The 139,944-nt window shown below is 52.3% G+C and overlaps 2 protein-coding genes across 19 annotated transcripts; both read left to right on the plus strand.

Annotated features, from left to right (window-relative positions):
- The first annotated feature begins 1,812 nt into the window (after positions 1–1,812).
- NFASC (neurofascin) lies at positions 1,813–92,836 on the plus strand. Of its 18 annotated transcripts, none has more exons than XM_075442699.1 (32): positions 1,813–1,888; positions 38,927–39,102; positions 42,093–42,110; positions 43,012–43,117; positions 43,305–43,501; positions 43,848–43,970; positions 44,217–44,387; positions 47,272–47,322; positions 52,288–52,399; positions 53,063–53,247; positions 53,657–53,788; positions 54,089–54,232; positions 54,648–54,759; positions 54,858–55,024; positions 55,607–55,754; positions 56,368–56,492; positions 57,417–57,452; positions 58,250–58,351; positions 58,465–58,662; positions 59,641–59,711; positions 60,343–60,565; positions 62,595–62,710; positions 63,921–64,125; positions 66,020–66,142; positions 66,721–66,894; positions 68,881–68,895; positions 76,043–76,279; positions 78,553–78,669; positions 80,602–80,757; positions 85,579–85,710; positions 86,291–86,360; positions 92,138–92,836. In XM_075442699.1, the coding sequence occupies exons 2-32, from the start codon at positions 39,009–39,011 to the stop codon at positions 92,367–92,369; spliced, it is 4,092 nt and encodes a 1,363-aa protein (XP_075298814.1). In that variant the 5' UTR covers positions 1,813–1,888; positions 38,927–39,008; the 3' UTR covers positions 92,370–92,836. The 18 variants fall into 18 exon arrangements, with proteins under 18 accessions (XP_075298814.1, XP_075298817.1, XP_075298818.1 ...); XM_075442700.1 differs by lacking the exon at positions 1,813–1,888 and adding an exon at positions 2,223–2,470; XM_075442702.1 differs by lacking the exon at positions 57,417–57,452.
- An 8,612-nt stretch (positions 92,837–101,448) lies between these two features.
- On the plus strand, positions 101,449–129,935 carry CNTN2 (contactin 2). Its single transcript, XM_075443049.1, has 23 exons — positions 101,449–101,649; positions 113,791–113,902; positions 118,275–118,419; positions 118,758–118,933; positions 119,254–119,349; positions 119,675–119,884; positions 120,489–120,588; positions 120,846–121,021; positions 121,721–121,857; positions 122,396–122,525; positions 123,395–123,545; positions 123,824–123,951; positions 124,324–124,499; positions 124,629–124,749; positions 125,031–125,189; positions 125,332–125,481; positions 126,461–126,531; positions 126,724–126,958; positions 127,402–127,517; positions 127,876–128,062; positions 128,349–128,461; positions 128,550–128,718; positions 129,437–129,935. Exons 2-23 carry the CDS (start codon positions 113,848–113,850, stop codon positions 129,544–129,546), a joined length of 3,111 nt encoding a protein of 1,036 aa, XP_075299164.1. The 5' UTR covers positions 101,449–101,649; positions 113,791–113,847; the 3' UTR covers positions 129,547–129,935.
- The last annotated feature ends 10,009 nt before the right edge of the window (positions 129,936–139,944 follow it).

Consider the following 139,944-nt stretch of genomic DNA (forward strand, 5'->3'; position numbering starts at 1 on the left):
CCCACATGCACACATGCTTGAACAGTCTCCAAGCACCAGAGCTCCGCTCACCATTTCTTCCAGCACATCTTGCAGAGATACCTACAAAGAAGAGTAAGCAAGTTTTTGTTCATAGGATGAACAGATCAACACTGTATGTTGAAAATCAGTATTTGTGTGATGCAGGTGGGCAGTGTTCTCCTCCACATGGGATTCTGAGCAAAGAGACTTCCAAAAGCATGAAGGGATTTGTTGGGTTTGCAACCAGCACCACTAACAGGCCAGGAGGGATAGACACTGCGGGACAGGGAGGAGAAGTACGTTTTGCAAGACAGTGAGCAGCTCTTACGAAGTACAGCGTGCCCTCGGATCCCTCTGGAGTTAAGGGTAATCAGCATCTTGGAGGAGCACTCCACGCTGCTTAAGAGGGAGCTCTTGAAGAGTGACTTTACATACTCCTGCCCTAAATATAGCTGTACAACGGGATCCCTGCAGCAATGGCAAAGCCTGATGAGGTCTCACATTTCCCAGGGTGCTGAGGCACTCCAGGGTAAGGGAGGCAAGCCTCTGCCTCCGTGACATTAATAGTAAAAGGTCCCCAGCTTTAGACGCCTGGTTTCCTTGTATTTTGCTACTGATCCCTCTTTGCTCCTGTCTGTGGTTTGGCTTTTGCCTCTGTTTTCAGCAGCACCCTGGCAGTTGGGGATGGGTGGCTGGAGCTCTGCTCAGCACTGGGTTCTGCACTGTCTCAGCTATTCCTAATTGATTTATCTTCCTTTATTTATAGCAGCTGGGTTATTGCTCTCCTGCAGCACCTGCTCCCTGAATCTGGTTTTGTGCTACTGCATCTACCACTCAGTAGTAAAATTGCAGTCTACACCTTCTTTTCCAAAACCCCCAAGGAAGGTTCTTTTCTCTGGTGGTCCAGGAGACCCTGCAGGACACACATTTAACTTCCAACACATTAAATCTTTGCTGACTTTCATGGGATGGTGACACACATAAATGCATATGTATCTTTTGGGCTAAGCCAGGGACCTTGGCGCTTTTTGTGATAAATCCCTAAAGGGCTTGAAGATACAATGTGCATCGGCATGTTCGATATATGTTGTCTAGAAGATCTGCTAAATCGATGAGGATCAGTGTGTTGCTTCTGCAGAGCTTATATTAGTTTAAGTTTCACAACCTCAGCAGAATATTTGTAACGTAATAAAATGCATGGCGAGGGAAGTGGTAAATCTCACTGCGAGTGTTTCCTAGATGGGGGAGACTTTAATTAAACTGCCATTTCTGATAACCGAGTCACTGAGGAGATGCCTGGGCTGCGATGTTAGCAGAAGCCTCTGCTGGGTCGCTCGGTGGGGGGAGAGTGCCCGACTGCAGAGAGCCACCGGCTGCTGCCTTACCCAGAGCCAAGCTCTGGCTGCTTCTGCTCCCCTCCAGCAGCACCCTGCGTGGTGAAGACCCCCCAGGGGCGAGCCCGCTGCTGGGGGGGGGGGGGGGGGGAAGTGTGCTGCAAGCGGGGCTCCTCCGCAGCTCTTCATGGAGGTGACCCTCTCTGCTCAGAAAAGGCTTGTCCTTTCCTGCCCGAAAACTCTCGAGATGAGTTTGAGAGCCCGGGACCCCCGGGTCAGTGATTTTGGTGCCTCGGGGAGTTTTGGGGGTGGCGGAGCCGGCGCCGGCCCGCCCTGCGCTAAGGGGCTGCAGCTGCTAATTAACGGCGCCGCTAATGAATCCCTCCCTCCCCCGGCCTCATACGCCCTCCCCGCCAGCCCCTGCCTTCCTCCCTGCCTCCTCCCGGGGCGCGCCCGCCCGCCCGGGAGCGCGCAGTGCGGCGTGGCCGCGCCCGGGAGCGCGCAGTGCGGCGCGGCGAGCCCGGCTGCGGAGAGCCCCGGCGCTCCCGGAGCAGGTAACGGGGGGGGGGGACCGGGGGATGCTCGGGTCGGTCCGGCCGCGGCAGCACCGGGGCACGCGGGGGCTGGGCCGGGGGGCTCAGCCCCGCACCCTTATCGCGGGTTTGGGACCCCTCTGCCTGCGGGGATGTCCCTTCCCCCCCCCCCCCTAATTTTTGCCCTCCCCGGGCCGGAGCTGCGTGCTGGGGGAGCCGGGTACCGGGTTCGGGCATGTGATGGGATTTTTTGCTTTTACGTCATGACATCATGTCTGTACGCGTGATAAAATCCTGATGTGTCAGTCCCGGGGGGACGGGGTGCAGAGAGGGGAGCGCGGCGCGGGTGGAGATCTTTGTGTGACGGGGCACGTCTCGGTCCCCGAAAGCTCCCGGGGAGGAAGGCTTGCTCTGCGGGGGGGGACGCACCCCGCTCCTTCCCTCTCATGTTGGGGGGTGGACGCGTGATCTCCCTATGAGACATCCTGGGCTGGCAAAATACATCCACCGGCCTCGTCGGTGAGGCCTCTGTGGAGACCCTTGGGTTGCGACGCTGCGTGCGATGCTGCGTGCGACGGAGCTGGGCCTCGCCGGAGAGCAGCGGTGAGTGACTGCCGCGTTTTTAATCTGCATGCTCTGGCTGCGCCCGCGGAGCAGCTCGCTGCTATCGATCAACCTTCTGGAGGTGGGGAAAGTGCTGAATCATTTCTGCTCCCGGCTGTACGGCAGGTTCAGCTGCTCCCCATCTCCGGGAAATGCTCGGGAATGGGCTGCAGAGGGTGAAGGAAACTCTGCTCCGTGCGCGTGGCCGTGTCTGAGGTGGGAGTCCTGTGGGCCTGGAAGAGGTAGTGTTTGGCTTGAGCGCAGCGTAGCGTCTTCTTCCATGGCCTTAGTTGCTCCTGGGAGGACTGGGCGCAGGGAAGATGCACACTTGCATCTTGGTGAGGCCTCTGGGCACGGTACTGTGGGGATGGGGGGGTTACGGGGGGGGATGGAGGGAGGTTTTCTCTAGAAAATCCCATCCCTTCTAAAACTGGGAAAGGCACGAAGGGCTTGCTGCTTGGGTAGGTTTTTTCTTTTCCTTTTGAACAATGTCTTTCAAATTCTTTTTCAAGGTCAGGTCCTTGGAATAGCATGTGGGTTACGGAGTACTTCTAAAAGTCAAACAGGGATGTTTCTGTCTGCTTTTAGAGAGAGAGGCAGTGTAAAGGGGTGGGGGGATGTGTATGTTGCAGAAAAAACAGAATACTGAAACACCGACCAGATGCCTGGCTGCTTTAAGATGGATACTGTGGCGCTGGCAGTGTTTCCGGGGTGCTCCTGTCAGACACTGAGGACAAAAGCAAGAATCCAGTGACTTTTACTGAGATGCTGACTCCTTTCTTGTTGACTGTGTTTCTGTAAGATGTCTAACCTTTGTCAGACAGCTAAATTGATGATCAGCATGACTGCTTTGTTTCTAGAAAACTTCTTTGCATGCCCTACCTTGAAAGATAACTGCTCAAATTCAGCATCACATTCTTTTTATTTAATGGCTTCAGGCTGGGCCCTTGCTGACTTTCCTTTTTTGTGTAGCTGTAACGCGAGTAGAACATAAATAATGCATGGAGGTCTCCTCAGCTGACGGAGGACGGGCTCAAGTTGTTAAATTTGAAAATGGACTTTGTTTACAGGGCTTGAGACCTGGGGACTGGCTTTGTCTCGCTTGGGCTGAAGCTGTCTGATAGTGCTGGCTACGGTGATAACAAAGCTCCAGCATCATCTTCAGCGTCTCGCTGGGAGTTACTGCAGGCTGCAGTGTTTCCCGACTTGTGTTGCCTCGGCTGTGGCTAGGGATCTGATTTAAACCAAGTCAGTCAATCCAATCATCTTTTCTCCCAGCTAATGATTAAATGGAAAATATCCCAAGCTCTCAAATGGTATTAATTCATAATGAAATATTTGCCTAGCTGTGATCTAATTGTCTTCATGTTCATGGGTCTCGTGTATAAAATCGATGCTTCTGCTGGCAAAGTGCCACCGGAAAGGCTTTCTGCAGTGCACAAGCATCAAAGATGGTCAAATATCTTTAATAATAACAGCAAGGAGGTCTTGTTCTTCATCTGTATGTTCCTGCTAGCTGCCTGAGACTCTGTGAGGAGGCCACTCGCATGAGACCCTCATGTGTAGGTCTTGGCGTGGTTGTATCCCTCCCGTGAAGGAGAGCCCCGAGAGTCTCATGGGCGAGAAGCCAGGTGCAGCCCATGCATGGTGAGTGGGGAAGGTGTGGAGAGCAGGTGTGAAGGGCAACACGTCAATGTTGTGTGTCAGGCAGTGGGTGGGAACAGAAATGAAAAGCTGTAAATGGGGACCTGGGCAGCTGGTGGTGTTGCCTGTGATTATGAGGAAAGGAAGAATGGATATGGACAGGAGGCAAAGGGATGTTTTTGTTGGTGCTCAGTTCAGGCTGATGTGGAACAGTAAATGGATGGCTTTTAAAGTAGTTTAACTTTTTGCTGAAATTGTTTTTACTTCTGATGTGCGGTTTCAGGCCTGGTCAGGTGACCTGGTGTCCTTGGGAAGAGGCTCGCTGGGTCGGTTATTCATAGGTACCGAGTACGTAGCCAAACCCCCATCCTCTATCCATTCCTGTCATCTATTTAACCCTACTCGGCAGAAACGTGGTAGTTATGGGGTGTCTCTAACAAAATACAGTCTGGATAAACATCAGTGCTTCTGGAAACGGAGCCTACCTGGGCAGAGTGAAGGCTCCATCTTGTTCTTGGTGTGTTCTGGTAAGGAGGAGCCCACAAGTAAAAGGTTTGCACTTGAGATTTTTTTTTTTAAGAAACCTGGGGAAATAACAGCCCGATTCCCAGGACACCTCTGTGGTATTGATGTTATCTGTGAGCCTTTGGCAGGAGTTGCTGAATGTCTTCCTTTTCTACACAGATGTAATGTGTGTGTGTTGACTTTTATGGTGTTTTAATTTAGTTGTCTGTGCAGCATCAGGGTCTCAAATCTCATCAGCACTTAATCTTGTATGTAGATAAACCTGAACAGCAAGGTAGAGCTTCTTCAGTCGTATTCTTATAGGACTTGTGGGGGATGCAAAATCTCCTGGTTTCTGCACAGTTGTGAAGCCCTACTTGTTTAGGGGAAATAAGAATTCAGCTAAATTGTGAGGATTTAAATCCACTACAGCTGTTTACATTGAATGTCTCTGAGTCATACATAGAAAATCTGTTTTTGCTTGAGTTTGAAGAAAAGCAAAGCCTGGGAGGACACTTTTTCAAAATCCAAGAAAGAAACCTAAACTCTGGTGCTTGCCCTTTAAATCTTTATTGTTCCTTGGGTTTAGTTTGTCCTTATCAAAATATTCCCATGGTTCTTAAAGCCGAGCAGGCAGCTCAAACCAAGGATTGTATTCAGTTACAGTTTTTGAAAGGCTCTGGCAAATCTTGTCAGAGAGGTCTAGCTTGTCTCCTTGCCCTGTGGGCAACTCCTTTCCAAAATAATGTTCTGTATTTTAAAGGTTGTTGGATGATTTCTGCTCTGTCTCCCCCCACTCCCAGCAGGTCATATCTTCATTCTTTTACCTTTGCTGTCCAGGAAAATTGTTGCATGATTTTAGAGATCCAGCTCAGAATGGACTTGCTTGAAGTTGTTGTTATGCTAAATAATCCCCCCTCCCTTTTTTTTTTTTTAAATCCAGATCTGAAAGAAACCATGCTGTGTTATTATGGATTAAAATACAGGAGGATTTAGACCTCAGCCCTGCTTATAGGGATCACCATTCCTAGTTAATGAGATAGGAGGAGAAGATTTAACAAGAACTAAACAAATAAGGACGGTTTTGCATGGCTAAACCAGCTAGAAGTTCCCAAGGATGCTGTGGAGGGACAAGGCTTTGCCTTGCCTGTTTAGCTCTCCTCAGTTCCAAGTCCTTTGGATCTCATCCTATCCTCTTGCTGCTGGTGACAACCAGGACCTGTTACGCTCGCTGTAGGAATGCAGCTGAGAGAGAGCAGCCTAAGGCCACAGGACAGCAAAGCATTGGGGCCTGGCTGCAGGCAGAGCGGGACAAAAGATGGGGTACAGGTGTTGGGAACAGGGAATGGAGGCTTTATTTCAAAAAGCAACGTCTGGAAATCCTTTGCTAGCATCAGTCTGCCTCTGCTACTCAGTTAAGCCTGAACTGAGGGCTGCTGGCTTCTGAGGCTGCCAGAGAAGCTTTAGCACAGGAAAAAGAGTGCTTTGTACAGTTAATGTTCAGTCTAGTGTGGTACTGAGCACCTTCCAGTCCCAGTAACTCCAGTGCAACCTGAGAGGGTTTGACAACTTTGTACATGAAGGCCTGTGCGGCCCAGGGTGGGCCCAATGGGCACTGCTGTTCCTCATAACAGGCAGCAAATAATCTCATGTTCATAGGATGACAGAGGTATAGCTGATAAACACCTAGCACGGGCTGTCCTAGATGCTGCTTTCCCACCTTTGGAAGCAAACGTTCATCCTTACAGATGGCTAGTTACAGAGAGCATGACCCAGGGGCATGGTGCAAGGTGAGCCTGGAGGTTTATTTGAATTCCTGTCAGGTTTTCTACTGCTTTCTGCCTCCTTGACAGTACATTTTGCTGTCTTCCAGCATGGGGAGTGATGGGTTCCTACAGATCTTCTAAGTCACAGCAAGCGTGATACTGTCTCACTGTCAGCCTGCAGACTGTATTCCTTCTGAAATGCCCTGGCACAGATGGGCAGGCCTGGCAATTGCAGCGTGAGCTGTGAGGTGGATAGGACTCTCTTTGAATCTGCAGAAAATGTAGTGAAATCCACTTTCTGCTATGAGACATTTACCTTTCCTAGTTATCCCGTTTACCTCAAGAAGCTCCAAATTAAAAGAAAATGCAGTGCCTCTAAAACTGAGGAGACCACCTAAGGCACCAGTGTGTTGCTCATGGTTTTTATTTATATTAAGTAGTTGCTCCTTGAGGAGGAAAAGTGGTTTCTGTGTTCTAGGGATTACTCAGAGACCTGTGCTCTTGAACAAGCATTCAGGCTCTCCGTTTAATTTGCTTGGTGTCCTGCATATGTTGGGCACAAAAGTAGGATGTACTCTCCCTGCTTTTTCAAGATTTTTCATTCCATGTAAGACCCAGGTACATGGTTTACTGGTGGACATGGCCGTGTTAGGTTTACGGTTGGACTTGATGACCTTCAAGGTCTTTTCCAACCTAAATGATTCTATGACTCTGTGTGTGTTTACACTGAAGATGCAAACAAAACCATAGATGATGGTGTGCGTGTGAGAGTATCCCATCCCCAGATTTTAGCAAGAAAAGATGCTTGAAGGAGGGGAATTAGCAAGGAAGAATGAAACTCACGGCGGAGGAGGGAGCAGCGAGGCAGTGGGTGTCGGTGGGTGGGAGCCGGGCCCGACCCGTGCCTCCCCCGGCGCTCTCCAGGGTGCTGAACCCCCGGCGGCGGAGGAGGCTCCCCGGGCCCTCCGCCTTGGTCCCTGCCTTGTGATGTCCCCCCTTGCTCCTTCTGTCCTTGGTAAGGAGGAGGGATAACAGGCATAGGTTGAAGCAAGAGGATGCAAGGGGCAGTGGAAGCTCCGCCCCCCTCTCCAGCATGGCTGTCAAGCCACTAGCAGAGGTTACCCAGAGAGGCTGGGTGGTCTCCATCCTTGTTGGGTGGGTGTTTTAAAGACCCGTCTGGATAAAGCCCTGAACAACCTGGTCTGACCTTATAGCTGATCCTGCTTTCAGCTGACGGCTGGACTAGCTGACCTGCTGTCGTCCCATCCAAACAGAATTGTTCTGTGATCCTGTTACCTTAAGGGTTTTCACCAGCAGGAAACAAAACAGTCTACTCCCTCCCTGCATCACTTTGAGAACCTTTCCTCACGTACAAAGATTGCCCGCCCATCCTCATATCACTGTGAAGCAGCTTTTATTGGATGTTCACAGCAGGTTTTATTGGATATTCAATAGCCTGGGGGCTAGGAGGGAGGGAAGGAAATTACAGGGCTCCCTTCTTGCCCAACAAAGTGAGAAGGTGAAGACCAGCCCTGACTCTTGACTTGCTGCTGGAAGGTTTACACATAGTCTGCTCAGCTAATGAGGAGCTGCCTGTGCTCTGGTGTGTGAGTGGTGGTAAATGTCACTCTTCCTCAAGCATTTCAGATGATCAGTACTTGGAGCCAGCCTGCATCTTGTTCCACGGGCTCTTAACAGTTCCACAGTAGGGTATGGTACCACCAGCCGCCTTGTGTTTAATTACACAGCCCTGTTTGTGATAGCTGGGAGAGTTACTAATATGCCTAACAGCACAGCATGGCTCTGCAGTTGATAAAGACACATCTGTATGCTGAGCTGTACCCTTATTGAGTTAAGGGCACAGAAAAAGCTCTCTTTCTTGCTGTCACTTAAATGGTGTCAGGATTCGTGAAATCTTGCTTTCAGATTCCTACCAGACCTAGCAACAAAGACTGCTTGTTTGCAAGCTCATTGGTTTCTGTTCGAATCCCTGTGACGAGTTCACAGATGTGTGCAGGCAAGTGGGAGGGAGGGGGGAAGGAGAGAACTGAGGCTTTGTAGCCATGCACGTGTGGCAGCATGCATGGGACCCCTGAAGCTCCTATCGGGCCAGCCCTCCTTTCATGATACATCTGGCATGCCCCAGACCATGTTTTGGCAGTGGCATTCTGAGCAGTCTGTCTGTAGTTGAATTGCAAGTCTTACGGCATGTCTGGGGACTTAAATCTTGGCATATTTTTACTTCTCCCATTGCAAATTCAAAAGAGCGTAGCTAGGTAGGATTTGACGCCCTCTTTTTTGAAGCTATGTGTATGAGCGTGCACTGGGAACAACCTCTTGAAAACCATATCAAATCAACTTATTTAATACATTGATAATCCTATTTCTTTCTACTATATCTAGTAAATTTGGATTCTAATATAAAATGTCTTAACACTGAACTTTCTGTCAAAACTAAGTGCTCCTTCCCTTGTGCCCAGCAAAGCTGAAGTTAGGGTTAATTCATACATGTGTCAGTTTATACAAAATACGTGGGCTGCCCTTATTAGAAGACAAATATGTGTACAATAGAAGTGTCCTTCAAAAATATTATGTTGCGCATCACAGCCTGACATCTCTTATTGACAGCTCTGCTATCCAGATGCCAAGGCCCAAAGGGTTTTATTTTCCAGCGATATCAGCAGCTGGGTCCCCGGCTATGTGTTTTTGGTTGACCTCGTCTGAATTCTCCTGGCCATGGTGACAGCTGTGAGGCTAATCTGGCTTGAGCCCAGTACAGCAGGCTTTGCTGTAATGGTGTATTTCATGGACTCCGGTTTCCTTGTCTGCCTTGCTGCTCTAACCTTCCTCTCCAAACAGACCAGCCTTTCTAGAGAGCCTTGGTTTTGGAATGGAGTTGGGACTGGTTCTGGTGAGTGCCAGGAGATGAGCTGGGGAGCCTGTGTTTTCTAAATGTTCCTGGCAGGCTTTTTACCCAGGAGATCACTGTATTTGCTCAGCTGTAGTGCTTCTTCCTTCCCCCTAACTTGCCTTGCAAGACAAACAAATGTGGGTTATGTTTATGTCCATAAAATGGCACTGGTCTGTGATGCATGCTAATGTGTTTAAAAGACAAGTTTATCACAATTAGTAGAGGACTTAGGGACATGTATAAGAACAAATACATCTTTGATTGCAGAGCTTGGATACAGGTTAGTTAAAATCAGTGGGGTGTCTGGGATTGTCACTTCAGGGGAGGGCTGGCGCTTTCCTGGAACTGCATAAGTGGGAAATTACTGCAGTGAGTCTCACATCTCTCATTGGCACCCCAGCACCTCTTGGGAGCTCACTTTATGCTCTAGATGTTTCCCCAAGAGCCAGTTTATAATGGTAGTTATATAATACAAAACAGCACGGTCCTTTTGTGGAAATCAAACTCACCATAACCCTGGGAGGTAAGGTTGGGTGGGGGAGAAGGACAGGAGCTCTTGATCGAAGGGACGAGTCAAAGCAGGAGAGTCTGAGAGAGAATTTTAAATAAGTGTATTGCCTCCTAGACTGAGCAAACATATAATTAACAATAAGATAACAGGGTGGCTCTACAAGGCAGCTAATTGTATTTTCAAATGTCAGCTTGTCAGCTCTTATTTAGTCTTCATTCAATCTGGGCTTTGCCAGAACAGTCCCTGGTGTTAAATGACATTTCCCTCTCTTGGCACTGTGGAAGGATCTTCTCCTTCCTTGTCCTCAGAACTCTCTGCTAGCCCAGCTCCTGATTTGCTTCGCCTTAGATATGCTCTCACTTGCTAGAACGTGATATTAGTTCACTGGGTTACATAAAAAAAATAAAAAAACTCTTTGCAGGGGGTAGGAAAAATAGCATCACAAACAACAGGAGACCGTCCTGCAGGTTGCAAGGGCTTGCAGTGCATCAGCTGTCTGAGAAAGTCTTCCCAACACTTTCCTTTTGCTGCAAATAAGATGATATCCTGACACAACATGTCTGTGCAGCTGTCCTGGTCTCCACATCCTAGTTGGCCAGTTGGATCTGGGTGCGATCAATGGAGATGGCTCCACAGGGACTGCTGTTGCGCTTGCTTTATGGTGTAGGCTTCCATTTGCTGATGTCAAGCTGGGAGCTGGCAACGTGTGGACAACTGGAGATTGCTTGGATGGGAGGAAAATCGTGTCACACTTGCAACTTGCTGATACATGGCTGAAAAGTTCTGTGCTCTGCTGTTAGCCTTCTGAGTAACCACACGTGCTTTTAAAACTACATTAATGTAAATGGCGATGAAGTATTTTGAGCTGCGCTGTTGGAGCATTGATGTGTACCAGGATTGAACCAGCCAGACAGGGACCCTCTGGAGAAAGCCTTATCCAGCAGAATGGGTGGGTAAGAGGGAAAGGAGAAGCTCTGAAGTTCCCCGCAAGTTTTTGGTCTGTAGGTGCAGGTTATCACTCCAGATGTGAGGGTATGTTGGCAGGCAAAACTCTGCCTCTGTGGAGAAGGCTGATGTGTGACCACAGGCAGGCACTGGGAAAGGAGCACGGGGACATCCCAGCTCCACGATCCCTCCAGGGAGGAAGAGGAGCCAGCTCCCCGGCCCCTCGACAGCCTCCCCATGCCAGTGAGCTAGCTTCACTCTGCTTCTGGCTTCGCTGTCGGAAGCCGTGCAGCAGGTTGCTGTCGTGGGAGGGTGTTTAACCTGCAGTGACCAGCGCGGCCGTATCGCGGGCAGAGATCAGCATCGCCCTCCTGTGCGAAGCAGACAGCGCGTACACGGTGTCAGCTCCAGCCACGCGTCGTAGCAGCATGCAGTGAACAGCAGCGTGTCGCTTCCACTCAGTGCAGCCGGGGACGGTGGCCTCGCAGCTGACCAGTGAGCAATGCCAGCACCAGCCCGCTGTAGTCTGTGATAAGCAGGGAAATGGCACTAATGAACTTCTCGGCGTCTAATCCCCGACATGCTTAGGCAGGGGTGGTATGGCTTGACTTCAGGATGGCTTTGGACCGCCTGCGGTGGCAGAGAGCGTCCATGGAGCTAATGCTACCTACTTAGGGCTTGGAGGCTGAAAAGTGCTTTGCACTTACGTGTGTAGTCATGCCGGGGGTGGTTTGTCGGGGATGAGCGCTGCCCTCCCGGCCCCACAGCTGGCTGTAGGTGTACGAGGACCTGGCTCCAGACGCAGCCCAGACGAGGGACAAGGTGGATCAACACACAGGAGAGCAGTGAAACCTTCAGTTCCTCTTAATCCCTCACAATCCACCCTCCCCTGTGTGCTGCTCCCCAGTTTATTGCAGTGACAAACTCTGGGCACAGCCTCGGAGCAGCTCGACACGGGAGGGAAGGGGGTTGGTTGTGAAGTCCCAGCTCCATGCTCAGATGTCCAGGAGATGCTCGAGCTGGCCTCTGGTGCTCTGGAAACCCTCGGAGCTGCTGGCTCTGATCACAGAGGACAGGGTCACTGGGTATCTGTGCCCCTTCCCAACCTCCTAGCCCCCCCGGCAGTGATGCCCCGTGAGACCCCTCATCTCCGGCTCGGTGTAGGGAAGGGTTTTGCCTCATGACTCCTGTTGATGGAGCAGCCCTGTGCAGAGTCATGGGGCTGCAGGGTGAGAGTGCTGAGCCAACTGCAGGCACCTGGTTTAACCTTCACTTGGTCACAGCCTTGAAGACAGAACAACTGAAAACAGGATTTTTCAGAGTTTTCACTTTGCTTTCTCCACATTTCAAGGCCCAGTTCCATCCTCTGTCATTGCAGGATTGTTCCCTAAAACACAGCTAAAAGTTATTGAAAATATTCTATAGGACAAACCCAGCAGTCTAATTCCAGCTAAAATTATTGTAATTCCAGCTCTGCTACCAGGACCCTGAACCAGTCGTTTAGATACCCTCCCTCAGTTTCCCCGTAGGTAGACAAGGAGGACTGTCCATGTTGCAGAGACTGGGATGTGTGTTCTCCTAATGCAAAGAAATCTTGAGGCCCTGGGTGAGCACCAAATATTTATTCATGGGCTGTTGAACGCATTAAATCACTGTCTTTGCCTGGTTCGAGTCAACATATGTCCATCAATTTGCAATAAATCCTGGTGCTCAATCAGAAGGAGCTCTCACAAAATAAAATAGTGCAGACAAACAACAGGGACGCAGTGCGTGCACAGCCATGGAAGTTACATGCCAGAAAGGAAAAAAAAATTGCTGCTCTACAAAGGCAATGCAGTTTCTGCCTGATGCTGCCTATTGCCCGGTAAAAAGGGGTTTGTGGCGCTGTGCTGGCGACGGTCCTGCTATTGATTCTGAACAGATGCTGAGATGTGGGCAGGCAGATGGAGCCCCGCAGCACGATTACCGCCGGCGATGGGGTGGGCAGCGTCGGGCAGATGCTGTGGGGGGTTGATGCGAGGGTTTGGGTTCAGCCGGGGCTGCGGCGAGGCCTTTCCCTGCGAGCCTGCAGTGGGAGAGGCTGCGGAGGGGGACGTGCCTTGGCGATAACACAGACCTGGTCTCGGGCAAGCGAATCTGACACCTGACTAAAATCCTAATTGCCTGGTGCCAAGGGACCCCACGCTGCTCGGAGCGATGTGTGCCATCGGCTTGCTATTTCTGAATTGCAATCTGTGACAAATCCATCGTTGTCTTCAGCATTGGGCTCTAGAGGGCAAAAAAAAGGCTTTTGGAGTTGGGTTGCCATCAGCATGTGCTTATGGCTAATTATAGCCCCGTGCCGGCTGCTGTGACTTCCGTGGAGGGAGGGAGGGAGCAGCGGGGACCACTGCTGCCAGATGGAGTGGCATGGACCTGAGCCCTCCCAGTACGACAGCGTGGGCTTCATCCTGCTGCTCTGACCACATCCTTGGCACCTCTGTGCGCATCTAGGCTGTGGCCAGTGGTGAAGCCCCATTCTCAGGTACCTTTTGGGTGCAAAGGACCCAGAGGGTCCTGCCCTGCAGCTGAGCATCTGGATGGGAGTATGTGGGATGTGGTCAGAAGTTTTGGTGTGATGAGTTTCTAAGCTAGAAAAGATCATCGAGATGTGAATACAGCTAGAAAATATTCTCATTTCAATGATCTTTTCTAGCTGTATTCGCATTTCAGTGATCTAGTTATAGCTGGGGTCCTGGTAGCAGAGTAGCAATGTTTCAAGAGCAAGTTAAAGATGAACTAAACTGTTAATTGGGACTTCTGGAGAGTTTTTAGAATGCAGCCTCAAGTGTTAATCAGGCAGATAAAAAGCATCTTCCTCCTGGAGAGGAGCTGAGGCAGGAGAGGAGGTGACTTGCCTTTCAACATGAGTGAGATGGGAATTCTGGGATTTCACACTATATTCCTACCCCGTCCTCGTACTTCCTTCTCGCTCCGAGTTATGGCAGCCTGGAAGTGTGCAAGAGGAAGAGCAGCGATCCTGCGTGACAGCAACACGTCCTGCTGTCTGCATGGGCAACAGCCGCTTTGAATTCCTGCCTCCCCCCGTAACAAGCAGCAGCAAACGGGACAGCAGTACTCCGAAACTGCAGTTTCCTTCAGGACAAAGGCAGAAGAGAAATACGGTCAGTTTATTCTGGCCAGAAACTTTGCAGGATTGTCAAACTCATTCTGTGAGACTGTGCAGGAGGTTTGCAGGGCTAATTAAGCAGAAGCCAGTGCTATGTTTGCTCTTGCATGCTGCCATTCCAAGGAAAAGAACTGCATCTTCTTTAATAATCAGCTTTATGCTAAGTTAGAGGTGTTTCCTGCCTGCTGCCCTGGGCGTGCCCTGGTAAAGCACCAAGCCGGAGCTGCAGAAGGAGTTCAGGATTTTTCCTTCCATCACTGCTGGCTCGTGGGCCTCCACCCTGTGAAAAAACTCATCCCCTCCCCAGCAGCTAATTATCCCTGAAGCATGGCCAGTTCTAAAAGCTTCTTCGGGCTTCTCTGGGGGGAAAGAAGAACCAGCTCCTGTGGACTCTTCTTGTTTAGTGTAAGCCTGTAAGCAATCAGTGGGGTTTCAGGGGTCCTGAAAGGGAACATGGCTCATCTTCCCCAGGGAGCCTTTATTCAGACTCGTTATTCCCTATCTCCCAGGCCCGCAGCTTGTGCTGTCCCCAGCTTAAAGCAATAGAGATATTGAACTGAGTTAATCCCCGGTGACTTCATTCATCCTCAAGCAGGGATGAATTTTTGCTGGCAACCAGCCCTGCTTCTGACCACCTGCCACGGCTTTCCATGGCATGACTGAGGCCGTCACCTCCTGCCAGGCTTCGCAGCTCTTCCCCTGCACCTCTGTAACGTGCTGTCTGGGCTGTCCATCACTTGACAGCATCCACTATGATGGGAAATTTTTCAGACTGCAACGCTGGCAGTGCCCTGCTGCTGTCTGGAGTCGTGCGGAGAGCAGATCTCTCGGGCTGCTTTTGTGCGGTGAGGATGATGGTGCTAATGTGCGCTATGCACAGCGTCTCCTGGGAGTACTGTACAGGTCAGGATCGAGGATTATCAGCAAAGGTTTGGTGGCTCGAGGATTATCAGCAAAGGTTTGGTGGCTCACTCACTGGGGTCAGGGAAATGTCCTGGGGCCATCACAAGGAGATGCCACACAGACACTGCAGCCTCCAGCAGTCGCAGCCCCACAGGGAGGTGCAGACAGAGCCAAACCCACTCTGCTCCTGCGTGGGGAAATGAAGATGCTGTGGCGTCCCCAGGCTGGGCACAATGGCATGACCAGACCTATCAACTCAGGGCTAGTGGCAAGGTTCCGTGGCTCTGGGCGCTGTTAAGTCTGGCATCCTTGCAGGAGGACGGGTTCTGCAATGGTACGCCCTCAAGGCAGTGTGAAATGCGGAGGGTCTGAGGTGAGCGGCATGGCCGGCAATGAGAACGTGATGTTGTAACCAGCCTTGTGCAGCAGCTGCTGTTGCCTCTTCTCCAGATGTGGCTGATTGGGCCCCATTCTCTACCTCTGTGGTGGTTTCCACAGCTGTCTGCTCTGGTCGCCATTTCTCAAGTGTAGCCCTGCATCGTGTTTAGTCTCTTTATTATCATGATGGTTCAGCTGAGGATCTGCATTAGGCAGTCTTTGCAGATTCAAAGTAATTCAGCTTTTTAACTCAGATCTTACTTATCTCTTTAATGTTTACTCTTCAAGAGGCAGGATCACGTTTTAATTTCAGCGGAGAGCAGGAAGGCATTGCCTGAATTGAGGGGAAAAGAGAGAGCAGTAACTAATCAGTTGGAAAGAATGTGGCTTATGGTTTCAAATCCCGAGGCTTGGTCCTGCTCTCATTGTCCCATTGCATTGGACCCCTTAGCCTTCTCCCTTCCAGCCCCACTCTAATTTTCTAGTGGTTTGAAATCTGTTTGGGCTTGCTGGCTTGCCCATTGGGCATTGCCCAATCTCAATAATCCGGATCAGCAAGGCTGACTCTGTAATTATCTTGGCAGCTACCCCAGGTTAATGAGAAATAGAGACAGCAGAGTAGCACTGAAATCAGTTTGTGGTGGTGATGATGCCCTTTTGTGGGGGCAAAAGGATTTGGGGGGTTTGTAGAGACTGAGGTGCATTGTGCTTGTGATGAAATTAGCTGTCACAAATAACCTTCTGATCAGTTGTTTGAGGATTAAAGTTGTTAGAACGGTAATTGCTACTAAAGAGTAAGTTTTGCAGCACTGTAGGGGGGAATTGTGTGCTTTTGTTGTTGGAGATAAGAACATAGCCCTTGGCATACAACATCCAGTGAGCATTAATACCAAAAGCTGGGGAGACAAGAGCCGGAAAACAAGGGAGATGTTGCTGTGTTTGCTCCGAAATATCAGGTTCTGGGTAAATCTGAGCTGGGAGGAAGGTGCGTCCTTGGAGGGCACCTTGGGAAGCAAGAGAATTGAAGTGCTTGCTCAAAAAGGTGTCACCTGAACTGTCCCCAGGGCTTAGACCTCTGGGCACCAAAGCACCTCATCCTCAGAGGACAGCCAAGACCACAGAGATTTCTCTACTCACATCCGTTTAATCACGAAAATGGAAATAGCATTTTAATAAGATGATAATGAAGTTGTGGATCAGATTGGTTGATTCCTCATTTGAAGCTACAAAGGGGAGCTTTTGTTTTTGCCTTGGGTTTATCACTTCTGTTCTTGCCTGATTAGTCATAATCTTCTGCTGTCCTTCACTGGGAAACTCCCTCCTTTATTCTCTGCGAAGTCTATCCTTAAGTTTGTGTATGATACTCCAGGGAAATCAGGCTACCTATATTTCATTTAGGGACTTCAAACAATTAACCTAACAAAGCTTCCTCTCTCTCTCTCCCCTCCTCCCCCCATCTGTTTCCTAATTACCAGTGGAACTGGGATACATATGCAGACTGTGCCCATTTTTTCATTAAATCAGCTCTCGTCAATGTTTTGGGGTTGGCTTTTTAAAAGCTGTGTCTCGCTGCTGGGAAAAATAGTAAAACACAGGATGTACCGTGAGGGTGAGCGAGCCTGAACAGGGTCCGAGATTCAGATTTTGGGGATTTTTTCACATCGGAGCTGGAATGCAGATCACTTCAGTCCTCCTCGTGGATCAGAAAGTGTGGAGTCATCTGGAGGGGAAGGCCGAGTGACCCGGGACCCCGGAGGAGGTCTCACCCCGCCGCTCAGCCCACAGCAGCTCTGGCATAAGCTGTCTTTGGACCAGGGAAGCATTTCTGGGAGGAGAGCAATCTCCTGTTTCTCTGTTCAAGAAGGAAAAATCCCTGTGTCCCTCTGTCCTTGTACAGGCTGTCCTGCCTGCCCCATCCCACTGCCTTCGGAGAGCTCTGGGGTGCCGCGGCCGGTGCCGTGCCAGCGAGCTCTCCCTTCCTGCCAGCAGAGTGCTATTAAAGGCCCTGTGTGATGGTGCATCCATACTGGTGTTACTGGGAGGAGGAGAAGTGCCCTGCAATGGGGACTTGGGATCTGTGTGGGAACTCATGCCCACCTGGTGCAGGGTTTGCTGCAGCCTTTGCCTCTTGCTGCAGAGCTGCAAATGACCTCTCCAGCTCCAGTATCCTGCTGGCATCTTCACTGCCTTCTCCCCCCACTCTCTGCCCACCTCCTGCCCACCCTCTGCCCTCCTCCTCACCCTCTATTTCACTCTGCCTTGCCCTCCCCTGTGCTCCGAGTCACCTTGCCTGCACCGTGGGGGACACGATGAGGAAAGCCTGCTCGTGTCTGACTGCTCAGCCCACGCCGCCGACGCGTGGGAACGAGCTGAGACGCGTCTGCCTCTCCGCCGTGCCGGGAGCCATCCCGCTGCTCAGCCGTGCCTGGGTTCCCCTGCGCCCCAGCAGCCACCCTCATGGGGAGAACGCTGCTTTCCCCAGCTGGCTGGCAGAAAAGCATTTAACCGTTAGAGATGCTGTTAATTATATGCAGAGCAGGACAGTTCAGGCTCTGCTGAAACCTGCTGGGAGGGTTAATTATCCTCTCCCGGGCTCCGAATGCCTTCGGTGCGCAGCGATGCTCCAGGAGTTCAACCCGCAGCTGGTGCTGCTGGGCGCTGCGTCTCGGGCGTGAGCGTCCCAAGGCTCGGCGAAGGTCCCACCGGCCACGCCGGCGACGCAGTGAGTGATTCAGCAGAACGGCTGGGGCGAAGCGGGCTTAGGAGGAGGCAGCTGCTTTGCTCTCTTTGCTCGTGCTTTGCCGCGTTCAAGCCCTGCTCGTGTGTTGTTCCACCGGTGCGGTGGTAGAGGACGGACGCGTCGCAGCCCGGTGGGTGTTTGGGAGGTGGGGGGAGGCCACACGCTGCCGGCGTGCGGCAGCTCCAGGCAGGACACCTTGCACTGGGCAGAGTCTCAAGGGCAGTTCGTGGTCGGGAGCAGGCAGGGTTTGAGAGACTCTTGGAGCTCGGTTCTGTGTGCTTACTGTGTTGCCAGACCAGGATTCGGGAGCTCAAAGGGAATTTTCTTTTTTTTTTTTTTCCACCCCAGCCGGTAGAAGGGCGGGGAAGCCCGTGCTGTCCAAAGCGTGGCCCCCCAAGAGCGGGCCAGCCTCCTCGTCGGCTTCTCTTGCTTAAACTGGAGGGGTTTGCACATCTCGGGCTTCATCTTGCACCTTGTAGTAAATAACATTCTCAGCAGAGTCTGTGAAGTCTGTGTTTGGGGCATATCAGGACTGTGGCTACAGGGCAAAGGGGGGGCTGTGCTTTAAACAATTCACTCCTGCACTGCAGTTTGGTACCAGCAGCTCTGGTACCCGAGCAATGTGAGAGTCGCTCAAAGGAGTCTGGTAGAAGATGAAGCTCCCTGCAACTCCTCACCTTTATTGCCTCAGTTTCCATAGCTGTAAAATGGAGATGCTGCTGTAGGAGAGGGGAGAAATTGTGCTGAAATATTGGTGAAATACTTGGAAATCCCTGGCTTAGAAGTCTCCATCCACAGGCTGGCTCCAGATCTCTGCTCTGCCTCCTCGGCAGCTTTGCTGCGCGGTGTGCGGGTCTGTCTCAATGCTGCTGCCAGCGGGGCTGGAACAAAAGGAAGCTGCATCTGGGAACAAAACCCAGTACTGGCGGTGCTGGCACCCAGGACACGGGGACAGGCCCTGGCTGACACTTGAGGCCGGCAGGGCACAGAGTGGGTAGTGTCCTGCAGCACAGCTCCTGCATTATTCATGGAGGAAGATCCAGCAAGAGCAGGGAGGGGAAGGGAGAAGAAGGTCGGAGTTATTAATAAAGGCTATTGTGCCCTCTCCCCTTCACCGGCTCGTGGGGTGGGTGGGCTGGAGATAACGCAGCCCTGCGTCAGGGGGAGGACAGGGGAAGGGTCTTGGGCAACAGCCCAGCGACTCCTGGGCTCAGGGCTGGGGGATGCTGGTGGAGCCACGGGCTCGCAGCTCTGCGAGGGGCTCAGTGCATCCTCCCCGGCACAGGGAGACACTTTGTGTTTGGGATAGAGGAGATGGAGAACCTTAACCTGAGTTCTCGAGGGGAAAAAATCATGTCTTAAATGGGAGAGGCAAAGGCAAGTGGCTCTTTGCCTTTGGAGTGACCTGCAAGGAGGTGGAGCTGCAGGTGATGTGCTGCGAAAGCCCTGGATTTTGGGACATTTGCAGGAGGGTGGGCAGGAAACTCTGTTACTGTGTCTGGCTTCAGGGCTGACTGGCGTGTCCTGAGGGCCTCCCAAGGGCACGGCGTGAGTCACCTTGGGGCTGTGACCTGCCGGTGGCTCCGTCCGTGTGTGTCTGTCCTGCTGCCACTGAGAACGGCTGCCTGCGCCCGGACCCCCCTTTGCTCTTTGATTGTCCCATTTCGCCATTGCTGGATGCTGCCCGGGGCAAGTTAGTTGGGTTTTTGTCTCTGTTATCGCAGTGTGTCTTTTGGCTTGCTTCCTTTGCTCTCTCTTCCAAGCCAGGCAGGGATGACGTTGCATCTAACCCCTGAATTCCTGCTCTCGGGGCTGCTTGTCACCGAGACGGAGCTGAATAATGCTGCCGCTGTGCCTGGATGGCGACAGCCCGTTCCTCAGCGGGAGGGGGGTGGTGGTGTAAATACCAGCCTTCATCAGAAACGTATTTAATTAGGATGCTTCTCTTTTAATCCGGACAGCTTTAGGCCAAGATGTAAAAGTGCCATCCTGACTTCTTGCGTTACTAATAAGCTTTTTCTTGCAAAAGGACTCGGTGGCTTTGCAGTAATCTGGGTGTAAGACGACTGCAGCCTCCCACCCCCTCGCACTGCGGGTTTGCTTGGATCCGAGCTGGTGTGGGAGGGAGGTCATTGCAGAGCACCTACAGGTGCCCTCCCCGGGCGCAGACACCGAGCAGTGGGAGCAGGGCACGTACCACGGCCGGGTCTGCCTGCGCACCCCTGCGCTGCGGGCAGCCCCAAGGCGGTGGCAGGAGGCATCGGAGCACCTTGCAGCCTCTGGGCACGAGGAGATGGAGATGATGGAGGTGAACTCCTTGGGGAGGTAATTAGTGTCATCTTTCTCCCACAAACTGTGCTGGGCTTTTTCATTACTAATTAATGGCAGGCTTTCTGTTCTGCTTTGCCCAAACTCTCCTTGCGCCGAGATGCTTTGGCTCCTGAGGCCCTAGAAAGCTCCGTGCATGGAGGAGAGTGCAGCCCGCTGGGCTGGCTTCGTGCTTTGGAGGAACGCAAAAGGCACGTACGAGCTGGTGACCTGGAAATCTGCCTCCCTCCTCTCCTCCATCTGTCCAGGTGGACTTGTAAGCTGTGTGGAGCAAGGAGAATGCTGCATCTTTGTTGCTCCCAGCAATGGCCAGCCCTTCCTTGCACACAAATCAAGCCTTTCCCTGCAGCCCTGCCCATGCTGCAGGGAGGAAAGCCGCTCTCGGAGCCGCTCCAGGTTTCGACAAGGGCCGCATGGTCAGATGGTTTGGGTGTAATCGCAGCCGCATTGCTCTGGAGATGCTGCGTCGAGTTATACACGTCAGTCGTACCTGTCTGTTGCTGTAATTTGATCTGGTTAAAATGAAAACCTCTCAAAACATGGACTGGGAAACCTCTCCCAAAAGCCCCAACAGCAACAACTGCGTTTCAGCGTTGCTGGTTTGTTTCCAGAATATGCTCTGTCAGACGTCTGTTGGGGGGGACTCTCTTTCGGGAACCCTGAATTGCCTGCAGGTCAGTCTCCCTTCCACGTAACTCCAGTCTCAGCCTCTCTCCTGCCCGTGAAGCACCTGAACTGGGGAAAGTGGAAACCAAAGTCTCTGGATAAGCTCCATTTCTCTGCCTTTTGTGTTCCTTCTCCCGTCGCCCTGACATCTTTCCTTCCACACCCATAATTGTGCGGTGCAGTCCCGGCGTTGAAAGGCAGGTCGTGATTATACCCCCCGGGCTCCAAGCTGCGCTGTGGTGGTGGAGACGCAGCAAGAACCATTAGTCACCATGTGACATCCAGCAGCCAGTTTGCTGGGAACTGGTGAAAGGGGCATAATGTGTGGCAAGCTCACCTACGTCCCAGCAAGGGCCCAGCAGGGTGGTACTGGGAGCCCCAAATGGAGCGGGACCAGACGCTGCTGGCATCTGGAGTATGGCAAATACATTTCCATGCATCTCCCTCCGTCAGAAGAATTTGCATAAAACTGTACAGAAAATAATTAGCATAAAATGGCTGAAATGAGGCTGCTGGATGGGTAATGGACTCCCAGGGTGCAGCAGGGACCCTGGGCAGTGCTGGCCCCTCTGCCCACACCTTCCTCCTGCCACAGCTCCAGCAAACCCTCTGCCCGCTCCGGAGGGAAGGCGAGAAGCGGTCCCTGAGCCGCAGTGGTGACCGGCTGCGATTCCCCGTGGGAATGCTTGTTGAGCTCTGCTGGGGGGGGAATGGTAAGGTTTCTGTTTGCTGAACCGTCGTGTAATTGGGGCAGAACATGGTCCTTTAAATGAGTCAAATTCTTCTCTATCCTGACTGGGTATTTTCTTGTCCATGTCAGTTACTGCAGTAAGTAACGGGATTTCTCTGCTCCTTGCTGGCTAGACTCGGGTGCAGGAAATGGCTAAGATGAAAATAAGCAAGCAAAGGGCTGTGGGTGCCCCGGGGGCAGGGGGATGGGGAAAAGGGTGGCTCAGGGCTGCCCCTCTCCCCATAGCATTGCTGCATCCCTGCAGGTCTCTCTCCGCAGCCTGGAGTTACCTTTTGGTGAAAGATCAGGTTTGGCATTTCGAGGCGGGGGGAAATACATCCAAATGGGGTCAGAAATCTGGTGTGAGCAACTCATGCTGGGTTAGGCTGCAGTGGGAACTGAACGAGAGGAGTAGGAGAGGGGGTCTGAGAGCAGCGATGGGGTGACCTGGCTCTCTGCCAGCTGCTCAGAGACTCCCTTCAAGAAGGTTTATCTTCTAATTAAGAACACCACCAACAAAAAAAGGCACTCAAACTGGTGCTTCAGAACTGCCTTCGCAAGAAAGGGCTCTTTTCCTTTTTTTAATATTAAATTAACAGCCTTTTGCCAAGGGGAACAGAGAGGAAGGTCCTCCGCCTGCCTGCTCCCAGGCAGGGCTGGGTGGGAGCATGCTTCAGAAGGCTCGTTGTAGCTCTCACTAATTTCTCATGAATAATTTTTGAGCTGGGGAGAGAATTCCCCACCTCTTTGCCCAGGCAGGCATTGCTGCGCATGAACGCAGGTTGCTATGGCCACGCTCAAGTGCTGCTCTCCCGAGGGATGCGAGCGAGCGGCTGGGGAGAGCACCGGGGCTCATGACCCCCAAAAAGGGCTCTGAGGTCCTGCAAGGGTGTCTGCTGCTCCAAACCCCCCTCCTCTGGTCTCGGTGTGTGATTCCCGAGCCTAACCCAGCATGAGTTGCTCACACCAGATTTCTGACCCCATTTGGATGTATTTCCCCACCCCGAAGCCTCAACAGCTTTCATGCCCGCCCGCGTGCTCTCGGGCAGGCTTCGCTCCCGCAGGCTTCACTCATGGAAATCCTTGTTATTTCCAAAACTCAAAGCTCACCTCTTCGGCATTCCTCAAGATTTTGATGGTGGAAACTTATTAGTTGGGGTGGATGAGGGGCTGAATTTGATTTAAAGCTACTGTCATTTAATCCTCTTCTCACAGCTGCGGGCAGGGGAGGCGAGAGCCCCGATCCCTGCCTCTGCCGCCCCTTCCTGTGGGGTTCGCTCGTGTTTCCCGAAACTCTGCAGCTTTCTCAAACGATGCAAGGCATGCAAAGGGTTACAGATGCCTGCAGGGCTTGACCAGCTTTCTGAGCTCTGAGCAAGGCTGGGAGGCAGATATTATGGGAATTGTATGCATGCCTGAGCGGGAGGGAGGGAGGCTCGGCTGCTTGGCATCCGCTTGTCACATGCTGCCTGTTTGGATGCCAGAGGAAGGATCCTGAGGTTGCCACCCAGAATAGATGCTTGTTCTTAAGCTAATTGCACCCTTTCAGCCATTCTCAAATAATAGAGTGCCAAACTTTCTCTGCTCCGAAAATTCCTGGAAAATGCCTGACACTTTTCATTCTGCATTGGAAAGAACGCTTTAAAAGAGCTAACTAGCAAAATAAACAGCTGTTTGTAATTGTAAGATCATAAAAAGGAGTGTTTTATGAGCAGTGAAAATAATTTCTAGCTGTATCGAGCTGCTTCAATGGGCTTGGTTCCGACAGGCTTGTGATTTCCCGAGTTACTCTGGGAAGCGCTTGCCAAGCAGGAGCAGGCTGAGGTCCTCGGGAAGAGGGTTTGGGCATTTTCCCATGTCTGAAGCGGTACAGACCCGATTCCTCTCTCCACATTTGTAAAAGCAATGTTTCAATCCAGTTTTTACAAGTGCACTTCCTTCTCGGATGGTGGTAAAGACTCCGGAGCTGCCAGCCCAGCCCTGCCTGCTGGCCGGGTAGCAGTTGCCTTTGCAGCCACCCACCTCCTCCTGCAGCAACGCTCTTCCACTGGCAAGAGCACCTGGAAGATGCTGTCACTGCCTTTATGTATATTCAAACAAGAAAAAACAAGTGGTCCAGCTTGGGACCAAGCCAAAGCTCATTAACAGAAGCCCCTTGGTACCCTCTGATGGGGGATGGTGTTGCTTTACTGTTTTGTAGTACTGAGCATGGGCTTGTCTGCAAATGACCATGAAAATCCCATCCCAAATTAGAGCGTGAGCCAGGAGCCTGGGTGAATGGGGTGTAAAGATGCAGCTGGGGGTATACAGGATCAGCCCAGAAGTGATCAGACTTGTGGCTAGCTCTCCCTTTGTTCACGCTGGTTTTGAAATAAAGCTACTGGTGTGATAAGTGCCTTGCCTTGAAGTGCAGCTTGTTAGGAGTGAAACTCGCAGCAAGGCTGGAAGGCAAAACTGAACTCTCCCATCGCTTGTTACAGCTTAAAAACAATTGAAGCTGGATTTTCCCCTCTGTTCTTTGAGGGGGTTTAATAAATGAGCTGTGAAAATCTCTCTGGGGAGAGATGATTTTTTAATGTAGCTATCTTTTAAGCATATGCTTTCCTTATCAACATTTCTAACAAAGTCTTCAAGTGGAGAAATGTCTAAATCAGTCAGGCTCTGCAGTGCCGTTAGCTCTCAATGGGATCTGAGTGTGTAACTGTGTAGTAGCATGGGAGAAACCAGGCTTAACCTTCAAGGCCGGCAGCCACAAGTGCTGGTACTGATGTGTACGTTCTGGTACTGGCTCTTGTTGGGAAGCAAGAACGGCAGGCTGGGGAGCTTGCAGGCAGCACTACACTGAATATTGGAAAATTGTGATTAGGTGTATTGATTTTTTTTTTTTTTTCTTTTTACAGTGATCCAGCTCCACATGGTTCTTTGTGTGTGTTTTGGTTAAGAAACTCAAATTTACTCTATTTTTTAAATCAAAGTTAGTGTGTAGTTTTCCCTTGCATTCTGTTCCACTCTTCAAGCTACTACACAAAACCCCAGCTTGCATAGTTCCTTCAGCGCAAGAATAACATAGCTTGGAAAATGTCAGCAGTTTGTGCTGAAAAAAAAGGCAAAGAAACTCTTTCAAAAACCACGTGAAAAACATTTACTATTTTCCATATTGCTTTAGCCAATGTGGAACATGCTCTGCATTTCTACATTGCCCTCTGTCCTGGAGGAAGTCAAGGGAAGGAGCTTGGGAACAGGTTTTTCTTGTAAAGCCCTGGGACTAGTTGTACCCTGCACCCAGTTCCCAGCGCAGGCAGCTTGCCCAGCTGGGAGATGCCCAGGGTGCCGGGGCCGGGAAGCGTTGGGATGCTTTGTCTGAGCAATGCTGAGCACCAGCCCAGACGCTCGCTCTGCTCCCTCCGCGGCCCCTGCCAGAGGTGATCTCGGCTGCTGCTCTGTGATCGTTTCTCCTCTCCTCGAGCACTGTCAGGGGCAAAAGCATTTAAGTACTTGACTAGAAAACCAAAGCCAGATTTCAGCTCAAGCTCTGGCGTACAGAACTCTAGAAAATTGCTGATTCAGCCCTCAGTTCCCCATCCCTTCTCATTACCCCTTGTTTCTGTCAGCTGTTGTGTTTGAATAGCTTTGTCGAAGATATTTCGCATTTAACATTTGCAGCCGTTCACCACCGTGACGCAGAGCTCGGCTGGGTGCATTGGAGATGAGGCGGGAGACAGGGAGTAGTTCAGCATTGAAGTTTCCCTTTCCTTTGTTTTCTGCTTGTCTTTAAACTCCATTATTTACCGAGTGAAGTTTTCCCCTGCTTCCAGTTCTTGCCAGTGAGAGGAGCTTTGTATTTGCAAGGGTTTGCAGGGCGCAGGCTTCACATCTTCCAGCCCGTGGGATGCTGGAAATGTTCTGCAGCCCAGCGAAGGCAGATATGAAGGTCCTTAGCTTGTCTCTCCCCAGGCTCAAACCGGCCTCCCAGGTAAATGCCACTTGTAGTCTCCGGACTGATCCTGCGCAGCTGGAGATGGCAAAGCGATGGTTCGTCCCGCAGCTGGCTGGTTTCTCCTCCTGTTACTTTATTTATCATTTATCACCGATACCTACGCTGTTCTTGTGCCCATCTGCACCTGCTCAGGGCATGAACTGGTTGCTTTTGCCTTCCCATTCCCCCAGCTCGTGCCAGGAAGGCTCCCGGCTCGGCGCGGGCGTTGTGCCTGGCACCAGTGGCAGCAGATTCGCATGGAGCAGCTCCTGTCCAGCCGAGCTCGTGGGAGGATGCTGTGCCCAGCATTGCTGCCTTCGCCTGCAGTTGGACTCTTTTAAAAGAAATACTAAGCACCAGCCTGGCCTTTTCAGTGTGCATACACATCCCTTGTATTTTTTTTAAAGGCAGTAAACAAGTAATCCCTATCCTGCCTCCTGCACTCAGTCCTGAAGGTTAAAACCTTGTTTTGTGCCAGCTTCACTATTTAGAAGCCAAATGCTTCGACCAGTTAACTTATTACTGCTTGGAGGGGGCTCAAAAGGCAGATGGAGTGACTGTGCAGGCAATATTAATGACTCTGTTGCAAAGGGTGAGAATTTTATGCAGAGTAATGTGAAAACTTGTGAAGGCATTGCTGAGAAATACGGGAGAATGGTGTTTCCCTTCTAGTTCTGAGCTCAGGGTAATAAATAACGTGTGATTTTACAGCATCTCTGCTGTACCAGGCTAAAAGGCACTGTCTGTCGTTCAAGGCTGTCAATGTTTCACGTCTGAGGACAGGCAGCGAGAACGGGGTCACCAAAACGTTGCAGGTGGGTGCTGGGAGACCCATAGACCAGTGACTTTGGGTCGCCAGCTGCCTCTGGTGGGAAATAAACTACTTTAAGATGTTGGTGGTGGGCTCTGAGGGAGGAAGGGGGAGTGAAGGCGCCCAGCCCACCCAGGTCAGGGTGGGGGTACAGGGGGATGCAGCCAGAGCTGTGGGGCTTGGCTTGATTTTAACTGCATAACTAATAAAGTCTGTGCATCAAAGTCTCCCAGGGGAATGTCTGTCTCGTAAGATGCGAGCTCCCTGACAAGCCACTCTCGTGATACTTGCAGGGATGGAATGCCTGTAGCGGAGGCAGAGAGGTTCCCAGCTGGATTTGAAATGAGCCAAGAGGTTGAGGAGTTATTGGCAGTGCCCAGCTGAAAGCCAGGCAGGACGGGGAGGGCTTTTCCTTTGGAAAACTGGCTGAAAATGTGGATTTGTAATACTTGGTTTGCCCTTTTTGGAAAATCATTGCAAGACACGCTTTATGCCTGTAGAATAATCCAATAAAAGATATTTTTTTGTGAAGATTCATGAAGCTATGGCAGGTGGGCAGTCATCAGAAATGAGATTGCCCAGACATGAGCTCAATTAGGCTGTAGTAATGCGACTTGTTAAGGGAGCATAGAGCAGAGGTAATGATCTCCTTCCTGTGATTCCCCACGTGTAATTAGGATCTAAGTGTGCACAGGGCAAGGAAAACCCCTTACACAGCATTTTGGCAAAAGCAAATCCGGTGCTACTGAGAGGGGCAGACTTCCAGACAGCCTTGTTGTTTGCATTTCTGTATAAGGTTTTGAAGAATTGCCCCATCTTTCTTGGTCCCCTCCCATTTCTCCAAACTGTTCTGTGCTGGGGTCTCGTCTGAAGGTTGTACGTCAGATGGCTCAGGGATGAAATGTCAGATTTGCTGCTGCTTTTCTCTGGCACCACTGTCGAAGTGCCCGGGGTTTGAAATTAAATGTCAAAGGCGTTTTGCGGAACATGGGAACCAGATGTGCTCCAAGACTGTGTTTGGGAAGACTAGAGCAGCTTAATTACCTACATTGACTCTTCCTGGGAGATGCATCTCTGGATTTGGGCTGATACCCAGCGTGAGGATGTGGTCCTGGAGCAGAGCCTGCCTGGTCTAAGGGTGGTGGATGAAGGACCTGGTGTCTGGTAGCTCCCTGCACACCACAACCAGCTGTAAGGTGATACAACAGCTTGAGGGCCCTCGGCCAGGCTCTGGGGAAGAGCCGGTGTCTGTAAATACAGCTCACTTATGGGATTAATCATCAGCAGGCATGTTCCTGCCTTGTTGGTGACACCGGTGACTTTGATCCGGTTACAGACCGGGGAGGTGGTGTCTGGGGACCCACCCTGGAGGTGGGAGTGGCTGGGGGTAGATGGGGTTGAGTCGGGAGTGTTACCAAAAGCAGCCAAAAGGATGGGAGAGACTGGGAAGGAGGAGCAGAACCTGCGTACCCGGGGAAGCACCAGTGAGGCTGCAGTTGGTGGGTCCCCATGGACCTCAGCTTCTCTGCTGGGCACGGCCAGCCTGTGCCCTGTTGTGTGCCCGCGTGGCGTTCCTCCTGGGAACGTGGCATTTCCAGCTTCTTGGAAATGCATTTCTGTGCGAGTGGGTGGCTGCAAAATCCTGCTTTGTTCCCTGAGCCCTCTGAGGAGGCGCAGAAGGAGTTGCCCTGTGATGGTGCCTGTCAGCTCCTTGGAGCTGGTCGCAGCCCTTGGTGCCGTTTCTGCCTCCTGTTCTCAGGCACAAAACTCTCCTTGCTCTGCCTGGTAGCTCTTGTCCCAGCTCTTCTGGACTTGCACCACCCCATGAAAATTAAAGCTTTTGTGCTCAAGTCCTTCATCACCTTTGAATGCTATAATTTCTAGTGGGGAATGTTCAGCACTTGAATAATTGCACCCATTCAGCGCGCCCTGAACAGCACCCATGACAGTGCGCAGGTCTGAAGGAGCCCAGCTCCGGTCCCAGCCTGGCCTCGCTGCCTGCACAGCTTCAGCACAGCTGCCCTGGAGCGGGTACCGCTACTGCTCAACCCTCAACCCAAGCATTCGCCTTCCTTCTGGTTGTGCTACTGAAATCACTGCCTTTCCCTGATGGAGGGAGTGTTCGGCTTCATAAAATCAAGGGTGGTCTGTCCTAATGCAATTATTTTCTTGTTCATCTGCTAAATAAAAAACCGTGGTGAAATATTTTGAAAGGAAAACCCATGGAATAAAGGGTCTCTGCTTGCAGAGGTGCAGGCAGGACGAGGGCTCTCCTGGGTCCCTCTGCCACCGCGTTTGCCTGCAGATGCTCCCATGCTGCTCCCCCGGCTCGCCCCTGTCCCCGGATTCACTCGTGGCAGCGCTGGCCCTGGGGACGTTGGCTCTGGGCAGGTGCACAGCAGCTCTCGTGGATGCTGGGGTCCACTCTGGGCTGTGGTGTGGACCCCGCTGAGGCTGAAAGGAAGCTTTCCCGCCAGTCAAAGGACTCCTCAGGGAACTGGGGGTCCCTGCGAGGGAGTTAGGGGGTAATGGCAGGGTTCACGGCTTTTTCCCAGGCTCTTTAGTGATCGTAAGTGACCAGGACCTCAGTAATGTGAGACAGAAACACAAATACTCCAATTCACTGAGTTACCAAAGTGGCTTCCTGGCTTAAGAGCAGCCAAGGGCTTTTTAACTCCTGGGCACCCGCGTGCTGCAGATCGGGCCCTTTTTCTTCATCAGGGTTTTCCCTCTGTGCCAAGGGGAAACCCTTCCTGCGGTGTCAGGGCGTGCGCGTCTGTGACAGCGAGCGTCACGTCCCCGGACGCAGCTGACCAGGGCGGCTTGCCCTGCCTGGCACCGCGTGCGGGAGGACGTAGGCAGCTCGCACGGCACGTACCAGAGAGGGGCTTTGGTGGCACAGTTGAAGTCACCATTAATTATGACTTGAGGGTGCGAGAGATGCTCTGGGCAAGCCCTTGGCATGGGAAGGGGAGAGGCTGGGCAGGGGCAGGGCAGCTCTCCGAGCTCGTGGGACCCTGTGGGACCCTTTTCCTCCTGGGACGTCCGTGTGACCAAATGCAGACTCAACGTCTTGCTGACTTTTTGAGCTTTTCAACTGAATGAAAGCACAGAGGGAGGGGACTGTGTCCCCTGCCACGTTTTGCGGTCTCCTCCGGCCACGAGGACTGACTGCGGCCAGCAGCGTGCGCCTGGGAGGCTCGGCCAGTTCATGGCTATTGAACCCTGGCTGCGGTCTCCTCGGGAGCGCTGCCGAGACGCAGCTTCTGCCTGGGTCACCGTTATTTGCTGTCATGAACGAGAAGCAGCCGGAGGAGGAGATTGCTGCTGGGATAAGTCACGCCTGACGCTCCGTGAGAGCTGCAGGCTGCCTTGCAGAGCCGGCCCAGGGCATGGGGCTCGGCTTCGGCTTGCTCCCGTGTCTGACAGCTCCTTGGGTAGTGGGAGGTCAGCACTGGGGTGCTCTGCCCGAAGCACCTCTGCCCATTGCCACAACCACCCCCCTGAGCATCTCGAGGCACAGCATCGCGGTGGACGAGGTGCAGGTTATGCCAGTGCACAAGCATTGAAGCAAGGGTTGGTGCTGAGCACGAATTCAAGCCAGCCCATCTCCTGGCCCCGTGCAATTAGGGAAGTACACATTCCTGCCTCTCTCTGGGCGTTGCATCCATCGTCTTCATTAGAGAGGCTCAGCCTGCTGCAAAGCCCTAGGTCTGCGTGCTCCTCCTTGGGGTCATGCCCTGCAGAGGGGAACGGAGGAGGAGACTCGTGTGGGAGCCAGAAGGGGAAAGGCAGCTTTTCCAGAGCGATTGCTGCATGAACCGTCCTGCAGTTGCTGTTTATAGCTATTGCTCTGCGTGATTAGCAGTTGGCTAATCACCAGGGGCCAGATGCTGCCAGCCCTGGGAGGGGTGGCCGACGGACACAGCGGGGCAGACATTAACTGCTCGCAGGCTGGGTGTCCTCTCCTGCTGTTAGCTCAGTTGCACTTGCCCCGAGCAGCGTGGGAAGGGGCTTTGCTGTGAGGGCAGGGGGCTGGGACCCTGTGGATACCCTGTGGTCTCCTGAGAATGCCAGGCAGTTTGGCAACGCTGCCATTGGTGTTGGGTTTGAGCGTGGGTGCTGCTCCATCAGGAACGGGACAACACGTCCAGAGCGTTCCTCGCAGACACCACATGACAGCCATGTTGGGGTTTGGCTGTTGGGACTCCTGCTTTGGTGTAAAGTGGTGATTGAGAAGCTCCTGGACCAGCCCCAGCATCACCTGCTGCTGGGTGAAGTGCTCCCAGGCAGGGTCCCATGCAGCCCTAAAATGGGCTGCCAACACGGGTGCCATCAGTGCATCCTGCACCCTAAAACTGCCGCTCAAATCTTCTCATTGAGAAACTTTCCCACTTGTATTTTTTCCTTTTTAATCCATGTTTTTCACACCAGTTCCCTTCCTTGTCCCTCTTAAATGAAGCAACATCATAATTAAGTAAATGACTCTGTATTTTTCCCAATAGGTTGCAATATAAGGAGAGTTGTTAAATATTTCCCCCCCAAAACAACAAGTAAAAACGATTCCTTTTTCATCTTAGCTGTCACCAACCCTGTGTTCCTTAAATGTCATGTCATGCTCAAGATGCCGCCCATGCAGAAACGATGCTCAGGAGCCCCTTTCTTTTCTACCAAGAATAACTTGAATTGGGGTTTTTTTTCTTACTTGCTGCTTACTCTTGCTGATGAAAGGAAAAGATGCGGAAACAAGCGGCTCAGCGGGAGGCTGGGAAGCCGATTAGCGGGGCCGGTGTGACCCGGTGCCCCGCGGGTCCCCGGAGCGGCCCCAGCAGCCTGCGGATCAGCTGTCACGGGGCCAATTCCCAGCTGCCGTGGGGGCACGGCGCGGGCTCACGGGTGATGTGCCGGCTGGCGAAGGCCACGTCGTTGTCTTCCATGGAAAGTTTCACCCTTTTCTGGTTGTGGTTTTTTTTTTTCCCCTGACTGTGACCGGTTTGTAAAGGTTAAATGGTATTTTCTGATTAAACCGAGTACTCTGGTGATCTCAGCTCATTTCCCACTCCTGCCATATCTTTTGCCTGACCTTGGGGTAACACTTAACCTCTCCGGACTAGAATCTATCTGTGTAATAGAATGACAGTATTTCCTTACATTACCAGAAGGACAGGATGATAAATTAATTCACATTTATGTAGTGTCGAGATATGACCGTGATAGATTAAGAGTCTGTCCCTGGAGTTATCCGTGCTCTCAGTAGCGATACGCAGCTCTGCAAGGGAATGAATTACCTCCTGAGAGTGCAACCACTCTCTGCACTGCTGCGGCCACAGCTCTGAACAGCAGGAAGTGCAATTATCCCCTTCCTCCTACATTTTCAAAATATTTCTGGAACTGGAGCCTGAGTGCAGCTGGTCCCGACTCGAGAGTGCTGCAGGAGGAATGTCGGGTGATCTCTTGGCTGGCTGATAGCTACTGAGACAAGCTAAAGTATAAATCTCCTTACTGCCGGCATCAGCTCCAAAGTTCAGGGGATTGACGGGTTCATTCCCACTTCCCACGTGTTGCCCTGCGCGGAGTCGGAGGGAAGCTGCCGCGGCTCTTCCTGGCATGTGCTGGTGGGTGACTTTCGGAAGCCATCCATGTTCCTGGCGATGTCACGGCGTTTTCACTCAATGCTTGCTTGTTTGCTCGGTTCTTTTAAAATGCAGACAGCCTGCAGGGCTTGGGATTGAAAACTCACCCACGTGCGAGGCAGGAGGGTTCCAGGGAGTGAAAGGAAAATGCAGCATATGGCAAAAATCCCGTGGAGGAGTGAGACAAGAAACCAGGGGCTGTGAGAAATGGCCTGTGAATGTGTTCCTTAAAGATGTGTTTCTTAAAGATGTGCTGAAAACCTAACGGGAGAAGTATACGGGCAGCTGTCCTGAACAAATCGGTCTGCCTGGGGTTTTCATGGAGGGTTGGTAGTGGCGGTGTCGGCAGTGCCTGTCTCTGCAAACCTCTGCGGCTGCAGGTCTTGTTCTGAGAAACGTCCTTTTGTTCAGAGGACAGGAGCAAAGAGGTGTTTGGGGACTCTTGGGGTTACAGTGGGTATGGAAAATAATAGTTGATAGACTCTGGGCCATCAAGAACCTCAGCCTGTGACCCATTTCCCACGACACGCCTGACTTTCCTTCTTGCCTGTGATTAGAGGGTACGTAGGTCTGAAGCATTAGTCGCTAAAAGGATGGGTATGGTTATTTTTTAAGGGGGAGAAGGCAAGATGCAAATGGAGTTGCTGGTGTTTGCTCTGACAGTTGTTTGGCAGAACAGTTGTGAAAGCCATACCCAACCTCAGGAACAGACACAGAGCACTTCTCTCTGCTCCAGATGATCATGTCTTGCCTTGGCGATCATTGCTTTGCTTCTTCTTGATCACTTCATGATCATGGTCGGCTGGCGCCCGTGTGGTGGCTTTTACCAGGTGTGACCAAAGGTGCCGGCACTGCCGAACAAAGGCGGTGTAGATCTATGGCCCTGGAAGTCAGCAACCCAGCAATGCATCTGCTGTGTTACGTACAACCAGCGGGGAGGCCATGGAGAACCTGAACAGAGCAGGAGCAAAATGAAGCTTTTAGTCACTGTTAGGGAGTCACATACATATATTTTCTCTAAATCAATGTTTTTCATTATCTGAAACCAAAAGGGTTTTCTCTTTGTGGAAATGTTGCTCTGTGCTACTTAATCAGTATTAATTAAGCGGCTGAAATGCATTAAATGGTGCTGTAGGAATCTTCTTGGGAACACTAGCTGCTCAAGCTTTACTGTTCCTCTTACAACCATAAATAAGGATAAATGCCTAATTGCTACTGAAAGCATCCTGCTGGACCTAATGAGCTGATTAAAACCAATCCTTCATTGTGGAATGATTTAATTTTACTTAGCTTCAACCAGAGATTCCCCTTGCTTACGATTTCTGTGTCTGCTCTACAGCCCCCCTGTCTGCCTCGGAGAGTTCAGGCCTGCAGTTGTTTCTGGGAGTGGGGTTACAGGGAAGCGATTTGTTTCCATCGTTTTTCCAGAAGGTCTCATTTCATTAAGCTGTTGAGAAGGAAATAAATTTCAGCCCTTTCCCGATGTTATTTGTGCAGCCGGGGGAAGTCCTCGGGCTCTGGTCAGTGTGTGCAGCTTCCCCGGGGCAGGACATCCCGCATGTTGTGGTTTGCAGGGATGTGGTTTGGGAATGATGACAAAGAGCCAAGTTTTGGCCAAATCGGCCTGGGGAGGATGGGGGTGCCGGTTTTTGCTGCCTTGACCCAAAGCAGGTTCTCGCTGATGGCTGCATCTCTGCAGCAAGAGGAGATATTTTCCCACACCGTTCGCCCTCCAGCACTGCGAAGCCGTGGAGCTCTGAAGGAGGAGCCCGGAGCCCGGCTGGAGCAGCAGCGAGCGGATTAGGTGGCATGGGGTTCGTGTTCTGCTAATGAGCCGAGCATGTCGGCAGGCTCATCCGGCAGCGTTCTGCTGGTGGAGGGAGCCTGTGACAGGCAAACTCCCCCCTCCCACCTCTCCTGGCCATGGCAATCAAAGCCAGTGGGAAACTTGTTGGTGCCGAGCAGATGGGAGCTTTGGCTCGCCAGCGCGGGGGGAAGCAGGGATGCTCCGGGACTGGGATGCGAGGATTCACTAGCACAGCTCTCTGCCATCTGTGGAGAGGAGAGATTTCCCCCATCTCAAGGCAAGGAGGGAGCAATGTACTGTTAAACCAACATGTGCGTGGAGAAATAGCAAATCGAAGTTTCTCCTGTGTGGCTGTGAAGGTTTGCAGCTCTGCCAGGCTGGGACACAGCCCGCTGTGCTGGCTTGGCGTCCCCGAGGAGCTGTGAAGCGAGGAGCCAACGCCTGCAGAGAAACCCTGCTCTGGTGGTACCATCCACAGCGCTCCTGATGCTGGAGCAGGGCTCTCCAGAGACGGAGGGGGACCTATAAGAATTTTAAAAGCTGTATTTTTTCCCTTTCACTGCAGATTTTCAGACAAAGCGCCTGGATGTGTTTTCTGGTTTAATTATTGGTATGCGAGTGTTGTCTTTACATAAGGAGAAACCTGAGAGTGTGAAACTTGCAGCAGAGCAGGGCAACGAGCTGTAACAGCATGTGGGCCAGGTATCGTCTCAGTGGCATCCTGTTCACCACGTGGCTGTTCAGATAATCAAGGCACACTCGCCTGCTGGGTGCCGTGACCGTCAGCACCTCTTGAGAGAGGGTGTTGGGGGGCTTGTCCCTGCTGGCAGGGGCACTTGGGGCTCCCCGGGGCCAGGCTGGGCTCTGCCAGGCCACAGGAGCATCCGGTACCCCTCGACTCTGCACACCTCCTCTTGACTCCACCGACCCTTGGGGCTGTGGCTTACCTGCTGCGCTATCGTTTGAAAATCCAGATTTGGTTGGAAAGCATTTGAGAATGCAGCCAAATCCCCCTCTGCCTTTAAATGGAACAGAAATCCCACGATACCAGGATACGGTCCTCTGCCTGAGTGTTTTGTAATGCAGGGTGGCCTAGGTACAGCAAGGCGTTTCCTTCTGGAAGCTTCTTTTTCTTTCAAGCTCATTTGTCCTGACTGCTGCACAAGAATAAAAACTGTGGCTAATTTTTCTATGGAAAGTACAAATCCTCTCCAAACCCTCCAGCTCCCATCCTGGTTGCCCAGCCATCAGCTGGGGCAGGCACTACTGCCATTGAGTCCCAGCATCTGTATTTTCAGCCCCATCATGGGTCTCTGTGTCATCCCCAGGTGTCCATCCTCTTTTTGTCTTTCTTGCATTTAATTTTTTCCCTCCGATGCCTATTCAGAGAGAGGAGGGAGTCTCCGAACGGAGCAGAGTTAAGGTCACGCCTTAATCCACCTTTTGATTTCATATGAGCCCCATGTTGTGTGGATATTTGGTTGGATTTTGCAAAGAGTCTCTAGTTTTAAACGTCCTGGGGTTACTCATGCGTTTGTCCAGAGAAAAATGTATTTACAAAAGTATCTGAGGCATCTGGAGAGAGGTCTGGGCCAAGGTCTGGGATGTATTTCTCAACCCAGACTAACAGCTTGTGAGAACTGATGTTGCAGTAGGTCATGGGGGAAATGGAAAGCACCAACAAGTCTGAAAAACACTTCTGAACTCTGGGCAAGTAGTTGGGGGAAAAGGCATCCGAGTCTCTCGCTGCTGTGTCTCGCCTGTAGCTGGAGGAAAGCAGAGCAGGGACGTGGCTTTTGTCGGTGCCTGGATGCAGGCTTAAAGCTGGATGGGAAATGCATTCAAGCAGTTAAATTCCTATTTGATGGCATCACAGTTTTGTCACTATTTGTGTGAGATTTTGGCCCAGTTTGTGTTTTTACAGAACCTTAAAGGCCCAGATTTTAGATCAGTTTCGGGTCCAGCCAGCTCAGAGGCTTCCTGAGCATCCCCAGACTCAACCCTGCCATCTCCACGGCTCTGGCTCTCCCATGAGGCAGCTGCAGAGATGAGGCTGAAGGGCTCATTCTGCTCTTTGGGCGGGAGTCAAAACTTTGCTGTGTTGCACAACGGGGCCAGGAGCAGCGATTAAGAAATGCTAAGTCTGGGAAGAAGAGGTCTCATCTGCCCCTTTCCGTGGGCTGTTTCGGGTTGAGTCAGTCTCAGAAGCAGATGATGAAGACATCAGACAGCTTCACGACTCAGCATCCCCAGATAAGCCTGTTCGTGGCCCTACCGCAGCTCCAGCCCTCTGTGCTGGGGAGACGTCCCTGTCCCCGGGGAAGGCGCAGCCCTGACAATGTGGGCTGTGTTCTGTGCGGCCGGGGGCTCGTGGCACTGCCTGTCCCCAGGACCCACCTACACGCGCAAGCACGGCGGCAGCTTGTTCCTGATGTCCCCAGTCGCACCCACATCTGCCCGAGACAAAGGGGCCCTGCAGCAGCCCCGGCGTTCGCTGTTCAAAAGGCGGGCGTGCATTTTGTCTGTGCCCTGTCATGGGTTTTATGGTTTGCTCTCAGTCGGTGCCGCTGCGCGTGGACGTGCGGTCATACGGACCGACCTCCCTGGCCGGTCCGCCGGCACTGGACACGTCTGGGCCATTCCCACGTAGCTCTGCCCCGTGGCCCTGCTGCTCCCTTTTGTAGCTCAGAAGTTGTCTGCAGATTTCTCGCTTCCTGATATGCACAGCCATTACTTTTCTAGTCCCCGTGCATGCGTTGATACTCCTTTGCCTCAGCTGGATGCACAGATGCCTCCCGTGTATGCTGTATGTATCAATATTCGGTCTCAGTCCTTTCTGTATTCCCATTTAATGCAAAATCACCCACATACGCGTGTACGTACGAGTATCTCCCAAGCGTCTGTGCCAGAAACCTTAGTGTCACAGCCATTTCTTTCACACTAGCTAGTACCCAGCCTAAAGAAAACAACATATCTGTCACTTTTCAGGCTCAAGGCAGCATGCAGAGATGTGCGCTGTTTAAATGCCTGCTGTCTTGCACCTTCCCCCCCCATACTACATCTGTGAATGAAGAGGGGCTTAGAGCGTTTTCTGGTAGTGATGTGAAGCATCAGTAGGTGAGCATGGTAAGGACGCTGGAAATCTTAGCCTTGCTAAATCTCCGGTCGCAGTATTGGCTGATTCGGTCCCAAAGTCAGACTTGTGCTTAGTAACAGCAAGGCACAGAACCAGCTGATCCATTACTCATTTTAAGCTGTCACTGGAGAAATGAACCGCTTGAAAAAATGAAGGCTACAGATCAAAATATCTTCCTTCAGACAGAAAGCTAAAGAAGTAATTTGAAAGGCTTTGTTCAGCATGACCTGATCACAGGACTGTGCAAGTCCTGGACATGACTTTAATTACTGGCCCAGTCCTATAATTATTTTGTCCTTCAACTATTTTTAATGCAACAGCTGGATTGGAAAATCCTTAGAACGAGCGAAAAAGATCAAAGCAACACTCCCCTCCAAACCCCTTCACAACCTACAATCTGTCATCTGGTGTAACTGGGACACGCTGGGACGGCGAGTTCCTTTGGGCTTCAGCCCAAGAGCGGAGACACGGAGCCCCGATCACACTCGAGGAGGGCTGGATGGAGAAACCGTTTAGCACATCTTGTTTCCCACAAGGGTGACGGAGAAAAGTGTCCTTAAAAGTTGTCTTGCGCTGGGTTTGAGCCTGTCTGGGGGTCAGGAGAGCTTCCCGGGCCGTGTTAGGGCTGTTTATTTTCCGTGACATCTGCTCCTTGCTGGCTCCCAGCAGCATTCCCTGCGGTACCCAGAGCCCCCCAGCATCCCCGCGCTCTCCGGGTTTTGTCTGTTGTGCTGGGTCCCCCCTCCCTCTCACTTTTGCTTCGTCCTGGGCTCGGGAACAGCTGAAGGGGTAGCAGCATCCAGAGCTGCAGCCGGTTATTTATATTTCATGCAGACGGGCTCTCCTTGCTTGCCAAATGGCCTCTCTGCGCTGCTCCCCTGCCTGCCGACATCGCGCCTCGGCAAAAGCCTGCGCGAGGGCCGGGGAGGAGCGGTGTGGAGCGAGGCTGGGGATTTTCCACTCTTTGCTGCCCTGGTATCGTTATTTTTGTTCTGAGCCGAGAGAGCTGTCTGCGCGGCTGATGGCCTTTCTCTGACTATTGCAGCGTTGTAACTCAGCCCTGATGCAGCCTCTGTGCCACAGCAGGCTTTCTCAGGGGGCTTTTATTGTACAGATGGGGTAATTTATCCTCCTTTTTGCTCTTTTTTAACCTGCGTTTAGTCTACGGGTTTATTAACAGCCAAATAAAAGGTATGTGTATGGAAATGGCAAATGATGCCCTGGCAGTCCCCAGGAGGTTTGGCTGGGCGCCTTTGGGAGCCCAGCAGTGTGCTCTGCATCTGGCACCGGGGACCATCTGGGGAGGAGAGCAGCTGGAGCCCAACTGGAAATGCTTAGAGACTGGTCGGGAAAGGTCTCGATGTGCCCCAGCTCCTGCTGGAGCTGTGCCAGGTGGGTGACAGGCGCTGTGGTACATGAGGGGGTTCTCCAGAGCCGGTTTGCTGCCATTGCCGGGCTGCCTGTGGAGGCAGAGCTCATCCCGGTGCCCCGCTGGAGGGAGCGGATGTTTGCTAGGTATTTCTTCAGCATAAAATACATTTATTAGTTTTTTTTGTAAACAGCAAACCATCCTTTTTATTTTTTCCTGTGGGGACTGTTCACTGCTCTTGTATTCACTTGTTCTGAGCAATTTTCCAGCAGTCCCAGGGGAGAGCATGGTCCTTCTCCTTCCATCCAGGAGGTCTCTCCAGGGTTTGAGAGGTTGGGAGGGCGGTGACCATGGGCTTGTACCTGGGTCACCAGTGCCTGCAAACTATTTCTAGCACTATGCACACTCCTGTCCTTCTGCACAAGTATTTTTGGCTTGGAAACACTCTCTCTCCATAGTTGCCGAAAGGGAGATGACAAACGGAGCTGTAAACATCTCAGTGACCACTGGGTTTGGGTTTGTTTTGCAGCTGAGGATCCATCCGCGTGCGCCGCTGATCTGCTCTCCTCGAGGGACACAACTGAGGTCCTAACGCTGCCCAGGCGTCCAAAATGGTCATGCAAAGACACCACCTCACCTGCGCAGGGATAGCGTTCGCTCTCTACCTTCATCACCTCGTCAGCACCATCGAAGTCCCTCTGGATTGTAAGTTATGGTTTACCCCTTGAAAAACTGCTGCTGAAATGGTTGAGGAGGTAGAGTGAAGACGTGCACAGCCCAGGCAGCTTTGCTGGTCCAGCCAAAGGTTTCTTTACTGTTGTTTATTTGGGGATATTTTTCTTTTTAAACCACGTGCCCTCCAGAAAGTCACCTAAGTGACTCTCTGATGTAGCCAATCTGCCTCAAAAGCTGAGCAGAGGACTTGAAACCACTTATCAAAATGGAAGAGTGCATCTCAGCCAAGGCAGCAAGTCTTCAGGCTGTTGATTTAAGTGGAGCATCCCAAGATGTCTAGTGTTCCTGCAGAGCAGGGACAGGCTTTGGGATGCTCTTCTGCAGAGGATGGGAGCTCGTTGCTAGTCTTATCTGGCAGATGCTGCCAGGAGCTGACACCAAGGTCCTTGATGGCAGTGAGGACCCGGGCAGGTCCTGCAGAGCAGTGTGATTTTTCTTTCTCTCTGTCTGGACTTTTTGGTTAATTATGAGATGGGAGCTATGTTTTATTCAGAAGGACAGAAGCTGGGGGATACGGAGCGAGGAGAAAGGGGGACATGGGTTGATGTTTCTGCTGAATGGGCATCTTCAGGCGAGCACGTGGGAAACACATGACTTGCTTGAATGTACTTGAGACAGGGGTTCGTACTGAGAGCTGCTCAGCCACTGTTCTGGAAACCAGTTTCATAATTTCTTTGTGTCCCAGCTTCCTCCTGTAGCGGCTGTTAATAATAATCAGCCTGTCGCTGCAGGGAAGCTCTTCCGACAGTGCAATGCACTGAAACCCTCCAGTGAGCAGTATGTCAGTAGAAAAAGCATCGCTTTTTGCTGGAGTCTAAATTCAGGCTGAAGTGCCAGGGTTGCTCTTGATAGGAGAAATTTCTGCCCTGTGGGTTGTTGCTCTGTGGAGTCCCGGGTGTGCTGGCCGTAGCCGTGGTACCTCCGCTGATCCCTGGCTCTGGGCTGCAAAAGAAGAAAGAAAAATTTGAGGCCAGTGGCTTTTGGCTGAAATTTGGAAATTACTGAAGAGAAAGGGTGGGAAAGCTCTGGTTTGTGGAGGGGAATAAATACTTGTGTTCCTTGAAAGCATAGGGAGGGGGTCCCAGACTCGAGTCCCTGCTCTGCTCCATTCCAGGTGATTGTAGATGAAAATATCTGTTCCCCTGGAGCCAGTGCTGTAACACGCACAGGGCACTTTTTTTCCCAGCAATGGGAATTTTATTTGATACACCCAGCTCAGAGGTTCCTTCAGACCTGGCTTTGTTAAGGTCTGTAACATTCCAGAAATGCAGGCAGCTGGCATGGAAGCAGGGGCCGGTGCAGCCTGGGAAAACTGAATGGGTCTGCAAGCAGCCGCCTTCTGCTGCTTCTAGTGCTTTGCGTCAGGAAAGGAGTAATTTTGCTACTTAAATGTAATGTGACCTTAGAAAAGTAAGAGAAATGCTGACAGCTGGTGGAGAAATGCTCAAGGCAGCCTGCAGCAGCTCAGCATTTCTCAGCAGCTCGCTGTTTCTCTAGCCTCCTCCTCCTCCCTGCTGCCCAGCACCAAGCCGCAGGAGAGCATCATCCCCTCCAGCACTGGGGGGAAACTGGGATCAGAACTAAGAGCTTCCTTTTGTCATCCTTACCTGAAAGGGTTCCTTGCACAACAGATATTTGTAAATAATGTGTGCAGAAGAAGTTGTGTGTAGCAGTGCCAAGAGGAGGTGGGTGAGGAGCATCCCCCAGCCCTGGGTGAGGATTTGGGATCCTGCTGACGCCTGTCCCAGCCAGCTGACCCTTCCCAGGCTTCCTGAGCTCCCTTGGAGACATGGAGCGTTGGCTTCTTTTTACTCCCACCCCATCCTTCAGAGCCGTCAGGGGTTTGTTTTCAGGTCCTGTTGAAGCCACCTGGTGATCAGGGCTCCCTTACCCCCTGCTCAGCTGCAAGACCGAGCTAACGCAACCATTGCCCGCACTCGAACGGCTGCAGGTTTGACCAGCTGGTGCGTAAAGAGCTCCAGCTTCGTGCCACGGCTGATAAACGTGCAAATCGCAGGCTCTGTGTGTGCACGAGCCCGATCCCCCACGTACCACCAGCTGCGAAAGCTCTTCCTGCTTCATGGAGACCAGCTCCGGGATGTGGGCTCTGCAGGAGGGGGCTGGGGAACCCCCACCAGCCCCGGGGGGTTGAGGTGCTGGTGGGCACCCAGCTGCCCTTGCTGATGCCCCTCAGGAGCGGGAGATCTCCCCAGGGAGGCATTTTTATCCCCAGAACTTATGTTTTAAGGGCAGAAGCAGCTGAAGTGAAGGCAGATGTGTGGGCAAAGCCTCAGGGTCCCCTGGCAGCAGAGGGAACAGCCCTCGGTTGCCCAGTGTCAGGGAGAGCTGCACTGTTTGCTCTTTCTTTTCAGCCTACCTGTGTGGTTATTGCCTTCAGCCCTAAGAATTTTTCTTCTTCGAATAAAATCCTGCCTGCCCCTGTCCTGGGGACAGGATATATATATGTATCTCCCTATATTACAGACACCTTCTCTGAGTTTGAGCATCACCTAAAGCCAGCTACGGGTTTACCAGGCACATATTAGCCTGTAATAAGGGGGGTGATACTGTGGGGGGCTCAGGGTAAGCCTGGCCATGGGGAAGGAGGGGAACATTGCTAACTCCTGCGGGCGAGCCGCTGGACCGTGGGGGCATGGATGCCCACAGGGAAGTGGTGTGAGCACGTCGGAGCCCGTCCAGGCACCCCGTGCTCTCTTTTGGCCTAAAACCCCCTGCTGCAGAGGCATTGGCGGGTAACAGGACCGCTCAGCAGCAGCTTCTCCCACAGTAAGCGGGTAGATTAGAACATGCTTGACTTGTAAAATGATTAGTGCGTAGCATTTGCAAGCCTTACTACTAACTATAGGTGTTTATGTTTGTGTACGTGACGTATATAGGTTTGTTCTTCAATTAACCTGTTTTCCTTTTTTTTCATTATGCTTGCACTTTGGGAATAACAGCAAATATTCAGAGTGAATGTAAGTGTTCCCCTCGCCCTCTGCGTGTCCGTGTCCGTCTCCTCTGCATGGCCGAAGCAGGGCACGAGGGGTCCGTACGGAGCGGGGGGCCGGTGCTGGCTGGTGCTTGGTGCCCGGTGTGCGTGGGGGCATGGCCCGCTGCTGCGGCAGGGCTGGCCAGAGCCAGGATGAGCCACTTCTGCACGGCTGGGAGAGGCACGGGAGGTGCTGGAGCCACTTGGGGGGAGTGCTTAGGCTCTGCTGCTTTCCCTGGAGCGGGTCCAGCAACCAGACAGCGTCTTGGCATGAGCAAATACTGTTCCTGCAGAGGTTTATTATTGCTAATGCCACATCTTGGAGGGGAGCAGGCTCCTCTGCCTTGCACGAGTGCGTGTGCCAGGCTCAGCGCCGCGTGCTGACACATTTGCAGCATCGCTAGCTCTGCCCTTCCGAACACTGGTGCTGTGCTCCTCTGGGGTAAACCTGGGAGGTTTTGTGGCTCTTTCTTGCACAGGGAGTACCTGTAAACCTCTTGCCATGGCTCTCTGGCTCCCTGTCCCAGGTGCAGCCCCTGGCTTTGAGGTGCACAGCCAGGATGCTTTCAGTCCTATTCAAACAACCTGCAGTAGCAGGAAGAGGTAACTGTGAAATTTTTTAACGAGACCAAGGTACCAAGCGAGAAACAAGGGCTTCCTGGTACCGAAAGAGTCTGAACAGTGCTGGTGGTCTGAGAGGTGATGAGCAGCACACCCCCACAAAAGCTTATGGTAATCTCCTCAGGTGTTGAAGGGCTTTAAACCATGAATTGCACACCCACTCTGGGGAAGAAGCTGAAATCCCATCAGGATCTGATGCAGGATGGCAGAGAGAGGATTCACCCTCTTCTCACTGACCTCCTCACTGCTTTTCGTTTGCTTTGCAGTGCCTCAGCCCCCCACAATCACCAAGCAGTCCGTGAAGGACTACATCGTCGACCCAAGGGATAACATCTTCATTGAATGTGAAGCCAAAGGGAACCCCGTTCCCATGTAAGTGCATCTACAGCCCTTGTTATGCTGAAGCTCTGCCGTTCATCAGAGCTGGCTCCTCTCCCGTCGAGCTGTGCCATTTACACCACCAGCTAGTCCAGCTGCTGGCTCGCGCAGCACAGGTAAGGATCTCACTGGGTAAATATGGTCCATGGTTACAAAACCAACCTCTCCCTGGCATTTGCAGCTTTTCCTGGACACGGAACGGGAAGTTCTTCAACGTGGCGAAGGACCCCAAGGTGTCCATGCGGCGGCGGTCGGGGACGCTGGTCATCGACTTCCATGGCGGGGGACGGCCGGAGGACTACGAGGGCGAGTACCAGTGCTTCGCCCGGAATGACTATGGCACTGCTCTCTCCAGCAAAATCCACCTCCAGGTTTCTAGTGAGTAAGAGCCATGGCGCAGAGCAAGCAGCCGGCCACCTCAAGGGGAACAGGGGGGAGATTTTGTAGAAGAGGCATGGAGAACATGCAGTGCTCAGACACCTCAGCCTGCTTCATCCGTTACCTGTGTCAGGACGCATCCGGTCACAGGACTCGGATGAAGGCATGGGGGTTACGGCTGCAGCTAACAGGGAAATACTCGGTACAGATTTAAGGGAATTCTGCACACGTAGAAATGAAGTTTGCATTGAGGCCGCTCCATTGAAACCAGGCCAGGTCCAGTGGGAAGAGATCTGCAAAGTTACTGCCCTGCCTTCCTCACCAGTGTCTTTACTTGTTACGGCAGAGTCTCCCCTGTGGCCCAAGGAGAAGGTGGATGTGATAGAGGTGGATGAAGGTGCTCCACTCAGCCTCCAGTGCAACCCCCCGCCCGGCCTGCCTTCTCCCGTCATCTTCTGGATGAGCAGCTGTGAGTCGGGGGAAGCCCCTTCCCACCTCCAACCCTGCAGGCAGCCTTTCTGCAATGTTTATTTAAAATAACTACATTTAGGGTCGTTGCTGCTAGTTCAGAGCTTGGAGGCACCTACGTTTAGGGTCGTTGCTACTAGTTCAGAGCTTGGAGGCACCCATACGTGGCTTGGGTCCGGGGTCCCTCCTTTGCGCAGCTGCCCGCGGGAGGATCTGACTCGCTCTGAATGCCTGTTCTCGCCTGCAGCCATGGAGCCCATCCACCAGGACAAGCGCGTCTCCCAGGGCCAGAATGGTGACCTGTACTTCTCCAACGTCATGCTGCAGGATGCCCAGACTGACTACAGCTGCAATGCCCGCTTCCATTTCACCCACACCATTCAGCAGAAAAACCCCTACACCCTCAAGGTGAAAACCAGTAAGTGTCATGGTGGTCGCTCAGGATGGGTCTTCCCTGACCTCTCTTGGGCAGGGTTTTCCTTCCAGACATCTGGTTTCTGTTCTTGACAGCACTGAGACCTACCAGGGAGAAGAGGGGCTTCCTTCATTTTGCTTAAGATATTACAGGAACCAGTTTGGATGAGGAATGACGGTCCTCAGACGGCTAACCTGGCAGGGAGGGGTGGCTGGTTTCCCTCCAGCATCTCGGAGCTTTGCAGCTCCATGGGCTGAGGGCTGCAGAGGTAGTGTGGTGCAGGTATCGCTAAGTCCGTGTGTCTGGGATAAACTGGAAAGTGTTTCAACACAGATGGGGCATTCGCCATCTTTAGGGAAATGTATAATATCAAGAGATCTTTCCCTAGTTTGAAAAGCTGGAAATAGCCTTGCTTTGCTCCAGGCTTGGTTTACGTGCTGGTGCTGCATGGAGGCACGGAGTGTGTGTCAGCCTTGCACAGCTCAGGATTTACCTACCGAGCAGGAGCTGCTGTTTAGCTCCTTTGCTCTGGGACGTGCTGGCAGGAGGGCTTGAGCCTCTGGGCTTGGAGCATGTACACGCGGGACATGCTCAGGATGGCCAGCGAGCTCCGTGTCACCCTGGTGAAGAGCATCATTTCGGGGGACGGGAGGAACGCATGTATGGCTCCCTCCAGGCATGAGAAGAGCCCTTCCACGGGCGGCAGGTCCATCCACCAGCAGTCTCTTCTCCAGAAATGGACTGCTTGGAGGAAGGTGAGTTCCTGATGCCAAGGCATTTCATGCCAGCTGACTGGTGGGGACGCTGGCAGAGGGGACGAGCTGAGCGCTGCAGGACATGCAGCTCTGGAGCTGATGCAGATCCTGCAAAGCACAGGCTCTCTTTTGCGGGGTGCGTGCAGAGCACCCGTACGATCAGCAGCCGACACAGAACTGGCATCTACAAGCCCCAGTCCTCACCCAGTCTCCCGTTCCCAGTAAGGTCCGACTGGGAGGAAGGGGCAGTGTGTGCTGGCAGACGCAAGGCTGTGTTTGGGGGAGCAGGCTCTGGTGCGAAGCAGAACGAGGTGCTCCTGAATCCCAGCGTTAGGTGCTTCGTCTGATCTCACAGCAGCTTAAATCAAAAGTAACGCCATTAAAGCGACCTGAAAGTGATGTGAGAAGCAGATGGGGCCTGGAGCGTTTTGCACTTTTATTGTAACAGCTTCTCCTCTGTGCAAAGCAAGAGTGTGGAATCAGCAATATAAATACTCTAAACAGGCTCTTTGCTAATGGTGAGGAATGTGTGTAGGTGATTCATTCTGAATGTTATTTGTCTGCTTAGAGAACTGGCCAAACAATGCCAACTTTTACCTGTTAGGGAAAGACGGAGTCCTAAATCAGTGTGAGCTGGAGAAATTCTGGCAAACAAAGATCTGTGGTCATCTGAGCCTCCAAAGGCTCCAGCTTGACATCTTTGTCAAGCTCTAGCAAAAATGTGGAAGAAATCCTGGAAGAGTTCTGTGCAGGCAGAAACGAGCTCCCCCTCCCGCTGTACTCGGATGCCACCACAGCATTTTGGTTCCGGGCTACGCAGAATTGGCTTCCAGCTATACTGGACCCTCTCTTTAAGTTTCCCTTTGGAAACATCTGCTGTATTACCAGATACAAATGCCATCCCATGAGCCCCTCAGAGGCCCTTGTAATTTAAAGAACTGAGGCTCTAATTGCTCTACTTTCTAATCTGGTACAAAAAATTCTTTATATGTACAGTGTTCAAAGGAGACGAGCTTGTATTTGTCTCAAGCTGTTCAATCTTCTCAGCCTTAAGCTGTGAGCAATGGCTGTCTTGAAAAAAAAAAAGTTCACCAGCTGCTGAAAAATCATTGCGTGGGATTGCCACGACCTTGGGCGCAAGAAGAGGAAAATGCACAGGTTTGGGGGAGTGATGCACCCGTGCCTTTCCCTGCAGAGAGTTTCCCTGGGGTACCCCGGCTCAGGCAGCTCTCGGGCATCTTCTGGGCTCTCGTAACCCCCCGGCCCAGAGACCCGGTGCGTGGCTGGTGAATGCAGGCTCAGGGCAACGGCTGCACGGCAGCCAGCGCGGCCTCTCGCCTCTCCCGTCGGGCAGATGGCACGGTACCACGGCTGGGCCGCGTCCCGGCGGGAACCGGGGCGTTCTCAGACACCAAACCAGTGCTTCGGGGGACGGTGTGAGCTGAGGAGGGCTGGGACGGAGCATCCCCCCCTCCTCGCACAGCGCGGGGGGCAATTAGCGTTCTTCATCACAGGTGGTGGCTGGTGGTGGTGGTCAATAAATGAGAGCAGCGGGTTATTGAAGAGCTGGTATTTTGCATGTAGCACAATCTACTTTAATTACCTTGTAATTAAGAGGGATTTTACAGTAGATTATGCTTTTAGAGCCTAATTATTATTATTATTTTTATTTGTTGATCTTTACCATGCCTTTCTGCATCATTATGCTGCTGCCTAGATGTGTCCAACCTCTGCTTTCTGCTGGGAAAGGAGTAGTAGGAACATGTTTCCTGCATAGTTCAGAAACTGAGAGAAAAAACATTTTCTTCTCCAAACTGAACTAATTTTTTTTTTTTTTTTCAAAGATACAAATGTCTTTACACCGAAAAGAAAAACACTTCAAGAAAATGTTTATGACACAATTTTCATGCATTTGTTTGTCTTCCCATCTCGTAGGAGGAAAACAGCCCTCTCTTCCTCCCCGGTATTGCTGTGTTGTGTTGTGTCCTGGCAGGCAGCCGTGCTCACAGTGCTTTCGTGTCCCCGCTGTTGCCTGTCCGCATTGCTCTTGTCTTTCGGGAAGTTGTTTTGTTTTCCGTCCCCCTGCCCGCTTTGTGGCACTCGATCTGCTCACGGTCTTTTGTTTATTGCAGAGAAACCCCATAACGAAACGTCTTTACGAAATCACACTGACATGTACAGTGGTGAGTCAACGCTGGCTTCTGGAGACCTTCACGGTTTAACCCCCTTCTGCCTAACCCGACTGATCCCCCGCGCTAACCGGGCAGCGAGCGGCCGCGTTCGCAGCGTCGCCTGCCCTTCGTCTGTGCCCACGCACCCCTGTGTGTGCCCGTGTCCCCGTGACCAAAGAGCCAAACAGCGACAAAGCCCCCTCAAATTTTCACAATTTCAGATTTTTGAGTTTTAAGTTAGTTCCCTGGATACGCGGAGCTCAGCTGGAGAGGCGTTGGGGTGGATGGGATCCGGCCCACGTGAGAAAGTCTGCATGGCTGAGCGAGCCCAGCTTGCTGCCTCGCCAGAAGGGTGGCTTGTCCTCGGCAAAGGCTCAGGATTTAAAGATGGGACCCACCATCCCTCTTCTCTCTGTCTTCAGAAAGAGCATCTATCGTATTTGCGGCTAAACGCAGGGAGTGACTGGGAGAAAAAAAAAAAAAAGAAGAAGAAAAAAAAGGGGTGTTTAGGTTTCTCAAAAGCTGGGTGCTTTGTTTCTTTGTGGTGAGGTTGTACATGTGATGGATGTTTTCATGAGGTCCTTGCCCTTTGTCTGGGCAGGGAGATTACCTCCACAGCCTGCGTTTGCTGGGAGAAGTCTATCCCAAACTCATAAATTATGCCTCAGACACAAAACCTCACGGCTCCCCAGGGCACGATTGCTGCCCCGGGGATGGATTGGAAGTGTCACGGACGGGATGGGACAATGTGGACAAGAGCTGGCCAGCAGCAGGGCTTTGAGCGGGAGCGGGGAGATGGGGCTGTTTGCGGGCGATGCTGCGAGCGCAGCCCCTACCAGGGATGCGAACGCCTCGCCACAGACCACCACAGAGTCCAACGGCCCCGAGGCCAGGCGCTGTCGGGGGCAGGATTTGCTTTCCACCCCTCTTGCTGCTTAGAGGATGGGGGTTGCATGGCAGCGGGACGGGGACAACCCCAGCCGTGCCCTGTGCTGGTCCCCAGCCATGACCCACAACCAAATACTGCTTGGCCGTTGCCTCACCCTCTTCCACCCAGAGCTGGAGGTTGGTTTGTGCCCCGTATGATCCAGGGCACATTTTCTTCTTCCTTCTTCCACAGGGAGTTCTGGGGACAAGGAGTGCTTTTGGCAGCTAAGAGCAGAGAATGTTGGAGCATGAGGAGGATGTGCGAGGCAAGGACACTGGGTTCGGTGTCCCCGGTGAGAGCCCTCCCCAGCCCGGGCATCCCTTCCCCGCTGAGGGATCCAGGGTGCTGGCATCTCACTGGCACCCAAGAGTGGGAGGTTTCTGAGCATGCTGGAGAGCTGGGGAAGACTCAGCAGAGCAACCAGCCTCGGAGAAAGTGCTGATGGCAGCAAGTCCTTTGGGACGTGGTTTAGCAGGCATGGCGGTGTTGGGTTGACGGTTGGACTTGATGATCTTAGAGGTCTTTTCCAACCTTAATGATTCTATGCCATTCTGTGCCATTCTGTGTCAAATAGGCTGGGCATAGTCTGAAAATATTTGTAGGAATGGCTGTGAAAGTGGGTTGTCAGCAAAATTAGCTCCAACGGGAACGGCATAAACTGCATCCTGCCTCAAGGGGAGTGTGAGGAGATGCCTCCCTCGCAGGGACCAAAGAGAAATCCAGTGGCTAGCTCTACTGTCAATATATCTTGCACCTCAGAAGTGTAAAACGATGTTTGCATTGCAAAGAGAATGGCTCCGTGCTGGCTGGGCACCACTGCTGTGTTCGCAGCCCTCGCCGGCTCAGGAGGGAAAGTCGCCGTGGTGGTCGCGGGCTTCTTGATCTCTCCCTGCACGTCTTTGTTCAGGGAAAAGGGATGCTGAATAGTCACTCGGTTAGGGAAATGAGATCTTCTCTGCACAGTCTGACAGATTTCTGTTCATAGGTGTGCAGGATAAACTGCCTGCTATTTGCATTATACGGGCTATTTGCACCGAACATCCCCCAGAACGCCTTACGGATCCAGTGGATTCAAATCACCCGCTCACGCTCCTGTGCAAATCTGAGCTCCAACTCAGCAATCTCTTCATAGTTAACAAACTGCTGAAAAAATTGTTACCATCAGCGGTTTTTCTTTTTGCTAACCCGTCCATTTCTCCCTGGAATGACCTGTCTGGCCGTACGTGGCACTGGAACCAGCTGCAGCAGCGCAAGGAGTCTCGGGGGTGGGGAGCGGGGAAGAGGGACATCAGTCTCCCAGGTATTTTAGGTGTTTGGGAGACTTGGGGCTCTCGGACTCTGTACCTTAGGGTGCTGGTCCCTGCAGTACGGGCTCAGCTCCAGAGCCAGCTGGCAAAGGGCTCTGCAGAGCTCGCGGGTCAGCTTGATGGGACGGGCTGGTGGTGCACAGCCAAGCTCAGGGACGTGGGACCTGCTGGCGTGGACGTGGGACACGGGTGGTTTGTGGGACACTTGTCTCAAACTGTGCTCAAGGGCCAGGCTAATCAAGGGAGATGTGGCCAAGCCCTCCTCCCCACAGCTTGTAGCGGGTGCAATGATTTCCTTGCTGCAAAGCTTAATTGCCCAGGCACGCTCTCTGCAATTATGAAGGAAAAATGATCTAAAAGAATTAATTGAATACTTTATCAGCAGAAGTTTCTCACCTTTTTTTAAAATGGAAATGCAAGTCTGTTTTGTTCTTTTTTTCGTTTCTTTTTTTTTTCATTTTGGCAAACCTGCCGGATGTTTTAAAGCTGGCTAACGGTGCAGGAGGCGAACAGATGGGATGTGTCTGGATGTGCATATTCCGATTATCGCCTTCCGGCAGAAATGCGAGTTGATGTACAATTTTTAAATGCCGTCAGGTCAGGACTGTGGGGAGGGGGCACTTGGCTGCTCTGGGTGAGAAGCGGCCGTTTCTTGGATACCCTGTTCACAGAGGCAGGGATAACAGCAGCAGTACATTGGAAGCAGAGTCTATTTTTGAGCAGAAATACATAGCCACAGGATTTATTTTTCCAGTTCTGTTCCATCCAAACAGATGAGTGAAACATTGCTATTTGCCTGACAGCTTCCAGCTGCAGCTGCAGCAAGTTCAGAGCTGGAATGGTACCTCTGCCTGAGAGTATTTCTGGCTGCTCCCTAGTATAAATAGCAAAATATTTATTATTAGTGCTGTACTAAGGCAAAAAGCTTATCAGCTATGCAATGTGGTTGTTAGGTTTATTAAACAAGTGGATAGGATACTAATTTATCTCCCTTATTTTTAATTTTCATCATTAATATATGGCTCGTAAAATTTGGCTTGCACCGCTGCTTATCTCTTCTAGTTATGCCCTGAGCAAGTGGGTTCGCTGTGGGAGCGAAGGGTGCAGCCTGTTCAACCAGGCTGCAGATTGATGGCTAATAAAAGCCAATATTGGCTTCTGAAAGAACATCCCTCTCTGCTAATCACATGAGAGGAGAGAAGTTCACGAGTCTGGTGGAGGTATGGGAGATGCTGATAAATGCAGACGTGAAATCCAGCCGCGTGTCACCCCCCCGCAGAGCCCCACCATGGGCTGGTTGTTTTAACCAAGAAAAAGATCTTCTCCAGCAGCAGGCAGCCTACCAGCCGCGTGTGCCTGCCCAGAGGAACGGCCCTTCAGGATAAGGTCAAGGTTTGCCTGCCCTGGTAATCCATTAATCAAATAATTGACTAACCCGCTGCCGAGCACGGGCAGACCGGTAACCTGTGGGTGCGCGGGAGCGGTGGGATGTGTGCGTGTGGCCGCACTCCGGCAGACGTGGAGCCATTTCCAAGGCACGGTGTAACTCCCGAGGTTGGGTTTTTTTCCCTTTTGAGCCTGGTTCCCTAAGAGAGGCTGACGGGAGCTCTGAGAACAGCCCCTGCCCTCTCTCCCCTCCTCCTTCCCAGCCCTGTTCCCCTACCAGAGCTCAGTTGGGGGCTTCCTAAAGACGGGAGCGTCCCCAAAAGCCCCACAACGATGGGCACGCCTGGCTGCCTCCTGCTCGCTGAGCGAACGAAGCTTTCAGGGCAGCAGAAGAGGGCTTGGTCTGCACCCCAAGACCCTGCTCCTCCATGGGGTGGGCTCTCCCCACGGATCACTTCGGTGTCTGTAGTGACCCTGTGCCAACCCTGGCCATTCTGTCCCCTTTCCTAATCTCATAACCTCCCTCTCTGCTGCTGCTGCTTTCAAGCCCATCTCATCCTGTTTTGTCCTCACTGATCTAGATCTAGTTTAATAACTCCACTTATTAATGGAATTTATTCCATTAATAATTTTTTTCCCCTACAAAGAGACCTTTGTCATCTGTAGAGAGTTGTCTTGTGTCTTCCCCTGGTTTTCTCCTGTTAAACTTTCCTGTCCAGTCCTGAACATCGTCAGTTTGGTCGCTAAGTTGCTCCTTTCCAAAGGGCACTGTCCTTCCAGCAGCTCCCAGTAAGGGTGGGAAACCTTGGTGCTGCTAGAGCGCCAGACAGCACCGGGAATCTCCATATTCGGAGATCTCTGTGGCAAAGCAGCTCCAAAGAAACCCTTCCTGTGCCCATTTGTTCCTTTTGTCCTTCATCACACGTTCTGTCCATCAGTATCTCCAAGTCTCATCTGATTTCAGCCCATTTCTTTGTGCTAGAGGCAGGGGTGGGCACGAAAGGTGCTGTCCCGGTGGGAGCTGATGGTGCAGGGACTTTCCTGATGCACCATCCCCGCGGCTCAGCTCCCTCTGCCCATCCTCTGCTGCTTCTTTACCTCCCTGCCTGCTAAGCATCCTCTCTCTACCGGTTTTTTTTGTGGTTTTTTTTTTTTTTACTTCAAAAATTACCTTAAGCCCTTCTCTACTTTCCAGGTACATTGCTGGGTGAGTTCAGTATGCCAGGCTTGGCTGGGAACTTCATAGCTACCCCCCAAAACCACCGTGTATTTCTGGCCCTGTACGTGCCCTCCCCATCGGAGAGTTTAAAAGCACTTTGTTTTGTTTGTTTGTTTGTTTTCTCCTGCTGATTTCAGCCCGAGGGATTACAGAAACAACTCCCAGCTTCATGTTTCCCTATGGGACCTCAAGCAGTCAGATGGTGCTCAGAGGGGTGGACCTCTTGCTGGAGTGCATCGCTTCGGGAGTGTACGTACCGCTGGCGGAGGTGGGGAGAGGTCCCCAGCCGGCCCTGGTGGGACGGCCTGGGACCAAGCTGCCGAGTCACCAGTGGAAATACCTCTGGCTAGGAAAAGGGATCTTCCCCTTCCTTTTAACTGCTGTTAACAATACTCTCATGACCTACCTGAAGCAAAAGAGCGCGGAGCAAACAGGAGAGCCGAGTGTTGCAGCGCTGATCAGACAAGCAGGTGTCTTTGGGTATTTGCTGTCCAAGGGTAATTCCCCACCGGTTTATCCTTTTACCCACTTGGAAAATCTCCTGGGTGTTCCTTACCACACTGTATAAACTACAAATGGGGACAGTGGTGGTCCACATGCCTGCAGAAGCGTCCTGGGCTTGGGGTCAGGCTCTGGCAGCACTCCCGGGGTGTGCTGCCTGCTGCTGCCTGCACATGCTGCCAGACCGCTGCTCTGCATCCCCAAGTACGAGGCGAGATGGACCCTGCTCCTGATCAGCTGGTGATGCTCGGGGTCCTGGTTTAGGGGCTGTGGTAGGAAGGAGGGTGGCCCAGCAGCTGGATCAGTCCTTCTCCCTGGGTGTGAGGGGTTCCGAGTGCAGGGTTATCACCTGTTTTCTTAGGAGTAATTTTCTTGTCTTGCAAAAGCATTTACCTCCTCCCCTCTCCTTAGACCAGCACCAGACATCATGTGGTACAAGAAAGGAGGAGAGCTCCCAGCAGGCAAAACCAAGCTGGAAAACTTTAACAAGGCCCTTCGTATCTCCAACGTGTCCGAGGAAGACTCTGGGGAGTATTTCTGCTTGGCATCGAACAAGATGGGCAGCATCCGCCACACGATCTCGGTGAGAGTGAAGGGTACGTCACCTTTACCTTGCCATCTTTTTTACCTTCACAACCAGAAGCTGCAGGGATGTGCACAGGAGGGGATGCTCTGATTTGTTTCAGTGTCTGGAAGGGGGAGCGGGGGCTTTCTGCGGGGGCTGTCTCTGTGTTCTATCCAGCCACGCTTGCTTCTTGTCCAAACCTAAAAGCAGTGCAAGCTGTGATCTCAGCTGATGTAACTCAGCAGAGCTTCACTGATATAAATGGTTGCATTTTTGCACAAAACAAGAGGGGGGGGGGATAAGAGGACCAAGCACCCAAGCAAGCCCACTCGAGAGGTCGGTGTTTTCGTGGTCTTAGTTCATCAGGGAGCAGGGGAGAGGGGATTTTGGATGAGGTAGCGCTGCTGCGTTTGTAACTGGTGCGTTGGTGTATTTTAAAGCTGCTCCATACTGGTTGGACGAACCCCAAAACCTCATTCTGGCCCCTGGGGAGGACGGCAGGCTGGTGTGTCGAGCCAACGGGAACCCCAAGCCTGCCATACAGTGGCTGGTGAACGGCGAGCCCATAGAAGGTGAGCAAGGTCCTTTACAAAAAACCTAGCCAAGAATCGCGCGGCTGACTAGGAGATCCGGAGCTGCTGTCGGGGTGCCAGGCATCCCACTGAGCAGTGTGCGTGGGCTCTGGCATCGCAGCTCATAAACCACCTGCTTGTCTGACACGAGGCCAGCTGAACCGTGTCTTTGTAGGCTGGGGTGGTCACGTACCATCGTCTGGTTTTATCTGGGCTGAGACAGAAAGATGTATAATGATATTGAGAGGCTTGTGAATTTTAATTTAAAATTTAATTTAGAGCATGCTCTCTGTTTCGAAGCTTCTGCCCCCAACCCGAGCCGAGAGGTGGCTGGAGACACCATTGTATTTCGAGATACCCAGATCGGCAGCAGTGCCGTGTACCAATGCAACGCATCCAACGAGCACGGCTACCTTCTCGCCAATGCCTTTGTCAGCGTCCTGGGCAAGTACTTATGGAAGATGAACACCCTATAGAACACCCTATACTCAAGTTTTCCCTGCAGAAGTTCTCTATTTGCTTTCCTCTTTGTTGTTAGCTACTCTGAAGCTAAAGCACAGAGGTACATGACCTCTGCAACTGGGCTTTGGAATAGAAGTCCTTTGCCATGGACCTGCAAAGCCAGGCAAGGGTGAGCAAGTCCTGTTGGCACTGAGATGTAAGCTGATTCATGCAGCGGGGCTAGAAGGGGAAGGAGAGATGAGAGGGAATGGAGAAGCTCTACTGAGTCTTCAAAGTGCCAACATGGAACAGTGAACAAAAGAGAAGGGAGGCTGGATGAAAAGGCTGGGAAGGGAGCAGCGGCCTGGAAACTGGTTTCTTTTTCTTTCTCACTGGCTGGGATTTTTGCTGTTTGCAGATGTGCCTCCACGGTTACTGGCCCCTCGCAATCAGCTCATCAGGGTGATTCAAAACAACAGGACCCGACTCGACTGCCCCTTCTTTGGCTCACCCATCCCCACCCTGAGATGGTAAGAGCTGCAGCACGTCCCCTGCCAGTCCGGAGGGGTGGGAAGGGGAGGTTTCCTGCTCTTTCTTCCCTTACGATAGCACTTTGTGGTGTTGTGAGGTTTAAGAACGGCCAGGGAAACACTCTGGATGGAGGAAACTACAAGGCACACGAGAATGGGAGCTTGGAGATGAACATGGCTCGGAAGGAGGACCAGGGCATCTACACTTGTGTCGCTACCAACATCCTGGGCAAAGCGGAGGCCCAGGTTCGCCTGGAGGTCAAAGGTAGGGCCACAAAGGGCTCTAGGTCTAAACAGTCTCCTGGATCTTTTGAAACTTGCAGCAGAAATAATAATTGATGTTAAGGGAGGGTCGGTTGTGCGCTCCAGCGGTCTGTCAGCAGGACAGGCACTAAGTAACTTGGAGCTGGAATACAGAAAAGGGTAGAGAATCCCTTTTAACGTCAGAAAAAAACAAGGCTGTGGATATACTGAGGCTGTAGAAGGGCTCGGTGTGGATACTGAGCTGTGAGATGCCATAAGCATTGCAAAAAGAAATACAGAGTGTATATCAGGGTTAACTGATGGCAATAAAACATTTTCTGAATCAAGATTCCACTGGGCTTTCCCTGTTCAGCAAAACTGATTGCCGACTCAGAAAACTGGGTATTTTTTACAGGGTCAGCATGAATTATTGGCTTGTTTAATTTCTTTGCAAGCATTTGTACCAGAGACGATTCACTATAGCAAGCTGGACCAACACTTCACGTGCATGCTTGTCCTTCCCAAGTAACACCGCTCTTCGTTGAGTTCCTGAGCCCAGACCGGGCAGTTTGGTGCCCAACACTTTCTTTCTGACTTTGTGCAGACCCAACCAGGATTGTGAGAGGCCCAGAAGACCAGGTGGTGAAGAGGGGCTCCATGCCTCGCCTCCACTGCCGTATAAAGCACGACCCTACGCTGAAACTCACAGTCACCTGGCTGAAAGATGACGCTCCCCTGTACATGGGAAACAGGTCTGTCTCTAACAGTTCCATGGGTCTTCTCGCCCAGGATTGTCAGACTTTTTACAGAACATTTCAGGAGTCATCAGGGATAATATGGACAAACATCAAGTTCCCATCTAGGCAACGTTTGCTGTTTTGATACTTCCAATGTTATTAGCTCCTTCCAATTAAAATTGACTCATCAGTCACTCAAGACTTTGACTACAGGTTTTATTTACAGATATTTCAAGACATCTTGACAAAACGGGTGGGTTAATAACAAGCTACTTCAAAATTAATGTTTGTCTGCTGTGAGGGGTGGAGTTGTAATTTCCTCTCCATAGCCTGGCTCCCTTCTGGTGAAGTGAGATCTGATCGTGGGACACAAGCTAGTCAGAGGTCAGGCTGTTTTCCCAACAGTGTGATTGTTCCAGACAGATACCAGAGCACACTTTCTGATTCTATAGGAAATGAGGCTTCCAAGAATAACTCAACACATCCTTAGCTGATAAAATCTTCAGACCAGAGACATGCTCCTGTTCTATTTGGGTTTTTAAGTATTTTATCAGAACAGTGAGACTTCAGTCCTGCTGCCTGACGTGCTTAGGCACAGTTGTGTGATTATCATTTTCATCCCTTTAAGGATGAAGAAAGAAGATGATGGTCTGACAATATATGGCGTGTCTGAGAAGGACCAAGGCGATTACACCTGCGTAGCTAGCACGGAGCTGGACAAGGACTCGGCTAAAGCGTACCTCACCGTACTAGGTAAAGCTGTCCTCCCCACATACTGCCACAGAGCTGAGTGCTTTATTTTTAATACAACAGACTGGCTTCAAGGTCAGACTGAAAGGGTGATCTGTGATCACAGAATTGTCCTCTGAAGCAGAGATGCTCAGGGAGATGCTGGCAGAGCAATTGTTCCGTTGCTGCAGGACTCGGCAAGGACGTGCTGCCTCATCTCAGACCCAGACAGTGGCATTGAAGAAAACTTGTGTTTGAGACAAAAAAAAAAAAAAAAAAAAGAGTAGTTATTACATACAGCTAAAAATATCCAAATGTGGACGTTGAAGCTCTGTGAGAACAGTCCTAAATTTGCAAGTGAATTTAACTGAATGTCAAGGTGCTGAGCAACACTGGAATCCCGGGGGTGAGGCAGCCACTCCTGGCCTGGCAGGTCCCCTTTTCAATATCGGGAGGGACAAACCTCAGCCCGTTCCCCATAGCCATTTATGTACATTGTGAGCTCTATTGCAAAACAGCGACTTACCAACCCCTGCTCTTGGCCACCTCACATCTTGCTGCGTTCACAATTCACAAGTGCCCCAACCGGCCAGTGCCGCTGGCATAGACCTGCAGTGCCCTACGAAAGCGGGAGTGCAGGATGAGTTCCGTATCTCTAATAATTTGACTGAGCTTGATTTATTTCCCTTCCTTTTCCCCTAATAGTGAATTAACTCTTCAGCAGGCTGATGTTTCCCCTTTGCTGTTTAATAGAAGTATGAATAAAGGTGTGCAGAGCATGCCTGGAGGTCTCTGGGGGAAGGACGTACCTACTCTGGTCCCCAGGCAGGATCAGATCCTTCTGAAATCCGTAACTGTGTGTAACTTTATATTTGCCAGGTGCTCCTTTGGCCACCCAAGCTTAATGACTAAACTAACAACATTAACAACCAATGTCTTACCTTGCAGCCACCCCTGCTAACCGTTTGAGAGACTTACCGAAAGGTAATCATCACTAATTCTTTGAGTTTATCTTATTTTATAAATTGATTTTGTTTTGCCTTGCCAATAATGCCAACAGAAAATCTAGGTGTAGAGGCTGAAAAAGCTGGGAGCTGATGCTTCCAAGTCCTGTCCAAGTTGTCCTTGAAAACCCATCCAGATGGCCACGGGTAGAAAGGTCCTGTGCCACATCATTTCGTGTCCCACAGTGCCAATTCCTGAGCGCAAGAATCACTTTACCCGTACCTGGAAATGGTGAGCCCTGATGGGAGAAAGAAATCACACTGAATCCCTTGACCTTCACCTGGAAAGAAGTCATTACAGTTTTTGTTATTGCTTGAGCTGGTTCTGTGTGACCATGTGCGTTGGGATAAGGTAAAGAAACCAGACTTGTGCCCAGAGCATTTCTAACCAGCAGATATTTTCATGGAGGCTTTGTGTCCTTTCTGCTCTATTTGTTTGCACTTATTTTTTGGATGGCTGTGTGTAGTTTCTTGCAAGATCATCTATCCCCCTGCTAAGCTGCCATACTGTGGTTCCACCACCAGATAACATCAGTTGTACAGGGAGCGGGTAGGGTTTCAAGGCAGGACACAATTAGCACCTGGGCAGATTTGTGTTTAAAAAATTGCACTGGTCCACCAAGAGCTGCAGGATGCGAATCTGCCACAGAGCACATGTCCTCCCACGGTCTGGGCTAAGACGGCCAGGGCTTCCCCTCCCGGGAGGAGCGATGGGAACTGGGACTCCCAGCTCCTGGGACAATCCCAGCCTAATTTGTCTCATTACTCGGCCAACAGAACGACCCGACCGGCCTCGTGATTTGGAGCTGTCAGACCTGGCCGAGAGGAGCGTGCGGCTGACGTGGATTCCTGGGGATGACAATAACAGCCCCATCACAGGTCAGCAGCTGGACCCTCTGCCCCATATCCCTCCCGCTTTCTCCTGCACGGTGGAGGGAAAACTTTCCTTGTGAGCTGAGCCCTTAACCCCACCTCTCCCCCCTCTCCCCCAGACTACATCGTTCAGTTTGAGGAGGACCGGTTCCAACCTGGCATGTGGCATAACCACTCCAGATACCCTGGGAGTGTCAACTCGGCTGTCCTGAGCCTCTCTCCTTACGTCAACTACCAGTTTCGGGTGATTGCGGTGAACGACGTGGGCAGCAGCCTGCCCAGTATGCCCTCGGAACGATACCAGACCAATGGGGCACGTGAGTACCGTCTGGCCGGTCCCTCTTGCCGCAGTGCTTGATGTTGTTCTTAGCCTTTGGCCACCACTCTCCATGTAGACTCTTCCCTCATGGTGCGTGATGACTGCTCCTAAACAGAAACAGATTGACACAGGTGAGGGAATGAGCTGGTCCATGCATGTGCTGGGGTGTGACTTTATATATCCCACCTCAAGCCTATAACTGATATTCTGCAGAGCAGCAAAACTCAAATGGAAAGATTTATACAAAGGTCATTCCAGCAGAATCTGTTGAAGGAAAGCCCGCATTCACCTTACAGAGAAGCTTTCTAAAGAAAGCCTTTCATCCTTTCTGACCACAGGAAGCTCAGAAGTCTTTTAGAAAATTAGACTCAAGTGTGAACTGGCCACCAGCAAAAGGCGTTTGTTCCAAAACTGCTAATTCATTGTTGGCTGCTAGAGCTGTCCAGGAGCCCAGATGGATGCAGGAGTGAAGTGTGCTCCGGTCCACAACCAAGGCTCGGGTCTTCAGTTTGTTTGCCTGGTGCTTTGTACATTGTAGAATATTTGGGAAAATTCATATGAGGAATTCATAAGAAGCTGAGTAGTTTTCCTGCATTTCTGAATTTAACCCTTGCAGAGATACTTCTGCAGTATCTACTGGCATCTAGTGTTGGCTTTCGACATTACTCTTCTTGTTTCAGATTTCAAAAGTGTCAGACTCGGCTCCTGGGGTTGCTTCACAATGGCTGTCTTTCAAAGATTTAGGACATTTTGGGAAAAAAAAAAAAAAAAAGAGGCTCCTAAATAAATGGCCTGGTTTTCAAGAGTGCTGAGAGTCTCGTGTTCCATTAACCTGAATGGGAACTTCTGGAAAAATCAGGCCATTGATTGAGTACTTGGAAGTACTTTTGGCTTACACAGTAAAGGGTTTTTAACCACTCAGAGGGTCATTTTTCAACTTTATACACCACATTCTTTTTTTCAATGTGAATTTCAGGTCCTGAAATTAACCCAACAGGAGTTCAAGGCGCAGGGACCCAAAAAAACAACATGGAGATAACCTGGACGGTGAGTTCCTCTTTGATGCTTGCGACAGCCACCCAGCATCCTACCATTACAGTCACAGATGCTAAGCTACAGAGAACTCAGCATCTCTAGCAATGTGTGATGTACCACACAGGGTACTAGAACCCTGATGATCACAAAGGAAATAAAAAGCAGAAGATGCATCTACAAGAGAAGCCCTTGTTAGTGCTTAGAAGAAGGTTTGTAATAACAACAATAATTTGCAACAATGTAAGCCAAAGAAAAGATGCTGGATCGCAGATACAGGTTAGGGAGGATGCTCAGAGTGTCCGATTCCTTCAGCAGGATATAGGGCTTGCAGACCAGCTCTTGCTTTTCTTCATGGACCAGCAGGTGTCATCCACAAGCAAGCCAGCATCTGTAAGGAGGGTAGAAATTGCAGTGGGAGTGTGGACTGGAATATAGGGATATGGTTCTTGGTCCTGCCTTGGGTCTAGAGGGCAAGGACCAGGTGTGTCTCTCTGGGGACAAAGCTATTGACTACCTCTGAGATTCGCTGATGGAGCATGAAATAAGAACCAGCTGCTCAGCAGAACGTTTTGGTGCTCCATGGCAGAGAAATACAGTTGCTCTTTCTCCTTCTCACTTTCTTTTTTTGTTTTGGTCCATTAAGCCTCTGAATGCAACTCAAGCTTATGGGCCCAACCTCAGGTACATCGTGAGATGGAGGCGAAGGGACCCCCGAGGGAGCTGGTACAATGAGACAGTGAAGACCCCGAGGCATGTTGTCTGGAACACGCCCATCTACGTACCCTACGAGATCAAAGTGCAGGCAGAGAATGACTTTGGTAGAGCACCGGAGCCGGACACCTTCATCGGCTATTCAGGGGAAGATTGTGAGTATTTTCTCAGCCAGAGATCGTAAGTGTTTCAGGGCAGGGTCCCACCCAAGGTCAGTGGGTTGGCACCTGCACCCAGGACATGTTCATAGCACTGCTTGATTTGGCACAAAAATCCAGTTCCAGGCATTGGAAGAGGCTTGGCCATTAGATTCTGCTCCGGGCTCTGCCTGCAGCTGCCTGCGTGACCCAAGCCACCACGCCTCTCCCTTGCTCTCTGTGAGACCCAGATAACACTTTGAGTGTGGAAGGCAGTAAGATTTCATTTAATCTGGCTGCATTCCAATAAACCACATTAAATTTTTTTGCCCCTGACATCTGTGTGGCACCAAGTTCATCTCAGATGAGGGGTGCTACGAGTAGCCAAAAGGGCCTTGGTTCATCCTGGACTGGATTCTTGTGCCTGATAAGGTCCCACCTAAGCCCCAGCTTGGGCTCCTGTTTGCAACACACCATCGGCTACGCTTATGTTTCTTTAAAGCTGTCCACCTGGTCACGCAGAACTTGTTTAACTCTCTTTTCGCCTTCTTTCTGGGCTACTGGTATCGCTTTCTGTGCTTGTAGCATCAAAACTCTGAACTACAATTATCCTTCTCCTGTCAGGATAACGTGGTTTGCTGCCAACAGCTTTATTTTTAAAGAAATATATATTAGCACCTCACATTGCAGCTTCAGTGGGGGTCCCTGGCCGCGTGACTTTGGGATTACCGAGAAGTGAGGTAGCTAAGCCAGCTACCCACCCGTGACTCCAGGCTTGAAGTCAAGGGCACGCAAACAGGGCACAGCAGTTTCAAGAAAATCTGCAGTCTTGGTGCTGAGCAGGACGTGTCGTGGGTGGTTTCTTCTCCCAGAGGAGACAGGGCAGTGGGAAGCAGAATGGGCAGAAACGCTGGGAGTCAGGGTCAGAGCCGAGCACTGGAAGCAAAGCCAGACTGGGCTGAGAGGCAGTTACTGGAAAAGCCCCACAAGCACCTGACCGCACCGTCACCTCTGCATTACCTGCCTGTGCACTACCAGGGTCTTTTTTTCTAGTTTCAGCTGAAAACTTGTGCAATAATTCTGAGTTTTGGGAGGACCTGGATAAGCCTGCACACGTGTGCTTTATAGGGAGGTAAACCAGGGAGGCCAAAGCTGCCCCAGACACAAAGGTGTTCCTGCCTGCATCCCGAGGGGTGGGACAAGATAAAAACCAACCAAAAACCAAACAAAAAACCTAGTCCCTGCCCTGTCATGTCTGAATTGCTTCACAAATACCTGCAGAGTTCTACATGCAAGCAGGTGGTCTGCAACGAGGAGGTCAAAACCCCAACTGGATCAGCAGCAGGTTCTGGCCAAATTCAGAAGAACAGATGTGGAAATGCCAGGCAGTTCTGTAACTCCTGGGGCTACGCGTGCCCAGCCAGCTGCAGCGGAGGGGGCTGGGGTCGCCGGTACCCTTCCCTCGGTGAGGGGGTGAGCCAGACCCCGTCCCTGCTAACGTGATCTCCTGCAGCAGCGCGTAGGAAGCTCTGCTATTAACTGGATCGTGAATATTCTTCTGAAGGCTGGCTGCGTGAAACACAGGGGGGAGGTTTTCCTTTCTTCCTGTGGAAGCACTGCTAAAAAAACAATAGTCAGCTTTTACAGCACGCAGACATCAGGGAGAAAGCGAGGGGGATGGAGGTAAGTGATGCTGTTCTGTGTGTTCGGACGGTTGCGGGGTCTGCTCGCCCCAAACGGGGGCAGCTGGGAAGCTGAGAATTGGCCTGTCGCTGCTGTTTTATGTTATCAAGTTTGTAAATCCTCAGAAATGGAATGTAAAGAGGGAGAAAAGGAGATATTATCCCTATGAAGGCGCTGCCAGCAGATGGGGCTGGCTGGGGTGCTGGCAGAGCCGGCGCAGGGGGCTGCTGCTCCCCCGGTTTGCAGCAGCCCAGCAACACTGCAATGGGAAAGCCATGGCGAGGGGGGCGTCTGTCTGTCTGTCCAACCTCCAGGGTACTGCTGGGTGCCTAACGTACACTCTGCTTTATCCCTGAACTCTCAGATCCCAAGGCTGCGCCTACGGATGTTAGGATCAGAGTTTTAAACAGCACTGCCGTTGCTCTGACCTGGACCCGAGTGCACCTGGACACCATCCAGGGACAGCTCAAGGAGTACAGAGTGAGCACACCCACATCTCTTCGGCACTGACTATTAACACAGCTAACCTTCTCACAAGCCGAGGCGGCTCCGGTGATGGAGCTGCCCATGATGGGGATGACAGAAAACTCTCCTCCGGCTGTCAGGACCCTTTTGCCATGGCTGGGTGCAGACCACAGGGGCTGAGCTCTGCTCCGGAGCAGCACCAGAAAGGAAGGGCCTTGGTTTGCTCGCTGTGGTGCCTGGACGGGGCTGGGGACATCTCCCGTTGCTCCCCCGGGGCTCCAGTGCCGGGCTGGCCCATCCCAGCGCCTGGCTGCAGGATCTGGGGTGCTCACACAAAGCAGGGGGGGCTGCCCCTGTGCACCCAGCGAGGGACTCGGGGTGGTCCTGCCCATGCAGCAAGTTGTCTCCTGGCTCTAGAGCTGCCCAGAGCCACGGGCTGGCTGGCTCTGGGGGAATGACCTCAGATAGGTACAAACAGGCTGGTTTTTGTGTCATCCCCAAAGTACCTACATCGTCTTTTAACGAACACCGACCCCTGCAAAGCCTAAACCCAGCGGTTCATACTAACTGTCAACTAAAGGCAGCATGGATCCTGTTTGTTTGTTTTCTGCTAAGGTAAAATACCAGTGTTTGACAGACCCTGTTCAGAATAAGCGAAAGTCTGGAAAAGCTCCTTCTATCAGAGTTTAAGACATTGTTAAAGCGCGTGTCCTGCAAACAGTTACAGCATTTCAAATCCAATAATCCGCTGGGCGTAAAGCAAGCTCCCCGGGTACTGCTTTCTGGTTTTCCTGCCTCTTCTCCATCATTCTGGTCTATTTTCTGAATGAATCTGATTTCTGCATGAAATGAGATTTACAGCTGGGGCTTCGAATGGGAGACTTTCCTTTGTGCCTGGACGCATCCTACCTTTCCCTGCTACGGTACTAATGTGGGTGGAAAGGGAGAGTCACTTGATGCCTGGGAACCACTAAACAGCTCTTTGTAGTCTGAGCTTCGCTGGTTTTGCTCTGTGAGTTTTGGTAAGCACTTACCACCCTCCTCCTCGGGTAACGCCACTGACCTGCCTTGCTGGGGAGACGTGGGGCTTCATTAATGGCTCTAAAAGGCTTCTGCAGCTGCGAGCTGCTCTTCGGAAAGGCAAAGTCTTGCTCTGCTTTGTTAATGAAAGAAACAATTGCACTTAAATGGGAAAAGCTTCACTTGCCATGCATGTTTCTTGAAGGCCTATTTCTGGAGAGACAGTAGTTTGCTGAAGAACCTGTGGGTCTCCAAAAAACGGCAGTATGTGAGTTTTCCTGGAGACCGAAACCGGGGCATAGTGTCCCGGCTGTTTCCTTACAGCAACTACAAGCTTGAGATGGTTGTAACCAACGGGCGAGGAGATGGGCCGCGCAGTGAAGTTAAGGAGTTCCCCACCCCAGAAGGAGGTATGTGCTGGGGGGGCTGCGCAGGCACCCGTCCCTCGGGTGCGTGCTGGGAGAGGTCTGGGTGGCCCAGCTCTGCAGAGCGGACCCGGAGCCGCACCGCTCTGCGGCAGAGCCGCGATGCTGCCGGCGAGGTGCACTCGGGACAATGTTTAGCTGAGCCTGGGCAGCATCTTCTGGGCAGCGTCACTGTCACACGGCACTGCTGTATGCCTTCGTCACCACGGGGCAGGTGACATCTCTGCAGCTACACCTACAGCGAATTACTGGCACTGTCTCATCGAGCTACAAATCCCCTTCAGGTACTCTGAACACGTCAGCAAGTAGCTCTTAGGCTGAGCAAGTTCGCGAAGCCTCTTCAGAGGCACAGCACCGTGCCCTTGATTTGCTGCCTGACCTGCAAACGTGACCGCACCTCCCGGGCTGCGGGTCGGCGAAACGGGAGTGGATGCGTTCATCTTGCTCAGGAAAAGGCAGCACAACCCTTGTGCGACCGGAGCACTTCTGTGCTGCAAGGAAGTCACTTTAAGGCAGGAGCCTTCTGTTTAAAGAGCTTGTGTCAAGGATGAATTTGAGATTTTCATTTTCTTGCTGTCACAGGAGCTATTTATAGGCACACCAGTAACTTTTTCTTGGAGCTGCCCTTTCCGTGGCTGGCAATGAATCTCCGTGTAGAACAGATGTTTTTGGCACAGTATGTTACAAAAACGCAAGAGGAGAAAACAGTGGAGGCTGGAAGCAAATCCTGTCTCAACTAGCACAAAATGCTATGGAGTCTTCCTCTTCATCCTCTTCCTGCTGTACAAGAACAGCACCTCTCAGTCCAGTCGCTTTCTTCCTTAGCGTTTCTTGGATGCTGCTACCATTTTCGAAGGATTTTCAATTAACCAGCCATAATTAAGCTTGTTTAAAAAGAAAGGACGCGGAGTAGGGCGGTTTTGCTGTCGGCTGCATTCTGACTGAGCTGCTTGCCTGTGTGCTGGAGGCACGGAGCAGTCGGGGTAGCTACAGGCATATGTGGGTGGCATTGATTGAAACAATTATAGCAGATTATAGTCTTTTCATAAGTAAACTGCTGATTTGTTTTTTTTCTACATCACTAAGCAATTTTCTTGACTATATAGATGTTTAGGAGATTGATATTCTGCAAAACTTCTATTTAAAAAAAAAAAATTGCTAATCTCTCAGATCAGAGAGGCCAAGTTCTTTCCCCAGTCAAGAGACCGCAATTATGAGTAAACCAGGAGAATAACTGAATTCAAGAATGTGTAATGCTTTCCTTCCTTTACTAGCTTTGAATAAGCAGTCATAAAGGCAGCCGTTCCTCGCGGTAAGGACCACTGTATAGGTGCACCAGCTCCCCGTCACAGATCTCTAGACCTTAATAACACAAAGATGCTTTGCCATAAGAGAAGCTGCTATACCATTTTTCACTGTTCTGACAGACACATAGATGAGATGTAAACGTTGGGCTGGGCAGGGGCTGTAAACAAGACCTGCAAAGTATGTGCACAACACACAGAAGTGGGACTGGAAGGGTGTCGCAGCTCCGCTTCACGGCTGTAGCCCCTTTTGCGGGTGCCTCGGTGAGCTGCGGCACCCAGCGAGCGCAGCACGGGCACGGTGCCGCCGGGGCTGGGGTTGCATGCGGAGCTGCGCTGGGTCCCGCTCCCCGCACACGCTGCCGACAACCCTGGGCTGGTGCATGGTTTCTGGCACAGATTCTTGCTCAGTCGGGTTCTGAGCTTTAGCGTGTGTGTGTAACCTGCGTGTCTGCGTATTTATGAGTGTCTTGAGTGTATCAGTCAGCCTGCGATGTATACAGTGTTGTAAGGTATGTTACCTTGTATGCTTTTTCTCCTTTCCCTCTCCTTCCTGGTCCCATCCTCCTCCCAAGTGCCCAGCTCCCCCAGGTATTTAAGAATTCGACAGCCAAATCTGGAAAGCATCAATGTGGAGTGGGATCACCCAGAGCATCCCAACGGAGTCCTCACAGGATACAGCCTTAGATACCAAGCCTGTACGTTCCACAATTTTATCTTCTTAGTGATAATAATTAAGTCATTAAATATTTTCCTTGTTGCTAATTACCTCCTCACCTAGCACAGAAAGCCCCCTGTAAGGAACTGGAGGCTTTCATCACAAGCCGAGCCGGTCTGGTGCTGGAGAGGGGTCCTGGGGCAGCGCTGGGCTGCTGCAGTTAATGAGGGAGGGTGGTGGGTGCTCAGCTGTTCTCCAGGCTCGACCACTGAAAGGAAAGAAGTTTGACCTCTGATTTAGACAGACCTTTAAGTGCAGTCTGAGCAGTTTATATGTTCAGACACAATCTCCTGGCTATATACGAAACGCAGCCCGCTCTGCAGAGCCTAGCACAATGCCTGGGGCAGTACCTTCTCTGCTTGAGACCTTGGCAGTTGGGCCATGCTCTTTCTTGACCACCTGTACAGGTCCCCCAGCCAGTAAGGCACTGAGGAAGTGTATTTAGCAGCAGCTATAGCTGCGAGCACACGTGGCCCCGCACTGAGGACAGGTGACGAGATAGCACAGCATATTTCTGAAACAAGGCTGAAGCCACCACGACCTGCCTTTCCTCCCCAGTTAACGGATCCAAAACGGGCCGAACCCTGGTAGAGAACTTCTCTCCCAATCAGACAAGGTTCACCCTGCAGAGGACAGACCCCATCTCGCGCTATCGCTTCTTCCTGCGCGCACGGACCCAGGTGGGAGAAGGAGAAACCATAGTGGAGGAGTCACCAGCCTTGTTGAACGAAGGTATGTGCAGCAGCAACAGCTTCTGGCTTTGCTGAGGGGTAAGGGGGGTGATGATACATGCTTCAGCCCTGTCAGAGAATCAGGTGGTCCACAGAGCAACCAGTATAAGATAGTAACTGGTGCATAGGTACTTTCTACTGCAGAGACAGACAGATGACTGGCCAGGACCGAATATTGCAGCAGAAATGCCGCAGAGGTGACTGGGGTGCCCATCCTGGGCTCTTGGGAACCACCTTGCTGACCCCCCAAGCAGTTAGCATTCCTCATGTGTCCCTGGAGCAGTAGAGCTTCTTGCTCTTCTCTTGCAAAAGGTGAAGCTCTAATCTGCCCTTCTGCAGGCTCTGTACGAGCTAAACGAGGTGCAGATGTGGGTGGTTTTTACGTGCCTCGAAGAGGGTGCAGCAGCTGCATCCTCCGAGCAGGGGCTGTGGTGCCACATCGCTGTCACCCCATAACCAGCAGCTGACCTGACCCTCCAAAGTGAAGCCCCAACGCCCAGATTCATAAGATAAAATGTCCATTGTGGGACATTCATCAGACTAAGTGAAAGTTCAGGAGCCCTGAGGGAACTCAGGGGAGACAAAAGCTGGCTCTTTCCTTTCTTTAGCATTTGCTAAAAGACCTGTGATTTGGTTAGTGCTCTGATTTAATGGGGGTTTTGTCTCCTTTCCTCCATCTCCCCCTCCCCAACTAATGGCTTTGAGTAGGGAACGTAATTCCTACTGATGACCCAGTAGGGAAAGTAATTCCTACTGATGACCCAGTGGAAATGAAATGCTTCCTGACACCTCTTAGGTGGGCTCCAGCATCGCTAATTGAAGTGACAGGAGGGGAGAGGGAGCTGCATATGCTATGGGGAAAAAAATCAGCTAAGTTACACCCTGGCAAACAAGAGAGGGGGGATATCATTGCTTTGAAAAGGAGCTTTGCTGAACAAACTGCTAGAGCACAGGGATCAGACTGAAGCTGTCGGTGCTGATAGTCAACCGTTCTAGTTGTTTCATATACATTTGCTTTACTGGGTTTGTTTCTACCTGCTGATAGCAGCAACTGTTAGGAGAGCACAGCTAAATAACAGCCATAATCAACCACTGTCATGTATTGCTTAATGATTTGTATCAGAAAATAGCAGGTACAGCGTGCACCAGCGTGACAAGGTAAGGCTCCCCCGTTCGCCGGGTTGGGGACACAGATGGGCGGTGGCACCCAGTGCTCCCTGGCTGCCACTTAGCAAAGGGACAAAGCATTGGCAGTTAAGCAGCAAGGAAAATTAGAGAGTCAAATCCCAGTCTAAAGCTACAGAAACACGGCAAAGTTTGACCTCAAAACACGAGACCCTGAGGTACAACACAACATAGGCGAGTTCTGCTGAGGACAGGCACGAGCGTACGATGAGCAGCTCTGAACGCCCTTTGAGATGAAGGTACCTGCTGCAAAGCTACGTGAATGACAAGTTCGAAATCAAAAAAAAGCAGATTAAGAAAATTAAACCCATTAACGCATTCAGAGGTTGTTTTCTGCTTGCCAGACCCATTCACCTGAGAAGTTTAGAGAAAATACATCTCTCTGATGTTCGGCGCCAAGGGCTCCAACCCACACAAGGCAGGATGAGCACTGCTGTTAGAATGACACTAGAGAAAACTGAGGTGAAACTCAGAGTGTCAAACCCAGTCCTTGCTGGGATCAGATACAAGCACCTGCTTAAGCACTTGGCTTAACCGACACCACTGGCACCTCTGCTGCCGAGCTGGTGTGCGTGGAACCGGCAATCTCTGTCTCCAAGGCACGTCCCTGCTCTCTCTGGCGACGGGTTGTGGCTAATGCATTTATTCCCTCTCTCTCAAGCCTCTGGCAACTGTGTGCAAGTGGTCCCGAGTCTCTCGTTGGTGTGTTCTGGTTGTTTTATATATTCCTCTGTTTTCTCTTCCCTTCTCTTCTATGCTCTCTGCGTATTCCCCTCTCTATCCTTGGCGCTGCCCTCTGAAGCCACGCCAACCCCAGGTACCGTACCAGCCGGAGGAGGTAACAGGCATGGGGCAAGGCTCACTCCACGCTCGCTCGCGTGTGCTGGCAATTAAGCATGCACTCCATTAACCCTTTCAATGGGAAGGTGAAGTGTCAGGAGTCCAAATCGGACGTATGAAATGACGGCAGGTAAAACAAAGCCCCACAGGCAGCGGGGACTAGGGCAGGCTTCACGGGGGAGTCTGCAAATATTACAATATCTCTGAGCAGGGCTTAACAGCCTCCCAGATGCCTACTGGTAGCCAAACACCCCAGCTGCCACGGACTGTACAGGCAAAAATCAGAGTCAAGTTGCCCTATTAAGCAGGTTTTTAATCCCAGGTCTGCACAAAGCTCCCTCTCTTTTCAAGCCTCAGCATCCCTGCCCTGCGAAATACGGAGGAACAGCTACCAGCCCTCCCGACTCGGCGGTGCCTGCCTCTGCTCTGCAGTATTTAAGCTGCATTTTCACACCGGGGAGCCTGCAATATTGCTGCTGGAGCGGCTGCTGCCCGGGGCCGGGCAGGTCGGTGCTGCAGCGCAGGGGTACCACCAGCCACCCACCGCCCCGGCGTGCTGTGAGGGCTGCCAGGGCTTCCCTGCCGGAGAACCCTTTTGTTCCCAGGTGCCCATTGAAAGGGTTAAGGACAATGTTTGTGCCACAGCTGTGCATGTCTGCATGCGAGGCTACTGCTGGCTTTGCCCTCGATGATTGCGAATTTCCACAGCAGTGTTGAAGCAGAGAGGAACCTTTTCTTGTCACGGGGAGGGGGGGGGGGGGGGGGCAGCGTCTCTACCTGCTTCCAAGGAAACCCAAACCCTCAGTTACCCAGCGTCAACCCTGCAAAGTCCAAAGCATAAGCACAACTGGTTGCCCAGAGAAGGACACCCACCTCTTACGAAAGCTGCAGACTTTGGTGTCGTCCCCCTCCCACTTCAAGCCACTATTGCCACAGCGGGGACAGCCCTGTCACCCAGCTCTGAAGGGGGCTAGCGGCAGCGCTCGGGTGTGCAGCCACCCAAAATGCACCCCGAACGCTGGACAAAAGCTTTCGGTTTGGAGCAACAGCGCTCGGTTGCCCTTCGCCGAGGGCTCTGTAAGAGGTCGTGCTTTGCCTTGGCTGGACACAGCCCCGGGGCTGCCCAAGGAGGAACAGCTTCTTAGGGAAGACTCTTCCCAAGCGATACAAGTGCAGGACCTGCTCTCTGCACCTGTAGGTTTTGCTTTCTTACCTCATAGATGTTTCTTCTCCTTTTATTTTGTTGCAGTGACGCCTCTCTACCCAATATTATTTTGCGGTTTTTTTTTTCCTTTCTGAATAGGTACCAGTCTTGTTCTTATGATATTCTTATGTACCTAAAAAACAAGAAAGAAAAAGGGGGTAACAGATTGGTCTGCTTTGGGTGGTGGGAACCTGAAGAAGACAGACGGAACCTTTTGGCTTAGAGGATTGCTATCCTCCGAGTCCAGGAGGGCTGTCCGGCTGCTATAGCTCGTACCTCAGCCAGGGTTTAGCTTATCCACAAGAATCTGGATTTTCTCTGTGGATCAGGTTCACCTTCTTAAAGTACTTCTCTGCTTGCAGCGGATATTGCTGAACTTTGAAAACACAATGTGATCTTTTTATCCTTCCAGGATTGTATCATTTCAGGCATAATTTCTTACACCACTGGAAGCTAGATGAACTATTTGCCATTTAAAACATAATTCTACAAGAACAGAGTGCAGTGGTCCCCCACCCCTCCATTTTTTACCTTCTGCTAGGAGAAATAGTGAAGTGACAAGATAACACCAGCGCTGAGAAATGTCTAGGAGTCAGTAGGGGAGTAGTGGGCCGTTAAGTGCTAGCTCAGCCGCACCCACAGCGTCCTCGCTGCGCTGCACCTCAGCAAGAGAAATCAAGGCCGTGTAAGCTGGAGCCAGCTCGAGCACACATCTTCCTCTTGCTCCCGAGCTGGATGTCATTTCTCGTTAGGACACGGGGCGGGAGCTGTTACACCGATCGAGCGGTGTTCGTCCCGAGAGGCTGTTTCTGTTCCTAACAAGTACGGGGTTCACGTGAAACGCTGCTTGCCCTTTCTCGGAAGATTCATCTCCACTCAGTGACCTAGATTTTGTAGATTTTTTTTATGGATTCACAGCAAAAGTTGGCTTAAATTGCAGTAAAGCGCTCTTTGCCGTGGGCTGCTGGCACTGCAAAAAAGAAAAAGGTCTTTTTTTCCAGGGGTAACCTTACATATACAGGGTCAGAGTTCTGTATGTGTATGAGAAACTGGACCAGCCTGATGAAATCAAAGTGAAGTGCAGGGACTTTCCCTTAGGAAAGGCTTTACCTTTCCCAAGCCAGACCTGGACAAAGCGAGAGGCAATACGGGAAAAGAGAGGACATCTAAAAAGGGCCCTCATTTATGCTGTGAATGAGAAAAAATCCAAACTGGATCCTATACTACCCGTGTGTAGGGAAAAACGTCATCAGGGACCATAAAGAGTATTGGTCTTGGACTGTAAGGAAAAAAACACTGGCTTTTCTTTGTTCCCTTCTTGTCTCGCCATAATTAGGAATTGGAGGAGAAAGATCCCATTGTTCATTTTAGAAAACAGCAGCAGAAACAGAGCGAACTGCTGACCCCTCTCTTTTAGAGGCTGCTCAATTGCTCCTTTCTATTCTTGAATTTCTTACAGTTATCATCAGATTTGGAACACTTTCTGGTAAAGACTTTGCAGTTTCCTTCTGTTGTTAAAAACTGGAAGAGGGGGAGAAGGAAAAAAAAAATCTCTGAAAATGTATTATTTGGCTAATCATCAAAATTCATGAAAAATTAATCAAATTTCTCCATGCCTAATTATTTTGTAGACACACCCAAGGGAAAGCTGTTACTACAGCCTAACAACACATTAAAAGCACCTTTAAATAATTAAAGAGCAGGATGGATGTGTATTGTTTCCTGTATTTTGCAAAAAACCATGCAACTACTCCCTGAACTTCTACACTACTTGGAGCAGGACTCGAGTCCCTCTCTTAAGAGGCTCCCTCTTTAAACGTCCCCCCTTTGTTTTTATGATTCTTCCTTTCAGCTTTTTTTCTAATCTGAGCCTCACACAGCTTTTGTGCAAGGTTCAGGCTCCTTTTTTCCTGGTCCATTCCCGGTCATAGGGGCCAGGCTGCAGCGCCGAGCACAGCCGTCCTGCTGCAAGCAGCTCTCTCATTACTCAGCCTATTAATTGCTGCAGCCAGACTGCTGCACCCCCTGCCCATTATAACGGCCTCTCTCCTCCCCGCCGTGCCCCTCGGTCTCCATTACCTGGCAGGGTAATGCATCTTGCAGACAGAAAAAGCCATCTCCGCCTTGCAAAGATGGGGCCGATGAACGAGCTGCAGGCTCTTTTCGATGTTTCCAGGAAGATGGGTGAGGCTACGGCGGGAGCAGGAGAACGGGAATTGCTGCTGTCGGCTTTTACTCTGGGTTTCCCGGGTGCACTGGGGCACTTTCAAGCCTGCTTGAAACACAGGTTTTCAGGGTGCTGCTCTGCCCTGCAAGTGGGACAGTGGCAGCCCCTTCTCGCACCACCTCCTGCTTTCAGAGAGGGGGAATTTTATTCCCCATCACACAAATGTCTGTGCCTGAACTTGAGGTAACTGTTGTCAAAGCCATTGAGTGAACCTTACATGGGGAATGCAGAAAAAGAAATTCAGAGACTCCGCAAAGCTCAGAAACGTCCTACCTGATGAAGTATTGCAACTGCGTTTTCAGCAGGAACTGTGTGATTTCTAGAGCCTCAAAACGAGCAGCTCTGGAAACGCCAGCCTGGCCCTCCATCTCCCCCGTCCCCCCCTCGCTGCCAGGAGCGGTGATCTGTCACTCTTTAATTAGCCCCGACGCGGTGGGCAGCGAGTGGGGGACCCCGGGTACCCGGGGACGGGCCGCTCCCCCAGCGGGGTGCCCGGCTCTTCAGGGGATGCCGGCGCGCTCTGATCTCTGTCCAAGACCGCCTTTACCTCCCCCCAGACTGAAATCAGCTCTCATTAGGGGATGGATTTCAAAGCCTAGAAAATGCCCCTTATCTTCTCTCCCCCAAACCTCCCAGCTGAGCTTTCCCCCCCCCGCATCCATTTCATATTCAAACACAAATGAGGCCGTAGCTTTGAATCCCCGGGCAGCGCAGGATTCAGTCCCCCCACGGCTGCGGGAGCCCCGGCCGGCCGCGATGCCCGGTCCCACCCAGCAGCAGGGTGCTGCCACAGACGCGCTCCTCATCCTCCCCTCTCTCAACTACTGCTTTCAGACTCACCCGATCCCACTTTTTACCTGTTCCCAGTCCTGCTGAGATCATTTTTATCCCCAGGGCCAACACCCCCTCCTCAGTCTCGCACAGGGACCCGCTCAGGAGCGAGCCCGCATTATCCTGATGCGATGCGATAGCCCGGGGATCGCTTCCACTCGAGTGGTGGAGCGGGGTGGGCAAATCCTGCCTGGCCTCACTGTCGGACGGAGCTGAGCAGCACAGCTCAGCCCGATCCAAATCGCTTCGGTCAGTGCAGCGTCCAGGAGAGCCTTGGCACTGCAGCTTCACCTGCGCGCGTGTGTATCTGCCTGTAGCACATAAAGCTGGTACCTCACACGAGGGATAGCAAAGCTTTGACTTATCCCAGATGATCTCTTCCCATCTAGGGTGTAGAGGAGCATTAAAGCTGAATCTCTCCTTCTGCTAAAGCCATTCCGGCAGTGCTAGGGGATGCAGACAGTCCTCGAAGGTGCTGTGCGGGAGAGGCATGATGCAGAGATGTGTAACAGGCCTGGGAGCTGGGGAGGTCGGACTAGGTTTTTCTGCCAGCTCCTGCCTTTCAGCAAGTTACTTTGTGCCTTGTTGGGGCCTATTTTCCTGAGAGGGGAGCCAGGGATTCACAGGGGAAATGCCGAGACTTCATTAGCTAATAACTAGCCTCTATGGCACTGTTCGATTGCGTACACTGCAAAGCTGTCGAGGAGCTGCAGCTTAATCGGGTTAATGGTGGCATTAACCTAGTGACACTAATCTCTTAACCTTCAAAAAAACTGCTAGGAATCAGCAACGCTGGATGTTAATACTTCACAGCCCAAGAAAGGCTTTTGTAACTTCCAGCCTCCGGAAGCAAAGTCTTCCATCAGTAACGGAGCGAAAGAAATGCAGAACAGCCCCCCCCCCCCCCCCCCCCCCCCCCAACCCCTAATGCCACGGCTGGGGCAGGTGGCAGAGGGCTTCGCTACGCTACAAACACCCGAGGACAAAGCCATCTCCCACCCAGGCTGGGTCCCCTCCCTGCCACCACCCTCCCTCTCCCCCCAGCCCCTCGCCCACCCCAGGGCAGCCCCGGGCCGTGCCCTCGGGTGCTTCCCTTCGGCGGCCGCACTGCTGCATGAGCCTGGCTGCCACGCTGCGTTGGTCCCACCGCCGAGAGGACGCGCCGCGCTCTGGGCACACGCTGGGGTGGGCTGGTGCTTTCAGGGCCGTGCCGGTAACTGTGGTTTTATTGCAGCCGTGGGCGGTAGGGAGACGGACTGAGCGACCTACTGCTCTGCTTTTGGATCTCTGGGGTTTAGGGGGTGGCCATCCTTGGGGACGGACTTGGTGAAGAAAAAAGCCCTGGCTCGGTTCTGGGACACCTTTTAAAAGTACTTTCCTAGAGCTGTTCTCATTGTGGGTGATATTTAAAATAGCCTAACAGAGGGATTTGTAATCCCTCGCTCTACAGTAAGATTAAGTAAATAAATACAATCTAATGTAATACACCACAGGGTAAATCTCCGCTCACCTCAAGCCCTTTAAGCAGCATTGCAGCAGCGTGGTCTGCTGGGAGGTTTTCAGGCCCAAGCCAACGCGCTGCCCTTTGGTGGTGGTCAGGACCCTCTCGGCCACGCTGCGGGGTGCGTGCGTAACGTGCACATGCTGACCCCTTCGCTCTGGAAATACAGCGCAGGTGAGATGGGGTCGGGGGCTATTTAGAAAACAAATTGCTCAGCCTTTTCCCCTGGCCAGCTTGGGGTGTGCCAACCCCTTAGTCCTCGTTTAAATGTAAATTGTGAGGGGCAGCGATGGCAAAGTGCCATTCATCACTCACCGAGGAGCTAAAATCCACCTTACTGCTACAGCCGCTCCATCCCCAGGCTGCAGCGATAGCACAGAGACCAGCCAGGAGGAAGCGGTGGAGAAGCTGCGGGCTGAACCGGCAGCTCAAAAATGCTGGGGACCTAATATATACTTACAAATATCTGCAGGGTGGGTGTCAGGACGAGGGGGCCAAGCTCTTTTCAGTGATGCCCAGTGACAGGACAAGGGGCAACGGGCACAGAGTGAAGCAGAGGAAGCTCCAGCTGAAGATGAGGAAGAACTTCTTCCCTCTGAGGGTGATGGAGCCCTGGCCCAGGCTGCCCAGGGAGGCTGTGGAGTCTCCTTCTCTGGAGATATTCAAGACCCGCCTGGACGCGGTGCTGTGCAGCCTGCTCTGGGTGACCCTGCTTGGGCAGGGGTTGGGCTGGGTGACCCACAGAGGTCCCTTCCAACCCCTACCATTCTGTGATTCTGTAGTCCAGGGGCTGCCCAATTAATGTAATTGTGGCTTGCCTGGCCCACGACAAATGAGATTATTATGTTTTCTTAAGAGATAAATCCTATTTCCTATTTCAGGGAGCCCTGAGTGCTCTCAGCGCGGTTCTGCGCGGGGAGACGATGGGGTGAGGACAGCCCCCAAACACCCCTCCTCCCAGGCCCAGGGTGGGGTGGGGGGGTGGGGGACACACCAGCAGCAGAGCAAAGGCAAAAGAGAAGCAGGTCGTTCGGCCCTGGGAAAGGCATCAAACCGTGGGCGGTGGGTGCGCAGGAGCAGCTTGTCAGGGGCAGCCCCCTGCCCTCTGCCCATCCTCGCCCCCAGCATCGCTCCCTGCCCCTTGGCCGGGAGGATGAGCGGACTGGGTGGACTGGGAAGGCGGTTCAGCCTCGTCTTTCCCGGTGCTGTTTGTTGCCTCCCTCCCTCCCCGGTCCCCGCGCCGCTGTGCTGTGCTGCTCCGCTTTCTCTCGTGTGCCTGCGCGTCCAGCCCTCGGGGATGGAGAGTGCAAACCCCGAGGAGACCTCACCTCGTCTAAAAAGCCAGTGTTTCCCTCTCCCAGCTGCAACTGGGTTGCCTCCAACTACAATTGGTCTAACCAGTACTACAACAACCCCAACTACCACCACTACCGACACAACTACTACCACAACTACTACCACCACTACTGACACAACTACTACCACAACTACTACCACTACTACCGACACAACTACCACCACCACAGCCGCCACCACCGTCGCAAGCACTACAGCAGCCGCAGAGAGGGCTCCGGCAGCCACCACAAAGCAGGAGTTGGGTACTGCGCTTTCCTTTTCCTCTAACCCCTCTAACCCTACCGGGATTTTCCCCGTATCCTGCTCGGAGCAAGGATTAAGAACAGGCACAGGCTAAATTAAAGACATCCCGTGCTCTGGGAACGGCTTGGCGAGGAGCCGGCGGTGGCACAGGCTCAGCAATGGAGGTGCCCACGCGGCTCCCGACAATCTGGGGATCGGGAGCTCTCTGTGCCACCCTCCCGGTCCCATCCTCGGGGACAGCACAGCCCTCCCCAGGGTGTCGCGATGCTCAGTTAGCATCAGTGTTTGGGAAGGAGGTGGAAGACCCTACAAAAGCTCTCAAAAGTATTACCTTCTTGCCATAAAAAAGGGGTTCTGTTACTATTATAGAAAGCGTCACTTCAAATTTAGCACATCAGCTGGTAGCTACGAGACCTGTCATCACTTATACGAGTCTTTTGGTTTGTGCTGCTGCTCTTTGCGATGTAAGTTAGCCACAGCCCACAGGAGAGCTGGGGAAGCACTGAGTTACAGCTCGCAGGCGTGTGCCAGCTATTTATCAGCTCAAGAGAAACTGCTCCTGCAACCAGCTAGCATGGGATGACCAAACTCTGTTTTAGGCACGTTCTCTACTATATGTGTTTTACTGATAGACATGGAGAGATGTATCTCTCTGAGCCTTGTTTTTAAAAATGCTGCTATAATGCTATCTATACTTCATAAATAATTATGCATAGTTATGTTCAGGTTATTAAAAAAGAAATCAAACTAGTAGCAAAAGGGAATGCAATCAAAAGAATTCAGTTACATAGCTGTATAGGACAGACTCCAAAATACAAGTGCACAAGCTACAGAAATCCTTGTTACCTCTTCATAAGGAGTTAATAGTAATGAATATCAAAGCTGACACCCATTTAATTCAAGGAATTTGACTAAAGCAGTTCAGACCCCTTTCTTTATATTCTTGCATAAGATTAGCTCAAGGTGGCTAAAAAACACCAAGAAAAACATAGGCTGGGAGGACCAGGCTCCACCTGCTCCTCCGCAGAAAAACAGATTTGCGAATGGGCAGCACGCACCCTGCTCTGCACTACTGTGCTGATGAAAGACGCAGACCCCAAGTGAGAAATGTGAGTTTGGGCTCCAGCCTGGGGCACCACGCAGCTCCCCGGCCAGAGGAGCCTTACGCTGAGCAAAGTGCAGGGCGCGCACACAGGGAGCTGCACTGCCGAAACAGAATCGGCTTCAAAACCGGTGCAGGACACACAGATGCAGCTTCAGCACTGTATGTAAGGTCTTGGTAATGAGGCAAGATTGCTGCCACAACACAATCGCTATTAAAAATGTTGCTAATTGAAAATAGGCAATGAAGTGGTGAGGCACGCGCGGCCGCAGAGCGGGGAGAGGAGATGGGAGGGAAACAGGAGCTGGAAGAGGAACGGCGCGCGTCCCGAACCGCCCCGGGGACACAGGGGAGGAGGCCGAGCCGTAACGCGGGCAGACAGGGCACCCGCGTGGCAGCCCCGGTTGGGGTTGCACGGGGGATTCCAGGTCACATCCCCGACCCCACAGCGTCAGGTCCTTGCAGTTTCCCAGAAGTCGCGTAGCTGGCCTCGTCTCAGGGGCTGCAGTTATTATTAATCTGTATTTTGTCAAACCAAAACCTGAGCTACACCCTGAAGTAAACAATAATAATCATCATAACAATAAAAACAAGGTGCAATCTATCTGATGTCACTTAAGCACCCGCTAAACTGGTGGATTAGCTCCACTTCACTAGAAATGAAGTTCATCCGCTCTCCAAAGCAACGTCGACAATCCTTAACTTCAAAATCAGAAACGAGTGACTTCATTGCCCCAGTGGCTGTCTCTAGACCCAGTAACGTGACAATATTCTCTCCCAGTCTTTCCTTCTCAGTTGTGGCAGTGAGTCCGTGTGCACTCACGCACGCATCTCCCGCGTCCGTTTGGGCAGGAGTTCAGCCGGGAGGTTTCCCTGCTGACCGAATTCCTCAGGGATGTGCCACAGAAGTCGTCAGACTCCAAAGATAAGCTGAGCGCAGTTGGACTTAAACGCCAACACACAATGAGCTTCTGCTACCAAACTTCCCCCAAAAGTTTAAAGTTAAGGATCTTGAAAGGAACAAATACATCCTTAGGCACGCTCGTGGGCTGAGATCAAAGCATGAACTTCAGGAATGATTTTGTAAGGGTTTACCAACACTAGATGCTAGAAGAGGTCTCATTCGTGTATAATCCAAAATACTAACTCCTGTTCTAACCTGTCCACCAGCCACCAATGGATCGTCCATATGGGACATAAGAGCTATGGCTAATAGTAACTGGGCAAACATCACCTGGAGCCACAATTACTCTGCAGGAACTGACTTTGTGGTTAAGTATATCACCAGTAAGCATCAGCTCGCGTGGGGACTCTATAGGGTGGTGATGCCAGTAGAGATCCTGCCAGCTCCCACGGTTCCAAACTCTGACTTGGTCTTAATTACTGTGTGTGGAATGATGCTCCAAGGCCACGCAGAGGGTGGGAGAGGGAGAGGCAGGTCATGGTCACGGCTGTGCGGAGTGCTCCGGAGCTAATCCTGGTGATTGACAAGCGGTTCCCTCTCCTTGCACTGACTGTCGTGAGATGTTCGTGAAACACAGAGGAGCAAGGCTGTTCATTTGGGAACTGTTCATTGAGCTGGGCTGTATGTGGTCACAACAGAAAGAGCCTTAAATACATATACATCTGAAAGGGGACAAAACTTTAAGGGAAAAGGAATGACTACATAAATTGGAGCGCAGCTTTAAATGCCTTTAAAGACAGGCTTCTTGAACCTGGAGTTGGCAGAATCATCTATGATCCCAAACCTCCTGTCGTATCGGATATTGTTGTTTCTTAAAATTGTAAGGTTAAGTACTTAGTCTGGAAACTCAAAGCCAGTACCTCTGGTTTTAGCACTTGTTTAGAAAAGATGCTTACATGTTGTTTGTTGCTTGGGGTTTTTTTTATAGATAGGCAGTGATGGCTACTGCTTATCTCTGACTTTATTTCCCAGCCATTTCAGCCCTCACATCATCTGATATGCCAGTCTAAAACCGGCATTTAAAATAAACTAGCTAGGTTTGCTGTCAATGATTACACCATTTTTGGTCATTTACAACATTGCTTAAGAGGTGACCTTGATTTCTCCTTGAAACAGTTTCTCACGCGCAGGCAGTGCCTGGTCTTGCTCCGCAGCCTGCAGGGCTTCGGTCGGCAGTGCGGCTCGGGCTGTGCTCAGCCTTCCCCTTTTGAACTGGTTTCCATAATTCAGGATATGCATCAGCTTTTCAAGGCCTAAATGCCAAGTGTGCCAGCTCCCAAACCACCTGCTGCCAGCCCTGTTTTTTCCCCATCACTGGGAAGCACAACATGCTCAGGACAGGCTGCAGCAGCAATGCCTTGAGATACCCTCATCAGGGTCTGGCTGAGAGGGAGGAAATCTCAGAGATTTCAGCCCTTCCCGAACACCCATGGCTCTCCTCCCTTTCTGGTGGCGTCTGAAGCAAGCAGCCCACTCTTAGGCTCAAAGCCACACCACTCCTTCCCCGCAGCACTGCTGAACTGGGAGGTGCACACCTCCAGAGCCACAAATCAAAGCTCCACTGCAGGATTTGTTAGAATTCAGTGGTTTTATGCTCAGCATTAAACTCATCAGCAAATGATTCCCGGCACAGTGCAAAGAACAGGTCATCCCTGGATAGAGCCTGGGAGCAGCCAGCCCACCAGCATCCCTTCTTGAGCTTAAGGGCTAGACCCCTCTTGCCCCCAAAGGCAGCAATCTGTCAGCTGGGTGAGTGGTCTCACAGCGTATTTAATGCCAGGTCCGGCTCATTCAAAGCCTCCTTAACTTACCAGCAAAACCAACGCACAGATATCACTCCCAAAAGCACCAGAATTGGCTCCTTTACGGAGTCCTGTAGCACCTTCACCCAGCTGAGCAGGACCAGGCAAATTCCAGACCTTTTGTGGTAAATAACCAAAGAGCCAGACCTGAGGCTGGGCAGATAAAGCACCTATCGGGTCTTAAAAGCAGGGAGAGATCTGAAGAGCTACCGGTATTTTTTCCAGTATGGCAAGCAGGGATGCAGCAAAACCCACACCATATACCTGCATCGCCGATTTTCTTCTGTTCTCAGTGAGTAATAACCACGAAGCCGTTGAGAGCCCCTTGACCATCAAGCTGTATTGTTTCCGCTCAGCGGCTAGGGATAGCGTAATGCATTGCCTGCAGTGTCGACACGGTAATCTCTCCGAGCCTCCTGCAGCTGGGTTTGATGTGCGGTTTCTGTTTCTCAGGTAACAAGACAGAGAAATCTATCCCTGTTAAAGCTCAGACCCCTTCCTCTGTGCAGCTGGCGAATCTGACGCCGGGAATGATGTACAAGCTGTGGGTGTTCCCCATATGGTCTAGCCCCAGCGAGCACTCGTACATAACCTTTACCACCAGCTCAGGTGAGACGGGCTTCAGCCCTGCCGCGGGGCGCGTTGCCGAGGCATGCCACATCCATCACCGCCGACGTCATTCGCGTGGTGCCGGGAGGTGGTTTGGCCATGACTGCATGGAACAACCCTCATCCACCCCCCGGCAGCCCCCTCCATCTCTGCCCTTTATTAAAGAGCCACCCCCAGCGTCGCCGGGAGGCTGCTCCCCATTGCGCGGAGGGGAGCAGCCCCAGGAGGGGATGGGGACCCCTTTGAAGGAAAGGGTCTTTAAAGAGGGCGGGGAACACGCTCACGTTGTCATGCGGCTCTGCGTGTTCGCCCTCCCACACGCGCGTTGCTACTCGTGGTGACGGTGGCTGCATTGGCCCCGGAGAGCGTGCCCGTGTCTGGCCCCCGGTTACACAGAGGGGCAGGCGGGGAGATATCGGTGATGGGATGCAGGCGAGGGGCAGGACCGGGAGAGGGAAAGCGGTGTTTGCAGAAGACAAGAGTCACACGTGGCCTATGCTAAGGGCTTTCCATCCTCCAGGTATGTTTCCTCTGGCAACTTCGCATTTAACTGCACAAGCCATTTTCCAGGCTTAACACCTGAGTGATTTTTACAGCTTGCTAATTATGGGCTCCCTACACTGCCCACCGAATGCCAGAGAAACACCCTTCTTGAATTCCACAGGTACTGAACTGGGCTTTATCTATTTATAAAACTTCACCATTCACACTCGATGAGTTTCAGTAAATCAGAGCAGCCGTAACCTCCTTTGTATTCACCCGGGGGTTCTGCCGTAGGAACCTCTGCACGACGCCTGTCAAAGCGCAGGGCTAAACACTCAGCTGAAAACCCAAGGAGCCCGCAACGCCAGAGCAGCCCACACTGACAGCTGTGGGCAGAGGCTGTGATTTTCAAAGAACTAAAATTACTTTGCTCAGATCCAGCCATGTAATGGAAAGCTCAAGCACTTACAAGGGTGTCTTTGCCGAAAAGTGCAAAAGGAAAATGTAATTCACAGCAAGGGAGTGCTGCGGAGCGAGGGGGGAGCAGCAGCTCTCCCCCCACCCGCTATGCACCTCTTCTTTGGGGTCCTAAAATCTGGCAAGCCATAACGCCGCCAAGTAGTTCTCTGATGCGCTACGATGACACAGGGACAGCTGGCAACTGCTGCTATTTCTGCTGCTGTTTCTGTGGGGCAGAGACGGAGGGGGCTGCCCAGCACTGAGAAATAACCAGCGAGTGCTGTCCTTGGCTCTGCCCCACGCCGAGCTCTGATGTTCCCCCTCACACCGCTCCACAGCCCTGTGACGTGGTCACATCCCCAGCCCAGCAGCCCCTGGAACGCACCCAGCTTTGCAGAGAACCGTGTTTTCAAAAAGGATTTCTTTTCAGCGGGGTTTTTCCCCCATCGCTCCGCTGCTGTACGTGCCGCGCGGCGCGGCTGCCTTGCCTCGGGAGTTTTCACGGCTTTGCTTTGGCAGGACTCAGCTCGCAGACACGCAAACTGTCTGCAGCTTCCAAGTCCCCGAGCTCCCAGCCTGTTCCTATGCTGCAGAGGCTGATTCCGACCCCAGACGATACAAGAGCTGATTTCTCAGCTCAGCCTTTCTCCAGAGCAGCTCCAGCTGCAGCGTTGCATCCCCAATTCTGTTTCTGCTTCTGGAACCTCCCCTGACTCAGAAATCGCCGCCAGCTCGACAGCCCCCACCCATACCCTGCAACGGCTCTTTCTGGATAGCTATTTCCCCATATGGACCCGTCTCTTTTCTTTTCTCGCCTACTTTTCACCCACTTTGGGATGTGTGGGGGAGAGGGGGCAGACCCCTGCACAGCAGACACCAAGGGGCAGGGAATGATTAGAAAGAGGGGAAACAAAAAAAGCGCAATACCCTTGGCTGATTGATGCTGGCAGTCTCAGCATATCTATTTTCTGTAATTGAGGGGTTCCCACTGATATTGTCACTGAGATTAAAGGATGGGGCCACCTTCATCCCTGTGACAGAGGCCGATTGGTGACCTGAGCCCTGTCACCGTGGGGTGCACAGAGCGAGCGCCGTCCCCGCACGCAGAAATGCTGTGGACCCACCTCTTTGCTGGCTGGAGACTGCTGACACAAGTTTTAGCCCCCGCTGACAGTCATATGCCATCAGGAATGCTTCTGACAAAAAAAAGCACTGTTTGTTTTTTTTGTGGGATTTGTGTTTTGATGTTTTGCAAACGGTTTCCTCAGTTTGAGGGTAGATAGATCAGAAGTAGTCCACCTGCACCGTGGCGGCAGGTCACCGCCCTCGGACTTGGCTTTTGATTAAGTGACCGCTCAATAACCCAGAGCTCCTTCCCAGTAGTAAGGGACACTCCAAAACTACAAACATAGCTTAACGCAAAGAGGTCTTCCAAATTTAAAAAAAGAAATAAATTCCCCAGCCTGTACAAACACTGGGAAGGGAATCACGCAAGGCTGGAGCTAGTGAGGCTTTACACACCCGATGGCCCGCTTTACAAAGAGAGAGAAATCGTGCTGACCTTCTGTCGGTGGAACAGAGTCAGCTTTGCTATTGGCACATAAACTATGACTGTTAGGCAACATGTTCTCTGCCACAAGATTATAATTAATTTTTAAAAGAGAAGTCACCGCAGTTGCATTTCAAATCAATACCTGTTCGATTACACAGCTGCTTTCCACTATTTCTCCTTGACGTGAGCCTTACATTAAAGCAAATCAAAACATCCTCTCTGACAGCCATGTACTTAATCTTCTCTTTCTGAATGCTGCAATGACAGTCACTCGTTTACTCTAACTACAAGATTGCTGTGACTATAATTTTGTCGTCATGTGTTGCTTTTTTGGGAAGGATGGCAATTATACCTCTACCTTGGCGATAGGCAGTGCCACGATCCTACCGCAAGATCCCCCGATGACTTGGTACTTAAAATCCTCCCTCCCTGTAAAACTCAGCCCCAATCCGTGCGGTGGCACAAAACCCACCTCTTGGGCTGCTTTGGCATTTTGCACTTTGAAGACCCCCTTATTTCTCCCTTCACACTGGTTTCTGTAGAAATCCCATCCCATCAGGACTGCTAATACAATCTTTTCCCATTTCGAAGCTCTCCAGTAAAGCTTTCTTCCCCTTTCCTCCCCAAGCACTCAGCTAATTGAATCCGGTTCTCAGCTCCACTCTGTTATAATCTCATTCTCTCCATTATAAAAAGTGCATCTTCGAGGACCACGTAGCTCAGGTTGTACTAAAGGTAAATATTAAATGTGGCAGTGCTGCAGGGAAAAGCAGCAAAAGGAAGCCAAGGCACTGAGAGGCAGCGGCTTCCACCCCGCTCCCCAGGAGCTCGGTGCTGCTCACAAACACGCAGCGTTCAGGGTCCGACACCCATTTCTTTAGCAAATGGTACTCCTTCTTCTCTGTCTCCTCTTTTATCTGAATTTCCTTGTCACGGTTTGGCTGCAATTACCTGCTGACAACGGGGCTTAGATTTCATCCTGAGGAAAGCACCTCTTCTCCTGGATTCAGTTCTGATGGAATAAGTACGTGCTTACAGCCCTGAAATGGTGGGGGTTAGGGAAGTTTACCAATCCAACCAATTTTTAACATTGTGCTCTCTTTTTCATTCAGTATACCTCAACCTAGGGCTATCTTTTGTGCTTTCTTTGTAAGCACCGTCTTGGTTTTTGTCACTTGGGCACCACAAAAGGATGCTCGCTGCACTGTCCTGCCCATGGCAGGCAAAGCCCCGCTGAATCCCAATTTAATCCCATCCAGCTCAGATCTCTCCGTGCTCCTGCCAGGAATACCTATCTCTGTTTGCACTGCAGTCTGGTTAAATTCAGCCCCCCTGCTGCGCTGAAGGTTATTTTCTCCTCCGCTCTGTCTTGCTGAATACGAAGCGCATGTCAATGAGAGCCAGAAAATGGCAGCTTGTTGCTATTTATAGAACACAAATTTGTCTGTCTGGCCGCGTACGGGAGCTGCAAACAAGAAGTCAGAGTACGTAGGGAGGACACGGCACTTCGGAGCCAGAGCACTGTTTGGGGAACAAGACACCTCCTTGCTTGGTATTAATCATATTAATATTCAATAGCCTTGTGAGGGTGCTGGAAGCAGTGGTATCAAGAGCTCACCAGCACTACCAGACCCCCTCTCAGCCAGCTGGGACCCAGCTGTCATTCCTCAAAGAGCTGTTCCCACTGCTGCGTCCCCACTCGAGCTTTGGCCACGTCTTGGTGGGCTTCCACAAGCCCCACGCCCCCAGAGACCCTCCACGGCCACCCAAAGGCAGCAGGACTCTGGCAGCGGCAAAGCCACCACCGTCACCTCTGCACCTTGGGCATCGTGCGGTTTGGGTTCCCCCCAGCTCGAGGCTGCTAAAGAGTTTGTCAGGGCTCAGCAACCCTCTGGATCCAGCAGTGCTGCTCAGACACCAGGGACAGGATCCAGCTGGGTTTGTTCTGGACCTCACTTCCAGGGCAGTTTTCCAACACAGTAGATGAAAGATCAAATCTGTTACCCAGCTTCTTTTGCCATTCTTTGCAATGCTCTTCTCTCACTGGTCTCTGCTAGGTTTTACTTTCTGTTGTGACCTTTTGCTGTTCGTAGAAATGTTGAGTTGACCTAGCACCACAAAAAAAAATAAAGAAAAAAAAAGAGAAAAAAAGCCACTGATGCCTGTGCTACAGCCCCAGATAACCTGGTCAATACACACACAGACACACAAATGCAGCGCTAAAGATAATATAAATAGGTGGACTGTGTCTTACTATTCAACTATTTCCCTCTCTGGTTCTGGGCTGCCCCTTACAGCTTTTGTTTTCCTTTCAATTTTCCTCCCAGCTTATACCAAGAATCACGTGGACATCGCAACACAGGGCTGGTTCATCGGGCTGATGTGCGCCATAGCTCTCCTGGTCCTTATTCTGCTGATCGTCTGCTTCATCAAGAGGAGCAGAGGTGGGAAATATCCAGGTAAGAGCATCGTGTGGCAATCATTTGTGCTCATGGTTTAAACATCTCCAGGCTTCTGGGGGCTAATCAAACAGTACCGCTCGCAGATAGATGCTTGTGATTACAAGGGCTTGTCTTTTTCTGTAGTGGGAATGCTATTATTAGTGGGAAGCATTTCATTTAATTAAAGGTTGGGTGAGGGCTCCGTGCTGCACAGGCTTTAGGCTGTGGAGCTGGACACTCCTGCTATGCACGACCCAACCCCTACTCTGCAAATTTGCTTGTGCTCATCTAGAAAGAGACCTTTTCAGGCAAAAATCTCATCCAAGTTCTGCAAAGCAAAGATAACGCCTAAGAAAATTCACCAGTTAATACCTCCTCTCTCGCTGCCTGGAGCACCTGGGCCCCGGTGCCAGCACAGCAGAGCCCTTTGCAAGCCCTCCCAAGCGCAGGTTTTTTACCGAGTCAGTGAAAAGCTGTACTTCACCCCGCAGGGATTTCACAAAGACAGCCTCAACCCCAGCTGCTGTTACTGTCTCGTAACGCTTTTATCTTCTGTACCGCTTTGTAACGTGAACATTGGGGATGTGCTTGCTTACAGTACGAGACAATAAGGATGAGCATCTAAATCCTGACGACAAGAACGTAGAAGATGGGTCGTTCGACTACAGGTATGCTTCCATCGGCATGTGTACCCATGCAACCACGTCTCCCCATCAGCCCCACTCCCAGCAATCACAGACCTCACCGCGCTTCCCCTCCACATAACCGCAGCCCCGCGGTGCCACACAGCCTCTTCAATGATTTCTCCCACCTTCCTCCTCCTGCCTCCTTCCCTCTAAGTCCTCTACCAAAGGAAACGTTTCCCGCCTGAAACCCTGGAAGAGTGAGCAGGCTGCGAGGATGCCGCTCAGGTCTCCTCCAGTCCCTGCCTCGGCCTGGGAGGATCGGTCCAGGCAGAGAGCTGGGACTCTGGCATCAGCTACCCGGGACGCAGCTCTCGCCAGGTGCAGAGACACCTTAATGACACTCCCAACACATGAAAAAATAAGAAAAATTAAACTCTGAAGCAGCCCGAGGATATTTCAGGTATATCACCCTGTAGCTCAGCCTCTCTCCTACGCACAAGACAGTATCCAGGGGAGAAATACCCAAAGTTATGTTTGGATCAGCCCTGAAAGCATGCCAGAGTACAGATTTGGGGGTCTGCCTGCATTCCCACCAAGGCTTTTCTGTAAGGTCCCCAGGCAAACCCTACAGAAACACCCGCCGAGGGCTGCAGCACAGCCTAGCAGCAGTTCTACAACCGCTCAGCTGCTTGCACGCTAAATGGCACCCTGGGAAGAGCAGCAGCGCCCATTTTTACTCCAGAAAAACTCCCAGGACATTTCAGCAAGGGGCAAGCGCTCTCCCAAGCCTGCTCACGTGCAACGCAGCACTCACAGCTCTGCTGCTGCTACAGCTTGCCCCCAAGGAGCAGGAGCAGGTAACAGTGTCAGGTCTCATTGGGTTGCCCACACTTGACAGATGATGGGGATGTATCACAGCATGCCCAGCTTGCCCTTTGAGCACCTACAGCGGGCTTTGCTTTTCCTTAAAGAATTAAAATGCACCTTTCCATCTGAGCTGGATCCAAAGCCCTGTTAGGCTATCAGGATTTTTTCTCCTAACTTCAAAACAGGAGTTATTTAAACCCCATGTCATTACCAATACTCCTAGCATTACAAATTGAGGTAGCAAAGATGGGAAGAATTTATTTACGATTCAGTAAGGGATGTAACAAGATGTACCAAAGACTTTAGAGGAAGCAAAATGAATATATCTGCCTGCACACGCTACGTAAATGGAAGCAGAACAACTGAAGCCCTCAGTACGATCACATTTATGTTGTTAGTAGCAGGATAACTCTATTTTAGTAGCGACTTTTTTTCTCCAAAGGATGTCGTAAGCCCAAAGCTCCCCGGTCTGCTGATAGTGAGATACAGAATACAAATACACCCCAGCAGGAACTGGAGTAAGTGGCACGCTGTAGGAAAAGGTCACCGTACTTTATTACCCTAAACAAGACCCGGGGGTAGCACCTTCCTTGCCTCCCTGAGAGGTCTGGTTATCACTTCCAGGGGTGGCAAGCTACCCCGGGGCAATGACATGAAGTCCACGTGCAAGTCACAGTCTGGGGATGTTCCCTTCAGATTCCTGGCTGGGACACAGAGAACAGCAGAGCAGAAATTAGCTCAGCCTGGTCCTCTTGCAGGCTTTGCCCCGGATCAAACGCGTCTCTTCCCAGGTGTGACTTTACAAGTGCAGGCAGTGCTCCTCGTACAGATACGAGCCATAACCATAACCGCACACCACAGAGCTGGCATCTGTACTTTGACCAAAACAAGTCCCCTTAATGCTCCGAGTCATGATAGGGATCCTCTTGGTTTCCAAATCTTTGGGGTGGTGTAAACACCATGCAGCAAGCCTGAAACACCTCCTCACCCAGGAGCTACCCACCCGCAATCCTACAGGCTCAGCTCCAGTATCTGGATCTCAGACAAGGTCTCCACAGCCGAGCTTCTGGCAGTACGCACCCATTTCAGAGATCTGCTTCACAGGAGTCCATTGAGGTGGTCAAGACCTCCTCATCTCCATCACTCCCAAGGCAATGGCATTGCCAGGGACCACTTGCATAGAAGGAAAACCAAGCTCTTGGCATGGCTGGCAGAACTGCGACAGTCAGCAACACTGCATTTGCTGCCCAAGCACCATCCAAGGGGCATTGCCTTCCAGGCAATGGGAAGGAATGGGGTAAATCCTTCATCCTACTACACAGCACCTTCTGCTTAGCTGAAGCTCAAAGTTTTACTGACAGCTCTGTTCCCAAAAGTTTGCAAGCTAAAGGCAGAGGTCAGTAGGAGGGCAACAACCAAGCTCCAAGATGCTCCTGCATTTTCAATCACACTGTCCCATGGACTAGATGGCAAAAAAAATCCAATCAAACAAGAAAAGCAACAAAAACCCAACAACCTATAAACTCTGCCCTCTGCCTCAGGAACAACAGGTTTCCTGGGAGAAGTAAAAGGAGGCTTCCCTCAAGGAGGCAGAAAGGAAGGTGAACCTGAAGGATTGATATGAAATGCTGTTGGCTGATTAAGATTCAAAATGATTGCAATGTTAGGCTCAAGGAGGGTAGCAATTAGTATTTTAAGCAAGGACAGGAATTGAGCTGACGTGAGTTCTTCATTGGTTTCCCTCCCCACCTCCACATAGCATGTCTGATATGCTCTCATCATATCTCATGTCCTTAATGCCCTGTGCATGCAACTTTCAAATCTCTGCAGCCTATAATTAAGAGATACTGTCACATCTTTCTGTTCCACTAACAGAATAATGGTTTTCCTGAGCAGAGGCTAAGCTGAGAAGCTTATTTTCAGAGCAGGAGACCATTATCCTTGGACAATGCTCTGTGCCAGTGACTGTGCCTCATTATACCAAATGTTTAAGCTGCATGTGGGGGAGTCCACTGGAAATCCTGGCCGCTGGGAAGTGAAAGTTGAGTGGTTTTAGCTTCTGGGCTCCAGTTCAGATTCGGGACGCTGCAGGCAGTGCCAGCTTGCCCCAAATCGACCATCTCAGCAGACACCAGGACAGGAGGACACAGAGAAGTCCTCTGAGCCTAGCGAGGGGAGGAGAGGTGCGGTGAAGCAGCATGGGGAGGTGTTGGCTTGTCAATAGATAACACGCTACTGGTGCATGACTACATCATGGAAACCCAGCAGAAGGCTGGAAGGAACCCGAGCGACCCGTTCGCTTGGCCCTTGTCCTGCTGCATGTCGGTTCCCTACAGCAGCTCGCTAACGGACATCAACCGCGAGCCCTTTCTGCACAGCCCGATGGCAAACAGCCTGCTTCCCACCCGCACCATCCACCGCTGCTCTGCATTAGCTTTCTCAGGGAAGCCAGTGAGGCTCATCCAGCTCTGAACAATTACACTGGCTCCATTTGGTATAACGAGGCAATTAGCTCCATGAGGAATGCAGAGACATTTCTTTTTGGTTTTTAGCACTGCCCCTGTAAATGCAGATCTCATCATATCTCTCTCTGATCAGGCTCTTTCTGCTTCTCTCTGTTTTATTCCCATTCTTTCTTCTCCTTTTCACCTGGTCTATCCACATGGACCATGAAGGTCTCTTGAAAGGTAGGACCACGTGCTGCCAGAAGTCCGGCACATTTAGCTTTTTTTATTTTCCTTCCTTCTAGCTATTTGTTTCTTTATAGCTGAAACTATACCTTCCCCTCCCTATTCCCATGTACCTGCCTCCACCTAACACATTAAACAAGATCCCTCTAACTCCTGCTGGCATCGGGGGTGCCCCCACGTCCAGCGAGATGCATCTTGCTTGGGAATGCTCTCTGGGCTGGGGGCACCCCCAAACACCAGCCAAGGCCCCCCCAGCCCCACACTCTAGCAGCAGATCCCTCCTGGGGTAGTGGAACCAGCCAAGGGTTGGACCTGGGGATGATGCCCTCAGTGCATTCAGCACCTCAATGCCAGACACCCAGGGGATGATGGCAAGGGACACGAGCGAAAAACTGCTAGATCCTAAACAATCTGCCCACTCTCTGTCCTGAAAATCCTCCCTCCGGCTCAAGCCCTCCCCCCTCTTCTCAATGATTTATGCAACTCTGGACATTTCCCAAATGGTTTTCTTCTGGGTGCTCTGGTTCTCTAATGCACACATCAGCAAACCCCACAGAAATCCATTTTAACAGGGTTACGTTGCATCAAGACGCTGATGAATATCTGCTTCGCCCTCCTAATGCACTAACGTGATAAATAGAACTGGAGAGAGGTAAAACCAGGGGGCAGGCTCGGGAAACGCGTTGCCGGGGTGTTTGGTGCCACGGCAAACCCCCATTAGGGAAAATCTGGCTCTAGATTCAGCTTTAACTGAACCCCAAACCCTGGGAAAGGACATTGCAAATAAAGGGATCCGGGTTTTGCCACTCTCTACTTGGCATGCATTTGGCCTTCTAACTGGCAGTCCTGCTTGCAGACTGAATTCTCTTCCTCCTGTCCCAAGAAAGAAGCTGCTTTCAAAGCTAACAAGTTATTTTTTATTGTGATGCCAAGTTAACACAAGGCCTCAAATATTGGTTTTGTATTATCGCTTGATTCACAAAGTGCTGATATAAGGAAATCCGTTAGAAAGCTGCGTGCTGTCCTGTGGGATACCAAATTCCTCTCCCACTGTAGAGAGCTGATGCCATTAATTAAATCGCACCCGAGAGATTTAATGCCTCCCCCAGCTGAAGAGCATTTTGCTCCCTCACCCAAGCAAAGTGCTTCTCATGCCTCCGCGGGAGGCAGACACCTTTGTGTGGACACCGACTACCAAGGGCTGCAATCAAAGCCCACAACTGTCACCAATTTTAAGAAAAATAAATGAACAGAGCAGTGTGCCATGCTGGGGAGCGAGTCTGATGAGTCCCAGGCCAAACCAACACGAATAAAAAGAGGAACAGAAGTGGGAGGACAAATGTTTAAGGTACACATGTGATACCTTCAGGAATGGTACAGAATTTGCATGCTGGACATAAGATCAAACATGAACTACAGACTAGCTGATATGAAAACTAATTTTTGTATATAGCAATCCACTCATCCTCCATGCTATGTTATCTGTATTTATGAGATACCAGCCCCTGGTCTCCAGAGAGAAAACAGCTTTTCCCTGTTTTTCTGTTAAAAGGGTTTCTTTAAAGGGTTGTTGTTTTCCTGCGGGTCAGACTATTTATTTTTCAGTGACCTGGCTTAATCTTTCTACTGAAAAAGAGAAAAGGATAAAGAATTGAGCAAACAAGCTTAGATGCTCAGAAATAAGCTTGGAAAGGTAAATTCCCACGGGTTTTAGAAGCTGCACAGAACTTGGCATCCTATACACACCCCCTCGCAGTGCTTTCAGAGTGCTCCCCACTGCATGTAGCTATCTAAACAGCCGAGTGTGTTTTTTGCAAGGAAATCTGGAAACAAGCCTCCCTAAACCAGGTTACACCAAGGTTGGCTAGAATGCTAACAGAAAGAAAGAATGTAAGCAATGACAAGGAAAGGATATTTAGAACATACATCCAGTCGGACTGATCTAAGCATCGCATGTAATTTAGGTTAATAAAAAAATTGCTCTCTAAAAAGAAAAAGCATGAAGGTTGGGCTTGCAGAAATACCAAGCACAGCACCAACGGCCCAGGCAGCCATGGGTCTCCTGCACGGAGGCTGCTTCCCACCTTCACGTACGTGTCAGACACACGGTGACTTGCTGTCTGCAGTCAGAGCACCCCGCATTTGAGGTCTCTGGTCAGTACATTTGCACACTGGATTTATTTTTGAATATCCAGACCTTGGGTGAAGGTTGTAAGCCCCATTCTCAACCCTTACCGTGTCTGTCTGTCTTCTGCTACCCAGCGATGAAGACAACAAACCCCTGCCAAACAGCCAGACCTCTTTGGACGGCACGATAAAGCAGCAGGAGAGCGACGACAGCTTGGTGGACTATGGAGAGGGGGGCGAAGGGCAGTTTAACGAGGACGGCTCCTTTATCGGCCAGTACACAGTGAAGAAGGACAAGGAGGAGACCGAAGGCAACGAGAGCTCGGAAGCAACCTCCCCAGTCAATGCTATCTACTCATTGGCATAGCGCAATGCACTGAAACCACAAACAGCCTGAGGTGTTTGTAGTGGATGGGGGTTCAACAGCCGCCGCCGCCACTACCTCCAAGAGAACCGTGTGAATGATAGCAACCAACAATGACAAAAAAAAAAAAAAGAAAAAAAGAAAAAAAAAAAGAAAAAAATCCAAGCAAACAGGCAGACCAGGTGGCTGCCGATGCCATCTTATCCTTAGCAACCAAGCGAACGGCAAGGACTCCCGGGGTGTGGATGGGTTGTAGCTGTAGCTGAAGTCTGGGCTGAGCCAGAGGGGCTGGCGGAGGAGCGGGGGGCTCGAGCTGCACCCCAGCCTCGGGGCTGGCCCCGGCACCCACAGCCAGCCCGGCGGGGGCCACGACGGGCTCGGCCGCCCAGGCTCCCCGAGACCCTTTTTGTTCTTTTGTGAGGGAGTTAAAAATTCTGCTTTTTAATCTTTAGAGGAAGGTTCTACACAAGAGGGGAGGGAGGGGGGGAAGAAAAAAGAAAGAGTTTGGGGAGGGAAGTGGGGCGAGCAGGGCCTGGGCAGCACAGCAAGAGCAGCACAAATGCATGAAAGGAGGAAAAAATGGTGGATCTGTGGGTAAGGACACCATGGCACTGTATGACCGAGCTGTCCCCTCACGGCAGCACCTTGCCCATAGCTTTTTCCAAACTAGTCAGCGCCGCAGCCTGCTTCCCAAAAGATCAAGCAGCACCTACGCAGTGATGAGCAGGTTCCCTACGGCTTCCCCTTCGCACCGTAACGCGCATCGGTGCTGAGCCTCCGCAGCCCGTCCCCTCTGCAGATCCCACGGGGAGGCCACTCGCCACCCCACGGGGCTCCGGAGCATCCTCGGAGGACACCTGTAGGTGACCCTGCTTCGGCACGGGGGTTGGACTAGATGACCCACAGAGGTCCCTTCCAACCCCTACTATTCTGTGATTCTGTGACAAGAGGACGCAGAAGAGCTTCTGGGGTTCGTGGAAGGACAGTCAGGCGCCGCTCGCCCTCCGAGCTCAGGATAACAGCATTGCTTGGCTGGGTAACTGGAAGCAAACCATTTTGGTTTAGTCTTTGCTTTGTAAGAGTTTGGGGGGAAACCACCCCCAGACCACGCCTGCTTTCTTTTAAAGGCAACTCCATAAATCTTATGTAGCAAAGAGGGAGTGGAAGCAGGACCAGTATTAACATAGGATGAGGGGACCTGAAATCAGTTATTTTTAGAGAAATCAAAGGCACCCGGTCCGGATGAGCAGCACCCGCCGGGATCAGGTGGAGGATCCCCCGCTATCGCCCTGCACCGCAGCTCCCGATCAGCACCCTGAACGGCCCAGGGACGCGCGGCCCGCGGGAGGCAGGGAGGAAGGCACACGGCAGGAGCGCAGGACCTGGGGTCCCCACACCTCCCCCAGGCACCGGGGATGAGCCAGATCGACAGTCTTTTCCACTAAACTCTCCTCCTCCTTTCCGAGAGCGGCCTTTCCCCCCCTCCATCAACCAGCCTGAGCGAGACCCTTCCACGCGCGAGCGCCTGCACCGTGGGACTCCCCTGCGCTGTCTTCTTCACATATCAAGACAACACGCCACTGAAGCTAACCCCTTCACACACTGTAACAAAGCGTCTCGGGTGGGAGTGCTCCTTCACATGCCTTACACAGCTTCAAAACTTCCCGTGAAGTTTAATAAACTGATATTATTCCCCCGCTGCTTACGCGCCCCTAACGCGACGGTCTTCGATCCGCCAGACCAGTAGGAGCAGGATGCCCGGGCAGCTCTCCCAGCTGAGACAGCGTGGAGCATTCTAGAAGGTAGAGTTTTCTGACAGACAGTCCTCAGCGGCCCGCGCCGTGTGTGTTCTCCCACTTCCCGCACTTTCGAAACCAAAGGTACCTTCGCTGAGAGAGATCGGATTTCTTCGGACCGTTTCACAGACGGCAAATGACGTTAGGATGGATTTTTCTTTCAGTTCTTTTTCTAAGGAGGATGCTTTTGTTCAGCATAATGGATTAAATGCAATAGGATTAATGCAATTATTCTTTTAGCTTTCAAGCTGGTTTGCTATGAAGACATATTGCTAACAAGAATCCTTCTATTAATATGGATTGTTCAGATGGACTTTGCCACATTCTTTAAGCTGCTAATGGCACAACTATCCTGCGCTTCGGGGAAGAGCCCGGACCCGGTCAGCACCCGCACAGCACCCACTGCTGGATCACACGGAGGAAACCGGAGAGCGCTGGATGCAAACCAAACAGCAAAGGAGTTCCCACGAGCCACGGAGGGTTTAGGCTGGTGTTAACAAGCAGGGACCCCCCCCCCGAGAGCTGGGGGTGCCTCTGCCAGCCCAGGGCAGGGACGTCCCCTCCCCACCGCACAGGAACCCCGCTGCCGGGGCCCTCCGTCCGCGTCGCCTTGCAGGGTAGGGGCCACACGCCTTGCGCTGTTACCGTCAGTATAAACGCGTTCATGCAACAAGCCTACGGCTGCCGCTGCCACTCGCCGCTGACCGGGTGCCAGGAGAGCACCCCCCAGCCCGTTCCCGGGACGTGCAGCAACGGCATTCAGTTCTTCAGCAAACGCACCAGGCCAAACGTAACACAGCCCGTGGTCACGGGGATGAATGCTTCCCAAGCCTACGGCTGTCCATACAGTGTTGAGTTTGCGTAACTTCTTGCCCAAGCGCTGGTGGAAATAAGGAGAGAAAGAAACCACAGCCTCCGCTGTGGAAAAGCCTCTACTACCAGAGCCGGGCATCTTCATTCACACCCAGCACCCCAGATCCTCGCTGCTCCACGGACCAACTGCTCACGGGGACCACGAGACCCCTGGCTACCACGCAGCACCTCCAAACCTCAAGAAACTTGGTCAGGCATTACTGGAAGCAGGGCGGTCTGTGTCGTGTATCTGTATTACGTGCCATTTGTATTAAAGCCTGTATTTCTGTCCTGTCATGAACCACCATTTTCCTGGGCGAGCCTCTTCGCATCCGTTGGGAAGCGGAGCAGCGTTGCACCCCGTAGCTTCGCAGTGCGTGCCCCACAGCACGGCTCAGCAAGAGGGGAGGCAAGGAGCTGGACCCAGCCCAGCTAGTCCTGTCCTAACCCCAAAAAGTCTCGCAAAGGTAGTTAGAGTCCTGCCACCGCATCACGAAGTAACCAGAGAAGGAAGGAGACGTCTGCAGAGGGCCTGGTGGACAAATGGCTCGGTGTAAGTTACTTGGAGTCTTGTATTGACTTGGTGTAAAAATTACTCAAATATTATAAGGTGAAGACAAAATGTTAACTTTTTTTTTTTTTTAAACTTCCCCTAGAGTTTTGAAGCCCAAAGAAAATTCTCACTAAGTTCAAAACTCATCAGAGGCTTGATTTTTACTCCCTCTAATCAGGATTCAGTAGATCTTTGCAGGGGCAGCTACTGCATCGCAGGAGCAAAGCCCTCGCTTGCTCCGACCACCAAAACCTCCGCAGCTCTGACGGGGTGACCCCACGCCACCCCAAAATGCATTCACCCCGCAGAGACAGCCGGGGCCAGGCTGCACCCATGCCGGCACCCCAGCCACGCTTCTGCTGAGCGCGTGTCCTTTGAGCACCAGGAGACCCCACACGAGGACCGGTGGTGCCAACAGGTCTTGCCCACCCATCTCGACGGGTCTTGCCCACCCATCTCTGCCCATCTGGGTGCGTGCCATGCTGGTGGTCATGTCTGCCTGTCCCCAGTGTCACCCACAGGAGCTGCTTTGCTTCTCCATCCCCAGCTGACCCTCTCCGGAGGGGACAGGCCAGTCACCTCAGCTCCTGATACCCATAGATAACCCCCAGGATCAGCAGAGAGGCTCGGGAGGGCCCTACACCAGCCCATATCTGCTCGAGGGGCAGGACCCCTCCTAAGGGCTCCGTCTCCATCACAGGGGTGACCGTCCCTCTCCGGGACCTGCACAGCCTCTCTGGAGCAGGGCATGCTTTCACCTTTTCTTTTGTAGAAGATATATCTTCATAAAGGTTTTAAAATTAGTGGCCAACACTTAATAAATAAATAAAAAAGAGCCAGACCTTAAATCAAGTGCTCTCAGAAACTGGGGGAAAGCAGTTTGGGTCCAACTCCCAACTTGCAAACTTGAGCCTGCTCTAAACCAGTCTGAGCCAAAACCTCATCCATCTTCTGGAGACGGATCCAGACTCTGTCGGCTGCATCTGAGCCCGGGGACGGAGCCTGCCCCTCCCTGCCATGCAGCCTCGTGCTACTCGGAGCCCTGCACAGGTACCACAGCTGACAAACCCCGGGAGCGCAAGCGCGGGGTACGAGAGGATGCTTGTTGTGTTTACGTGATCTTGAGGCTGCTCCTATTGAAGTGATGTCCCAGTAAGAGACAGAAAAGCAGCGTGAAAAAAAAAATAAAAAATCAAGTTTTGGTACGAGCCCTGACATCCTGCTCGCAGAAAGCCCAACGGTCTGTCCTGTCTGGACACCAGGTCGTGACGTCCCCACAACACACCCCCCGCCAGCATTGCCTTCTCGCAGATGACAGACCCCGAGCCCACGTGTTCCGGTCGCTTCTGACCCGAGAGATGGACCTGTGGATGAGGAGCTGCAGCTCCTGCTGCCGTCAGGCCGGGGGAGCGGGCCGGGTGCGAGGGCAGAGCCGCGCAGCATCGTCCCTCGCCGGAGCCGTGCCCCTTGCCGTGCCTTACCTGGCACGCAGCGCTCGCTCCATCCATGCCACCATGCCCTGGCACGGCCCGATGCTCTCCTCGGTCCGCCGGTCCCAGCAGAGCTGCAGGTCCAACCTGCAACGTAACGTCCATCACATCAGGCTTAATTGTGTACTAGCAGCAAACGATTTCAGTTAAGCAATAAACAAACCTTGTAAAAATAATAAAAAAACAATCACATTCTGTTTCTTGCACTAAAACCTGTTTCATTAACGAGAATAACGATGCTTTTCTGGTCCTAACAAAAACCCCACCGCGTCAGTAGCTGCCCCGTGCCCAGCAGCGCCTGTCTCTCCACGTCCTTCGCAAGTGGGCATCGGGCTCCGGTTGTCAGACGCAGTCTGAACCCCGTCTCAAACCCGCAGAGCAGGCTCCTGCCTTTGCAGTGCAGAGTTTTAAATGTTCGTTCCTCCTGCTCACATCAGAAAGAAAGTATTGGACTGTTTTGTTTTTCTTTAATTTGTAAATATATCACCATCCATCCTCTCTGTAAAACCTCCTGGTTGTTCTAAAGTACTCTACGTATTTATTTGCCTTTCTTTTTTTAAAGCAAAAACACACCACCTTTGCGTTAACCCACTTGTTCCAATGAGAAATGTATAGCTGAATCTGTAAAGTTAACAGTTTACAGCGAGAAGAGTTACGGACTACGGAAAAAATATTTAATATAAGGACTTATAAACTGACTGCATGAGAGGTGAAAGAAGGCCAAAATACTCAGATATCATTTTTTTGAATCACTGTAAAAAGAAAAGACTGGATTTTTTTGTATAGAGAACACTAAACATATAATAAAACATTGTTCAAAACTCATGCTAAGCTTGCACTGCGTTTCCAGCAGATCAGTGCTTCTGCTGAAGAAAAACTGACCGAGTGGTTTAAAAACCTCAGCGCCTCCTTCGCCGCCCTGCCAGGCTGCTTTTGGTCCTTGGTTTATCCAGGCAAAGCAGCACGAGCCCTGGGCCAAGACTGGCAGCGATAAGACACCGTGGAGCATCTCTCAACAGCCAGAGCTCAGCACCGGACCGCGCTGGGACGCGAAAGCGGCAGCCGGGGTGGTGGGACAGGAGCAAGCCCTCCAGCACAGCCCTCCACGCCCAGCGCGGCCGTTCCGCGGGCTCAGGGCGCAGGAGAGGGGTCCCAGAGCCCTGCAAGCTCCGGGCAGCAGCTCCAGCACAGCACGAGGCTGCAGAAGGGGCCTGGGGAGCCGCGGGTCTTCGCTCCCCTTGCGCCTGAGCAGGTTGCGGGGATGACCAGGCACAGGCAGGGAAGCTCTCCCCGATCCGTATTTTCACAGCCCCCCTGCTCTGGGTGCTCCGACATCTCCCACCCACAGCCAGGAGCTCTGCTCGGCCGCATTAGACACCGGGAGAGGCTTCGTGCATTAAAACCCGGTAGAGGCTGAAACACAGGAGCAGCTCGAAGTGCCAGGACCAGACGCTGTCTCCGCTTCGAGCCCATCGGCAGCATCCCAGGTGGAGGGGAGGAGGGCGGCTGTGTGGATGGGGAGCCCTTTGAGGCGAGCAGGTCTGTATTAGGGGAACCACCCCAAGAGCAGCAATAACTGCTCCCAGAGACCTGGGCAGGAACTCCTCGCTCTTCACAGAGCCCTTGCCAACTGCCTCGGACAGCAGCGAGGCCTTGGTGCAGGCAGTGGCATCCCTTCCAGGTGGGGAAACTGAGGCACGAAGGAGCAATGGTTGCTCAGGGACAAGCCCTGAGCGTGGTTCCCCAGGTCTGCGCAGTGACCTGGACACATTTGCGACGCTGGCCTGGCAAACAGCAGCTCTGCATCCCTGCCAGCACCGGCTGCAGCACAAGCACCCTTCGGAAGCGCATGATACAAGCTGGAGAAAGAACCCCCCACCGCCCAGCAAACATCTGGGAGGGTCAGGGTTTAACCCAGCTCCCCCCTCCCGACCTGGCACATCCTGGAAGAGCAGCAGCGAGCGATGCCTCCCCCGGGACCAATCCTGCCCCCGAGGCCCCGAAGTGCTCTTACCAGAGGCTCCCTGGTGCAAAGCCTTGACGAGAATGGGCTGAAGGAAGGGGGGAAACCAGCAGAGCCTATTTGGTTAATGAAGATGTAATTGCTGCAGCCCTCACTAAGAGGATGAAAGTATTAGTGCTTCCTGCTCGGGTGCTGTGGTGGGGGCTTTGTCCACCCCCTCCCCACCACTTACTCCAACAACAGTGAGGGGGGGGAAGAAAAAAGGCACCTTCTGCCCAGTATAGGAAAGCTCCCCAGTGCAGACTGGGGCGATGGAGGCACCAGCCAGCCTCGGTCCCTGCCCCAGGGAAGGATGAAGGAGGAACTGGGCTTAGTCCTCGAAGCCAGCTGGAACCCAGGGACCCCTCCAACACCTCAAAGTCACCATTTCCCACCGCCCACACCCACAGAACCAGCGGGGCCCAAGGTCTCAGCCTCGCAAAGGGCTGCGCGGGCGGCTGCTTCCATCGTTCCCATGGGACCCACGGCGTTGTCATCATCCAGGAGCGAGCGACAATGGACTCATCCTCACGATCGATACTGGGGGAGACACGCACGCATTAGCACTCGTCCCTTTTTACGGCAGGATAATGACACCCACTTCTTCCCCGACCTCTGCCCACCCGGTGGGGCAGCGGGGCTGGATCGATGCCGACAGACTGCCTCCAATTACCCTCCTCCTCAGAGAGGCCACTCCAGCCTATTGCCCATTACCATAGCTAAGAGCCATCCACTGTCGGCACTGGGAATATCCAAGGGAGCCCTTACAGAGCTGCTTCCTCCCCCAGCTGCTACCGCTGTGGCCTCAGAAGATGTCTGCACGAGGATGAACACCCGAGAGGTCACCAATGACCTTGTCACCTGCACAGAGACCCTTGGGGAGCTGCTGGTAGCAGTGACACAGAGGAGAGGGGCAGAGGGCAGGTCCCCTCCCTCGAGCGGGGCCAGGGCTCATCACCTCTCTTGGGTGTCCCTCCATTAGTCCTTCTGCTGGCGGTCAGGATCCAGCCCTGCTCTTCATTTCTGTGCAGCAAAAGTGAGTGGAAAAATTACAAATGAGCGCCTGCTCTTCCAGGTGAGGTCTGCAGGAAGGGCCATGGCTCGTTTCTCCCGGTCTCACCCCAAAATGGCAGCAGGGAGCGGAGGACGGGGCAGCTAGGTGAGAGGGAGAGAGGTGGGACCAGCAACGCGCCCCACTCCACCATGGGCACTCTGCTGCCTGCACCCGTTTCCTGGATGAGTCCGCGCTGCTGGAGCTTCGCCAATCGATAGAGATACTAATGCATTAATTACTCCTCTGTAATTGCAGACCATTAACCTGTGGACACCCCCAGCGCCCATTGATCTCCTTACGCCATTAACAGGTCTGGGCTGGAGCCGGGAGGGATGGAGAGTGCAGGATGGTCCCTGCCACGCTCCCGAATCCTCCGCTTCCCACCTCGCTGCACAGAGTCTGGCAGCGACCTCCCCACCGGCAAAACCCCACAGCGCAGGGGCCCTTTGCACCTCGGCAGCATCGCTTCCCCCCAAATCTCAGTGCCTGCTGAGAAGCACGGAGGAGGCCCTGGAGCGTCCCTGTCACATCTCATAGCGTCCCTCCACCCGGACAGACCTCCCTGCAGCAGCCAGAGAACAGCAAAGGTCTCGTGGCCGCAGATATTCACCAGGACGGGCTCGGGGTGCAGCCTCGCGGGGGGCACAGGTACAGCGTGCAGAGAGCTGCCAACGCAGGTGAGCCCAGCCCGAAGACCCTCGGACCACGAAAACAGCCAAACGCGGCTCCTGCGCACCCAAAAACCCAAACCTGGCCCCGGCTGCCACCCCGGTCCCCCCAGCCGAACGCGGGGCAGCCTGCAGAGCCACCCGCTCCATCGCTCGCTGCTAACCCTGCTGCGAGGGAACCCTGTGCCCCCCGACGTGGCACAGCTCGGGTACCACCTACGGTGGCCACGCTTGGCTCCACGGAGCTGCCCAAAATGTAAAGCCATCCCCCCAGCGCCCATATGAGCCTGGCTATGTGTGTATATACACAGATATACATATATAGAATATTTAGGCACGGGGGTGTGCATAAATGCAGAAACACACTGCACAGGGGTGGGCGTCCCTGCAGAGACACCCCCTCAGCTGGGGCTAATCCCTTTCCCGCTTCCACCCCACAGACAGGGTCTCAGCCCCCCACCCAGCCCCACAGCTGCTCCAGCCCCAGGCGATCCGTGCGGACGAGGGGTTTCTGCTGGGGACTGGCAGGAGCAGCAGCCAGGGATGCTGAGGAAGGGTATGAATTATGCATGATGCTGCAAGTCGCTCTGCCTCCCCGACTGGTCCTTGGACTGTGGCAAGCGAGGTAAAGGCAGAGGAAAAAATCCCCTCTCCAGGGACCGGCGTGGCGGTTGGCAGTGAGCGAGGGAGCGCGCACGCGAGGAGGGAGGAGAGGGAGGAGCACATCCTAATGCAGAGATGCTGCAGTGGCTTTGGGCACACACATCCACACTCGGGCAAGCACCAGCCAAGCGCTGCCTCGCAGCTCAGCCTCCGACACCGGCGGGGCCCCGCGGGCCCCCGGCTCACGCACCCACCCCGCGACAAGGTAAGCGCCTTCTCCCTCCTTCCTCCATCGCAGAGGGAAGAAAGAGGCTCCGGGTTTCAGGGCACCATTCCCCCACCAGAGCCAACTCTCTGGCGAGAGGGAACCTGCCAGATGCCGCTCGCCTCCGGTGGGAGCGGGGAGGAGAGAGCAGGGGGCTGGTTTGGACGTTTCTCGGCAGGCGATGGCTTCGCAGGCGATGCGGGCTCTGCTTGCGCTGGAGAGGAGCCGGGGGTGGAGTTGGGAGGAAGGCGGGGGCCACGGCTGTGTCACTTGTGGCAGGGGCTGAGGTCGACACGGCCGTCAGCAGAGACGTCTCTTATTCCATAAGTCTGGGAATATTTTTATTATTATTATTATTACCGTTACGCTTTTCCTGGTGCATTCTGGCCGGGGGCACTTTGAGAGCCCGCTCGTGGGCTCAGGCATCTGGAACGTGGCACCTGGGAGGGGCGGGGGGGCTCGCACAGCTTTCGCTGCACAAAACTACTTCAGCATCTCCAGCACGGGCTGGCAGAGCCCAGAGCAGCCCAAGAGACCCAAGCTTCCTCTCCAGGGAGGGAGAATGAGGAAGACCCCGGTGTCCCAAGCCCCTTCCCTATGCCCCCATGAGGGCAGATCCCAGGTGAGGGGTGGGAGACGGAGCTGCTCGGGCACACAGGGGTATTTCTGTGGCTGAGGCTGGTCGGGGCAGCTCAGGGCAGCAGGGAGCTGGAGGGGCTCGGTGCACAGTCACGGACACAACTCGCCCACCCCAGGCCTGCACCACGGGGCACCGCTTTGCTCTTCAGGGAGCGATGCTGGGACGGGGAGCAGCCGGCGGCAGGGCAGGCTGGGGTGTGCTTCGCAGGGCTCCGGTCCCAACATCTCCAACTTCCCGAGCTCCCTCCCCTCTTTGTACCTCACCCACGCTGACCCACCGACTCCCGCTGGGCTTGCGCCACTCCCACGAGCCTCAGCATTATTTTTCTGGCCAGACTGGGGAGTATTCATAAGAGATGTCATCTCTCCAACGAAACACTGGTTGCTTTGAAGATGGGAGGCAGCAGCCCCTACATCCAAGAGCTGGGAACATGCCGAGCCCTCCCCAGCAGCAACCCCAGCCCAAGGCTTCAGCCAGACCCCAAGGACGGCTCTTGCTCCTCCCAGGCATGTCCACAACAAGCTCTTGAGGGTACAAAGCTGAAGCACAGGCTCTTGCACAAGGTTTAGGAGCAGGTTTGCATCCACAGATGAACCTCTCAAGGCTGTGTACTTGGTACCGAGCACACCCGATAGCAACACCACCAATCCCCAAAGCCTCTCGCTTTGCTAATACAGAGAAAAGGCAAGTCCCAAACTTTCTAGAAATAACCGTGCTTTCCAGGGGCAGATTAGAATTACCCAAGACTAAAGAAAACAGAAAACAAGAGGGTCTTGTCAAGCCCAGCTGCGTGCTCTCCCTGGAGCACGACTAGAGTAGACCAAGACAAAGGGATGCTAACGCTCTTCTCCATCACCCGATCAATTACTACCAAACCCAGCAACCTCAACTTTGGTCACTCCAAATATATCTGCAGAGAATTTAATGGCCTGTGTCATTATTTTGTCTGCAGATTTACCACAGGCAAATCACAGAAGACAGAGAGCCCAAGCACGTCATTAGGGAGGTATTTCCCACACACACCTAAACACAGCGCACGGGGGATCGAGCCCAAAGTCCACGTGGAGACTGAGCTCACGGGCTTTAAAGTCCAGCCCAGCTGTTCAGCCACCTTGAATGCTTTCTATATGCCCAAAGTCCAAATTATCCACAAAACACCACCAACCCTGATGAGAAACACCTCCCCGTGTCTCTCGATGCCTCCTCCCTTCTTCAGCAACCCCTGCTCCCCCGAGGTCTCATCTCTATTTGCAACGACCACGCCGCAAGCACACCCCAAACTTTGAGAGTTTTCCTTAAAGGCGCTGGGCACGAAGCAAACCCACGCAGCCACCGGGAACACAGCGCATCCCGAGGGAGCCTCCCGCCAGCTCCCAGCCGAGGAGCGCAGGGCTCCCTGCTCGGCGGAGCAGAGCTGCAGGAGCCAGCGAGCCCCAGGCTCAGCGGCCACAGGGCTGGCTCCCAGCACCAAGCTTGTCCTTCTGCTCAGACCAGGGATGGGTTTTGCTCTGTCTTGCAGGGAATGGGTTAACGCAGCCGTGCCTGCAGTTACCCTACGCAGCTCTCTCCTTCCTAAATCCAACTCGTGCACCGTCAGCCCTGCTTTTGAGGGAACAGGAGCCACAGATGCCCAGGAAGCTTTTAGGATGGGCTGATGGCAATCCTGTAAACCCAGGGCTCTGCAGGAATGGGGCCACAGCTCTGCACCCAACCCCTTTGCACCAGGTTAGCTTGCAGTGCTGCCATGTAAATCAATCTGCCACGCAGCAAACCCCAGTACTGACCAGGGGCTTTCAGAGATGCTGTTAAAGAGCTGATACGCAGAAAGAGGTGAGAGGCTTCCCTCGAGAGTCCTTTAAGAGTCAAAAAGCATAGATGGGAGGGAAGAAATATTGTTAAAATCTACTGTGATGGGCTATATCAGGCTTTTTCTGGACACTTTCTGTCTTTTCCTGACACAAAATGTCTTTGGGTACTGGTGGAGCTGCAGAGAAGGGATAGGTCTCAGCAGACTCAAAAACAAAGTCAGCTCTCAAGCTACAGAAAAGCTGCTTCCTTGAACCCAAACTGATTTCCTCCCTGTGACAAACACCCTCGGTCCCACTGTCACAACGCAGCTCCCGGGTGCAGGACCTTACCAGGGGGATGCTTAATGCAACAAGGGAGATATCCCGAGAACTCGGGGAGCACGAGAGGCATTCCCACCCCCAGCCAGTTGTGAAATACTGAACCCAGCCCCTCACAGCAGCCTGGGTCCTAAATTATTACAGGTATTATTTATTGTACAGCCTGTAGAGCTGTCAGTCCCACACCAGAGAGCCGTAAACCAGGGAGCCTACACTGGAGGAAGGAAGCAGGATGTGTGTTTGTTGCTGGTTCTTGCTTGTTTTTACAAAGAGGAGGAGCAGCTCGGCACTATTTGGGGATGGAATACCTAAAACCACTTTAAGATAGGCGAGAAGGTCGGACAGGAGGATGACACCTTCCAAGGACAAAAATAAACATGACACCGTTGCAGGGGGTACCCCAACCTTCTCCTAGGAGGGAGAGGATTTTAGCACTGCTTCACCAAGGTCCCCTCTGCCTGGGGATACCGCATCGCCCCAGCACCCCAGTGCCCATCACCGTCACCAAGGTCCCCTCTGCCTGGGGATACCACACCCCCCCAGCATCCCAGTGCCCATCACCGTCACCAAGGTCCCCTCTGCCTGGGGATACCACACCCCCCCAGCACCCCAGTGCCCATCACCATCACCAAGGTCCCCTCTGCCTGGGGATACCGCACCCCCCCAGCATCCCAGTGCCCACCCCCCCAGCATGGCCAGCACAAGCCCCCAGCAGCGCAGCAGGGCCAAGGTGAGGGCTGAGGAGCTCTGCGGGGCTGGGGCAGATGCCTGGGGCCAAGCACAGACCCCCACCACACCGGGAAGGCTCTTGCTGCTGGCGTGACCTTACCCAGCGACACAAACAGGGCAGGCAGCGCTGGTGGGACAGGCTGGCAGATGTTAGGGCTTCCCCATATAACACATCACCTTCCAGGGCTGCCTTCACCAGAAGGTTTCCCGACTTCTGCGCTTGTTTTTCCTCACTAAAGCGTCTCCCCGGGACCGGTTCCTGCCAAGTGATTTACCAGGCAGCAGAGGGGAGAGGACGGAGCCAGGCTCTGTCGCAGGTAGGGAGCTATTTATACCCGTGCCACATCAAAGGGTTTCTGCTGCTGACGCCACGGCAGCACTAATAGCAGAAAGTGGGTGGGTTTGCGAGGCTGGCAGCGCTGTGGATGTCCCGGGGTTTAGGCAGAGCTCCCCGCAGCCGAGCCGTGCGTGCTCTACAACGTTGTGCCCAGCTATGCTTAGAGAGTGGTTTGCAACACCATGAATTTGCAGGGGACTGTCTATAAGACAGGCCCAATATTTGGAACTTTCACAGCTGTAATCAGGGCATTAACGAGGATTTCAGGCAGACATCATCTCTCAAACATCCATCAGCTAAACTGAAGTCACTTGTGGCCTTGTTTTCAAAGACTTCCAGCTGCTAGTGAGTCAGGCTATCGACTGAAATACAGGTCTTCAGGGAGAGCTTTGGGGCTGCATGCTGGCAGCCTTGGTTGAACATCACACAGCTTACACCCCCCCCCCCCAAGCAAAGCTCCCTCCATCCCCTCCGCCCCCGGGTCCCCAGCCAGCATGGGAAGGTCTCCTGGCCATTTCTGCTGGTCTCTTTTTGCTTTCTCACATGCTGTGCTAGTCCCCACAACTGCCCGTGGACCCCAAGGTCTACCTGGAGGTAGCGTGACCCTGGTCTGGCTGTGGGGAAGCCTCCAGGTCCCATGGAGCTCTTCAGCTCCAAAACCCTGGGGATTTAGCAAGGGCTTACTGCAGCAGAGCTGAGGATCACACAGCTCAGGCTGGATTGCCACCACCCTGAGGCAGGAGGGGATTGCAGGCAGAGATGGGATCTGGCCAGTTCAGGGGAAGAAAAAGCCCAAACCCAAATAAAACTTACTGTAAAGCTCAGGTCTCTAATTCAAACTGCTCAACACAGCAGAAAAGCAGTAAAACGCATTTGTTCAGGCCCACTCATAACATCACCTGCTTTATTACGATTAGATTTTACCAGTCCAGCGACTCCAGTCCCAAACCCAACGCTCCCAGCCCACGCCTCGGCACTGAAGGCAAATCCCAGCTCAGTCTCCTGCACAACGAGGTGCTGAGCTGGGCACAAGCACAGGGGTTTGTCTAGCTGGGGCTGGGACACCAGAAGAAAACTCCCACTGAGACCCTCTTACAATGAGGTGCTGTGACCTGCGATGTACACGGATGCACTGAACAATTATTAGCAAAAAGCACTTAGAAGAGGCAGAGAAACCAGAGACGACTTGAAGACTGTGCCTTAACACAGATGTCCTGCTGGGATCGCATCCAAGCGCCCTGCCTGCTCCTTGTGCTGGGATGAGAAGGACTAGACAGGTCTATTTTGTCCCCAGGTGAAGCTAAACCTCTCGCTGCCGTTAGCAGGAGCTGCTCCTGGGCATCGGGACTGCCTCATCTGTGGCACACCGCACGCTTGTCCCACTAACACACCAGATAGCCCACTTGGAGAAGCACAGCCCAAGAGCAGCAGCTCCTCTGACAGCGCTTTGCTCCATCACGGGTCCATCTAACATCATAAAACTGATGCAAAAGGCACAAGCGGGACAGCCCGGCAGCGCAGGGCTCTCCCCACTCACGCCAGGGATGCATTTGCTGAAGCAGAGTTTCCCCGTGTGCTGCAGTCAGGGCTTTCCCCCCCCTCACAGAGATTTTTCTCCCGTCTTTTCCAGGATATTGGGTGATCCGGGCTGCCCCCTCTCACTACACCCCCCTGCTGCTCTGAGCCGCTCCCCTCCCTTCACCCTCCTCGGGAGGAAAGAGCAGGAGCCGCTGATCAAATATTGATCCTTATCAAGCCAGTTCCATTACAATTACATTAATTGGTGATTGATAAGACGCAGGAGTGTAGCCACGGGGCTGGTGCGGGGCTAGAGCACCCATCCCGATGCATCCCGTCCCCAGCTGGTCCCACACCCCGGGAAAGGGATGCCCAGAGCCTTTCCTCCCTGGGCGCACAGCCTCCCGCACACCAAGGCACCGGGGCTGCTAAATCCACCCAGCAGCACTGGGCTCGCTGCTGACCACTCACCAGCGCCGCGTCACCCCGTGCACACGGACGAGCCCACGCGTGGGCACCCCACGTGGGGAGACGCCAGACGCCAGCTGATTCACCCCTGCAGACCACACGGCCATGGCGGGTTCAGGCAGGAGGCTCAGCTCCTCCACCCATCTCACACACCAAACCCTCCAGCTCTATCCCAAAAAAGTTAATTATGGCCCATGCACACACCTCGGGCCCCAGCCCCGCGAGGTCTGCTCAGCACGGGGAGCGGGAACGGCATCGCTCCGGGTGCTCCGTGTCAAACGGAGAAGCGCGTTGGTTTCCATGGATATGGCGATTCAGAATCGCTCCAGATGTAGACTGGTTCGCAGCGCGCTGCGAGGAGGCCTGCGGCATTCCTCGCGAGGCAGGACCGCGGCTCCCAGCCCGTTCAACGGAAAGCAGCAGAACCAGACCCAAACCCCCCAAAAGCTTTCCCCAAATAATGTCCCACCCCTGCGTTTCAGAGGTGCCCCAGCAAACGCACCTAACTTTTCTTCCTGCAGCAAGCAAAGCGGGTTTGCACGGCACGCTACCCCAGATTAGGATTTTCCTTCTTAATTTCATTTCTAAAAGCACAATCTGTTTCAGCCAACAGCTCACAGAGGCAGGCAGTGTGCTGGAGGCTCCTGCTAGGGAAGGGACATGGCCATGCTGGGGGTTAGGACCACAGGGCACCCCAAACTTCCAGCAGCCACCAACCTTCCAGCACAAACCAGTCAGACCACGCAGAACCAGAGCAAAAGCAGTGCCAGCACCCAGCCATACCACCCCCAACGGAGCTCAGACCTCCCTCCCCAGCCATGCTAAGGGGTAAAACCCTACACCCACCCCTCGTCACAGCGTCCTGCCACGCTGCAGCTCCCCACTTTCCTCCTGGGGGTGCTTGAATGTCCCCAAATTAAACTTTTGCCTCTCTTCTTTCCCCCCCCTTACCTGTCCCCACCACGCTCTCCACTCTCTGCGCTGAACTGGGAGGGCAGAACCCAGCCCTGCCTGCAATTATACTAACGAGGGCTGGTTGCAATTGCTCACACCTGGGGCACGGGGCCAGGGCAGCGGCTCGGGGGGCTCTGGGTCAGCCTGGCCGGTGACAGCCCCTTGCTCCCCGCTTGGCAACTCTGCCCCATCCCAGGGCTCAGGGCCGCTGTTGCGGACCCTCACCCTTGTCCCCAAGAACACGACGGCCATGGCCCCGCAGCTCCCCTGCCTGCTGTCTGCCTGGCCCGGGAGCAGAAGGGGCAGTGGGGCAGACAGACAGACAGACAGAAAACACCCGCTTTAACGCACTCCACCTGGGCACGAGGTCCTGGCCCGCAGGACGTGCCGTGCTGGGCACTGCAGCGGGCAGAGCGTGCCCCCGGCTTCGTGCCCAGACCTCAGCCCACCGGGCAGTGACAAACGCATCCGGAGAGCAGAGCCCCGGCTGCGGGTGGCGGGGAAGGAGCCCGAGCTGTGAGCACCATCTGCTCCCGCAGCGCCAGGCTGCGGGCTCTGAGCCTCCTGTGCCAGCCTCGGCTCCTCCTGAGCTCTCCTCCTCCAGGTCCTCGCTCTGTCCCATCCCTCTGTCCCGCTGCTCCGCTCCTCGGGGCAGTACCGGGGAACTCTGAGCCCAGGGCAAACGCGCCCATCGCACGGTCCCTGCAGCGGTGACAGCGGGGCGAGGGTGGCAGGGTGGATGGGGATGGCAGGGTGCAGCCGACAGCCGGGAGAGCAGCTCATGCTGCTCCTCTCTCTCAGCCTGCACTGGAAGAGAAAAGCTCTGCCTTCACAAGCTGTGCGGGGCAGAGCCTCTGGGACTTTTCTAACACAGCAAGAATGATCCAAAGCCACCCGGGCGTGAGACAGGGCACACGGGACCCCCCAGCTATTGCTAGAAGTGTTTCTGGGACACATCTCATCCCTGCCACGGCTGGGGACAGGTATCAAAGCGAGCCAGCAGTGCCCATAGCACTCATCTACATCAGGTCCCGACCCGCACCGGGGAGCAGGGTTCCCCCAGTAACAGCAGACAGGGTTTGGTGGCTGTTGTGGGATGACTGGTGAGCCTAGGGAGGGCCGAGCTCCGCCGCAGGGCTCTGAACCCCTCTGAGGGTGCTTTTGGTCTTCATTTGCACCTTGAAGACTTCACTGCTTAGGATGGTTTTCGGGTGGCCCAGGATTTCTGCAGCAGCAGCTGCTGCAGGTCCTGGAGCCACCAACAGATCTGAACCCAAAAAAGCTCAGGAAAGGCCGAATCCAGAGTTTGCATCTAAATCAACATCTCCTGAGCACAGGCAGTGTTACAAGAGGACAGATATATTACAATAAAATCATTTCCAACTCGCTGAAACACGCTGTTCCACAGATGGACAAAATGTACCTAACCTTGAACAGGTTTTCCAAGCCAAAATCCAGCAAAGATCAAAAGTGAGCCCTTTCCAGCCTTAGCAACAACCCTTGACAAAAGGGACATTTGTGGCACAGGACCAATTCCTGCGTCACCCACCCTGGGGAGCAATCCCTCCCCGGGGAACGCTGCAGCAGAAGGAGCTGCCCCACTTCCACACAAACGCTCATCTCACCACCTAACCCCAGAAGATTGAATTACACTCATTTATCCTGGTAATAGATGGCACTTTGCCTGTGCTGGCCATGTCATCTCTCGTTAAAGCCCATCTCCTGCCGAAGCCGTTTCTGGACCCCTCACGCCCGGCGTCCTGCCGGAGCTGCCTCCTCCGAAGGATGCTGCTCCGCAGCCAGAACGGGAGCTGCGGGTGCTGGACCAGGCAGCACCTCCTCTCCCAGAGGCTCACGAGGACTCAGAACCTCTCTGTAGCTCTTTAACTCTGCCTCCGCGATAATGGATCGCTCCCAGCTCCCAGGGGCTCCGGAGGAAAGGGCTAATGCTCGTGTTTTCGAGTGTGCCCATGCCTCCCTTGCTACTGGAAGTATTAATGACAGCATCCATTAGCGGGGATGACAGATCCCCTTTCAGTACAACAGAAGGCTCTCGAGTGACTGTCAAAATACCCCATGAAGAAGGGAAAGAAGAGGTCCCCGTGGGCCCTCTTCTAATTAAGGACGGCGAGCAGGCCTAAATATCCGATGCAAAGCGCACGCCCACGCTGCGGAGAAGTTCAGAGCCAGACGCAGGACCCGCGGCTCAGGGTCGTGGCTTGAAGATGCCCCCAGGGTCCCAGCGCAGCCCCAGGTGCGGTCTCACAGCATCCGACCCTCGGGCACAATTCGATCGTGGCACTGAGGTAATAAGACAATCAGCCACACGCAAAACAGCATCCGAGAAGATTATTTCACCCAGTCCCCAACTGCGAACAAATACAGCGTCAGCACTGGCAGAAATTTCTCCGTTGCTCTCTTACGTGTCTGTTTGCTGTGGACCAAACCAGGAGCTCTCCCTGGATATCACATTCCTAATTTTTTAAAAAGGAGTCACGGGTTGGGCTGAGGCTGGATTCAAAAGAGCAAAGCACAGCATCTCCGTGTGTTCCCCCCCCCCGAGCCGCCCCCAGCCCACCTCAGCCCGCAGAGCAGCAGCACGGCGTGCCTCCTCCCGGGCGAGGGCCCCACGGGCTTCAGCAGCAAACACAGGTCCCCGCGCGAGGGGGATCTGGGAGCAACGGAAGGGACGGACGCAAGGAAGGGGGAAGCTGACGTGAGCATCCAGGATCAGAGCAGATGTGGAGGTCGGGGTGGAAAGAGGGAAGCTGCAGGGCCGGAGCCAGCAGCGGAACTGGGGATCAAAGCTGTAGTTTACATCATAAATAATGAGTCAATAACGAATTAAATAATTCAAATCAGCTGAATTTTTACAAGATACCAGCTTTGCTTGGCTGCAGGGAAGGGAGCCGAAGGGGGACGCTGGCAGAAGTATTCCCGCAGCAGGGGATGGCAGCTCACCCTCCTCTCCCTCTGGCGCAGGTCTCAGCGCAGCCCTTGGGACCGCTGCTTGTCCAGGGGCAGCTGCCCCGGAGAGGGGGGACGCGGCTCGCTCTCGCCCACCGGCAGCATCTCTCTTTCCCACAGCAGAAAGCGTCAAGCGCTGGTAACGGCAGAGCGGGCGGGCAGGAGCAGCCCGGAGGAGCCTCCAGCCCCCCAGGAGGGCGGACGGCCAACACCGCACTCCCCGACCGCCTCAGGCTGCCTCCTCCTTATTGAAAATAACAAAACCCAACTTTCTCACGCTCTTTCCTATTTGTTTTAGAAGTGAGAAGACAAATTAATGGCAAAGAGCAAAGCCGCAGCCGGGCAGCGCCTTCGCGGGCAGCTCCCGGGGTGCAGGCAGAGCACTCAGCCTCAGAAATCAGAGCTGGCAGCGACGGAGCGAGACTCCCTTGCTTTAATTTGCTGCCGCTGGGTGTAGGAACAGCTTCGATGCTCCCTGCCTTTCACAAACCCTGGGCATTGGAACATGCTGGTGAAGAAATCAAACTGTAGAGACTCAGAAAAGTCAACTTATTAATTAGTGCGGTGCTGGCGTTGCCTGCGAGCCCACATGGCAGCACTGCCTGCAAACCAGACCGAGCTAAAAGCTGGTCCTTGTCCCAGAGCGCTTACGGCGTGAGCACAAGACAGACGCGAGAGAGGCGGGCGGAGAGTGAAGGCAGGGGAACAATGTGGCAGTGTTAGCGGAGAGGCCGTGGGTTCAGGACACCATTTGGGGCATGATTCTCGTTGACATCAAGTGATTTCATGTGACTGACTCACTTCAGGGCTGCCAGGACGAACCGCGCGGAGCAGCTTTCATGTCCACGAGTCTCATGCCCTTCTCCGCTCCGTCCCCGAGTCGCCTGTCCCCAACACGGCTCAGCCCTCTCCCACTGTGCACCATCATCGCTTCATGGCAGGGGTTCCCCCTCGCCCGGCCACGCAGTGCAATTAAGCCCCAGCCTCATTTAGGGGCTCATTTAAGCAGGTAGCTAAGGGCAGGCAGGCTGGGGGCTGCTCCCAGCGCCGGACCGGGAGGCTGGGATCCAGCCCTCCGACCCAAGCAAGATAAAAACTGAGGAGGATTTGGGATGGGCTCTCCTCCCTGTCAAGCACTGGTAGCAAAACCTTCTCGTCTGGGGGAGGACACAGAGGCCAGGCAGCTCCTCGGCGCAGCCGGGGTCCCCGGAGGCAGGAGGGGAAGCAAACTGGGGACTACGCTGTTTGCTCAGGTGCGTTTCCAGGGCTGCTCTTAACGAGTGGGGCACCGGATTTCTCGAACGTGGTGATGCACGGGGGCTGCATCCCGCGGGCCAGCAAGCTAATCCCTGCTCGGAGGAGCTCGGGAGCAGCGCTGCCGGCTCGGGCAGACAGATGGGCAGGGAGAGGAGGGAGCGGTACCAGCTGGAGCAGAGGGATAAGCAGCGCTCGCAGCCCACAAGCAGCCCGGCTCTTGGCAGCGCCCGCAGCGGCAGCTCGCTGGGGTGTTGCGCGTTTGGGAGGGGACCGGGGAACACGAGGCTCTGCCGGGCTCTGGGGGGTCCTCGATGCGTGATTTCAAAAGCGTCTGTTAACAAAGAGGGGGGAAAAAAACACCCAGCCCAGCATCCCCGCCGGAGCAACAGGGAAAGAGGTGCGTGTGCTGAAGCTGGTCCTGCGGTGGGTTTAGCCAGGGTCTGCGCAAACAGCGCAGTGCTTTGTTTGGGGTTTTTTTTTTAAGACAACTTGGAAGACAGGAGTCTGAGGAGAGGACTGGAAAACACTGCTCCACCTACTAAAGCATCTCACGGCTTCAGGAAACGCCCTGGCACTCTGTTACCTCTTGATTAACCATCCCAACGCATCAGACCCAGCAGCGGAGCAGGAGGGAGGCAGCAGGCTGCAGGCAGCCCCATGCGTCCCCCCCGTGCAGCCAGCACGAGCTCACCACGGCGTGCGGCGCTCAGTCACGAGCTGGGTCTCCAGAGCAAGAGGCTCGGGGCTGGCACGACACCCAGCCGCCGTCACTGCCTGCGTGAGGAGTTTCAATTACAGATGCCTTTTTCACAAAATAACAAGAACAAATGATTTCTTCCTCCTTCCAATATCCTGTGTGCTCCTGGCTTTGCGTTTTTAATAAAAAATGCTAGGAAGGAAGCATTCTTTTCGGAGGAGGGAGGAAGAATAGCAGATAACAAGGGAGAAGGAACAACAATTTCCCAACCAGATGCGTCATGCCAGAAAGAAAAAGAGCTCCTTCAACCCCCTGCGTGCTCCTCAGCTGGGTGCTTGCTCCCGAGTGCCTCTCGGCCCGTGGCCAGTGGGGACGCGCAGCTGGACGCCGGGCGCTGGAGCAGAGCCCCAGCCACGCTGCCGGTAACTCCCCTCTCCGTGTCTCGCAGGGCCGCTCTCCCCGCTCACCCGCAGAGGCTCAGCCGTGACCCGGCCGGAGGCGCAGGATGGGAGGCACCGCTGGATCCGTCCCCGCGTCCCTCGCTGTCCTCACCTTCCTGGGTAAGAGCAGCCCCGGGGCTCTCCGGGCCCGGGGGTTCCGGCGGACGCACCCCTACGGGCTCTGCCCAGGGCTTTGGCGGCTGCGGCGACGCTGAAGCCCGATCGCCCCGGGCAGATGCGTCTGTGCTACGTCCAACCTCTCTTTGTACGGCTCAAGGAAGAGGACGGGAACGGCTGACACATGAATCTTCCCCTTTCTAAACTCAAATTTAAGTGAAATGCGGATTCTCTGGCAAAGCCGTGGGCAGGACCAGTGCCCCTCTGCAGCTGTGCTGCCCGGGCTTGTCCCGGCCTCGGCACAAGGAGGAATTTCCTCCTGCCAGCGGGAACGGCTCACGGCGAAGCCACTTTGCCTCCTGTTTTTTCAAGGGAAGCCTTTTTGGCCATACCCTGACTGCAAAGAATCCCCCATTCATTGGGGACCGTTTCTGGATCTCGGGGAGTCTCAGGCTGCGCTCCGAAGGTCCCTTTTCAGCAGGGAGACATTTCATTTCAGACAACTGAGAGTTAGATAATGTCTTCAAGCTAATTCATCATCCCAGGCAGAGACCGCTCGCCCATCCTTATAAATATCTAATTACCTTTTAATGTTCTCCGGATCCCCGAGGAGGCAGAGGGAGGGGTGGCTGCCCTAGATTGGGAGGCAATTAGCCTGTTTGGAAATTGGTCTGACCCAAATCTGGTGGAGGCAGCAAGATGGAGTTGGGCTCTCCCATTAACCAGCTGGGTTCGTGCAGCTTGCTCCCCATTCAAGCTGAGCCCACAAAAAATGACTCCCTGCAAAGCCTGCGAGGGTTATTTTCTCCTGACCTTTGGCTGATGATGCAATGGATCTCAGGAGCCAGCTGGGACAGAGAAATCCTCACCAGGAACATGAGCGAGGGACCAGTGACAAAAAAATAAAGGCCAGCTATAGATGAGGCTCAAGGAAACACTCTGGAGTGGGAGAAGACCCAAAGCCTCCAGGTCTGGGCTGTGGGCTCGAGCCCTGGGAAGCTGGGTTGGCAAAGGCACCTTTCCCCCGGCCGTACCACCGAAAGGAGGGCTTCCCAGCAGCGCGTAAAGGTTTAAAGCTTATGAAGTGCACAGAGACGACTCTCTAACGAAGAAGGCTGCCAGGGAAGTCTCAAACCCTCTCTGGCCTTTCTTCATTCAGTAAAAGCCACGGAAAATCTCAAAGTCTAAGGCTAGCCAAAGCGCTGTCCCTTTGTTCCTCAGAAAGTGTCTCGTTAAAAATAACTCTGTTCCTCACAGAGCTGTCCTTTAAAAAAAAAACTGCTTTGATTTTGTGCACGTGTGCCTTCAGATTTCCTATAAAACCAATTAATTGCCCATCTCCCTCCTGTGCCAAGGCTTCAGGCTGTGGTCAGTGCTCCGGAGCTATGGCTGTGCCGCCTGTGCTCAGTAAAAGGACGGCTGCTGATGTCCTCATAAACTGGAATACATCTTGGAAAACGTTCAAGTGAGGCATTTATCATTCCCTGGTCGCCAACGCCAGTGCGGAGCTCAGCACAAAGGGAAGGCGTTCAGCCTCCTCGACACCTGGGCGTTCCAGGTCTGGCTTTCAGCATTTTCCAACCACTAATAATAGCGCGAAACCAGCCTGCCAGCAACGGGCCAGCGCCGCTGCACGCTGGAGGCACTGGCAGCCACCTCCCCGCCCGCTCCACTGGCAAAGGAGATAAGGTTTGAGATTTGTTTATTCCAGCAATATCTGGTACAAAGTTTAGGATTTTTTTCTGCTCACAGAAACTGCTATTTCCTTCACAACACACGAATACATGATTTTGCTCTCCCAAACAATAGCACAAGCCACTCTCGGAGCACTGTCTGAAACCATCAATCATTTCTGCAGCTGTTTTTCCAAATCTTAATTTGCAGATGTTCACTTTTCACCTATTCCTATTTATTTTGGTGTTAATATTTATTATTTTCTAATAATGAATGTTGTCCTAGCCAGATGTAGCAGCACATTTAGCATAATTTCTCCTCACCTAGCTGGATTTTAACAGAGAAAGGAGGGCTGCATAAGGCATGCTCAATTCTGAGTCCATCACTGTTTCTTGCAAATTTGGCTTGCAGGCTTGAAGACCTTTACTTTGTGTTTGTCTTTTCCCTGCTGCCTGAATGGTAACAGCCCAAGGCAGGTGTCTGTTTTGCGCTCAGAGGTACTGAGATTTACTGCCCTGCGTTGCTCTCAGTTCTTCGTTCTAACCATGTCCTTAGCTTGTAACTGTTTAATTATTACTTTAATCTAACTGTTGTTTTGCTTAATGAGTGAGATCCAGGCATTTCACCCCCAACACCACACTGACACCTTGGAACTGTAGATGAAAACTCATCTGAACTTCTGGCATTGATTACAATTGAGAAAATCAATACTTGACAGTTGTAGTCCATAACCTTGGCAGAAAAAAGGAGACAGCAGTGGAGAGCAATGGGGTGCAGGCTCTGGGTGGAATCAGAAGGGATAATCAGCATAATTTGGCTTGATTGGGAAGGAGCATCCCATGAGAAAAGGCATGCATGTGAGTGATAATAATATATATTTTATTTGTTAAATAAATAGAAATTATTTACTATATGCTACCTATCAATCTCAAAATGTAAAGCTGTGAAACGTTAATCCATTCACTACCATCTATCAGAACACAATTAATACACTACTTTCTTATTAATTCTCCATTAACTCATCATTATTTCACCTGCTGGTCAGCAGAGTTATTTCCAGCTGAGACTTGCTCAGCGCAGCCGCTGCTGACCCAACGGAGAGCAGCCTTCCAGCTTACACAAGCTTCTCCTTTGTGAATGTAACTATTCCGGATGGAAAATGGCCCCTTGATTTGGAGGGAATACGACCCTCCGAACGCTGCTTTTCTCGTATTCCCAAGTATTAGACACAGGCTACAGCCCCTCTCCGCTGCGTGACAGCAGGGCCCGTCGGGCTCCTGCCCGCGCGCGGCTCCCGCGCAGCAGCCGAGGGCCGGGGTAATTGGCTGCTGCTCGGACACAAGGAGCAGCCGACAGCTGCTCCGAACCCGCTGAGCCAATTAGTGGAGCCCCTCTCCCGTCTCACCCTCATCTCCGCTTGCAAGAGCAGCCGGAACACGAGATGAACCCCAGGAGCTGCAGGTAAAGGGCTGCTTCCCCCGAGCCCAGGAGGGCTGAGCTGGCCGTTCCCTGCTGGAAGCTCCTCCTGCATAAAACATCACACTTACTGGAGTCACTTCATTTAACTAGTGACCACGCTGTGTACTGCAGGGAAGCAAACAGACTGCCGGTTGGCACGGCAGTTTTAAGACAGTTATTAATTCAATTACAAAGCGTGGAAGGATGCTGGGGCTAGCTGAGCATCTCCGAGCTGATCATTGCAGCGGCAGAGGGGGACAGTGGGGGGAGCGCGCTGCCTTGAGGTGGCCCCATCCCCACTAAGGGACAGCACTGCTCAGGGGGCCAGCGAGGGAGCAGACCTGCTGGCCAGCGTTCTCCCGCTAGCCGCTTCTGCACTGAGGGGGTATCCAGGCAGCTTCTGCTTTGTTCTTAGGTCTTTGCGCTGCCATTTCCATCAAGCCTGTGTGGAAGGGGGTCTGCTAGCATCTGCCACTTATCTGAGGCACCGAGTCACTGTGGGCAGCTGGCACTGTCCAGCGAAACATCACCGCCACGCCGAAGGGCAGCCCAGACACAGCGCAGAAGAAGGCAGGCAGGCTCGTATGCTCCTCCAGCACCTATGCCTGAGCCGTACTCACGACAGCAAGATCAGAATCAAACCCACGTCTGAACACTGCAAAGGAAGCTTCACGCTCATCCCGTCAGCTGAAGAGCAGAACTGATACCTGCAGCGTTGGTTTGCACACCAGCAAGCCACAGGTTTGAGTCACTGAGAGCTGGTGACGCCGCAGACGCAGGGATGGAGGGATCTGCCCGGCATGTGGAGCGAGGCAGCGGCAGAGCTGCGAAGATCCAGGTTCTCCTCTCCCCTCTCTTGTCTTGGAGAGGACTTCGGAGGAACCAGCCAGAAGAAGTTTGTACAGACACAGGAGGAACCAGCAGGTCCTCACTGCCAGGGACAAGGAGGGCATCCAGGGGTTCCCAGCTCCAGTCTCATCTGTGCATGGTACTCCTTCCTCTGCAGGTCTGGTCCCTCTGGCACAGCTGAGATGGTGCGAGATGCTCCATGGGAAATGCACGCTGCCTGCACAAAGCCACAGCTGGGGCTGGGCTGCGGTGACAGAGGGGTTGCGATTCTCACGTTGCTCTTTCTTTTATTCTAGATGCAGTTCTGACGCTGCCAGGGACACCCTACAAAACTAAAAACGAGAATTTTTAGAAAAAGCTAAATGGAGCTGAGCAGGTTTTCCCTCTCTTGCAGCTTGGTGCCAGGCACAGAGTAGCACAAGGCACTACGGGCCAGTGTTTGAAGAGCAGCCTGTCCACACGCTCTTCCCTGAGGGCTCAGCAGAAGAGAAAGTCACGCTGGCTTGCCGAGCGAGAGCCAGTCCTCCTGCGACCTACAGGTGAGCTCGCCCGCGCTCTCTCTGTACCAGGACTGGGACAAAACCGTCAAGAATTTTGCTTTCTTTTCTCCACTTTTCTGTAAAGAAAATCACTAACATGGGCATCAGCCTGCTTGTCCACACATGACGTGCCATCCCTCCCAGGTCGCAAACCAGGTGTAAATCTGCTTGTCCACACGTGACGTGCCATCCCTCCCAGGCCACCACCCAGGTGTAAATCTAACTCACATCCCAACACACGACAGCTGGAAAACCAAACAAGCACAGCCTCCTCCGAGGCACCACGAGTGCCACAATGAGTGTTTACCCCTCTCACTCTTTGCACTCGCTCTTGGCAGGTGGAAGATGAACGGCACAGAGATAAAGATGGAGCCAGATTCCCGTTACAGGCTGGTTGCAGGCGACCTAGTGATAAGCAACCCCGTGAAAGCCAAGGATGCAGGCTCCTACCAGTGCGTGGCATCCAACTCCAGAGGCACGGTGGTCAGCAGGGAAGCCTCCCTCCGCTTTGGCTGTAAGTTTGTCTGCACGAGGTAAATGAAAGGCGGCCACCGTTATGCTGGGGGTAAACTGAGCCCCCCTGCTCGCATTAACAAAAGTTGGAGAGAAGCTCTCCTGTGCATGGTCTCCATCATCACTTGGAGAAATCCTCTGGCACTTTCCATTAACAGAAAGGTGTGGCAGAAATTTGATGCACTACAGAGAAAGTCAGTAGTATTTTTTGCTCTCCCTCGGTACGACTGAATAGACCAGCCAGCGGAGGGGGAGATGAGATACAGTCATTCCTCCCGCTGTTTTTTTCATCCACGGACAGGTTTCACTTTGCATGTTTAGTTTTGCAGGAGTTCTCCGCAGAAGAGCGAGACCCCGTGAAGATCACCGAAGGCTGGGGAGTGATGTTCGCCTGCAGCCCTCCTCCCCATTACCCAGGTAAGGGTTTGCATTTCGGCACTGCCACCGGCAGCGATCAGCAGCACTGCTGGGGCCAGCTGGAGAGACGCAACAGAGCAAGGGACACCCAGACACATGCAGCACTCCACGCTTTTCTTTGGGAATTTTAGGAAAGCAAATCTGGTTTTAATTCAGATTCTGTGAAGCAACAAAACAGAGGTGGGACTTAGCACGTGGAGAAAACAAGTATCATCCAAGGACCAGCTTCAGCTTAGATGGGTCTAGAAAGGGGCCTGCCAGGTTTAGTCCCACCTGAGAGGTCACAGCCAACTGGTACCGTTTGTTTCTTTTTCTTTTCCCACAGGCTTATCCTATCGCTGGCTCCTGAATGAGTTTCCCAATTTCATCCCAGCCGATGGCAGGCGTTTCGTCTCTCAGACCACGGGAAACCTTTACATTGCCAAGACAGAGGCTTCCGACCTGGGGAACTACTCGTGCTTTGCCACCAGCCACATCGACTTCATCACCAAGAGCGTTTTCAGCAAGTTCTCCCGGCTCAGCCTCGCTGCAGAGGGTCAGTGCTCTCGGATTATCATAAGGGGACTGGGCAAAATGCAGAATTAGCAAGGCACCGCACAGCACGCGGGCTCCAAAGGGCACCGGCAGCGCACAAATCACCCATCAGCCTCTCAGGGTTGCTTAAGAGCTTACAGATCTATTAATTGGCTGGAACCTGGGGGAAGCAGCCTCCTCTCCAGGCTTTGCTGCTTGTGCAGCTACAAACCCCACCCAGGGGGTTTCTCTTGTTTGTTTGTAACAGAGAAATGGCACAAGGTGCAGCCTCTGCAGGCTCACAAATCCCTGAAACTACTCCTCTGCTTCTGGTGACCTTGCAGTAGCACAGCTAAAGATACTTCTTGGGCAGGGCAAAGGGAGTTAAGCGGGTAGGAAATTAATGAGAAACAGTCCTGAGATGCTGTAAAGAGGTTTTTAGAGACTTTAGTAACAGCTGTTTTAAGAGGAAAATGAAACTTTAGCCTCTGCCACCTGTAAATTATCCAAACGCGCGAAGGTTTCGCAAAGCGGTGCGACCGTGCGGGTACCTCTGCCCTTTCAGACCTCACGTGTGCCATTTTAGAGTCATCCAGAACTCCTCAACAGTGCTTTCCTCTTAACAGATGCCAGGCAGTATGCACCCAGCATCAAAGCCAGGTTTCCTGCAGACATCTACGCTCTGGCTGGGCAGATGGTGACTCTGGAGTGTTTTGCCTTTGGAAAGTGAGTGCAGCGTCTGTGTCGCTCAGGTCGGGGAGGGCATCCCACAACCTTCACAAACCCTCTCTTCAACGGGTCTGCTCTAGAGCAGAGATGGAGGGGGAACAGCAGGAGCGAGGACTTGGCTAAAGCCGTCTGTCCTGCTGGCCAAGGCCCAGCTGGTTGGGACCTGGGTGGCTAAACGGGGACTGAGTTATGCTAGGCTGTAGTGCAGCACGGGGTACCTGGAGCTGGCCTTCACCAGGTTTACTTTTACATAGCCCCGTCCCTCGAATAAAGTGGAGGAAGCTGGACGGCTCGCAGTCCTCCAAGTGGATCAGCAGCGAGCCCCTCTTGCAGATCCAGGATGTTGGCTTTGAGGATGAAGGCACTTATGAGTGCGAGGCTGAAAACATCAAAGGGAGAGACACCTACCAGGGCCGCATCACCATCCAAGGTAACACATTTAAACACACGCCTGGCCAGAGCTCAGCAAGATGCCCCAGGCAACGGACTGAGCTTTTCGGAGGGAAACCACCACCTCTGATCCTGCCTCATATCAGCCCTAATTAAACCTATTGCAAAGTCCTAACAAAGACCTGCAGAGATCAATGATACCTTTCCTCAGTGGATACATTTAGGCTATGGCAAGTAGAGAGAGATCTCCTAACTTGCTCTAAAATAATTCTAGAACAAATGAGGTAACCAGGGAAGGAAACACAGTAGTAAAAATCAAACTTGTCTCTCAGCCAAGATCCTCTCCAAGCCTGGGGTACTTCCACAGGGGTTAATACTCAGAGCTATTAATCAGATCTAGTGAAGTTACAAAACTTCACCTGGTTATCTTAGTCTGAATCCCGTCTTTCCTGAAGTTCAGGAATGACTGCATTCACTCTTGAGAAACCATAAAGTTCTTCCTTGGATCTGGATTCTGCCGTAATTCTGTGCAGTCCACATGCACAGCTGCAGCCAGACCCACAGAGGACTCAGCCTTGCATCGCTGCACAAAAGGCGCAGGCTGTTACTATGGTGAAACACGCTGTGATAAATAAATCTGCCAGCAGAGATGACACAATGAGCATCCTTCTGCCTGCCTGGCACAACAAACCTCTCATCTGATCTTCTTGGCTCTGCCACCTCTCTTGCTCCTTCGCAGCTCAGCCGGAGTGGCTGAAGGTGATCACAGACACGGAAGCCGACATCGGGTCCGACCTGCGCTGGAGCTGCGCGGCTGCTGGCAAACCCAGGCCCGCAGTGCGATGGCTTCGGGACGGGCAGCCGCTGACCTCCCAGGTACCGCCGTGCCGGTCCGACAGCGAGAGCAGCTCAGCCAGAGCACACCAGAACTTGCAGTACTGAACCTGCTGCTCCACACTTAGCCCTTCTCCCGCCTCGCTGCAAACGCATCTCAGCCCCGTTTTATCACCCCGCACCCCTACTCCATGTGCCCCCATAAGGCTGCAGAGCAATGCCACAGTCCTTACCGACAGCAAGTTCTGTCTCCTGTCACTGCCACCCCAGCCATCGCTTCATGCAACTACAGGAACTCATAGCCAGCTATCAGGGCGGATAAACAGCACCTCGTACCTGCCTTTGTACGACCTGCACGTTGCTGCTCAGGCGCTCCCAAGTCTCAGCAAAGAGAGCACAGTGCTGTGGGGTAGTGACTGGACAGATGGAAAAAAAATCTCCTGCGTTTTCTCCCACGGAAAACCAGGCTGGCTTCAAACTGGCATAGGAGTCTGTAATGAAACTCAACCCCGAACATGCGAGGCTTGAGTTCCATTTTTGGTTTTTTTCATCTAATGGGTTCATCCTCTTGTTTGCACAGAACCGCATCGAAGTGAGCGGTGGAGAGCTGAGATTTTCCAAGCTAGTCCTGGAGGACTCTGGCATGTATCAGTGTGTGGCTGAGAACAAGCATGGCACAGTATATGCAAGTGCTGAATTAACAGTGCAAGGTAATTTCTCGTTTCCCAGTGCTCTGGGTTTCAATGGGACACTGAAGCATTTTAGATCTCTTCCTAATATCCTACGCTTCCGATCTCAGAGTAAGATAAGAGCAGACAAAAACTGCTTCACTCACCATTGAAATGTAGTTGCTGGTTCAACAAGATACTCTATAACCTTTAAAAATTTAAATCTTGTGTAAATTCAGTAATGCTGAAAGAGAACAAGGACATCTGTTTAACTACAGAAAGTGCAGAGGACAGACAGCAGCAGCACTACCTCTCCTCCACTACACAGCCCTCCTCTTTTTTGGAGGAAAGAGGTGAAAGAAAAGAGTTCAGTATCCATCCAGCTGCTACAATGGATGGTGGCTGGAACTGGACCAATGTCGAACTTGTTCCACACTAGTCTAAAAACTTACCTCCTCGTGGTGAGGAGATGCCAGAGATAAATTAAAGGCCCCAAGCATCAACTGTTCAACATGAACACACTGCGATGCGTGAGGGCAACAGATAAAACCCAATTCTATCTCAGCAATTCCAGGAGGAGTTCTGGGCAAGCCAGATGTCTGCATCGGTGACTTTGCTCAGGTTATTGAAGAGAATATCCTCTACATTTTCAAAAGCAGCTGTTCTTGTGTCTCTCGAAGACCTTGCACTTGTTAGGGTCATATCACCATCGTGTCACGTAACACCTGCCTCGGCAGGCGTTAGAAACCGCCCGGCAGCAGAGGAATTGCTCCATCTTGCTCACCAGATATTGCCACGCTTCTGATACCAAGTCATCTAACAACAAATCAATACCTAGCTACATGGCAGTTAAAATGCTTACACTGCAGGGTTTTCTAATCATTCCTTAATCCTCTTTTTTTCCCCTGTAGCCTTAGCACCAGATTTTAGACTAAACCCAGTGAAGCGACTGATACCTGCAGCCCGAAGTGGGAAGGTCATCATCCCCTGCCAACCAAGGGCAGCACCAAAAGCCACTGTGCTCTGGACCAAAGGGACTGAACTTCTGATCAACAGTAGCAGGTAGCAGCACAGAGTCAGCTTCTAGCTAGAAACCATAGCTAAAATCACGTTTTTTTCTTGCCAGAAGACTGGACTTGATGGCCTATGTGCTGCTACATCCCTGAACATAAGCACTTTGTTATCTTCTAGTTGTTTCTTCAGAAAACTCCTACATAATATTTTGCAGTCCTGTCTTTATCACTGATTTCTCTAAAGTCAGCAAGGGCTGGAAATTGTCAGGTGTAGAGCGTGATCAGACATTTTAACTTTCCTCGTGTGTGGTTCTTCTTCCTTTCCAGGGTGACTATTACCACAGATGGCACCTTGATCCTCCAGAATATCAGCAAATCTGATGAGGGAAAGTATACCTGCTTTGCTGAGAATTTCATGGGCAAAGCCAACAGTACTGGAATCCTCTCTGTTCGAGGTAGAGATGTTTGCCTTGATTTGGGGTCAATCGAGCCAGAAACGTCTAAGAATGCCATGACGTGTTATTCCTCCTCTCCTTATACTCCCAAAAATCCATGTGATACTCAGGGAATCAAAGACATTTCAGCCTGTGGAGCAGCAAACCTTCTGCCTGACCCACCAAATCATACCTACCAACAACTGGTCCTTGAGAAAAGGATTTCCATTTTCTAACCACTGCCATCCCTCATCTTCCTCCTGTAAAACTACAGCTGTTAGAGAGGGACAACAAGTTGGAAAGTGTTAGTTGGTTCGGATGCCCTGCAGCATTCGTGTACCTCTGGGACCTGGACATTTGCAGCTAACAGCCCTTCCTGCTCTTTCTCTGCAGATGCCACCAAAATCACATTGGCACCATCTAGTGCCGATATCAATGTAGGTGAAAACCTTACTCTACAATGTCACGCGTCCCATGACCCAACTATGGACCTAACCTTCACCTGGTCACTAGATGATTTCCCCATTGACTTTGACAAGTCTGAGGGGCACTACCGGCGAGCCAGCGTGGTGAGTAGAAAGGGCGCTTAGGTACCATCAAACAGGACAGAGAACTAATACCAGCCTCTTTGCATGTTGAATGCTTGATTGGGATCAGGCATGTTCAAATGCTCTCCCCATTCTCTTTTCCCCATGCAGAAGGAAGCTATTGGGGACCTCAGCATCTTCAACACCCAGCTGAAGCACTCGGGGCGGTACACGTGCACAGCCCAGACAGTTGTGGACAGTGCTTCGGAGTCAGCCACACTGACCGTCAGAGGTAATTTCTCTGCCGTAAGGTCCCCTGCTCCTTACAAGCCCAAAGTAACAGCATGGTCCTTGCAAGAGGTCAGCTTGCTCTTCTTGCACCTCACCATCTAACATTTGAACTGGATGGGATAGGCTTACGAGCTTTTCTGGAGGCCAAAACTGGAGGTGAGGCTTCCTAGCTTCCAGAAAAGAAAGGCCTGATTTTAATTTATGACTTGCACAACACAAAGAGCAATAAGCCTCCCAAGCTTTCACCTTAGTACTGTGTCTGTCTGTCTCCCCTCATCCCAGGACCTCCAGGCCCCCCCGGGGGCGTGGTGGTGAGAGATATTGGTGACACCAGCGTCCAGCTGAGCTGGAGCCGTGGCTTTGACAACCACAGCCCTATTGCCAGGTACATCATCGAGGCACGGACCCTCCTCTCCAGCAAATGGAAGCAAATGCGTACCAGTAAGTGTCTTGACGGCAGCAGCGGTGGCACGGCCCGTGCTGGCTGTGGGGCACCAGCTCGCTGACAAGTTCTTGCTCTGTGCACGTACACTGGCTGCCACTCGCTCTATTTGTTCTCCTCTCATGTTATTGGATTATATAGATCCTGTAAATATTGAAGGCAACGCAGAGACAGCCCAGGTGTTGAACCTCATTCCTTGGATGGATTACGAGTTTCGGGTCTTAGCGAGTAACATTCTCGGAGTTGGGGAGCCAAGTTTACCCTCCAGCAAAATCCGTACCAAAGAAGCAGGTACGTGCAGATACGCTCAGAGGTAGAAAGGGGAATCAGAGGTACCTGTCCCTGCACGCAGGAGAGGGAAGGCTGGCTTGCAGCATGCCTTGGGCCCAAACAATTAGTCATCTCCTTGAGTGCTCCTGGAGGTGAGGCCATCACAAAATTCTCTGCCTTTCTGCCCATTTACACGTCCAAGACAAAGCAGCACCAGAGCTGGCAGCTAACTTCACCAGCATTAAATAAAATACATTAAGCCACTATAAATCCTACCTGCAAATCCTGTTCCTTCTGGGCAGTAATGCTTAGAAGGGGGAAAAGAGCCCTGTTATATCACAGAGCACAACTCTGCAAAGACAAGGTAAATTTCCCAGCAAATGGCTTTCAATGTTGATTCTGTCTTCTGCTGCTCGAATGTGCAAGCAGAAGGGACGTAAGAACAGCAGAAGAACTGCTCTCAACATATCAAATGTACATTAGCTCCCTTCTAATAAAAGCTCTCCTCCATATCCCTGCTTTTGACCTTGATTCTTGTCCCCTTGGAGACATGCTGCCTCCAAACAAGCTCATCAGTCACCAGCCAGTATTCTAGACCCAATTTTCACAAACATCTGAAATATTCACGGCTGAAAACATAGAGACCAGCACTTTCACGCGAGCTGTCTAAGCCTGGCTACTCCCAGACCGCGCGATGTGACCGTCTGAACATGAGGAGGAACTTCTTCTCTCTGAGGGTGACGGAGCACTGGAACAGGCTGCCCAGGGAGGTTGTGGAGTCTCCTTCTCTGGAGATATTCAAGACCCGACTGGACAAGGTCCTGTGCAGCCTGCTGTAGGTGACCCTGCTTCGGCGGGGGGGTTGGACTAGATGACCCACAGAGGTCCCTTCCAACCCCTACTATTCTGTGATTCTGTGATTCTGTGATGTCTGTGCTCATCTTCATCACCATTGTTTCCTTAACCCTGTGCTGTCTGCTTTTGTTCGGGGACCCGACAGCACCTACTGTGGCACCATCTGGGCTCAGCGGAGGCGGAGGGGCTCCCAACGAGCTCATCATCAACTGGACGGTAAGTCAGCAGCGTGGCACCAGCCGTGGACGCTGGGAGAGGGCCAAGGGGAGAAGCACGTGCCATTTCTTTTGGGAAATCAGTGCTGCAATTACAATTTTGATACGTAATTGAGCCAGACACTGTGCTTAGTCCGAAGTCTTGCTCGTTTGAGCTGACCAAGGCTCCTCGCTCTTTCTGCCCCCCTCACAGCCAACCCTGAGGGACTATCAGAACGGAGATGGCTTTGGCTACATCTTGTCGTTTCGCAAGAAAGGCACCCAGGGGTGGCTGACAGCAAGGGTGCCGCACGCAGAATCGCTGCACTACGTCTACCGCAACGAGAGCATCGGTCCCTACACCCCCTTCGAAGTGAAGATCAAAGCGTACAACAGGAAAGGAGAGGGACCAGAGAGCCTCACTGCCATCGTGTACTCTGCAGAAGAAGGTAAAGAGGGACTGCCGAGACTCTGAATTCACTGTGCTTTGTCCAACCAACCAACCTGTCCTCAACCTGCTCCCTGCAGAGCCGTGTCTGTCTGGGAGCTCAGCGACAGGAGAGGTTTCTTCTACTCAAAGAACAGCTGACAGTGATTTCAGCATAACATTTATCTTCTGCTTCAGATACACAGCTCGATGTTTCCCTAAGCCCAGCCGTGACTGTACACCCAGCGCTTCAGAGCAGACGCAGATCCTCGCAGCACACAGCTGTGGCCCTGCTTGTCCTTACTAAGTCCCTAAATCCCTTCCCCTTGCTTTGCTCCGTACACATAACACCAGCTGTCTGGCTGCACAGTAACGATGCTGCAGGAGAGCCCTTCGTCTCAGTACGGTGATTAAGCTGCCCAGAGCGAGGAAAAGGATTTTATTCCCTTTTGTTGTCTTTTTCAGAACCGAAAGTGGCTCCTTTCAGAGTTACAGCCAAGGCTGTTCTGTCCTCAGAAATGGATGTGTCCTGGGAGCCCGTCGAGCAGGGAGACATGACTGGAGTGCTTTTGGGCTACGAGGTACGAGCCTGCAATGGGAATGAGAGATACCGACACTGAGATCAGAGAGCCCAGCAAAGAAAAGTCCCCCAGGCTAAGTGAGGTGAAAGGAAACAGCCTTTTGCTTCCAAAGATGGAGGATAATTAACGGACAGCACGAGGCTCTAATGGGGCCAGTGCTACTGCTCACAGGAGAGATTAGTAGGAGAGAAACATCCTTTTTTTCCGCTTGCCCTTCCACACAGGCCTGGGCACACACTATGCAAAATGCATAGAAACAAATACCAAAGGGTGTCCAGTGCTGGCTGTGGATGGATGGAGTCTGGTATTCGCAGATGCCTCTATCCTTACTAAACCCATCACACCCTTTTCCACTCAGATCCGGTACTGGAAGGATGGTGATAAAGAGGAGGCAGCTGACAGAGTCAGAACAGCAGGGCTGGTCACGTCGGCTCACGTCACAGGCTTAAACCCCAACACCAAATACCACGTGTCGGTCAGAGCTTACAACCGGGCTGGAACCGGCCCCCCCAGCCCCTCCACCAACGTCACGACAACAAAACCACGTGAGTGAGCCCCAACCACCTCCGTTTTCCACATTGTACTCCCTGGGGCCGCTGCTTCCTCCAGAGGATCCCCAGTGATCAGCTAAGTGATTAGCTTTTCTATCTTGGTGCTCTAACGCCGTTTTAAGGAGTCCATGAAACAGTTCCCTGAATTTCCTCAGCTCACTCTTGTGGTGCCATCAGCCCTGTTGACTAGTTGTAGAGTCTCAAGAGACGGTTGTAACCAGCACAACCTTCTCATCGGTCCCTGACCTGCTGAATCCCTGTCTTGTTTTGTATCTCTTAGCACCAACGAGGCCGCCTGGCAACATCTCCTGGACTTTTGCTGGATCTACAGTCAGCATCAAGTGGGACCCAGTGGTGGCAAAGGCAGATGAGTCTGCAGTTACGGGGTACAAGGTACAGGCACCACGTAGCTGGCCTTCCCTTATAAGTGACCCTAAGGGAATCACAGGGAACAGAAACTCAGACTTGCCTCTTCCAACAGATGCTTTACAGGCAGGATTCCCACTCTGCTCCCACACTATACCTGGCCAGCAAGAGCCGGATCGACATCCCCGTCCCTGAAGACTTCACTCACGCCTTTGTGCAGATCAGGGTGACGGGCCCTGGCGGAGATGGAATCCCAGCAGAAGTTCACATTCTCCGAAACAGTGGTGCGTATGCTGCTCTGACTGGGTGCACAAATGCTCATTTACAGGCTGCGTCACAGAGTGCTGGAAAACGAGCTCAGAGAGAGGAGCTAATTTGGAGGACTACTTGTCTGTCACCTGCTACCACTGTTCTTTGAGAGGTCAATGACTCAGTCATACCTCGTCCCCTACCTGGCCACAGCATGGCACAATGGCAACAGATGCTATTGTGTTTTCAAATCCCCCTCTCCCTTCCAGGAACGCAGGGGAACATCCTACCCAGTGGTTTAGGTTGAGCCTCTGGAGCTGGTCTTTGGCACCCTTGTGCCGTTCACTCAAAGGATCTTCTGACATATTCCTCTCCAGCCCCCCGCCAGCTAACCTCTCCCACACTCTGAGCAACCCTTCAGTCTAGTCTGAACACTGCTTTATTTTATTTGCAGATAAAGTTCTTGAGGCCCCATGCAAGCCCAATTTACACTCACTAAGAGTGAAATCCTGGCTCTGTTTGTGGGCCCCCAACACCAAATCCAGCAAGTTCCCTTGATGAGGGTCTAAGTACTCAGTGCCCACCTCCAAATTCTCATTTCCAATCCTATAAGGTTCATCAGAAATAAAAGCAATACAAGCATGCAGAACCCCAGAACTAACATTTTACCAACACTCCCGACTCTCTCCACAAGACATCAGGTTGTGTCTGTGCAACGAGACGGTTGCTCCTTCCCTGCTCCCTTTCTTTCAGGGACAAGTATGATGGTGGAAGACTCTGTGGCGAGGCCAGTACCCCACGCTGTGATTATCACAACTAACTCTCTCGTAATGGTGGCCCTGATCAGCTACCTGGAGCTCTGACGACAGCCAGCGCAGCAGAGGACTCCCGGACACGCTTCCTCCCAAGCCAGCGGGGAACTCCGTACTACTCGGCTGCTGCGACTGCAAGTTTGTACCACAGCAGCATGGCAGAGAAAGGATTTGACAACGTTGTTTTAAGGGAGGAAGAAACAGCTTTTTTTTTGTTATTTGGAAGAATATAAGCTTTCATACAAAACATGGGTCTTTAACCAATTAAAAATTTTTTAAAGAAACGAGTAAAAGGAAGAAGAATTCTACCCGAATTCTGACAGCCAGCTGCCCCACAGACTGTATCCAGTAGGTTTTCTGCCTTATGAAGCCATGTACTAAAATAACCAGACTGCTACACTTGACTTTTTTTTTTTTTTTTAAATATGTATAGTGAATTGGGGGGGGGGGGGGGGGGTAAGGGGAGGATGGGGATTGAGGATTTCATCAGCATGTTCCATACCAACCCCAGTCACTGCCATCTCTAACAAATTACGGGACAGGATTCCCCCCCTCCAATATGAGCCAAATTCTGCAGCAACCAGCCCAAGGAGATAAAGCCACAAGAGATCGATCTCTGCCCCATCCTGAAGATGGGTGAACACGCCGTTCAGATTGTGAAAAGCTTTTTTAAAACACTGGTGTTAACTTGCAACCCCAGCCTATTGTTTGTGTCAACTGTGACGCTGTGAGGTGCAACAGTCAATGTCCTCCATCTCCCATGTGCTTTTGGGGTTTCTGTTACACTGTTTGCTGCTTTGCTTTTTGTTTGGGGAGCAGAAGGGGTAAGTGAAAAGGAGGCACTTTTCCAGCAGCTACTAAATCGGAGAGGCATTATTCTGCCTAATAACGGAGATGTCGACATATCCAATTTGAACAGAGAGAGGGTCTTAGAGGAGGAAGAAAAAGGAATATTACATAATTTAACCAGGAACTGGTGACTCAAGGAAGCTATCACTGGGGCAACAAGGAAAATCCGGACTCAGATTCATCACCCTACACAAACAGTTCCAGCCAGCCACAACGCCAGGCTCCAGCTGGGACTGCGAGACTGAGGTCCGACCACTCGGGTCTGCCGGTCCGAGGCTCACGCAGCCAACACAAACGGGAGGCCCATACCCCAAAGCAGTGCAGGGCTGTTGAGGTGCACAGTAACTAAAATGGCTGGCAATAGATGTTGCATATTAAAATCCCTCTGTCTCCTGGTAAAGGAATTGACCAAAGGTAATGAGAAGCTGATTTATTTTGATGGTGAGATCCCAAGCGTGCTTTTAGGGACCTTTACCTGCCTGTAGCTCCGTCCTTCCCAGCGGACAACACTGAGCAATCTCAGTTCCAGAATGACCCGACAAAGGGCTTCGCTTGCAGGACTCGGCGATGGCAAGGGACTGACGTGCCGTTTCCTCACTAGACACCAATTCCTTGCTAACCATTTTAAAACTACCGTGTCCTACGCCTTAGTAAGCATTTGAGAGATTACATGCATAAACCCCTGGCCTCCCGGAGTTATGCCTATTGTGTCTATCCATAGTATCCCATCACAATTTTTTTTAGCATCTGGCCTACCCTGGAAGCCAAAGGCAAATGCACACCGTGCGATGCAAACAGCAAGGCTCCGGGCTGAGGAAGGAGGGCTCCTATGTGTTTAGCAAACAACAGAAATGTTTTAAGAAACAGGCAAAGAAAATAAACTTAATGAAAGAGTCTAAACATTTAGAGCACAGCTGCAACAAAGTGTTTCCATTACAAATAACACCTGGGATAAAGTGGAAAAAAGAAGCCAACAGCTCCCACTGACCCATCGCAGGCAGCAAAGGCCGGGAACCATCATCCCGGAGCCCGTCCTGAGCTTCCTCTGTGTCCCTCTGCAGCTCTCCATGAACTACCCCCTCGGTCCCTCCAGCAGGCTGAAACTCTCCTTTCAGAAGGAGAGCAGCTAAATAGAAATTATATTTTTGTATTATTTATGTTCTTGAAGATTTAAAAATATTTTTATTGATGTTTGGAGGCTTTGTTTAGCAAAATATTTTATGTTGTCAATTCAGCATTTTTGTTTTCACCTCCATCTTGTTGGGCCTTCAGCATTTCTCCCACAAAAGATGGGATGAAAGGAAATTAGGAATTCAGTGTTAGCTCAAAAGCAAAGGAAACTCAGGCTTGGGCAACAGTTACCTGGTTGAAGTGCAGATCTAGCAGTAGCTATAATGATAATATTTAGCAGGCATAAACTCACTGGACCTACGGAGCTTCGGAGCACTGCTGGGTGATGCCCGCTGCAGCCCGGCAGAAGCACGGCCCCGCTTCAGGAGAGGACCAAGGTTCAACGCCGTGCCCAGAGCCTTCACCAGCCGGAGATGCAAACGCTGGAGGCACCCCAGCTCCGATCCCCTCTGCAGTGGGGGACCGGAATAGAGACCCCTCGTACTGCAGAAGCCTGCTGCACTCCTCCAGAGGAACTGCTGAGCAGGAGAGAGCTGCTTGAGAGCACAGCCGAGCCGCAGCCATGAGGTTCACACCGGTTTCAGGCACAGCCTCCGTGCGAAGCCAGCCGCGTTCACCCCATCGCACATCACCAGCCCCATCCAGCGCAGCCGAAACGCCGCGCTCCCAAGGGGCTGCCATGCCTGCACGCCCACGGACACAGCTAATCCCCCTCAGGAGCTGCACGCTAGACACCTCGAGGGCTGACGAACGTGCTTTGATGGCCCACGTGTTGGATGAACTCTCACAAGCAAGCAAAGCGAAGCAAGGTACTCCTGCGAAATTCAAGGGCTGGGGTTCACCGTCAGTCTAGGTCCGACCACGCAGGCTACGCAATGTCTCTTGCAGAAACTCGGTCTCAACAGATGCTTCCAAATGTGTCTGGCAACACTGGTGGCTCTGTCTGCTTTATTGAACTTTACAGTGTTGGACAGCAAGATGCTTTACAGTATCATGAAAACAGTATCAAAATGCTGCAATGACACTGGGTTTTAAATAGCAGCCACGTCCAACACTTCCCTGGGAAGGGTAATACATTTTCCATGCATTTCTTTGTTAAACTAGATCACAGGCACATTTTAAGTAAGAAGTGAAAATCTACATGAGCTGGATTTCAAACATTCCCACTTGCACTGGTCTGCAATGCAAACGGGCTGAATATATTCTAATTTGTAAAATTGATAGGGTAGTACTTTCTAAAGCCTTCAAATGACAAGCAGATTCCCCTGAAAGTTAAATGTCTTCAATCTGAATTCAAGCTATGCCTCTTTTTTTGAGAAGGTAAATCATCAGTATCCCTGCCCATGGCAGGGGGGTTGGAATTAGATGATCTTTAAGGTCACTTCCAACCCAAACCCTCCTATGTTTCTATAATTCTATGATACGTACAGTTTCATCAGTACGCATTTAAACCAAAACACTGCTGAGCTTTTGCAACATTTTAAGGATTACACATAGAGGGAAAGAGGTATGACCTAGTGATAATCACAACGGCCTTACAACCACTCGCTCTGATCCCAGCTCTGACACTGACTCCATCTACGGCTCCAAGCAATCATTTCACCACTCGCTGCCTCGGTTTCCCATCCTGAAAAGCGAGGCACAAGCAGGTCACTGTGCATTTGCAAGTTCTTTGCAGTTTGAAAGCGCCTGTGTATACAGGGGGCTGTCCAAGGCGTGACTGCAGCTCACGCCGGGCATCAGAGCTGCCCCAAAGCACCCAGCTCAGGCACCGAGCGCAGCGTCCCCGCGGCAGCGCAGCCTTCAGCGAGGCAGACCAGTCACTGCCCGAGACCTTGGTGGCAAACCTGCCCTTGTACCTGTGCTGCCTCTGCTGCCGAGTCCCTGCCGAACTCGGCCAGCCACAGCTCAGCCAACATCAATGTTTGCTCACCGTTAGCATCAAGAAACTCTGAAAAACGCGCACGGTAAACAGGCAGTCTCTCCCCCACAGATTTCTTTGAAATTCTGGGGGAATTTGTTGATACTCCAACGCTGCAGAGCAGAAAAGACAGTGGCACGTTATGAAACACGGCAGGTAAGCACAGGGAACACCCCGGGTGAAGGGCAGGGCACGCTGGGGACGGAGGGGCACAGAACAGATTTTCCAGTTGCAACACTGGTAGATGAGAAAGGCCAAGTTCAGGCGCAGACGGTCACAGGCTGAACCCTGCTCCAGACAAGACAGCTCAGGTTCTGTACACAGACACAAGCCACGTTAAAACAAAGACTGCCTTGTCTTAGGCAGTCTGTTCTGCCATTTTATTTACTGGGGGCTAGGTGACCCACAGAAAAGGATTTGCATGTGCAAATGCAGCATTTGTACCTGTTAAACTTTATCCAGGCTATAAAAAATCCCACACATAAAGCCTAGCTAGAGCCACCAAAGGATAAAAAGATGTGGAAGAAGCCTACTGTAAAGCCTGTTAGAGCTTCCTAAAATGCAGCACAGGGGTTAAAGGAAATGTGTTCAGAGTCGGGGGAGAAAACTCAGATTTCAACATCTTAACTGAGTTTACTGGCTTCACGCTATTGCATTAAATTGCAAATCAATTTCCTGTCTCATTAAGAATCCCCTACATGTAATTGCTCTGAGCATTTGCTTTAGAGATTAATTTACAGGGATGAGTTAAGTGCCATGGGTTTTCTTCTCAGCACTGTAATGGCTCGCTGAGGAAAAGTCATCTAATTTTACAGGGTCCATCTTACTTGTCAGTAGTAAAAACCGACCCAACAAGGGTGCTGTAAGGAGTACGCAACAAGGGTGAAATGTTTTGAGACTCCTAAACAAGAGGAGCTTTGCAGTTCTGATTTATCCACATTTAACATAAAATAATCTTCTACCTGATACCACTGAACTTTCAGACTGAAGACTGCGCTTCTGGGTTTAGGCTGTCTGGACTAGATTCAGCGCTCGGCAAGAGGAGTTTGAATGAGGAACAGCTCACATTTGCAGCAGGACAGATGAAGTGCTGTGCCCTGAACAGGAGACACTCCTGTCTTTGCCCAAGGAATCAGCTGGAGAGAGCAGGCATCACATTCAGCTAACGCCTGGGGGGGTCTAAATCCCATCTGCTCTCAACCTGCAAACCAACCCCCATCCACAGAAACCCTCTGCTGTGAATATTTTAATCCTGCTTCACTACACACAAACAGGGCAGTTTTCTTCTTGGTAACTTTGTTGTACGCTATTTTTTTAAGAAAACCAAATGGGAAACATTGTAATAAGCATTCTGTACTTACTGTAATTACTGTTATTTATTGGCTACGGTAGCACGCAGTTCATAAATAAAGATCTTCAGAGACTTTAGACAACTCCTGGAGTCTGGAGTACTTCTGCCCCACTCTAAATGCAATTAGTACCTCGCCTGCCCCGGAGCCCCCCTGGCCCAGCACTGTATTTCTCTTGACTGCCAGCTCTGCGTACCAACATAAACAAGGAGCCCAGGGAGATCCCATCCGCTTGGAGCTGGAGCCCTCAGCAAAAATTAAGTCAATTAAGATAGAGTAAACTCAAATTCTATGTCACGACAGTGATAACTAACCAAAAGAGGACAGACTGTCCATGGAGCAAGGAACTGCGGGTGTTGAGGGTCCGGTTAGAGACATTAATATAATGTGCTCCCTCTGGCAGGTATTCCAATGGCTAGGTAGTAATTCTAGAAAATCAAAGTCAAAAATTTCATGCACCTTCTTAGCAGAAAGGGTAACTGATTGTTAGAATAGCTTGCCAAAAAGCTTCATCAATCAATCACAGCCTTTAAATCAAACTGGAAGTCTTCCAGGAAAGATACCCAGTAGATCAGCCACAAGCTAGCAGGCTTGCAAAGGTTCACTGACATTATAGAAAATAATTTCCTTCATTGCAGGAAGCGCTGCATGAAATCACCTCATCTATGCTATGTCCGATTAATTCATCACAGTCATTCCTTCTAGCCTGAAAAAAATCTACTGCCTTCCTTCTACCTTTGGGAAGGATGTCCAGAGATCAGCTAGAGCAAACGTACGTGGTACGGGTCAGGGGTCTGCACCGGCATTAAGCTGCAGCCAGACACCGTCATGCCGGAGAGCGGAAAGACGAGAAGCTGGGCTCAGCAGTAGCAGCTCATGGGGAGTCTCACCCAGACTCTTTCCCTCGGCCCATCCTGGATGCGTTCACTTTCACGCAGCCCCTAAGGAAACACCACGGCTTGAGCACGGGGTGCAGACGGGGTTCGGGCACCGGCTGCAGCAAGATGTGCTCCCAGGACCCCGCTGAGCCCCGCAGGACAGGAGGAAGGAGCCGCTCCTCCTCCTCCCCGAAGCTACAGCCACCCACAGCTCGAGCTGACAAGTGCATTGCGTTGCCACACAACGCTGCCCAGCTCCCAGCCTCCAGCTGCCCATCCCAAAGGGCCCCAAGAGGCCGGGCTCAGCTGTGGTCAGACCCCGGGCAGGCTCCTGCCCCTCTGCCCTGCGCTCTGCAGAGCTGCAGGCGAGGATGCTCATCACTGGGGCCGTAATTAGCTCAGGGATTTACGCTGCAAAGGGGCTTTGCAAAGGTGAGGGCGGCTTCATTAAAGAAACCAGCAGGGAGCGGCCAAGGCTGAGATGAAGTCCTCCCCAGTTCATTCTCCACAAGGGCTCTCCTGCTTTCTCAAAAGCCCTCATTAAACGCCTCTGTGCACGATATAAATCAAGGAGACAAACGTACCGTCACCAACAAACAGGCGGGTCCTACCGGAAAGGCAAGCACAGCCCGGCGGAGAGAGCACGGACACTGGATGAAGGCGCTGCCTTGCGCCCGTCAGGCCCCAGAGCCAGCACCAGCTGACCACTACAACCCCACGAGAAGAACAAAACCCAGTTTATCTCAGAGTGTCTGTGTGCTTCAGGCCAAGGCTCCCACGCAGGTTTCGGGCGTTCAGGCTGCAGCCTCTATGGGTACAGCCCTGGCTGCGGTATTTTGTCAGGTCTGGTCGCAGGAGACGTATTTTTCTCTACACAAATATCAAGGGAAATACATAACTGTCTGTGAAACCTAAAGCATTTCTGCATAAGGTTCAAATTTTCAGGACTTGTTTGGGGGTTTTCCTGTAGGGGGAGGGCGGCTGAATGGGTTTACTGCTTCTTTGTTTAAAGTCCCAGAAAAAGACAGTTCAAGCCAACCCTTTAAAATCAGTATCATAACACTTCAAGAATTACAAGGAATCTGCCCCAGAGCTAACGGTTTGCGTCCCACCCGAGAAAACATCCTCCTCATTACTTCCCCAGAGGAATTTTAAAGGGTTTCTTGTTTCTAAGTCTTGCATTGCTGAGTCTCGGGTGTGCTCCCACACAGCAGCACGCGCTGGGTGCCCAGCCTGGACGCTCGCAGAGAGGCTTCGTCCATCGCTTTCTACACAACTGTCACTTCACTTGCCAATACCAACTGCACAAGCAAAGGATTTACACCCACCCAGGCCTCCTCTCACAAAATAGATGTAAAGAGACAAAATAAAAGTAGATTTTCCCTGGAAATGAAAAAGCATCAGGGAGAAACAGGCCATTTCCACAAAGAGCCCCCAGGTTTAGGCAAACTAGCCTGGGATTAGCGACAGGGGTTAATGAAAGACCCCTCTGCCCCGGAAAGATAAACAAGAGCAGCTTTTATAAATGCAGGGGACACAGAAAAGCAAGGGACAGACGGGTGCTGGTCTGAATGAACGCGGGAGCCTGGGGCAGACGGGCAGAGAGGAGTCAGATGAGGCTTGTGGCATCAACAGAGCCCACTTCGTTGCTGGGAAGCCGATACGGAGAGCCCCAAAAAGGGGAACTGCTCGAAAATGATCCTGCTTCCCTCCTTCTGGGACCAAATCAAGGTACAAGTAAATTACCTCTGTGAGTAAATCTTTAAAGCCAGCAGGTTCTTACCACTCTAAAGATGCTTCATACCCAGCGTTTTCATAAAATTCGTACTCAGAAAATAAGCAGTTGATCTTTTTACTTCTGTGGGCAGGGCAGGGGCCTGTCCAGGGGGCAAAATAAAGCAATGTTTATACTGTCAGGGACAACGGAGGGACACCACCTTAAACCTTTGTGCAACTCTATGCTACAGTTGGTTTTGTTTAGTCATATCCTCCTATTATTAGCTTCTGTCTTAACATTTTGGGGAGTTACCACCTACCATGAAAGCCAGAATTTCAAACGAACTCAGCATGTAATATTTGAAAACTCATAAAACTGTGTTTTACTGCCTAAAAAGAATTTGTTCTTTACTGACACTCAGTTGCTCTTCAACAATGTTTGGGGATGGAAGGGACCTCTGTGGGTCACCCAGCCCAACCCCCTGCCCAAGCAGGGTCACCCAGAACAGGCTGCACAGCACCGCGGCCAGGCGGGGCTGGAATATCTCCAGAGAAGGAGACTCCACAGCCTCCCTGGGCAGCCTGGGCCAGGGCTCCGTCACCCTCAGAGGCAAGAAGTTCTTCCTCATCTTCAGCTGGAGCTTCCTCTGCTTCAGTTTGTGCCCGTTGCCCCTTGTCCTGTCGCTGGGCACCACTGAAAAGAGTCTGGCCCCGTCCTCCTGACCCCCACCCTGCAGATATTTAGAGGCATTTCTAAGGTCCCCTCTCAGCCTTCTCTTCTCCAGACTGAACAAGCCCAGCTCCCTCAGCCTTTCCTCGTAGGGGAGATGCTCCAGTCCCCTCCTCATCCTTGTAGCCCTCCGCTGGACGCTCTCCAGTAGCTCCTCATCTTTCTTGAAGTGGGGAGCCCAGAACTGGACACAGTACTCCAGATGGGGCCTCACCAGGGCAGTGTAGAGGGGAAGGAGAACCTCCCTCGTCCTGCTGGCCACACTCCTCCTAATGCACCCCAGGATCCCATTGGCTTTCTTGGCAACCAGGGCATGCTGCTGTCTCCTGGTCAACCTGTCATTCATCAGGACACCCAGGTCCCTCTCCACAGAGCTGCTCTGCAGCAGGTCAGCCCCAGCCTGTACTGGTGCATGGGGTTGTTCCTCCCCAGGTGCAGGACCCTGCACTTGCCCTTGTTGAATTTCACCAGGTTCCTCTCTGCCCAACTCTCCAGCCTGTCTAGGTCTTGCTGCTCATTGGCAAAGGTTTCCCAGCACAGTGTGGAAGAGACACTGTCCCTGGGAAGGGAGGGGCATTATGCAGCCAGTAGTCATGCATTCACATGCATTTCTTAGCCATAAGCAAAGTATTTCTCTCTTTTTCCTCCTACAAACCTCTACGGGAGGCAGGCAAATGTCCTTCCTGCAATCAGCCTCCAAAGCAGCCTGGGCAGCATGCTGGGGACTGCACTACTGGGCCTTCACCAGCCCAGCTGCTGCTCCCACAGAGCCCGAGTCACTGCTGCTTTGCAAAGCGCTCTGAAATACCTGACTAGGAAAGACGTTTTACAAGCCAAAGGTCATTCAAGAAAATGACCACATTTCCTGTATCCTGTGTGAGGCTTAGTAAACAAGATACTAAACAGATGAGCCAAAGGGAGAGGAAAAGCAGCAGCGAGTGGGAGAAGGGGGAATGGGAACGCAGTAGCCCGAGCGCTGCGCCGTGCGATGTATCCCGGCAGATCGCTGAACTGCTGCAAGGAACCGCAGGAACGGGCGAGAGAACTCACACAGATCAGCGTGCAGAGGACGGAAGAGTCAGCAGCCCCAGCTCAGCGCAGAAGCAGCATATGGGGTTTGTTTTCCTCTTTGCTGCCACTCAAGTTCCCGCAGTTCAGGCAATCTAGTTATTCAATTTAGATAAGCTTCAGAAGCTAACAGCAATTTAAACAGCTGCCTATGCCTCAGCATCCTGTTCTTACCTCCTTCTTTCCAAGTGCTAAGGCTATTAGCAAATTGACTTCCTCCCTCACACAATCTGTCGGGCTTTAGCATGTACAATACTAATTGCTTCCTAACACTCAGGACCATCAGCAGGCAGCAGCAGTTCACACCACAAAAAACCTCCGGCTGGGAACTGGTAGCACGCCGGGTTTGCATGCAGCCCCTGCCATCCTCTCCTCCAGGTGAGGCAAACAAACTAGCCAAGTGTGGGAAAAAGAAGTTTAGGCACCATATTACCAATTCAGAGTAGAGAGACACTTTTTTTCTGCAGTTCAGCCAGTTATGTTGGGAAGAACAGCGACAGTGACTAAGAAAACACGCACAATACCAGAAGAGACAGAAAGAAATGTGGGGATGGAGAGAGTACACCGTTTCGATGGGTCCTTCCTTCGGCTGCTTTCACTGATGTCCCTGCACCTCCAGTCTCCCCCAGTGCCTTTCTGTGACCTTTCTTTCCCCCAGTTCAGACCCCTCTCCCTTCGTTCCCCCCATCTCCCAGCAGACCTGCTAATGTAAACACCAGCCAACGTACTTTAGATTGCTGCAAAACTCAAAAAGCATACAAGGACGGTGCCATTTCAAACAGCAGCTACACCAACAAGAGGCCCAGC

Source organism: Opisthocomus hoazin, chromosome 25 (genome assembly GCF_030867145.1).
Source record: "Opisthocomus hoazin isolate bOpiHoa1 chromosome 25, bOpiHoa1.hap1, whole genome shotgun sequence".
Classification (NCBI taxonomy): domain Eukaryota; kingdom Metazoa; phylum Chordata; class Aves; order Opisthocomiformes; family Opisthocomidae; genus Opisthocomus; species Opisthocomus hoazin.

Coding starts and splice junctions, on each gene's coding strand:
- NFASC (XM_075442699.1), top strand. CDS start 39,009: ATGGTCATGCAAAGACACCACCTCACCTGCGCAGGGATAGCGTTCGCT. Junction 43,502..43,847: donor AATCCACCTCCAGGTTTCTA/GTGAGTAAGAGC, acceptor TTGTTACGGCAG/AGTCTCCCCTGTGGCCCAAG. Junction 57,453..58,249: donor TTTGAGAGACTTACCGAAAG/GTAATCATCACT, acceptor CTCGGCCAACAG/AACGACCCGACCGGCCTCGT.
- CNTN2 (XM_075443049.1), top strand. CDS start 113,848: ATGGGAGGCACCGCTGGATCCGTCCCCGCGTCCCTCGCTGTCCTCACC. Junction 126,959..127,401: donor CGTGTACTCTGCAGAAGAAG/GTAAAGAGGGAC, acceptor TGTCTTTTTCAG/AACCGAAAGTGGCTCCTTTC. Junction 128,719..129,436: donor TCACATTCTCCGAAACAGTG/GTGCGTATGCTG, acceptor CCTTTCTTTCAG/GGACAAGTATGATGGTGGAA.